Source organism: Bos javanicus, chromosome X, assembly GCF_032452875.1.
Source record: "Bos javanicus breed banteng chromosome X, ARS-OSU_banteng_1.0, whole genome shotgun sequence".
Lineage (NCBI taxonomy): Eukaryota > Metazoa > Chordata > Mammalia > Artiodactyla > Bovidae > Bos > Bos javanicus.
In genome coordinates this window covers 19,554,519-19,692,784 of record NC_083897.1, presented here as the reverse complement: position 1 = coordinate 19,692,784, position 138,266 = coordinate 19,554,519, and the positions used below count along the sequence as shown (strand labels likewise).

Sequence of the window (138,266 nt, the reverse complement as noted above, 5' to 3'; positions counted from 1 at the left end):
TTGTTCCATTGTCTATATTTCTGTTTTTGTGCCTGTACCATACTGTCTTGATGACTGTAGCTTTGTAGTATAGCCTGAAGTTAGGAAGCTTGATTCCTCCAGCTCCATTCTTCTTTCTCAAGACTGCTTTGGCTATTCAGGGTCTTTTGTGTTTCCATATGAATTGTGAATTTTTTTGTTCTAGTTCTGTGAAAAATGCCATTGGTAATTTGACAGGGATTACACTGAATCTGTAGATTGCATTTGGTAGTACAGTCATTTTCACAATATTGATTCTTTCTACCCAGGAACATGGAATATCTTTCCATCTGTTTATATCATCTTTGATTTCTTTCATTAGGCTCTTATAATTTTCTGTGTACAGTTCTTTAGTCTCCGTAGATAAGTTTATTCCTAGATATTTAATTCTTTTTGTTGCAATGGTGAATGGGATTGATTCCTTAATTGCTCTTTCTGATTTTTCATTGTTAGTATATATAGAAATGCAGGTGATTTCTGTGTATTGATTTTGTATCCTGCAACTTTGCTAAATTCACTGATTAGCTCTAGCAATTTTCTCATACTATCTTTAGGGTTTTCTATGTACAGTATCATGTCATCTGCAAGCAGTGAGAGCTTTACTTCTTCTTTTCCCATCTGGATTCCTTTTATTTATTTTTCTTCTCTGATTGCTGTAGCTCGGATTTCCAGAACTATGTTGAATATTAGTGGAAAAAGTGGACACCCTTGTCTTGTTCCTGATCTTAGGGGAATGCTTTCCATTTTTCACCACTGAGAATAATGTTTGCTGTAGTCTTATCATATATGGCCTTTCCTAAGTTGAGGTAGGTACCCTCTGTGCCCATTTGTTGAATAGTTTTAATCATGAATAGGTGCTGAATTTTGTCAAAAGCTTTTTCTGCATCTATTGAGATGATCATATGGTTTTGATCTTTCAATTTGTTAACGTGGTCTATCACATTGATTGATTTCCATATATTGAAGAATCCTTGCATCCCTGGAATAAACCCAACTTGATCATGGTGTATGAGCTTTTTGATGTGTTGCTGAATTCTGTTTGCTAAAATTTTGTTGAGGATTTTTGCAGCTATGTTCATGAGTGATATTGGCCTGTAATTTTCTTTTTTTGTGTAGTCTTTGTCTGATTTCGGTTTCAGTGTGATGGTGGCCTCATAGTACGAATTTGGAAGTGTTCCTTCCTCTGCAATTTTTGGAAAGAGTTTTAGAAGGATAGGCATTAGCTCTTCTTTAAATGTTTGATAGAATTCTCCTGTGAAGCCATCTGGTCCTTGGCTTTTGTGTTTTGGGAGGTTTTTGATCACAGCTTCAATTTCAGTGCTTGTAATTGGGTTGTTCATAATTTCTATTTCTTCCTGTTTCAGTCTTGGCAGATAGAACTTTTCTGAGAATCTGTTCCTTTCTTCCAGGTTATCTATTTTATTAACATATAGTTGTTTATAATAGTCTCTTATAATCCTTTGTATTTCTGCATTGTCTGCTGTAACCTCTCCTTTTACATTTCTAATTTTGTTGCTTTGATTTTTCTCTCTTCTTGATGAGTCTGGCTAGGTGATTGTCAATTTTTTTATCATCTCAAAGAATCAGCTTAAGGTTTTATTAATGTTTACTATTGTTTCTTTCATTTTTTTTTCATTTATTTCTGCTTGGATCTTTATGATTTCTTTCCTTCTACTTATTTTTTTTTTCTTCTTCATTTTCCAGTTGCTTTAGGTGTAAAGTTAGGTTGTCTATTCTATGTTGATGTTTTTCTTGTTTCTTGACATAAGATTTTATTATAAACTTCCCTATTAGAACTGCTTTTGCTACACCCCATAGGTTTTGAGTTGTGTTCTCATTGTCATTTGTTTCTAGAAGTTTTTTGATTTCCTTTTGATTTCTTTAGTAACGTGTTGGTTATTTAAAATGTGTTATTTAATCTCCATGTGCTTGTGTTTCTTACAGTTTTCTTTCTTGTAATTGATGTCTAGTCTCATAATGTTGTGGTCAGAGAAAATGCTTGATATGAATTCAATTTTCTTAAATTTACTGAGGTTTGGTTTGTGACCCAAGATGTGGTCTATCTCTACACACTTTTTACTATCAACTTGTCAATTTCCAGCAAAATGCAACATGGGGGAATTTTAGACAGGATTAGGGCTTCCCAGGTGGTGCTGGTGGTAAGGAACCTGTCTGCCAATGCAGGAGATGTCAAAGATGTGTTTGGTACCTGGGTTGGGAAGATCCCCTGGAGGAAGACGTGGAAATCCACTCCAGTATTCTTGCCTGGATAATTCCATGGACAGAGGAGCCTGGTGGGCTACAGTCCATGGGGTGCAAAGAGTTGGATATGACTGAAGCAATTTAGCACACTCGCACAGTAGAGATCATTTTTCAGGAGAATTGACAGTAATGACTCAATAACAAATCTTTCAGTCCATCCAAAAAGTATTTTTCTCCATTTACTGAGGTCTTTAATTTCTTTTAGTAATGTTTTATACTTTTTGTGTTGTTCATGCTCAGTCAGTCATGTCTGACTTTTTGTGATCCCATGGACTGTAGCCCGCCAGGCTGTTCTGTCCATGAGATTTTGCCAGCAAGAATACTAGTTGCTATTTCCTTTTGTGTTGTGCTCTAGCACTTACTTAGATTTAGATATTTGATGTTTTTGATCCTGTTTTCAGTTGTATTTAAAACTTCATATTCTAGTTATTTCTTGCTATTATACGGGAAAAGAAAAGTGGTAGTAATAACTAAAAAGTGGCTATTTTATAACTAATAAGTTGATTAAATTCACTTATTAACTATAATGATTTTATATTCTTTGGCATATTCTATGTAATGACATCTGTGAATAATGACAGTTTTACTTTTTTCTTTCCAAACTTCACAACTGTTATAATTTCCTGGCACTACTGAACTTTTAGAACCATCAGTTAATTGTTGAATAGATACTGGACACCACTTATTCTGAACTTTGGGAGAAAATGTTTGTTATTTCGTCATTAAGTAGGACATTTTGCTATAGATTTTTGGGGGAGTAGATACACTTATCAGATTAAGTAAGTTGCTTGCTTTTTATTCTAAATTGTGGATAGATTTTATCTTGAATAGGTATTGAAATTTAACCCATCTATAAAAGTAATCATAACGTTTTCCTTTGGTTTGCTGTTGTTAAGTATTATGTTGAGTTTTGAATCCTGCGTTCTTGCAATATACCTCATCAAGACAGAATGTATATCCTTTTACATATACAATCATATGTAAATGTAGTTCAGGAGAGATATTAGTGCAAAGGCCTATAGTTTCCCTTTCTTCAAATATCCTTGTGAGATGTTATCAGTTTATATTGACCTTCTAAAATGAAGACAAAGAAAAGGAATTATTTCCCCTAAACAAGAGTTGACACAGATTGGTTTCTACTCCCTCAAAGAAGTAATCCACTTTTTTGTTGATGAGAGTTGTCCATTCCCCAAGCATTCTGATTACTCATGGTTATACCACATTTGGCTTTTTGACACAACCTTGTGTATTAACTTCCTCTGTTTTTAGACTGGATTAAAATTAAGTGGTGTTTTCTGGAAAGAGTATTTGTTGAGGTATGGTAAATATTGGACCATGGATAAAACTAAAATTAGAGATTCACTTTCTTGATTGTATATACATACACAAACTGTTTGCAATTTTGTGATTTTTGGATTTTTGTTGCAAATGGAACCTGTGCATTGATGTTTTTCAGGAAACGATGAGTGATGAAACAGAGTTGGCTGTAGGGCCTGAAAAACAAATGGAACTTTGCAGAGAACACAAGAGTCCTTCTGCATCTAAGGAAAAGCTGAGTGTGGACCTGCTGTCAGTGAAACAGGAAGAGGAAGGAGAGTCCTATTCTGGAACCTCATCCCGAGTCCATGGAAGATGGTAAGGATGACTGTTCTCACCTCCTCTTCATGATCTTACCCAGTTAAGTGTGGATTCTGCCACCTCCACTTTACTGGAACTGTTCTCATCAATCTCTCCAGTTTTGGCTGAGACTGCCATTAATTTCTCAGCCATATTTGACACAGTTGTTAACTCCCTCCTTCACGGAAACTTTCTTGTACTCCCATATTCCAAGGTCTACTGGTTTTCTTCTCATATTTGTAACCCCCTTTCGTTCTTTTTTCCCCTACTTTCCCTTGTCATTTTCCCTGTAGATATTTACTGTAAAGATTCCTGAATCCCACCATTTTTCTCTATCGTCTCTGCTGCTGCTGCTGCTGCTAAGTCACGTCAGTTGTGTCTGACTCTGTGTGACCCCATAGACGGTACCCAACAGGCTCCTCTGTCCCTGGGATTCTCCAGGCAAGAACACTAGAGTGGGTTGCCATTTCCTTCTCCAGTGCATGAAAGTGAAAAATGAAAGTGAAGTCGCTCAGTCATGTCCAACTCTTAGCAACCCCATGGACAGCAGCCTACCATGCTCCTCCATCCATGGGATTCTCCAGGCAAGAGTACTGGAGTGGATTGCCATTGCCTTCTCTGCTATCATCTCTAGGCTACTCTAATGTGAACTTTCAACAAGATACTACAATAGTTTCTTATTTGATCTGATCCCCATTCTTGCTAGTCTGACCCTCACTGTCTAACCCTGCAGCCAGAGTGGTCATGTCAACACAGAAATCAGATCACACCACATCTATGCTGAAAACGCCTCATTACCTTTCCTCGGCACTCAGAGCACAATATGAGCTCCTGACTCTGGTCCACCAGCTCTGCACGACCTGAGCACACCATCCTCTCCTAACACGTGTCCTCTGCATGGGCACAGGCTGACTCTCTCTCCTCCTCCAGCCTCTGCCCAATGGACACATGCTCAGAAGGATCTGCCTGACCTCGTGATCCACTGGGGCTCCCCCTCCTGCTCTCTGTCCCCTGCCTGCTTGCTTCTCCCTGAACACTAATTTGAACTGTAATTATTTTGTTGGATCATAGTACACTTCCTACCTGGCCTTCCCATGAGCATGGACATTCCATAAGGGCAGGGATTGTTTCTTTGTGTGCCGTTGGAGGCCTCCCCCCAGCTCCCGGCACAGTGCCCAGAACAGAGGACAATGAGTCAATGGAGGAAAGGTGTTAGACCTGGAGTAAAAAGAAATTCACTTTTCTGAGACAGAAAAGATGGATGAGGAGGATCATGTACTGACAGGGATTTGGGGTGATTGACTGTGGATATCAGACATCTTGACATCGAGTGAGACTTGTAGCTTTTCAACTCATACAAGCATTAAGGAGATATTAAATCATGAGTGCCAGGGCTCTATGAATGTTTGCATAGTAGTTGAACTGTTCAGATACATTACTGTATGTATTGAGAGTGTCAAGAGAGAAAAAGTGTTCTATTGTATGCTCCTTGCTCAGTCCTATTTGTGGGATCTGATATTTCCACTTGGAACATCTTCCTGCTCTGTGAAAGAAATAATTCCATAGAAACTGAAGAGCACATAGATGTCCCTGTGGGGGTAATTGAGCACAAATATCTTTCAGTTCAAACTCTATATTAGGTTTCTAGGAGCTCTTGTCATTCACAATATCCATGAGGATGGGAGGGGAAGTGGTCATACTCCACATGATGGTTTCTTGTCAAAATCTATTCCAGTGGACCTCATAGATTTGGCAAGCGGTGGTATTCTATCCAACAAGTTGGCCTCTCTGTCTGATGACTTAACTGGCCTCAGCAAGGGTGGGCTGATTCACAGACCTTCCAGGAATGCCCTCTAAGAGGACTCATTACCAGCTGTCTTTTTGCAGATGAACAAAAAATCTTGATAATGGCTTCTTTGGGAATGATGCCAACTAAATTGTTATTAAGTCCAGAGGAAATCAATGCTGATATAAAATGTGAATTAAAGAAGTAAATTCAGCAACCTGAACAAAGTAAGTAGTATAACAATTTCTATTAGAAAAGAAGCACACACACACAAAAAAAACCATGCAGAGTCTCTCTCATTCTATGATTTAGGATAGATTCAACCTAAGTCTTGTTGCCCAAGTTGGGTTTTCACATAATTTAGGATAGCTTCTTTTTATTTTGACTATAATATTACACTGCACCTTTTTTGGGGGTTATTTTAATTTTTACTTGGTTATTGCTTGCAAGAATTCCATTGGTAGATATGTTCAGGCATCATGACTGACACATTTAAAACACATACCCTATGTAACATTTTATCAATTGAATATCTGAAGTAGCAGATACACCAAGATTGAGTTCTACCATCTTTTCATAATTTGAGAAATAACTGAAGATTTTTAAAATATATCTCTAGGATATGAAAAAATCTTCAGATTGCTTAAAACAGTGCAAGGACCACCAGCAGTGAGGAAGCAATTTCTTGAATTTGCTGTCAAGGAAGCAGCAAGGTGGGTCTAAAGAGGAATTCTCCAAATTTTTTAATAGCTAGGCTCAATGCAATGTTGGGATGAGGGGTGGGTACAGGCCCCACCTTGTGTTTCTCACTGGGTCCTTCATGAGAGTTAATGCTGTCTCCACAGTTATTCAGGTTAATATTACCTGAGTCTGTCTCATTCTTCCAAGCCCAAGGGGACTTCTATTCACACAAGAATTTGATTGGGCCTTGAACCTCAGTTTATACTCTGTATTTGCTCTATTGTCTTTTACCATCAGGGTCCACTTACTATTCCCAAGTGGATTCTAAGTTCCTCTTTCTATCCCCCACAGTGCTGCCCATGTCATCATTTCATTGGTTATCTCTGTTACTGTCATGTCTCTTCATTTTCAAATTTAAAAGCCAAGACTTAATTGATTGCCTTGAGAAGGTACTAGAAAGAATGGAATATGGTTACTCTTTCAACAAAGATTATTATGCCTAAAACATATAATCCAGTTATCTCAATGATCAATGGAAAAAGAAGATGAAATTGCTGTTTTCTAGAGTAGAATGAAATGCTGTTGTAATCTCCTAGTATCCTAGCATGTGTTTAAAAGACTTGCCTTCCAGAGGCTACGAAAAAGCGTGGAACTTTTTAATATTATAAATTTCTGTTAGTAAAAAGTGGGCTTTTGCCCTAAGAACTCATTTGAATGGATAATTCATGTGTGTGTGTTTGTGTGTGTGTGTGTGTGTGTTTCTTTCCCACCTGGCATGATGGATTATTAACACATCAGTTTACTTACATCCCTTGTTTTGCAGCAGGTCACATTATTGTAACCGGTGTTTAAAATGGCATCCTGTAATACTTATTTCTTGTTCCCTTTGCCCTGAGACTGCACCTTAGCTGGTCTTGGTGCTTGGCCTAAGAGGTGGGGTGACTCAATCCTCCATTCCTGAAAGATCTGGACTATTAGATATCCTGTCTGATTTGGATTGTTGTAATTTCCCATATACCTTCATCACAAAACATGGGAGTATTAGGAGAGACTCTAGATATTCTGCACATATTTCTCCTAGCCACTGAATGGTAGCAACCCAGTTTCTTTTAGCAGTCAGATTCCATCACTCCAGCCAGCACAGAAACCCCCTTCGTGCCTGTTGGTTAAGAGGAATGAGCAGTCCAAAGTGGCTAACTGGCAGTCTTTCTTGACTGCCATTTCAATGAGTCATTATTGGGTCCCATGTTGATAAAATTTCTCCATTTGGAAGGAAGACATCTAGTCTAGCAGAGCTGAATGTTGAGAGGGCAGGAAGAAAATTTTTGCTAGTGGATATGTAGCAGTTCCTCAATTATGTTGCCCCAGTTCCAAAAGGAACTGACACCAGGCTGGAAGTGTAACTTAGACTTCAAAGAGTCATCCCACTATTTATTGAGCTGGCCAATTCAGGATCATAGGGAACATCCTAAGACCAGAGAAATCCAAAAGAAGATACAAAGCCTAATTTTTGCCTTCAGGTCTTATTCCTTCTGTTGCTGCCTGATTCACACCCTGAGTTTAATAGCTTGTATCTAAGTCCTGAGAAACAAAGTTAAGTCTAATGAAGACATTTGAGGTTAGCAGATAAGGGTATGAGAAGGGGTAAAAACAAAAGATATTTGGTCAATATGTATGTAAACATATTGATATCAAAATAAGAAAGAAATACTCATAGTGATTCTAGTCCTTGTTTCTGAAAGCAGTCATACGGTCTTTTCTTTCATTACCCATTATATATTCTCTTTGTCCTCAACAAGCACCTTCCTGGAGAGGATCATTTTCCTGACAGGGTGATGCAAAGTTTCCTTCCTGTGGTTCACTGCCATTAGCCGTCCTGAATGAATTAGGATGTTGTAGTTTCCATTGATGTTAATCACTGGACATAGCAGTATTAAGAGGTGCTCTGTACAATCTACTGCACTCCAAATATATTCTTCCTTATTCCCATTATGAATGAGAGGCCTTGAAACAATCAAATCCCAGACATGACCTAGTTTACAGATCCAAAACCTTATAAATGAAGGAGAGGCCTCTTGAGGAAAGACCCTGTGACAGAGCAAATGTTTATCCAGTTTTATCTTTCTCTCATTGATACCCAGAGGGACCTGCACCCACTTTTTAGGGTGCCAGTGCAATGTGGAAAGAGAAATGATCAGATGCTTACTGATTACAGGTGCTGAGCTCTGCAGAGACAATACTGTCCTAGAGATGCAAATGTCATTCTGCCATTTCAAGAAACATTTGACTTATTGCTGGGCCTTAGTAGAGACTGAATGCTTAGACACAGGACACCAAGTTCTCATGCCACCTGAGCTGCCCAATCTGACATGGAAGTTGTCTGACCTACCAAGTCATAGCACTGGGGATGCACAGAAGCACCCCATTATCAATAGAATGTATGTATACATCAGACTAAGGAGAGGCTGAAGCTAAAAGTAAGTTCCATTAAGATGTGGCCAAAATACTTATGATTGTACTTCTGCTACACAACTTTCTCTGTCTATGCTTGGCTGAATTCTAATGTGGTCTCTATGACCTTTATTCCTTGATCATGTTATCTAACATGACAAAAGTGATTTTTTCAGATGTAATTAAGGCTACTCATCAGTTTACTGTCATATAGTGGGGTTATATGGATGGGCCTAACCTACTCTCATAAGCCTTTCAAAAGCAGAGGGTTTTTCTAGCTGGTAGCACAAGAGGACAAGGGAATATAAGACACAAGATGAACTAATGTGCAGTTGCTGACTTGAGGATGAAAAGGGTTATATAAAAAGGACCAAATAGTTGCCTCTATGAGTTAATGGTGACCCCCAACAGTCAACCAAAAAATCAAAAACTTCAGTCCCACATTGCAAGAATGGGATTCTGCCAACATTCTGAATAGATTTGATAGCAAATTCCACCTAAGAGCATCCAGATGAAAATTCAGCTAGGACAAAATCTTGCTTTGAGCACTTTAAGAGCTGAGGTGGAGAATCAAGAGAAGCACATCCAGACTTTTGAGTGCAAAATTACGAGATAAGACATAATATAGATGTGCTGTTTTAAGCCACTAAGTTTGAGATAATTTCTTAAAAAAATTTTTAAATATATTTATTTTAATTGGAGGCTAATTACTTTACAATATTGTAGTAGTTTTTGCCATACATTGACATGAATCAGCCACGGGTGTACATGTGTTCCCCATCCTGAACCCCCTCCTACCTCCCTCCCCATCCCATCCCTCTGGGTCATCCCAGTGCACCAGCCCTGAGCACCCTGTCTCATGCATTGAACCTGGACTGACGATCTGTTTCACATATGATAATATACATGTTTCAATGCTATTCTCTCAAATCATCCCACCCTCACCCTCTCCCACAGAGTCCAAAAGACTGTTCTATACATTTGTATCTTTTTGCTGTCTCACATATAGGGTTATCATTACCATTTTCTAAATTCCATATATATGCGTTAGTATACTGTTTTGGTGCTTTTATTTCTGACTTACTTTCGCTCTGTATAATAGGCTCCAGTTTCATCCACCTCATTAGAACTGATTCAAAGGTATTCTTTTTAATGGCTGAGTAATATTCCATTGTGTATATGCACCACAGCTTTCTTATCCATTTGTCTGTGGATGGACATCTAGGTTGCTTCCATGTCTTGGCTATTGTAAACAGTGCTGCGATGAACACTGGGGTACACGTGTCTCTTTCAATTCTGGTTTCCTCAGTGTGTATGCCCAGCAGTGGGATTGCTGGGTCATATGGCAGTTCTATTTCCAATTTTTTTAAGGAATCTCCACACTGTTCTCCATAGTGGCTGTACTAGTTTGCATTCCCACCAACAGTGTAAGAGGGTTCCCTGTTCTCCATATCCACTCCAGCATTTATTGTTTTTAGACTTTTTTTTTCCTTTTTTAAAAAATTTTATTTTATTTTTAAACTTTACACTATTGTATTGGTTTTGCCAAATATCTAAATGAATCTGCCACAGGTATACATGTGTTCCCCATCCTGGACCCTCCTCCCAGCCCCAAGCATCCAGTAGCGTGCATCGAACCTGGACTGGCGACTCATTCCATATATGATATTATATGTATTTCAATGCCATTGTTTTTAGACTTTTGGATAGCAGCCATTCTGACCAGCGTGAGATGGTGCCTCATAATGGTTTTGATTTGCATTTCTATGATAATGAGTGATGCTGAGCATCTTTTCATGTGGTTGTTAGCCATCTGTATGTCTTCTTTGGAGAAATGTCTGTTTAGTTCTTTGGCCCATTTATTGATTGGGTCATTTATTTTTCTGGAAGTGAGCTGCAAGAGTTGCTTATATATTTTTTGAGATTAATTCTTTGTCAGTTGCTTCATTTGCTATTTTCTCCCATTCTGAAGCCTGTCTTTTCACCTTGCCTATAGTTTCCTTTATTGTGCAAAAGCTTTTAAGTTTAATTAGTTCCCATTTGTTTATTTTTGCTTTTATTTCCATTACTCTGGGAGGTGGGTCATAGAGGATCCTGCTATGATTTACGTCAGAGAGTGTTTTGCTTATGTTTTCCTCTAGGAGTTTTATAGTTTCTCGTCTTATGCTTAGATCTTTAATCCATTTTGAGTTTATTTTTGTGTATGGTGTTAGAAAGTGTTCTAGTTTCATTCCTTTACAAGTGGCTGACCTGTTTTCCCAGCACCACTTGTTAAAGAGATTGTCTTTAATCCATTGTATATTCTTGCCTCCTTTGTCAAAGACAAGGTGTCCATAGGTGTGTAGATTTATCACTGGGCTTTCTATTTTGTTCAATTAATCTATATGTCTGTCTTTGTGCCAGTACCATACTGTCTTGATGACTGTGGCTTTGTAGTAGAGACTGAAGTCAGACAGGTTGATTCTTCTAGTTCCACTCTTCTTTCTCAAAATTGCTTTGGCTATTCGAGGTTTTTTGTATTTCTATACAAATTGTGAAATTATTTGTTCTAGTTCTCTGAAAAGTACCATTGGTAGCTTGAAAGAGATTGCATTGAATCTATAGATTGCTTTGGGTAATATACTCATTTTTGCTATATTGTTTCTTCCAATTCATGAACATGGTGTATTTCTCCATCTATTTGTGTCCTCTTTGATTTCTTTCATCAGTGTTTTATAGTTTTCTATATATATAGGTCTTTTGTTTCTTTAGGTAGATTTATTCTTAAGTACTTTATTTTTTTTGTTGCAATGGTGAATGGAATTATTTCCTTAATTTCTCTTTCTCTTTTCTCATTGTTAGTGCATAGGAATGCAAGGGATTTCTGTGTGTTAATTTCATATCCTGCAACTTTACTATATTCATTGATTAGCTCTAGTAATCTTCTGGTGGAGTTTTTAGGGTTTTCTATGTAGAAGATCATGTCATCTGCAAACAATGAGAGTTTTACTTCTTCTTTTCCAATCTTGATTCCTTTTATTTCTTTTTCTTCTCTGATTTCTGTGGCTAAAGCTTCCAAACTATGTTGAATAGTAGTGGTGAAAGTGGGCATCCTTCTCTTGTTCCTGACTTTAGGGGAAATGCTTTCAATGTTTCACCATTAAGGATAATGTTTGCTGTGGGTTTGTCATATATAGCTTTTATTATGTTGAAGTATTTTCCTTCTATGCCTGCTTTCTGGAGGATTTTTATCATAAATGGATGTTGAATTTTGTCAAAGGCTTTCTCTGCATCTATTGAGATAATCATATGGCTTTTATCTTTCAATTTATTGATGTGGTGTATTACATTGATTGATTTGCAGATATTAAAGAATCCTTACATCCCTGGGATAAAGTCCACTTGGTCATGATGTATGATCTTTTTAATATGTTGTTAGATTCTATTTGCTAGAATTTTGTTAAGGATTTTTGCATCTATGTTCATCAGTGATATTGGCCTGTAGTTTTCTTTTTTTGTGGCATCTTTGTCTGGTTTTGGTGTTAGGGTGATGGTGGCCTCATAGAATGAGTTTGGAAGTTTACCTTCCTCTGCAATTTTCTGGAAGAGTTTGAGTAGAATAGCTGTTAGCGCTTCTCTAAATTTTTGGTAGAATTCAGCTGTGAAGCCGTCTGGTCCTGAGCTTTTGTTTGTTGGCAGATTTCTGATTACAGTTTCAATTTCCGTGCTTGTGATGGGTCTGTTAAGATTTTCTATTTCTTCCTGGTTCAGTTTTGGAAAGTTATACTTTTCTAAGAATTTATCCATTTCTTCCAAGTTGTCCATTTTATTGGCATATAATTGTTGATAGTAGTCTCTTATGATCCTTTGTATTTCTGTGTTGTGTGTTGTGATTTCGCCATTTTCATTTCTAATTTTATTTGATTCTTCTCTGTTTGTTTCTTGATGAGTCTGGCTAATGGTTTGTCAATTTTATTTATCCTCTCAAAGAACCAGCCTTTGGCTTTGTTGATTTTTGCTATGGTCTCTTTTGTTTCTTTTGCATTTATTTCTGCCCTAATTTTTAAGATTTCTTTCCTTCTACTAACCCTGGAGTTCTTCATTTCTTCCTTTTCTAGTTGCTATAGGTGTAGAGTTAGGTTATTTATTTCACTTTTTTCTTGTTTCTTGAGGTAAGCTTGTATTGCTATGAACCTTCTCCTTAGCACTGATTTTACAGTGTCCCACTAAGATCATGGCATCTGGTCCCATCATTTCATGGCAAATAGATGGGGAAACAGTGGCTGACTTTATTTTTCTGGGCTCCAAAATCACTGCAGATGGTGACTGCAGCCATGAAATTAAAAGATGCTTACTCCTTGGAAGGAAAGTTATGACCAACCTAGGCACCATAGTAAAAAGCAGAGACATTACTTTGCCAACAAAAGTCTGTCTAGTCAAGGCTACGGTTTTTCCAGTGGTCATGTATGGATGTGAGAGTTGGACTATAAAGAAAGCTGAGTGCCAAAGAACTGATGCTTTTGAACTGTGGTGTTGGAGAAGACTCTTGAGAGTCCCTTGGACTGTGAGGAGATCCAACCAGTCCATCCTAAAGGTTATCAGTCCTGGGTGTTCATTGGAAGGACTGATGTTGAAGCTGAATCTCCAATACTTTGGCCACCTGATGTGAAGAGCTGACTCACTTGAAAAGACCCTGATGCTAGGAAAGATTGAGGGCAGGAAGAGAAGGGGACAGAGGATGAGATGGTTGGATGTCATCACCGACTCAATGGATGTGGGTTTGGGTGGACTCCGGGAGTTTGTGATGGACAGGGAGGCCTGGCATGCTGCGGTTAATGGGGTCACATGACTGAGCGACTGAACTGAACTGAACTGAACTGATAGGTTTTGCGTTGTTGTGTTTTCATTTTCATTCGTTTCTATGCATATTTTGATTTCTTTTTTTATTTCTTCTGTGATTTGTTGGTTATTCAGAAGTGTGTTGTTTAGCCTCCGTATGTTGGAATTTTTAATAGGTTTTTTCCTGTAATTGACATCTAATCTTACTGCATTGTGGTCAGAAAAGTTGCTTGGAATGATTTCAATTTTTTTGAATTTACCAAGGCTAGATTTATGGCTCAGGATGCGGTCTATCCTGGAGAAGGTTCTGTGTGCACTTGCAAAAAAGGTGAAATTCATTTTTGGGGGGTGAAATGTCCTATAGATATCAATTAGGTCTAACTGTTTCATTGTATCATTTAAAGTTTGTGTTTCCTTTTTAATTTTCTGTTTAGTTGATCTATCCATAGGTGTGAGTGGGGTATTAAAGTCTCCTACTATTATTGTGTTATTGTTAATTTCTCCTTTCATACTTGTTAGCATTTGCCTTACATATTGTGGTGCTCCTATGTTGGGTGAATATATATTTATAATTGTTATATCTTCTTTTTGGATTGATCCTTTGATCATTATGTAGTGTCCTTTGTCTCTTTTCACAGCCTTTATTTTAAAGTCTATTTTATCTGATATGAGTATTGCTACTCCGGCTTTCTTTCAGTCTCCATTTGCGTGAAATATCTTTTTCCAGCCCTTCACTTAAAGTCTGTATGTGTCCCTTGTTTTGAGGTGGGTATCCTGTAGACAGCATATATAGGGGTCTTGTTTTTGTATCCATTCAGCCAGTCTCTGTCTTTTGGTTGGGGCATTCAACCCATTTACTGTTAAGGTAATTACTAATAAGTATGATCCCAGTAAGTTGCCATTTACTTTGTTGTTTTGGGTTCAAATTTATACACTCTTTCTGTGTTTCCTGTCTAGAGAAGATCCTTTAGCATTTGTTGGAGAGCTGGTTTAGTGGTGCAGAATACTCTCAGCTTTTGCTTGTCTGTAAAGCTTTTGATTTCTCCTTCATATTTGAATGAGATCCTTCCTGGGTACAGTAATCTGGGTTGTAGGTTTTTCTCTTTCATCACTTTAAGTATGTCCTGTCATTCCCTTCTGGCCTAAAGAATTTCTATTGGAAGATCAGCTGTTATGCTTATGGGAATCCGCTTGTGAGTTATTTGTTGTTTTTCCCTTGCTGCTTTTAATATTTGTTCTTTGTGTTTGATCTCTGTTAATTTGATTAATATGTGTCTTGTGTTTCACCATGGGTTTATCCTGTTTGGGACTGTCTGGGTATCTTGGACTGGGTGGCTATTTCCTTCCCCATTTTAGGGAAGTTTTCAGCTATTATCTCCTCAAGTATTTTCTCATGGCCTTTGTTTTTTTTCTTCTTTTGGGACTCCTATGATTCGAATGTTGGAGCGTTTGACATTGTCCCACAGGTCTCTGAGGTTGTCTTCATTTCTTTTGCTTCTTTTTTCCTCTCTGCTTCATTTATTTCCACCATTCTTTCTTCCACCTCAGTTATCCTATCTTCTGCCTCAGTTATTCTACTGTTGGTTTCCTCCAGAGTGCTTTTGATCTCAGTTATTGCATTATTCGTTGACTCTTTTTTATTTCTTCTAGGTCCTTGTTAAACCTTTCTTACATCTTCTCAATTCTTGTCTCTAGACTATTTATCTGTAACTCCATTTTGTTTTCAAGATTTTGGATCATTTTTATTATCATTATTCTGAATTCTTTTTCAGGTAGACTCCCTATCTCCTCCTCTTTGGTTTGGTTTGGTGGGCTTTTATCATGTTCCTTTACCTGCTGAATATTTCTCTGCCTTTTCATCTTGTTTAGGTTGCTGTGTTTGGGGTGGCCTTTCTGTGTGCTGGAAGTTTGTGGTTCCTCTTTTTTGTGGAGGTTCCTCCTTGTGGGTGGGGTTGGACGAATGACTTGTCAAGGTTTCCTGGTTAGGGAAGCTTACATTGGTGTTCTGGTGGGTGGAGCTGGAGCTCTTATTTCTGGAGTGCAATGCAGTGTCCGGTAGTGAGTTTTGAGGTGTCTATGGGTTTGGTGTGACTTTGGGCGGCCTGTATATTAATGCTCAGGTCTATGTACCTGTGTTGCTGGAGAATTAGTGTAGTATGTCTTGCTCTGGAACTTGTTGGCTTTTGGGTGGAGCTTGGTTTCAGTGCAGGTATGGAGGGTTTTGGATGAGCTCATGTCGATTAATGTTCCCTAGAGTCAGGAGTTTTCTGGTGTTCTCAAGTTTTGGATTTAAGCCTCCTGCCTCTGGTTTTCAGTCTTATTCTTACAGTAGCCTCAATAATTCTCCATCCATACCACACCGATGATAAAACATCCAGTTTAATGGAGAAAAGATTCTCCACAGTGAGGGACACCCAGAGAGGTTCACAGAGTTACATGGAGAAGAGAAGAGGGAGGAGGGAGATAGAGGTGACCAGGAGGAGAAAAGGGGGAGTCAAAAGGAGAGAGACAGATCTAGCCAGTAATCAGTTCCCTAAGTGTTCTCCACAGCCTGGAACATACAAAGAAATTCACAGAGTTGGTTAGAGAAGAGAATGGGGAGGGAGGAGATAGAGGTGACCTGGGGAAGAAAAAGGAGAGTCAAAAGGGGCAGACAGTAATCAAGCTAGTAATCATACTCCTAAGTAAATATGGGTACTGAAGATTTGATTCTTAAAGATACAAAATTGATAACAAATACCAAAGAGCAAAGATTCAAAATCTAGAGTAGAGGTTAGACTCTCAAAAATACAATATGAAAACAAAACAAAACAAAATCACAAAAATTATAAAATATATACATGAAGTTTGCTTTAAAAATAGGGATTTTTTTTTTGCAAGGAAATAGTAGGTTATAAAAATGAAAATTAAAGGAGTAATAGAGGACTTAAAAAATTTTTTTAATTTAAAAATGATAATAGTAAAAATATATCTAGGAATTTCTCTGGAGCTGTGGTGGGCAGTGTGGGGTCAGTTCAGTTTCAGATAGTTCCTTGATCCAGCTTATACTTCTCAAGATCTTTAGGCCCTTCCAATGTAGTTGGTGCTAACTACAGGGTTTTAATCTGTTGTACCTGTCACTTCCAAAGTGGTTCCCTCTGTTCATTTTGGCTTCTTCTGTTTGCAGGTCTCTTCAGTGTCTAATTTCTGCCCTGACACAAGGGGGCGAAGGTGGTCACTTATTTAGGCTCACTTGTCAGTTGTGCTGTGGGCAGGGAGGAACACTGCAAACAAATATCAGTGGCGTGTGTGGGGAGTGCTCGCAATGTCTCAGCCACAGTGGGTTTGCCCCTGCTTACGGCATGTGTGCTTTTGCAGTCTACACTGCTCAGGCTCCAGGTTGTTCTGCAGGGGAACTGTCTAAAGCGAGCCCTGGGTTGCATGCACTTCCCAGGTCTAAGCCGCTCAGGTTCAGGTTCTCGGGTACTCCACAAAGGCACAGACTCAGTTGGGCCTGCATTTTGTGCCCTTCCCAGGTCCGAGCAGCTCAGGTGACCAGGTGCTTGGTGAGTACACTCTCTCCTGGGCAGGGGGTGGAGTGCATCTTATGGCCTTCCCCATCCCAGCTGCTCCATTTCCTGGGTATGCGGTAGGCATGCCATCTCAGGTGTGCTGTGTGTCTCTTCTGGGGAACTGATCTCTGGCTGTGACCCTCCCGGTGGGTGTCAACCATCCAGAATCCCAGGAAGTCTTGGTTAGCAACTGGGAGCCTGCTCACAGTTTGATAGAGGATGCCATCTCTGGGGCCGAGATTGCCCCTTTCCAGCTCTGGCTGCTGTTCGCCTGCCTCCCTGCCTCCGGCGGGGGTTGGGCCGGCCCACAGCTGGCTAGCTCTCCTCTGATATTCGCTCCGTCCTTTGTTCTGTGATTGGGCCCAGCAGTGCCTTGCTGCTGCTACTGCTAAGTCGCTTCAGTCGTGTCCGACTCTGTGCGACCCCATAGATGGCAGCCCACCAGGCTCCACCATCCCTGGGATTCTCCAGGCAAGAACACTGGAGTGGGTTGCCATTTCCTTCTCCAATGTATGAAAGTGAAAAGTGAAAGTGAAGTCGCTCAGTCATGTCCGACTCTAGCAACCCCATGGACTGCAGCCCACCAGGCTCCTCCATCCATGGGATTTTCTAGGCAAGAGTACTAGAGTGGGGTGCCATTGCCTTCTCCGAGCAGTGCCTTAGGTTAGGGCTTTTTGCAGGATAGTTCTCTTTTTTTTTTCTTTTATTTATTTATTTTCCTCCCGGTTATGTTGCCCTCTGAGATTCCAAAACTCCCTACAGACCCGTGAGTGAGAGGGTTTCTTGGTGTTTGGAAACTTCTCCTCTTTTAAACTCCCTTCCTGGGATGGGTCTCCATCCCTAACTCTTTTGTCTCTCTTTTTATATTTTATATTTTGTCCTTACCGCCTTTTGAAGATAATGGGCTGCCTTTCTGGGTGCCTGATGTCCTCTGCCAGCATTCAGAAGTTGTTTTGTGGAATTTTCTCAGCATTCAAATGTTCTTTCTATGAATTTGTAGGGTAGAAAGTGGTCTTCCTATCCTATTCCTTCTCCATCTTAGGACCACCCCCTTGAGATAATTTCTTATGCAGCAATAAAAACATATACTCTCTGATGCCACACCATATCCTTTTGTGGAGTTTTCTATAACTAATTGACTAAAGAAACAAGTCCTGGTTGTAGACAGTTGTACACAATTACATAAGCACCACATGTTGGTTTGCTTCTAGAAGAAAAAGATTCTGTAAATAATATACCGTTTGATTTCTTGGATTTATACTTGGACTGAAATGTAGCATATAGGAACAGGCACTTCTTGATCTGTGGAGGGAGGACTTCTGAAACCTTACTACCCCTAAAAAGTAATGAAGGCACGGGCAGATATTGTCAGAATAAAGGGTTTTTAGAACTTTGTAATTAACAAAGCACTTGTAAAAATCTGAATAGCATTTACTCAAGAAAAATGGCTAAGACAACACTAGCAACAGCAAAACAATAATAAACCAATCATAACAGCTAACTTTGTGGTGTTTTAAATGGTCCTCCAGCATCATAACAGCTAACTTCGTGGTGTTTTAAATGGTCCTCTTCCCAGCATCTCTTCTGCTCCTTGGGACCCTTGGAAATCAAAAGACTCACAATTATGGTTTCTCTAAAAAGTGACAATATATCAGCCACTGAAGGGGGAGGAAAAGGTTTGGAGCTTCCCCAAAACTCCTTTCTCAGAGGATTGTCACATTTAAGGTGCCTGGCAATTCCTTGAAAAAGCACAATTCTCAGGACTTGTCCATAATTCAATAGTCTGAGAGCTTGCTGTGTGAAGAGCCTGAGTCACTACCTGAAAGTTCAAGGCAGAAATCCTGTATTGTGGTGTTGAATAGAAAGGATGACAATGGGCAATTATGTCTTGTTTTGATTTTACATGGAGTCCTTCAAATGTTTCTCCCCTAGGAATAACTGCATTGTAGATTTCTGATAGACCCCCTTCTTAAATGCTTTTAATCGTTCCTCATGGATATTTTCTGCATTTTATCACATATATTTTCTGCATCAATTAGGATGATCATATAACCTTTCTCTTTTTCTGTTACTATAGTGTGCCAGTACTGACTTACTCCCTCAGTTTCAAAGTCACCCTTTTGGCCTGACCTGTGAAAGTGGTTCTGGTTCCTTTAATTTTTTTTCTTGTGGAAGCAGAGACAAAAGTCTGCCTGCAGAGGGCGCCAGAGGTAGGGCTGCGGGGCGGGGTTGGGGGGTGGTGGAGTGGAAGCTGGCTCCCGGTTCTAAGACACTTGTTCAGTTGCTCAGGGTGGAGGCCTCTTTAGGCGGCAGCATCTCCAGTGCCCAGTGATGTGGAGCTGTCGCCAGTAGCATCTGTGGCCAGGGGCTTCCCTTGAGTCCTCCCAGGCAGTAACACATCTGCTTCTGGTGAGACACTTCCTAGTGTACTTCCCTCCCAGACACCTGAGGAGAATGCATTTCCGGCAGCTGCCCAGGGTACATTCTAGAAAGTTACACCTGTGAAGCCTTGACACATTTACTGCCCTTTTGTGAGTTACTTCCAGGCTCCTCCATTAAGGTCAGGATTGATAGCAGGAATGTGGATTCTTTTTCCGGGGGCTTTGTCTCTGCCTCGGAGAGTGCCTATCCCTGGGTGTTCTACATCCAGGGTGGAGCCCTTCCTAGGGGACCTCCTCAGCTCTGGGGAGACACTGCCTTGGGGGCTGGCTTCAGCCCAGAGGGATGCCATTTCTTGGATGCTTTAGTTCAGCCTTGTCGGGGACAGGGCTGGCCCTGGAGCTCCTGCTCAGTTCTGGGACAGTTCCCTGTGTGATTCTCCTCAGCCGGGTGAAGGGATGCTTCTGCGGAAGCTGGGGGAGAGGGGATGAGTGCTTCTTGGCGGCTATCCTAGCCCTGAGCGAAGACGTTTCCTGGGTATGTTACCTCAGGGCTGTGGGTCCCTCTCCTTTGTGGGCTTTCCCTCAGTGGCGAGAGCCTTTTCTCAGGTGCTCAGATCAGCATGGGGAGCAGTTGCGCTTGGACTGTGTGTCTGCTTTGATGAGGCAGCTGTTCCTTGTGATCTGCTCATTGTCCATGGGGACTGTTAGTGGGAGTGCTTGTCTCCATCTTGGGAGGACCTAGGTGCTGTCACAACCGAGGGGGTGCTATTCCGAGGGTGCTCTGAGACTAGGGTGGAACTTGGTTGTTCTGGCTCACCCGTGGGGTGGGATACTTTTCCTATGATTTTTATGCCTCAGCCTTACGGAAGTTCTTTAAAGTTTCGAGTATGGCCTTGGGCATTTGTGTGGGAATCTGGGTTCAGCAATGTATGAAAATTCAAGTTCCATCGTATGCTTAAAAACACTTGTTATAAAGTTAGTCTATAATTTCAGCTACTCTGGTGTGTGTGCAGTGAACTCTCATTATGTCTAAACTTGCATTTTCTGCCGAATAATGGTTTTTAGGGGGGCTATTCACGTATGTCTTTGTGAAGTAGTTGGCTTAAAGCTCAACATTCAGAAAACGAAGATCATGGCATCCGGTCCCATCACTTCATGGGAAATAGATGGGAAAACAGTGGAAACAGTGTCAGACTTTATTTTTGGGGGCTCCAAAATCACTGCAGATGGTGACTGCAGCCATGAAATTAAAAGACACTTACTCCTTGGAAGGAAAGTTATGACCAACCTAGATAGCATATTCAAAAGCAGAGACATTACTTTGCCAACAAAGGTCTGTCTAGTCAAGGCTATGGTTTTTCCAGTGGTCATGTATGGATGTGAGAGTTGGACTGTGAAGAAGGCTGAGCGCCGAAGAATTGATGCTTTTGAACTGTGGTGTTGGAGAAGACTCTTGAGAGTCCCTTGGACTGCAAGGAGATCCAACCAGTCCATTCTGAAGGAGATCAGCCCTGGTATTTCTTTGGAGGGAATGATGCTGAAGCTAAAACTCCAGTACTTTGGCCACCTCATGCGAAGAGTTGACTCATTGGAAAAGACTCTGATGCTGGGAGGGATTGGGGGCAGGAGGAGAAGGGGACGACAGAGGATGAGATGGCTGGATGGCATCACTGACTCAATGGACTTGAGTCTGAGTGAACTCCAGGAGTTGGTGATGGACAGGGAGGCGTGGTGTGCTGCGATTCATGGGGTCACAAAGAGTCGGACACGACTGAGCAACTGAACTGAACTGAACCCATATTTTATTGATATCTTTTTATTTTAAAAATGATTTGTAGTTCTGCATATATTCTGGATTCTATCTTTTGAGATATAGACATGAGCATATATATTTAAATATATAATTTTTAGTATCTTCTATAACTATTTTTCTTTTTCACTCTTAAATGTGTCTTTTGATTAATGGAAAACTTAAGTCCATTTAATTTATTCTTGATGGTTAATGCTTTTATACCTTTAAAAACCTTTGCCTACCTTATACTATGAAAATCACATTCTGAGTTTTCTTCTAGATCTTGTGTTAATCTCAATTAAATGTTTTATAAAATGGAATGTGGTAAAAGTCAAGGTTTATTTTTTCCCTGTAGTTATCAAGTAGACTTATTAAATGGACTATCATTTACACATTGAGCTGTGGCTCGCAGTGTCATAAATCTAGCAATTGTATATTTCCAGATTTATTTCTATATTCTTATAGAAATATAAGAATATATATTCTATGTCCTCTTCCATTGGTGAAAAAAATTGGCCTATCCTTGCTCCAATACCACATATTTTAAAAATACTATATCTTTATAGTAAATCTCATATCTGATTCTGTGTGTCTTCCAACTTTGTTCATTTTCTTAAAGATTGTCATGACTATTCACAGCCCTTTAATATCCTTATACATTTTATTATCAGCTTGAAGATTTTTCCCACAACTAACATGATGGAATTTTAAATATGATTGTAATAATCATTTTGGGAAAAATGACAGTGACTTAATAACAAGTCTTCCAATCCATTCAAAAATTATTTCACTTCATTTACTGAGCTCTTTCTTTTCTCTCAGTGATGTTTTATATTTTTACTAGCACCTCTTTCATTAATTTCTTGGCATTTTATGTTCTTGATACTATTTCAAGTGGTATTTTAAATTCTCTTTCTAATTATTTTTTAGTATTATCATGAAATACTAGGTTTTTTATTTAGTATTTCCTTTATGTCAAGTCACTTGGCTTCATTCATTGATTAACTCTATTTTGCATCCTTTTGACTATTCTATGTGTAGAAAAATGTCATCTGGAATAATGACACTTTTACTTCTTCCTTTGCAAACCTCATAGCTATTGTGTTTTTTGGTGCTACTGCACTTTTTAGTACCTCCATATGTTCTTGAACATATAGTGGGCATCCTGGTCTTGTTTATAAACTCAGGTAGAAAGTGTTTGGTATATCACCATTAAGTATGATGTTTGCTATAGGATTTTTTTTTTCTTTAAACATATGGCTTTTTGCTGTAAGATTTTGATTAGGTTATGGAAACTGGCTTCTCTTCTGAGTTGCTGATAATTTTTAATCATGAGTAGATGTTGAACTTGGACTTATTGGACTCATCTTTAAAAATGAACATGTGGGGACTTCCCTGGTGGTCTAGTGGTTAAAACTACACACTTCCATTGCAGGGTCGCCAGTTCAATCCCTGATCAGGGAACTAAGATCCCACATGCTGCATAGTGCAGCCAATAAATAAATAAAAAGAAAATTAAAAAAAAAAAACTTCTCTAAAAATGATATGATTTTTCTTTTTTTTTTAAAAATGTGGTGAACACTGATTTTTAAAAATGATTTATTTATTTATTTTTGGCTGTGCTGAGTCTTCATTGCTGTGTGAGGGCTTTCTCTAGTTGTGGAGAGCAGGGGCTACTCTGTAGTGGTATGTGGGCTTCTCACTGTGGCGGCTTCTCTTGTTGTGAAGCATAGGTTCTAGGGTGTGCGGGCTTCAGTAGTTGGTGCTCCAGGGTTCTAGAGCACAGGCTCAACACTTGTGGCACATGGGCTTAGTTTTCCCTCAGTATGTGAGATCTTCTTGGAGCAGGGATCAAACCTGTGTCCCCTTATTTATTTTAATTGGAGGCTAATTACTTTACAATATTGTAGTGTTTTTTGCCATACATTCACATGAATTAGCCATGGGTGTACATGTGTTCCCCATCCTGAATCCCCCTCCCACCTCCCTCCCTATCCCATTCCTCAGGATAATCTCAGTGCACCGGCCCTGAGCACCCTGTCTCATGCATCAAACCTGGACTGGTGATCTATTTCACATATGGTAACATACATGTTTCAATGCTATTCTCTCAAATCATCCCACCCTCGCCTTCTCCCACAGAGTCCAAAAGTCTGTTCTTTACATCTGTGTCTCTTTTGCTGTCTCGCATATAGGGTCATCATTACCATCTTTCTAAATTCCATGTATATGCGTTAGTATACTGTATTGGTGTTTTTTCTTTCTGACTTACTTCACTCTGTATAATAGGCTCCAGTTTCATTCACCTCATTAGAACTGATTCAAATGCATTCTTTTTAATAGCTGAGTAATATTGCATTGTGTATATGTACCACAGCTTTCTTATCCATTCATCTGCTGATGGACATCTAGGTTGCTTCCATGTCCTGGCTATTGTAAACAGTGCTGTGATGAACACTGGGGTACACATGTCTCTTTAAATTCTGGTTTCCTCAGTGTGCATGCCCAGGAGTGGGATTGCTGGGTCATATGGCAGTTCTATTTCCAGTTTTTTAAGGAATCTCCACACTGTTCTCCATAGTGGCTGTACTAGTTTGCATTCCCATCAACAGTGTAAGAGGGTTCAGTAGGAGGATTCTTAACCACTGAATCACCAGGGAAGTCCAACACTGAGTGATTTTTGAATTTGACATGAACCTTGCCTTTCCTAAGGTGTGTACTACACCATGTTGGTGTATATCTTTTTCATCAGTTTTTTTTTGAGGGGGATATGTGTGCTAATCTTTGGTTTACAATTTTTGTGTCTATTTTCAAGGAAGAGATTTTGACTTATAGTTTTCCTTTCTTCTAATGTCTTTGTTAGAAGTTTGTACCAGCTTTATGTTGACCTCATTAAATGAGTTGAAAACTAGTCCCCTATTTTCTGTTTTCCAAAAGAGTTTGGAAATATTTAATGTTAGAACTGGTGTTGCTGCTGCTGCTGCTAAGTCGCTTCAGTCATGTCTGACTCTGTGCGACCCCATAGACGGCAGCCCACCAGGCTCCCCCATCTCTGGGATTCTCCAGGCAAGAACACTGGAGTGGGTTGCCATTTCCTTCTCCAATGCATGAAAGTGAAAAGTGAAAGTGAAGTCGCTCAGTGGTGTCCGACTCTTATCGACCCCATGGACTGCAGCCTACCAGGCTCCTCCATCCATGGAATTTTCCAGGCAAGAGTGCTGGAGTGGGTGCCATTGGTGTTAGGTCCTCCTAAATGTTTGGAGGACTCCTTAGGGATGCCTTCTGGATAATAAGGTTTTTCATTTTTTTAATTCATAGTTTTACCAGATGCAGGAGCACTCAGATTTTCTATTTCTTGTTTGGTAAATTTTGGCAAGTTTTATTTTTTCATAGGTATGTCTAGTTCATCTCAGTTTTTAAATCTGAAATGAAGTGATTCGTAGTATGCCCTCCATTAAGAAAACTTCTGATGGATCTATGGTATGTCTCCTTTTCGTTCTTAGTATTGTTTATTTATGGGTAGATGTAACCTAAATCAATTTTACCTGAGGTTTCTCCATGTTATTATTAGTATTTTTCAAATGTCATACTTCTGATTTTTTTTTTTTTTTACCATACTTGAACTGGGCTTTGGAAATCAGCACATTCTAATGCCCTCTTTTACCACAGTAATTAATTCAAGTATAAGAATGTGAACTAAAAAGTCCAGTCACAGTAAATCTTTGGATTTCTACTGGGAATGCTAGGACAAGGACATACCTGTTTTTTCCTGCTAGATATGATTGAAGTAGCATGTAATTCAGGAGCCTCTGACATCCCAAACGGGAAGAAAGTGGCATCAAAGAAAGCAGATGGGAATGATGGCAAGAGACTAGGCTCTTGAGGGTTAAGCCTCGTGTAAAGCTAATCTTCAGGTGTGTGTTGAACTGTTGTATCATTTTAGCCAAAATGGGTGGAGTGTTCTGCTCCTGCAATTGAAAGCATCTATGCAAACCACATAGATGAACCACAGTGTTCACTGTGGAAAAGAAAAAGAAAAAAAATAATTTGAAAATCACCAGTCATTCTAACAACTACTTTACTTATCTTTTTTGACTGTGCTGAGTTTTTGTTGCTATGAGGGCTTTTCTCTAGGTGCAGCAAGCCGGGGCTACTTTCTAGTTGCAATGCATGGACTTCTTATTGTGGTGGCTTCTTTTATTGCAGAGCACAGGCTCTAGGGCGAGTGGGCTTCAGTAGTTGGGAAAAGTGGGCTCAGTAGTTGTCACTCCCGGGCTATAGAGCACAGACTCAATAGTTGTGGCACACAAGTTGTTGCTCTGCTGCATGTGGGATCTTTCTGGATCAGGGATCAAGCTGGGTCTCTTGCATTGGCAGACAGATTCTTTACCACTGAGCCACCAGGGAAGCCTCAACAAAACCACTTTTAACATTAAATATTATGAAAGGCTGGAGTGTCATCATAAAAAGTCAGTGTTATTTTTATACTCTTATTTCAGCTTTAAGAAATTCTGCCTATCAAAGCTCCCCTCTGGCTCTGAAACTGCACAATGCAGAGACTGGAGAAAAGTTCTTAGAGAGGTGTTACTTTCTACATAAGCAGATCCAATGTGAGGTCCCTGGCAGGAGCATAAAGAAACCAAGGGAGTGATGAACTCCTCTGTTGGGCTTGGAGTCATTTTTGAGGATTGTTAAACCTCCTGTGCTGGTCAACATTCAACAGTTTAGTCCAGGCTCTGACCTTCGGCAGTTTGGGTTCAAAATGCAATTTCTGTAGTTTCCTAGGGAATGATAATTCTCAGAAGGATGGATTCACACTCTGAAACATCACGCAGGATGGATTGATATATAAGCATATCAATATTGGAGTGATAAATGTAGTAGTAAGCAGACTGAAATTTATTTTCACTATTCAATCCCATTTTACTAGTTCCCTTTTAAAACATTGTTGAACATACCACATGGGGCCTTATTGTACAGATTTCAGTTGCATTCATGTTCTTTTTGGCTACTCTAAATGCTAGTCACCTCCTTTACTCATCTCAACTCTTTCATAAGGCAGTACTCTTCCAAGTACAGAGATTTTGATTAACAGATTTTATTTAAGGCTGACTGCTTTTGACCTGAGGGAAAGCTCCTCTACTGCCAAGACATCCCACCAATTACAGGAATCTTTGCAAATGTTGGTTCCGCCTTAACCAAAAATCTTTGCTTTGTTAATTTGTCCCTGAGTTTTTGCCAAAATTTTAGCATCTTGGAAAATAAAAATAAGTTAGTAAATGTAAAGCAATTAGAAGAGAACCTGAAAGTGAAGTGGAAGTGTTAGTTGCTCAGTTGTGTCCAACTCCTTGTGACCCCATGGACTGTATGTAGCCTGCCAGGCTCTTCTGTCCATGGAATTCTCCAGGCAAGAATACTGGAGTGGGTTGCCATTCCCTTTTCCAGGGGATCTTCCCAACCCAGGGATCAAACCCTGGTCTCCTGCATTGCAGGCAGATTCTTTACCATCTGAGCCACCCTGGAAGCCCAGAAGAGAACCTAACCGGTATTAAATAAACCATGAAAATAATTTCCCCCTTTTGCAGTCCTCTTTAATGAGAAATGTAAATGGTTCAGAAAGATGTTTATCATGACTTTATTAAAATAACAGTGTTGCACATTCTCGGGTTTATCCTTGGGTGATAAGAACTTTAAGTTAGTATTTCATATCAGGACATCTCATCTTTTGGAGAAGGCAATGGCACCCCAGTCCAGTACTCCTGCCTGGAAAATCCCATGGATGGAGGAGCCTGGTGGGCTGCAGTCCATGGGGTAGCAAAGAGTTGAACACAACTGAGCGACTTCACTTTCACTTTTCACTTTCATGCATTGGAGAAGGAAATGGCAACCCACTCCAGCTCTCTTGCCTGGAAAATCCCAGGGACAGGGGAGCCTGATGGGCTGCCGTCTATGGTGTCGCACAGAGTCTGATACGACTGAAGCGACTTAGCAGCAGCATTGAGTAGTGCCTGTCATGTAGCTCTGAGATTGACATTTGAACCTCTGTGCAATTGGAAGCGGATGGATTGAATATTCCTACTACTCTTGCCTTCACCATCTACAAGTTGCAGTCTGTAAAGTTTCAGTCAATATTTGTTAGTGATGAGTTTAAATCAAATAGGGAAAAGAAATGGAATTATTTCTCCTAATAATGGTTGACAGAATGGTTTATATTTCCTCAAACAGGTAATCATGAGTTTATTCAATTCTGGCTAATGAGATTCACTCATTCCACAAGCATCCTGAATAATCATGTACTGTGTTTGCCTCTGAACTATACTCATGCTACCTTCCTCCTTTTTTCATTTTCACTGGACTAAAAATAGGTTGCCTTTCCTGAGAGTAGCCTGTTGGGGCATGGTAACCTTGACCCATAATAAAATTCATATTAATGATGCAAATGCATGTTGTGTATACACACATTTATATATATGTAGAATGCAATTTTTAATGGTACTTTTTTTATCATTAATGGAGTATGTTTATTGAGGTTTTCAGGAAATGATGACTGACGAACCAAAGCAGTTTGCTGTAGAGCCTAAAACACTAAAGAAACACCATGGAGAACCCAGGAGTCCTTCCTCATCTAAGAGGTCAAGTGTGGCATTGCCGTCAATGAAACAAACAAGAGATGGAGAATCCCATCTTGGGGCCTCATCTGTGTCCATGAAGATGGTGAGGATACTTATCCTCAACTCCTCTTTGTGATCTTACCCAGGAGAGTCTGCTTCTGCCTTCTCTACTCCATTGGAGCTAATCTCATTAGGGTCACCAGTTTTGGTTGACACTGCATTGATTTCTCAGCCACATTTTAAGAATAACTTTATTTATTTTTGGCTGTGCTGGGTCTTCATTGCTGTGCACAGGCTTTCTCTAGTTGTGGTAAGGGAGGGCTACTCTCCAGTTGTGTGTGGGCTTCTCATTGCTCTTGTGGAGCACAGGCTCTAGGTGTGGAGCACAGGCTTCAGTACTTGTGGCACGTGGGCTCTAGAGCACAGGCGCAATAGTTGTGGTGCATGGACTCAGTTGCTCTGTGCCATGCGAGATCCTCCTGGACCAGGGATCGAACCTGTGTCTCCTGCATTGGCAGGCAGATTGTTAACCACTGGACCACCCGGGAAACCTTCTCAGCCACATTTGATACGTATGTTCAACCACTCCTTTACAGAAAGATTCTTTGATTCTTACACTCCACAGTCTACTGGTTTTTTCCTCTTTATTGGATGCACTTTTTCATTCTTTTTTTCTGCTTTTTTCCCTCCAAATATTGTAATTATTCTCAAATCCCACCATTTTTCTCTATCCCTTAGTCCACACTGCTGAATTGCTCGTTGCTCACCAAGCTACTACAGTATAAGTTCTTCACCCATGTCCCTATTTTCCAACTTCCCTCTGCCAGCCCATTTTCTGATCTGCAGCCAAAGTGATCATGTCAACATGGAAATCAGGATGCATGCCACATCCATGCTGAAAACTCATCATCACCTTTACTAGGCACTCAGAGCACAGTCTGAACTGCTGATTCTGGTCCACCAGCTCTGCATGACCTGGCCCTGCCATCCTCTCCTAATGCATGTCCTATTGTCTCCTCCTTAGTCTCTCTGCCTTTGTCCTCTGCTCTGTGGTCCCTGGCCAGTCCCCTCCCTGAGGCCCTGTGTGTGCCCTTACCTCAGCCTGGAAGTCTTCCTATATTTGTGCACAGGCTGGCTCTCTCCTCCTCCAGCTCCTGCTCTCTGTCCCATCCCAGCTTACTTCTTCCCTAACACAAATTCAAACTATAATTATTTCACTTGCTCATTTTGAACTTACTGACTCCTGAGAATTTTTCAGTTCTGAGATTTCTCCATGGTCTATTCTCCTACTATGAAATAAATAATTTTAGAAACCGAGGAGCACGTGAATGTCCATGTAGGGTTGATGTAAGATACCTAATTGTAGTTCAATCTCTACATTAGGTTTCCATAAACCTCTGTCATTCACAATATCCATGAGGAGGGGAGGGAAAGTGGTCATACCCCACTTGATGGCTTCTTCTCAAAATCCACTCCACGAGAGCTTATGAATATGGTAGGAGATGGTATCCCACCCAACCAATTAGATGCTGTATCCAGTGACTTAACTAGTTTCAGCTGAGATGGGCTGATTCACAAACCTTCTAGTAATGCCCTCTAGGAGGACTCATTACCAGCTATGTCTCTACAGATGACCAAAAAGCCATCGCAATGTCTCCACTTGGAATGATGCCCCCCAAACCACCATTATGTCTAGAGGAAACCAGTGTTGATATACAACATCAATTAAGGAAGGAAATTCGACAGTTTGGATGAAGTATGTTGTATAACAGTTTCTATCATACCATTGGAAGACTCTCATTCTGTGATTTAGAATAGATTGAACATATCTCTTAAGGCTCATTAGTTCCCAGAAATGGGCTTTCACATAATTTAGAATGATTCCTTTATAGTTTGACTAAAATGTTATAACATATTTTTCTCTTTTTTTCCCTTTTTTCTCTTTCTTTTCCTTTTTTACTCGTAGTTATTGTTTACAAAAGTTTTATTATTAGGCATATTCAGGTATCTTGATTTAAACATTAAAAACACATATATTGTGTAACATTCTGGTTTATGAAGAATGGTTAATGAGTTTATTGGATACACCAAGACTGAATTCTAACTCAACTTTATATTTGAGAACTACTGAAAGTTTATTTTTTAAATATTTTCAGAATATGAAAAAATCTTCAAATTGCTTAAAGAAGTGCAAGGACCTCCAGATGTAAGGAAACAGTTTGTTGAATTTGCCATCAAAGAAGCAGCAAGGTGAGTGTAAAGAAGAACTCTGCATTGTTTTTAAGGACCCAATGCAGTGCTGGGGTGAGGGGTGGGTACAGCCCTGCCTGGTATTTCTCAGACCCAAGTCCTCTGTGAGAGTTAAAGTTGTCTCCATAGTTATTTAGGTTCATATTATCTGAGTCCATCTCATTCTTCCAAGCTCCCCTTCTCACCAGAGTTTGATTGTGCCTTGAACCTCAGTTGACACTCTATATTTTCTGGATTGTCTCTTACCATCAGGGTCCATTCATATTCTTTTGTAAAATTAAGCTCCTCTTTCTGTTCCCTACAGTGCTCCTACATGATAATTTCTTTGCATGTCTCTTGGTTAATGACTTGTCTCTTTATTTTCAGATTTAAAAGAGGGCACTTAATCAAGCACCTTAAGATAATACTAGAAAAAATAGATTCTGACCATTTTCTCAACAAAGACATTTGCATTCTAAACATATAATCCTGTTATCATCATGATCAATAAGAAATAATGACCAGATTGCCATCTTCTGGATGGAAGGGAATGTTGTCAAAGCCTCTCAGTATGTATTTGGTTAACAAAATTGTCTCCAGAAGCTAAGAAAAAGCATTGGAAATTTAATGTTATAAATTTCTGTTAGTAAAAGCTGGGCATTTGCCCTAAGCATTTTATTTGAATGAATAATTTGTTGTTTGTCTTTTCACCTGAGGTGGGGGTGTTATTAAATCACCCAGTAAATACTGTTACAGTTCTGGTTTCTTCAGCATGTCACCATGTGTAGCTGGTATTTATTACTGCACCCTTTCCCTATCCATTTCTTATTTTTCCTCCTGAGGCAGCACTGAGGCAAAACTCAGCTGGTTTTGGTGCTTGGCTTGAGGGAGGACTCCAACCTCAATTACAAAAGAGTCTGGACCATTAGATGTCCTCCCAGAGTTGAGTTGTTGTAATTTCTCATTAACTCATTATTAGTTCAGAGCTGGTACCGAATAATCTCTTAGAATTCTGATGACTTGAAGTTCCACCTTTGCACAGCCTCCTTGTCACTGGCCACAGGTCCATTTAGAGAAAGTTGGGACAGTGATATTTGGCAGTGTAGCATGGCCTTCCTCAAGGGCAAGCTGCAGTCATTATGATCAACAGAGAAGACCCATCACAGAGCTCTTTACAGATGCCTAGGCTCCCCTTGGAAATCAGTATACCACTGCCTTGGTGAAAGTTGTGTTCTTTGGATATCCTGAGGTGAATGAGCACATATTATGTGATAAGTTCACTCTAATGTTCCAGTATCCCTAAGCCTTTGGATGTCTCACTCTGCAGTATGTCAGGGAAGTTCCTGCATTTCTCTGAGTCCTCTAGGGCTTTTTCAATCAACTAACTACAATGGAGTAAATGTTCATGTACCTCCCAAGAAACTGTCAAAACCCTAACCTCTAATGTGATGGTATCTGGAGGTGGGACCTTTGGGAGGTGATTGGGTCACAAGGGAGGAGCCCTCATGAATAGAATTACTGACCTTATAAAAGAGACCCTGGAGGGCTCCCTTCCCCCTTCCAACACTTAAGAATGTAGTGAGAAGTGGGCCTTCTACGAACCTGGAAGTGGACTTCCACCAGACACCAAAGCTGCTGCCGCCTTGATCTTGGGCTTTGGGAGCTCCAGACCTGTGATGTTTGTTGTGCAAACCATCCAGCCTTTTGTATTTTACTAGAGCATTGTGAATAGACTAAGGCACCAGCTTCACAAACTCTGAGAGGCTTTCTTAACCCCTGACACCAAAACATTTAATCCAGAGTCTCAGGTTAATAAGCCCATATATGAAAAATTTGGTCTGATTAAACTGTATTTTCCTTCTACCTCCACCTCACTGTACAGAACTATTTACACACGAATTCCACAGAATTCTGTCTGTACACATTTTGAAATTTATGTAGTTCTTTTGGCAAATTCTGTACCTCTGCAAGGGTCACACTTTACATCATACTTGGTGGCCTGTGTGAGGCTTCTCACAGGATTTTGAAGGAAAGAGAGGTGGTGGATGCAACTTTTGAGGAAGATCAGCAATGCCCTGCAAGTCTGCTCCTTCAGGCCAGAGGATCACTGATTCTTCAAGCAAAGGAAAAGTCACCTCTGACAGAAGTTTTGCTTCTACTGGCAAATTGCCTCACAGAATTTAGGGGTTCCAAGTACCCAGTTTCATCAGAGTCTGTGCCTGTGTCCCATTCCACTTTTCGGGGTCCCATTCATTTCTTACTAGTGCCCTAAGATTAACAGAGGAGATCTCGAGAACTTGAGAATTCAGTTTGTGTTGTAGTTCAGCCAACCATAGCATTAGACTTTGGGTTTGGTTTTCCCACCTTTTGGCCCTGGGGCTACAAGAGATTATAGTAGTTAGTAGAAACTTTCGGGTCCTTTATGTAGATCTTCAAAGGAGACTTTAAGGACCTGAGCATATTATTTTCTTCCCTAAAATATCCAGCAGATTTAGAAGCAGCCAGTCATCTCCATTACACTCCTTATTTTGATTGAAATGGTCACAAATAGCATCTACTTGCTCACTTGTACCTTTGCCTTTCATAGGCACTTGATTATAGGTATCCAAATATGGTAATTTGAGAAACCCCTTTGCTACTTATTGCAATGTACTACCAGTCCCCTTTAAAACTCAGGATAAAAGTTACTAATGACTTTAATCTGATTAAAGAAGGAATTCCAGAAACACAGAACAATCTCAGAGAATTCACCCTTAATATGTGTTCTCTAGAACCTCTTTCAATACCAAAATCTATAAGTCAGGCTTCAGCTAGAAAAGGAGAACCAGTAGGAGGTGTGTGCGTGTGTCTGTGTGTGTGCGTGCACACGCACACATGTGTTGTATGGATTCATCACAGAGGACTGACTTATGCAATGGTAGGAGCTTGTTCAGCCATCTCCATAAAACTGTTGTCTCTTCATCTGATGCTGAAGCAGCTCAGACATTCATGAAGAAAGGTCACAGCCAGGCTGAACCCCACATATATGAGCTGGAACTCCCCATGACGATTTAATTAAGACACATATCTTTTCCTTTGCTCTGACCTTGGCAAAGAGGATACTTTGAAGAAACCTGAGCCTGGCAGAACTCAAGCACTTTCCTCCTTTCTCAGCTTAGGTGTCTCCTCAGAAAGGCCTCCCCTGACTACCAAATTCACAGTACCATTCACTTGTTTTCCTCCTCTTCACCTGACTTCAACTTTTTTCAGAGCATTTGACAGAAGCTCTGGTTGTCTGGTGTCTTTATCTCCCAACTGGAAAGTAAGATCCATGAGGGAGTGTTGGTTCACTGTGATTTCACACCTAGATAAGTGCCTGGTATTTTGAAAATATCTAATAAACATTAAATGAGCCATTTTGTAAATCCTCACAATAAGCCTAACAGGTCAATGCTGTCATGACCCTCAGATCACAGAAGAGGATGTGGAAACATTAAGAGGTTAGCTAAGTAGCCCAGAGCATGAGCACATCAGGGTTTCCCTGGATCTATGACTCATTGCGCAGCTCTGTCCTGAGCTCAAGCTTCTTCCTCTCTTCCGTGCTGCCCTCAGACTGCAGGCTTAGGCTTCCCTGGTCCACAGCATCCCATTGGTCCGTGTTTGTCATGTGACCCTGGATACATCACACGCTCTGCTCACCTTCCTTCCCTGACAGGGGTACCCAGGGGAGGGAGGATCTAGGTGTCATCTGCCTCAGCCCTTCAGCTCTGATGACTCTCAGTAACTGCTGTCCTGTCAGGCTTGGTGAAACTTCTCTCATTCAGTTAATCTCTGGCTCATAGAATCTGTTTTCTCTGTCCCCCAAATTAGATCACTAATCATCAGTGAATGACCCACCTGAACTCTCTGTCCCAGGCCTTGCTGCCTTTCCTAGGTACTGGGTCGTGACCATTTCCTATATGCAGCACCAAGGCCTGGGAGAACGGTGACTGAGAACATATTAATAAGACGTGCCGGGATGGGCTGTGGCTTCTCACCTTCATGCTCACCTCACCCCGGCAGTGTCTCTTGAGTCAGGGCCATGATTTACACTTAAGTCCTTCAGGGTTCATGTCATTGCCCAAGGTCAGGAGAACTGGTTGTCAGCTGAAGCCAGACTTATACCCCAGTGTCTTCACTACACACACACACACACACACACACACACACATTCTTTTTCAGATTCTTTTCCATTATAGGTTATTGCAAGATATTGAATAGAGTTCCCTGTGCTATACAGTAGGTCCTTGTTGCTTATTATTTTATATATAGTAGTGTGTATATGTTAATCCCAAACTCCTAATTTATACCCTCCTGCTCCCCTGCCACCACTATCACTTTGGTAACCATTAGTTTGTTTTTGATGTCTATTTGTTTTGTAAATAAGTTCATTTATATCTTATTTTTAGATTCCACATATAAGTGATAAAACATGATATTTGTCTTTGTCTGGCTTACTTCACTTAGTATGATATATGATAATCTCTAGGCCCATTCATGATGCTGCAAATGGCATTATTTCATTTTTATGGCTGAATAATATTCCATTATTGTAAATATATAGATAATGGAATATTGTATATATATACATATATACATACCACATCTTCTTTATCCATTTATCTGTAGATGGACAGATTAGGTTGCTTCCATGTCTTGTGTGTGAGCTAAGTCACTTCAGTCATGTCTGACTCTTTGTGATCCTATGGACTGTAACCTACCAAGCTCCTGTGTCCATGGAATTCTCCAGACAAGAATACTGGAGTGGGTTACCATGCCCTCCTCTAGGGCTTCCATGTCTCAGCTATTATAAATAAACATTGGGGTGCATGTGTCTTTTTGAAGTATGGTTTTCTTCAGATATATGCCCAGGAGTGAGATTACTAAATCATACGGTAGCCTGACTGTTCATTTTATAAGGAACTTCCATACTGTTTTCCATAGTAGCTGCACCAATTTACATTCCCACCAACAGTGTAGGAGGGTTCCCTTTTCTCTACACCCTCTTCAGAATTGTTTTTGTAGACTTTTTGATGATGGCCATTCTGACTGGTGTGGGGTGATAACCTCATCATAGTTTTGATTTGCATTTCTCCAATAGTTGGAGACATTGAACATCTTTTCATGTGTGTGTTGGCCACCTGTATGTCTTCTTTGGAGAAATGTCTATTAAGATCATCAGTCCAGTTTTTTATTGGATTGGGTATTTTAGGGGTGGTATTGAGCTGTATTAACTGTTATATATTTTGTAAATTAATCCCTATCAGTTGCATCGTGGAGAAGGCAATGGTACCCCACTCCATTACTCTTGCCTGGAAAATCCCATGGATGGAGGAGCCTGGTAGGCTGCAGTCCCTGGGGTCGCAAAGAGTCGGACACGACTGAGCGACTTCCCTTTCAGTTTTCACTTTCATGCATTGGAGAAGGAAATGACAACCCACTCCAGTGTTCTTGCCTGGAGAATCCCAGGGACGGGGGAGCCTGGTGGGCTGCCGTCTATGGGGTCGCACAGAGTTGGACACGACTGAATTGACCTAGCAGCAGTTGCATCATTTGCAAATATTCTCTTCCATTCCATAGGTTGTCTTTTTATTTTGTCTATGATTTCCTTTGCTCTACAAAAGCTTTTAAGTTTAATTACAATGTTTATCAGTACAGCAGAATTTATGTGTTAAATAAAATTGTCATAGCAGTAAAAAATATTAAAATGCGATTGTTAGAGTATTAATGGAAAAAGCCATATCACTCTTGACACAGTTATTTAAAAGGGATTGCTTCACTGCCTTTATAATTTTTAAAATATGTTTGTTAAACATCCTGTAGAAGAGAGTCATCTTCAGTATTACAGATTCCTGTACTGTTGTGTTAAGATTCACCTGTACTTTGGGATCTTCATGAAACATACTTTCTTTTGGAATATATTTCATTGCTAAGATAGTGTAAACATTGCTTTCACCTCAATGTAGAAATACTGTTATTTTGCTTGTTTTTCTTTCAGCACCAAAAAATAAACCTTATTTTGCATTAAAAAAAATCCCACCACAGAAGCACTCATGTTAGAGATTGATTAAATAACCAGAAGACTGGAATCTTGAAGGGCACATTGAGAATCCTGCCTACTACTCAAGCCAGAAGAGGACAGCTGCATCAGTCCAGTCCACTTCGGGACAGCCTGGAAGGACATGGTGAAGGGTAATCCTCCCAGGGAAGAACTTTGAGCAGTGCACCTGTCGTTCCTTCTGCCAGGAGAGATGGCCACAAGTATGAGTGCATAGCTATGCCTAGGTCACGTCCATTTCATTGGCCGAGAGGTCGAGGGCTTTGAGGATACATAGTTGAACATTTGGGACAAGGAGGTCCAGGGGAAAAGTACATGGATGCACCTGTCCAAATGGATACATGATATGAAGATACTTGTGTCTTGTGAGAATTCTCCATAAATAAGCTTACCAGAGCAGAATTTTAATAATCTGATGGATAGGTATTCATCATCTAGACCTCAATCAGCTTCCTTATCCAGCATTCAGGTCATAATCCAGTGGGCTCAAGAACCAAGTGGCCAAGGTGGCAGGGATGGAGATTATGCTTGAAGTAATTCTAGAAAGCAGTTTGTTTTTTCTGCCATAGTCGATTCATAGGTCTTGAAATCAAGGGGTGGAGATGGAAGTGCCTCCTCTCACTACTTATCCCTAAAATGCTTCCCATCCCTGTTACTTTGTTCTAGTGAACCAGAGATCTTAGTCCACTAAGGAACATAACAGTGATGACATTGATGTGGAATTCAAACTGTCAGCTAGCCATTTTGGTCCCCTCATCCCTTTCCATCAAGAGGTGAAGAAGGGGATCCCCTACAGGCTTGGGTAGTGGAACCTGACAGTCAAAGGGTTTGGGGGTTCCTACTATACAAGGAACTACTATATACAAGGGGCTAAAGAGGAGTATACCCAACATTGCTAAAGAGCTGACTACTCTCACATCTTCTGATTAAAGTTTATGGAAAACGATAACCCACTGAAGGCAGGACATCTAGCCCAGACCCTTCAACAATTAAGATTTAATCATCCTACAAGGCAAAGAACCATGACCAACTGTAGGGCTGCCTCTGGGCAAAAGGAATAAGAAATGAGTAGTGAAAGAGAGCAGTTATGACTACCAGCTACAACTATTGGACCTGCTCCCAGGACTGTACATTTAGCTTAATGTGTTAATAACATCCCCCTCCTCAGGTAGGAGAACAAAGACAGACAACAAGCTATACTTTCACAGGAAATTCTTAGGGCAATAGCCCAGCTTTTACTGACAGAGAACCGTAAAATTGAAAGGCTCCACTGCTTTTTCTCTTAGCCTCTAGAAGGGCAGTTTTCTTGACAACAATATTTTAAGAAGCTTCAGCAGCATCTCATCCCACCATGCAGCATAGAAAATGTGTACTTGCTTCTCATTGTTCTTTGCAAGAACACGGTTATCTATTTTTCTTGTGATTGACTATTTTTGCTCAAGCAGTCGGATTCAACTTTTTCTAGGACCTTTTCAAGTTGCTGAATTAAGACTACTCTTTTAAACCTGAAAATAAAGAGGCATTGAATTAACCAGAAGATATTTAAGCATCTATGATGTGTAAGGCACAGTAATAAATAGAAAATAGACCTTGAAATCTACATGGGAACAGAAAACATATCCTAATAGAAAGATACGGTCTAGGAAAATACCAAGAGAGGCAATCAAGGGCCCAGGCCCACTCCAGACTATAGTGAGCTTTGAAGGCTCTGTGGATGAGTTAGACTAAAATAATAGTCATCTAATACCTATGGAAATAGCATAAGGTGTAATTGAGGGCCAGAGTTTGGCATAAACAAGGCCTGTTCCTGCCCCTGTTCAGCATTGGGCAGAACTGCATTAAAAAAGCTGAGAAGTTCTTTTTTATACTCACCTTGCAGCTTCCTTGATGGTAAATTCAACAAATTTTTTCTTGACTGAAAGAGGTCCTTGTACTTCTTCAAACAGAGTGAAAATTCTTGCAAAATCTGAAGATATTAAAAAAAATAAGTATTTCTAAAGAGATGAGAATAGTGCATCTACCACTTCAGCAACCATTCTTCATGGGCTACAATGTTACACTCTATTTCACAGTGTTACACATGCCTTTCCAGTGATGAATTATAACACCTGTACATCTCTACTAAGGAAACTACTGTAAACATTAACCATGCAAAACAAAAAAAACTAACAGGGGTATTAGGAATTTTTAGGCAAACTATCGTAAATTATGTAAAAACCCAATTCAATCAAAAGATGAGTTCAAGATGTAGGTTCAGTTTACTCTAAATTGAGCAACTTCCTATGGTTTTATTAATAGATATTCTTTCACTACTTACTTCGTCCAAACTTCCGAACTTCTTTCATTAATTCATATTTTATATCATCATTAATTTTCTGTGCCATAGCAGGACTAATCTGCAATTTATTTGGCACAGTTCCCTTTGAAGACATTGCTGCGGCTTTGGAGCCACCTGCAGAGACACTGCAGTTCTTGGTTCCTCCTATGAGTGCATTATTCCTAGGTTTGAGAATCGGCCCATCTTTCTTGAGACTAGTGAAATCATCAGACAGGGAATCCACTTGGTTGAGTGGGATACCATCTCCTGCCGTATTCATAAGCTCTGATGAAGCAGATTTTGAAAAGAAGCCCCCAGATGGAGTTTGATTATTTTCCATCTTCTCCTCATGAACATCGTGAGTGACAGTAGCAGCTGCAAACCAAATTAAGAGATTGAGCTGTGAGTTAGATGCATCTTACCACCCCCACAGGGACATCCCTGTGCACTGAAGTTTTGAAGAAATTATTTCATAAAGCAAGAGGATGTTCCAAGTGGAAATAGATCCCCAAAATAGGACTGAGCAAGGAGCATACAACAGACCACTTCTTCTCTCTTGACACTCTCAATACATACAGTAATGTATCTGAACAGTTCAACTACTATGCAAACATTCATAGAGCCCTGGCACTCATGATTTAATGTCTCCTCAATGCTCTGTATGAGTTGAAAAGCTGAAAGTCTCACTCGATGTCAAGATGTCTGATATCCACAGTCTATCACCTCAAATCCCTGTCAGTACATGATCCTCCTCATCCATCTTTTCTGTCTCAGAAAAGTGAATTTCTTTTTACTCCAGGTCTAACACCTCTCCTCCATTGACTCATCGTCCTCTGTGCTGGGCACCATGCCAGGAGCTGGGGGCAGCCTCCAACAGCACACAAAGAAACAATCCCCACCCTAATGGAATGTCTGTGCTAATGGGAAGGCCAGGCAGGAAGTGTACTACGATCCAACAAAATAATTACAGTTCAAATTCGTGTTTGGGGAGAAGCAAGCAGGGAGGGGACAGAGAGCAGGAGGGGGAGCCCCAGTGGATCACGAGGTCAGGCAGATCCCTTCTGAGCAGGTGTCCTTTGGGCAGAGGCTGGAGGAGGAGGGAGAGCTGGCCTGTGCCCATACAGAGGACACGTGTTAGGAGAGGATGTTGGGCCCAGGTTGTGCTGAGTTGGTGGACCAGAGTCAGGAGCTCATATTGTGCTCTGAGTGCCAAGGAAAGGTAATGAGGCATTTTCAGCATGGATGTGGTGTGATCTGATTTCTGTGTTGATATGATCACTCTGGCTGCAAGTCAGAAAATGAGGTAGATGAAAAAGTTGGAAAGTAGAAAAATAAACTACTGGAGTATCTTGGTGACACGATGGCAGCATAGATCAGAGGAATGGAGAGTAATGGTGGGATGTGAGATTTATACTTAGTATCCAATTGCTGAACTTGCTAAGCAATATAAGTGAAAGAATAATAAAAGAATAAGAATCTCGAGTGAATCCGAATATTTTAGTCTGAACTACTGGATAGACCAAGTGTGTGCAGGTATTAAGCAACTGCTTGCAAGAATGGAGTGTGGCCAACCTTTCCTGATTCTAGTTCAGTGACCTCACATTGGTGGCCTGACCTAGGCCATGGTGGGACTACTTATGCTACGGATATCTGCAAACTTTAAATACTAGGACTTCTAAACCCTTCCATGTCCCCTGTACCTGTGGATAACAGGTTGTTATACATTTATGTACATTACATCTGATGAATGGTATTATTAGCTGAGATACAGATGGCTAAAAGTAGAGCATTTTTGAAATGGGAAAAGGTCAGAAGATCATACATGTAGAACCAGTTGAATTTTAGATATTTAGTATTAATAGATACTCAATGGAAATACCATGTAGGCAGTTGTATATGAGTCTGAAGTTCAGGAGCAAGTTGTGGTCTAGAGGAATAAAAGTAAGAATTTTTGTAGTGTGAATCATGTTTAAAGCTGTAAGACTGCATGGGATCATCTACAGAGATGGTGGATTGAAGGGAAAGGAGCCCAATATTCAGCTTTGGGTCTCTGCAGTACTTAGAGGTGGGAAAGAAGACAGAAAAGGAAGGAAAAAAATAAGTCACTAATAAAAGGGCAAGGAATCTAGGAGAATGTGGTGTCTGGGGACACTAAAAATTTTCCATGGAAGAGGGAGTGAACAACTGTATCACATGCTGCTGAGAAATTAATGCCAAAGTGTAGCAGACACTGGTGACTTTGACACTGTTTCATTGGAGTACCATAAGAAGTAGCCAGACTACACTTAGTTAGAGCATGAACAAAATGTGAGCACAGGAAGAATGTGAGCAGATCTGTCCACTTATTTAGCCCTTCATCTCCTTCTGTCTCAGGTAGCTGCTTTATTAACTCTTGCAGCAACTCCAAATGATTAGACCTAACTAGTCCCTTGCCCCTCTACTTGCAAGTATGCTCATATCTGTCCATCCTTCAAGGACATAACTATAAGCTTCTTTTGACATGACTAAACCCGAGAGATAGAATTCCCCTCTCCTTGATTGCTTAGCCGTGGTGACATACTTCTCCTTCTCTTAGATGATGAGTGGCCCTTGGGCTCTCCAGGATGTTTCCTTTGTTTTTCATGCCCTGCTGTGACTCGAACTGCTTTATCATGCTTCATTTTCTGAAAAACATCAGTGGACATATTCCATTAAAGACAAAATGCAGTCACAGGCTTCATGCATATACAGCCATGCATTTATATCATTAAAAGAGGTTTTAATCATGGGTCAAAGATTTACTGTCACTTAACACACACACTGGGATGACCCAGAGGGATGGTATGGAGAGGGAGGAGGAGGAAGGTTCAGGATGGGGAACACATGTATACCTGTGGCGGATTCATTTCGATATTTGGCAAAACCAATACAATATTGTAAAGTTTAAAAATAAAATTAAAAAAAAAAAGAAAAAGAAAACACAATCCAATTTCAATCCAGTCTAAGTGAAATAAGGAGAAGGTAAAATAGGAGGTGTTGGCCAAAGCCAAACATGGTACAACTCTGATTATTAAGAATGCTGGGAAATGAGTGGTTCTCATTAACCAAAGTGATAAATACATGGTTATCCCTAAATTTAGAGAAATACACACCATTTTGTTTTAGCTTTTCTTGGGGAGGAAAAAAGGAAAATTTTTTTTGTCATTTTGTGCTTTAAATCTATTAACACACTGATTAACACTTTATTAAATGGTACATGTTGATGGTGAAAGTTAGAGTACTGATAATGTAAATCCTCACATTTCTAACCTATGAAGATTCAAATATGTCACCTTTGGGGCTGGGCAGGTCTTCAGAGTATTTTTCAGTGTTGGTGGCAGATAAAACATGAAATTGAAGGGTATAATAGGTTCAGTTCAGTTCAGTCTCTCAGTCGTGTCCGACTCTTTGTGACCCCATGAATCACAGCACGCCAGGCCTCCCGTCCATCACCAACTCCCGGAGTTCACTTACACTCATGTGCATCGAGTCAGTGATGCCATCCAGCCATCTCATCCTCTGTCGTCCCCTTCTCCTCCTGCCCCCAATCCCTCCCAGCATCAGAGTCTTTTCCAATGAGTCAACTCTTCGCATGAGGTGGCCAAAGTATTGGAGTTTCAGCTTTAGCATCATTCCTTCCAAAGAAATCCCAGGGCTGATGTCCTTCAGAATGGACTGGTTGGATCTCCTTGCAGTCCAAGGGACTTTCAAGAGTCTTCTCCAACATCACAGTTCAAAAGCATCAATTCTTCAACGCTCAGCTTTCTTCACAGTCCAACTTTCACATCCATACATGACCACTGGAAAAACCATAGCCTTGACTAGGTGGACCTTTGTTGGCAAAGTAATGTCTCTGCTTTTCAATATGCTGTCTAGATTGGTCATAACTTTCCTTCCAAGGAGTAAGCGTCTTTTAATTTCATGGCTACAGTCACCATCTGCAGTGATTTTGGAGCCCAGAAAAATAAAGCCTGACACTGTTTCCACTGTTTCCCCATCTATTTCCCATGAAGTGATGGGACCAGATGCCATGATCTTCGTTTTCTGAATGTTGAGCTTTAAGCCAACTTTTTCACTCTCCACTTTCACTTTCATCAAGAGGCTTTTTAGTTCCTCTTCACTTTCTGCCATAAGAGTGGTGTCATCTGCATATCTGAGGTTATTGATATTTCTCCCGGCAATCTTGATTCCAGCTTGTGTTTCTTCCAGCCCAGCATTTCTCATGATGTAGTCTGCATATAAGTTAAATAAACAGGGTGACAATACACAGCCTTGACGTACTCCTTTTCCTAATTTGGAACCAGTCTGTTGTTCTATGTCCAGTTCTAACTGTTGCTTCCTGACCTGCATACAGATTTCTCAAGAGGCAGATCAGGTGGTCTGGTATTCCCATCTCTTTCATAATTTTCCACAGTTTATTGTGATCCACACAGTCAAAGGCTTTGGCATAGTCAATAAAGCAGAAATAGATGTTTTTCTGGAACTCTCTTGCTTTTTCGATGATCCAGTGGATATTGGCAATTTGATCTCTGGTTCCTCTGCCTTTTCTAAAACCAGCTTGAACATTAGGTTAGCTAAGAGTTATTTTCGTCAAAGGATAACCCAAGAATATGCCTTTGCATTATCTGAATACGTCTGTGACAAAAATACTTTCCCATATTTGCATTTCCCATAAAGAAATACCCCATAATGCGTGAAAACATTTTCATTGAACATTTGTCTCTACCAGGTACTGTTTTAAATGCTTTCCATGTATTAACTCAATCCGTCACCAAATCCTATAAGTTAGGTGTGATTGTTATCTCCATTGTTTAAGTTGAGGAAACTAAGGCACAGAAGATTAAAAAAACTCCAATTAAGGAGAATTTTGGGGGTGAAGTAGAATAGGTTTTACTCTAGTTTTGTTATAGAAGAGATTGCTGCATGTTCTGTGCCTCTATATCAGTGATCTCTTCTATGAGTGCAGATATAATTCTCTTTGTTTTCATGATTTAATGATCAACTCAGTATGTCTTTCTCTTACACACAAAACACTCTCACGTAAGACATTCATGAGGGTAATCCAATCATGGCAACATCACCTAGTACTTTATTTCTCTTTTCTCTCTCTCTTTTTGGCCATGCCTCATGCTTGTGGGATCTTAGTTCCCTAACCAGGGTCCAAACCTGACCCTGACAGGGTAACAGGCAGGAAGGCCAGGGGTCTCCAAACGGAGGAAATAGGCTGCAAGTGTCAGACATTTTCTCTCTCTTAAGAGGCAGGAGGAAACAAACTAGCGATATTTTTTCCTTCTCTAGAGGTTAAAACCCCTGACTCCAACGCGGGAGACCTGGGTTCGATCCCAGGGTCAGGAAGATCCCCTGGAGAAGGAAATGGTAACCCACTCCAGTATTCTTGCCTGGAGAATCCCATGGATGGAGAAGCCTGGTGGGCTACAGTCCACGGGGTCGCAAAGAGTTGGACACGACTGAGCGACTTCACTTTCACTTTTCATACAAATTTAAAAGAAGGTTTCTCTTAAAATACTGTGTTGCCATAATGACACCTGGTCTCACCTGAAGTTAACTATTCTCAAACCTTGAGTTAACCAATGCATTTTTCTTATGGAAATGTTTGTCTTAAGCTATGTTAATGTACTATGCATTTACCCCAGACTCTTGTCTTCAAGTTGGTTCCACCTAATGGCTCAGAACCTACTTGACAAACCATTATGTTATACTCAGATATTGTTCCCCTAATTTATGTAAATTAAACTATTTGTATGGTAATCTACCCTTCTACAAGATTCAAGTCAATCATTTTATGGCCCAGGATGAATCCTCTGGTGCCAAGATTATCCCAAAATACATTTTATGGATGAGGGGCCTGGTGCCATTCTGAGTTTTAAGACATTCCTTTCTTTCATTAACAGACTGCTAGTGGAGAAGGCAATGGCACCCCACTCCAGTACTCTTGCTTGGAAAATCCCATGGGCGGAGGAGCCTGGTAGGCTGCAGTCCATGGGGTTGCGAAAAGTCGGACACCACTGAGCGCCTTCACTTTCACTTTTCCCTTTCATGCATTGGAGATGGAAATGGCAACCCACTCCAGTGTTCTTGCCTGGAGAATCCCAGGGACGGGGGAGCCTGGTGGGCTGCCGTCTATGGGGTCGCACAGAGTTGGACATGACTGAAGCAATTTAGCAGCAGCAGCAGTGATTATATAACATCCAGCTGAAGACTAGCAGGGGGGTACTCTTTCTGCCCCCTTCTGATGCCTATGTCAGAAGCTTTCTCTATTTCCTTTGTACTTTAATAAAACTGTATTACACAAAAGCTCTGAGCGATCAAGCCTCGTCTCTGGCCCCAGATTGAATTCTTCTCCTCCGGAGGCCAAGAATCCCGGTGTCTTCCTGGGTTTACAACAACCTTTCAACCCCCCGGCAGTGGAAGTGCAGAGTCCTAACCACTGGACCACCAAGGAAGTCCCTAGTACTTCATTTTTCAAGAGGAACATTCAGTGATTGTCTAGATAGAGCACTAGTGGCTTGAATAATAGAAACAGGAAGTAGAGTATAATCTGGAATTAAGAGAGTTACTATAGGGGTGGGAAAGAATATAGCCTTTGGAGCCAGGAAGATATAGATTCAAATCCTGGCTCTATCTCTTAGCTGTGTAACTCAGGGCAAGGCATTTGACCACTGTCAACCTTGATTTCTTCTTATTAAAGGGAAGATAGTAATACTCATATACAGAACAATTGTGAGCATTAAATGTTATAATTTAAACACCAGATCCTAACACACTACTATATATAAAATAGGTAAGAAACAAGAACCTACTGTGAACACAGGGACCTATACTCAATATAGTGTAATAACCTATAATGGAAAAGAATCTGAAAAAGAACATATGTATAACTGAATCACTTTGCTGTACACTTGAAGTTAATACAACATTGTAAATTAAATATATGTCACTTAAAAAAAGAATAAAAAACCCCAAGTCTTAGTCCAATAAAAAACAACTATTATTTCTGTTCAACCAACACATTCTTGTACCAGGAGGCTCCCAGTTTGTTTACACAAGAATCACTATGTCATATTTTATCTTTTAAATAAAAAGAAGTAAAGCCTGAGATTTACATTTATCCTTGGAAGAAGAAAATACTTATACTAAGTATCAAAATTTGGACAGACCTTCTCATTTTTAAACATAGAGTTGAAAGTATAAACTGTTTTAGGTTGACCTGGATCAATCTCTTGAGGTGGGGAGGCCCGTGTCTTCAGATCTTCCTCATGGCTAACTCTTTGCATGAGAATACCTTGGTGAGAAAGTGGAAAAGCACTAGAAAAGTAATTGATGTTATACAGCTCAAGTGAATGATCCTCTAGGGAGGACATGGTCATAGACTATGTTAGCAACCTATACCACTGCACCAAACAGAGTTTAGAATCTCGTATCTAGGGTCTACATCATGTTCTAAGATCTAGAATCATCTCCCTTCATCTAAGTAATTTATCAGTCCACCGTTACCACTGCCTATTGGCTCCAACAACTAGGTCTAGAACAACTCCCCTATGTTGCAAACCAAGTTTGAGAATGGACTGACTTCCCTTATAGCACCATCCCAACTAAATGATCATTCTTCTTCCCTATTTGCAAGAGCCTAGGCTCCATGGCATTCTTTCCCCAGAGAATCTTGGATAGTGGGCACTGATAATTGCCCTCTTTGGGTAATTTGATTAAATGTACAGACTTTCTTCCCAGAAAAGTCACTTTATATATGAATCTTGGAATATAATTTCATGGCTGTGTCCAGCTGTGAAAGCTGCTCAACTTAATGAACAGATGATCCTGCTTAAAATCAACAAAATTGAAAAAAGAGGCTTTATAAACTGACACCAACTATCCCGGATACTATCAGTTTCAATATTTCCATGTAAACAAGGAATTCTCTGCTGAACCCATAGCTATAGGCACTGTGATATATAAGTGTACAGTACCTGGAATCTTATGCATCTAGATTCTTCCATTTTTCAATTGGTTAAACCTGGGGAAACTACTTAAAGGCTTACTAGAAGTTGCTATTTCCATAAAATATGTAGAAATTATCTACCTTATGGACTGTTTTAAAGGTTATTACAAGATGCAAAACATAAAGTGGGTAGTATGTGTGCTGATTAAAATGCACCTCTCCTTAAGCTAAAAAAAATAAACTTGGACCTAGTTAGATGTAAAGATTCAGGGAAAATGAATATTATAAATATTAAAGTACTACAAAATAACCTCAGTTCAGTTCAGTTGCTCAGTAGTGTCTGACTCTGCAACCCCATGGAACCTGAAGAGTTCATCTTTCAGTGTCCTATCTTTTTGCTTTTTCATACTGTTCATGGGGGTCTCAAGGCAAGAATAATAAAGTGGTTTGCCATTCTCTTCTCCAGTGGACGTTCTGTCAGAACCCTCCACCATGACCTGTCCATCTTGGGTGGCCCTACATAGCATGGCTCATAGTTTCACTAAGTTAGACAAGGCTGTGGTACATGTGATCAGATTGTTTAAATAACCTACTCATGCAATAAACACCTTCATGCAAGTCAGACTTGAAATTTCATTCATCAACAAATGTTCGAAATAAAATCTTATCTGTTTTTAGCAGATTGGCTCTCCTCCTAGTTAACTGGTCTAAATGACTGCTATGTGCAATATCATAAACATTTCTATATGTCTGATGTCTCAAATCCCACTTTAAATGAAGCAAATATTTTTAGTTACCCCTAAAGTTTTTTTTTTTAACTTTACATAATTGTATTAGTTTTGCCAAATATCAAAATGAATCTGCCACAGGTATACATGTGTTCCCCATCCTGAACCCTCCTCCCTCCTCCCTCCCCATACCATCCCTCTGGGTCGTCCCAGTGCACTAGCCCCAAGCATCCAGTATCGTGCATCGAACCTGGACTGGCATCGCGTTTCATACATGATATTTTACATGTTTCAATGCCATTCTCCCAAATCTTCCCACCCTCTCCCTCTCCCATAGAGTCCATAAGACTGTTCTATACATCAGTGTCTCTTTTGCTGTCTCGTACACAGGGTTATTGTTACCGTCTTTCTAAATTCCATATATATGTGTTATTATACTGTATTGGTGTTTTTCCTTCTGGCTTACTTCACTCTGTATAATAGGCTCCAGTTTCATCCACCTCATTAGAACTGATTCAAATGTTTTCTTTTTAATGGTTGAGTCATACTCCATTGTGTATATGTACCACAGCTTTCTTATCCATTCATCTGCTGATGGGCATCTAGGTTGCTTCCATGTCCTGGCTATTATAAACAGTGCTGCGATGAACATTGGGGTACACGTGTCTCTTTCCCTTCTGGTTTCCTCAGTGTGTATGCCCAGCAGTGGGATTGCTGGATCATAAGACAGTTCTATTTCCAGTTTTTTAAGAAATCTCCACACTGTTCTCCATAGTGGCTGTACTAGTTTGCATTCCCACCAACAGTGCAAGAGGGTTCCCTTTTCTCCACACCCTCTCCAGCATTTATTATTTGTAGACTTTTGGATCGCAGCCATTCTGACTGGTGTGAAATGGTACCTCATAGTGGTTTTGATTTGCATTTCTCTGATAATGAGTGATGTTGAGCATCTTTTCATGTGTTTGTTAGCCATCTGTATGTCTTCTTTGGAGAAATGTCTATTTAGTTCTTTGGCCCATTTTTTGATTGGGTCATTTATTTTTCTGGAGTTGAGCTGTAGGAGTTGCTTGTATATTTTTGAGATTAGTTGTTTGTCAGTTGCTTCATTTGCTATTATTTTCTCCCATTCTGAAGGCTGTCTCTTCACCTTGCTAATAGTTTCCTTTGATGTGCAGAAGCTTTTAAGTTTAATTAGGTCCCATTTGTTTATTTTTGCTTTTATTTCCAATATTCTGGGAGGTGGGTCATAGAGGATCCTGCTGTGATGTATGTCAGAGAGTGTTTTGCCTATGTTCTCCTCTAGGAGTTTTATAGTTTCTGGTCTTAGGTTTAGATCTTTAATCCATTTTGAGTTTATTTTTGTGTATGGTGTTAGAAAGTGATCTAGTTTCATTGTTTTACAAGTGGCTGACCAGATTTCCCAGCACCACTTGTTAAAGAGATTGTCTTTAATCCATTGTATATTCTTGCCTCCTTTGTCAAAGATAAGGTGTCCATACGTGCATGGATTTATCTCTGGGCTTTCTATTTTGTTCCATTGATCTGTATTTCTGTCTTTGTGCCAGTACCATACTGTCCTGATAACTGTGGCTTTGTAGTAGAGCCTGAAGTCAGGTAGGTTGATTCCTCCAGTTCCATTCTTCTTTCTCAAGATCGCTTTGGCTATTCGAGGTTTTTGTATTTCCATACAAATTGTGAAATTATTTGTTCTAGCTCTGTGAAGAATACTGTTGGTAGCTTGATAGGGATTGCATTGAATCTATAAATTGCTTTGGGTAGTATACTCATTTTCACTATATTGATTCTTCCAATCCATGAACATGGTATATTTCTCCATCTGTTAGTGTCCTCTTTGATTTCTTTCACCAGTGTTTTATAGTTTTCTATATATAGGTCTTTAGTTTCTTTAGGTAGATATATTCCTAAGTATTTTATTCTTTCCGTTGCAATGGTGAATGGAATTGTTTCCTTAATTTCTCTTTCTGTTTTCTCATTATTAGTGTATAGGAATGCAAGGGATTTCTGTGTGTTGATTTTATATCCTGCAACTTTACTATAGTCATTGATTAGTTCTAGTAATTTTCTAGTGGAGTCTTTAGGGTTTTCTATGTAGAGGATCATGTCATCTGCAAATAGTGAGAGTTTTACTTCTTCTTTTCCAATTTGGATTCCTTTTATTTCTTTTTCTGCTCTTATTGCTGTGGCCAAAACTTCCAAAACTATGTTGAATAGTAATGGTGAAAGTGGGCACCCTTGTCTTGTTCCTGACTTTAGAGGAAATGCTTTCAATTTTTCACCATTGAGGATAATGTTTGCTGTGGGTTTGTCATATATAGCTTTTATTATGTTGAGGTATGTTCCTTCTATTCCTGCTTTCTGGAGAGTTCTTATCATAAATGGATGTTGAATTTTGTCAAAGGCTTTCTCTGCATCTATTGAGATAATCATATGGTTTTTATTTTTCAATTTGTTAATGTGGTGTATTACATTGATTGATTTGCAAATATTGAAGAATCCTTGCATCCCTGGGATAAAGCCCACTTGGTCATGGTGTATGATCTTTTTAATGTGTTGTTGGATTCTGATTGCTAGAATTTTGTTAAGGATTTTTGCATCTATGTTCATCAGTGATATTGGCCTGTAGTTTTCTTTTTTTGTGGGATCTTTGTCAGGTTTTGGTGTTAGGGTGATGGTGGCCTCATAGAATGAGTTTGGAAGTTTACCTTCCTCTGCAATTTTCTGGAAGAGTTTGAGTAGGATAGGTGTTAGCTCTTCTCTAAATTTTTGGCAGAATTCAGCTGTGAAGCCGTCTGGACCGGGGCTTTTGTTTGCTGGAAGATTTTTGATTACAGTTTCAATTTCCGTACTTGTGATGGGTCTGTTAAGATTTTCTATTTCTTCCTGGTCAAGTTTTGGAAAGTTGTACTTTTCTAAGAATTTGTCCATTTCTTCCACGTTGTCCATTTTATTGGCATATAATTGTTGATAGTAGTCTCTTATGATCCTTTGTATTTCTGTGTTGTCTGTTGTGATCTCTCCATTTTCAGTTCTAATTTTATTGATTTGATTTTTCTCCCTTTGTTTCTTGATGAGTCTGGCTAATGGTTTGTCAATTTTTTTTTATCCTTTCAAAGAACCAGCTTTTGGTTTTGTTGATTTTTGCTATGGTCTCTTTTGTTTCTTTTGCATTTTTTTCTGTTCTAATTTTTAAGATCTCTTTCCTTCTACTAACCCTGGGGTTCTTCATTTCTTCCTTTTCTAGTTGCTTTAGGTGTAGAGTTAGGTTATTTATTTGACTTTTTTCTTGTTTCTTGAGGTGTGCCTGTATTGCTATGAACTTTCCCCTTAGGACTGCTTTTACCATGTCCCACAGGTTTTGGGTTGTTGTGTTTTCATTTTCATTCATTTCTATGCATATTTTGATTTCTTTTTTGATTTCTTCTGTGATTTGTTGGTTATTCAGCAGTGTGTTGTTCAGCCTCCATATGTTGGAATTTTTAATAGTTTTTCTCCTGTAATTGAGATCTAATCTTACTGCATTGTGGTCAGAAAAGATGCTTGGAATGATTTCTATTTTTTTGAATTTACCAAGGCTAGCTTTATGGCCCAGGATGTGATCTATCCTGGAGAAGGTTCCATGTGCGCTTGAGAAAAAGGTGAAATTCATTGTTTTGGGATGAAATGTCCTATAGATATCAATTAGGTCTAACTGGTCTATTGTATCGTTTAAAGTTTGTGTTTCCTTGTTAATTTTCTGTTTAGTTGATCTATCCATAGGTGTGAGTGGGGTATTAAAGTCTCCCACTATTATTGTGTTATTGTTAATGTCTCCTTTCATACTTGTTAGCATTTGTCTTACATACTGCGGTGCTCCCGTGTTGGGTGCATATATATTTATAATTGTTATATCTTCTTCTTGGATTGATCCTTTGATCATTATGTAGTGACCATCTTTGTCTCTTTTCACAGCCTTTGTTTTAAAGTCTATTTTATCTGATATAAGTATTGCTACTCCTGCTTTCTTTTGGTCCCTATTTGCATGGAAAATCTTCTTCCAGCCCTTCACTTTCAGTCTGTATGTGTCCCCTGTTTTGAGGTGGGTCTCTTGTAGACAACATATATAGGGGTCTTGTTTTTGTGTCCATTCAGCCAGTCTTTGTCTTTTGGTTGGGGCATTCAACCCATTTACGTTTAAGGTAATTACTGATAAGTATGATCCCGTTGCCATTTACTTTATTGTTTTGGGTTCGAATTTATACACTGTTTTTGTGTTTCCTGTCTAGAGAATATCCTTTAGTATTTGTTGGAGAGCTGGTTTGGTGGTGCAGAATTCTCTCAGCTTTTGCTTGTCTGAAAATCTTTTGATTTCTTCTTCATACTTGAATGAGATCCTTGCTGGGTACAATAATCTGGGCTGTAGGTTATTTTCTTTCATCATTTTAAGTATGTCTTGCCATTCCCTCCTGGCTTGAAGAGTTTCTATTGAAAGATCAGCTGTTATCCTTATGGGAATTCCCTTGGGTGTTATTTGTTGTTTTTCCCTTGTTGCTTTTAATATTTGTTCTTTGTGTTTGATCTTTGTTAATTTGATTAATATGTGTCTTGGGGTGTTTTGCCTTGGGTTTATCCTGTTTGGGACTCTCTGGGTTTCTTGGACTTGGGTGATTATTTCCTTCCCCATTTTAGGGAAGTTTTCAATGATTATCTCCTCAAGTATTTTCTCATGGTCTTTCTTTTTGTCTTCTTCTTCTGGGACCCCTATGATTCGAATGTTGTAGCGTTTAATATTGTCCTGGAGGTCTCTGAGATTGTCCTCATTTCTTTTAATTCGTTTTTCTTTTATCCTCTCTGATTCATTTATTTCTACCATTCTATCTTCTAATTCACTAATCCTATCTTCTGCCTCTGTTATTCTACTATTTGTTGCCTCCAGAGTGTTTTTAATTTCATTTATTGCATTATTCATTATATATTGACTCTTTTTTATTTCTTCTAGGTCCTTGTTAAACCTTTCTTGCATCTTCTCAGTCCTTGTCTCCAGGCTATTTATCTGTGATTCCATTTTGATTTCAAGATTTTGGATCAATTTCACTATCATTATTCGGAATTCTTTATCAGGTAGATTCCCTATCTTTTCCTCTTTGGTTTGGTTTGGTGGGCATTTATCCTGTTCCTTTATCTGCTGGGTATTCCTCTGTCTCTTCATCTTGTTTAAATTGCTGAGTTTAGGGTGTCCTTTCTGTATTCTGGCAGTTTGTGGAGTTCTCTTTATTGTGGCGTTTCGTCACTGTGTGTGGGTTTGTATAGGTGGTTTGTCAAGGTTTCTTGGTTAGGGAAGCTTGTGTCAGTGTTCTGGTGGGTGGAGCTGTATTTCTTCTCTCTGGAGTGCAATGAAATGTCCAGTAATGAGTTATGGGATGTCTATGGTTTTGGGGTGACTTTGGGCTGCCTGTATCTTGAAGCTCAGGGCTGTGTTCCTTTGTTGCTGGAGAATTTGCTTGGTATGTCTTGCCCTGGAACTTGTTGGCCCTTGTGTGGTGCTTGGTTTCAGTGTCGGTGTGGAGGTGTTTGATGAGCTCCTGTCAATTAATGTTCCTTGGAGTCTGGAGTTCCCTGGAGTCAGGGTTTGGACTTAAGCCTCCTGCTTCCAGTTATCAGTCTTATTTTTACAGTAGTTTCAAAACTTCTCCTTCTATACAGCACCATTGATAAAACATCTACGTTAAAGATGAAAAGTTTCTCTACTGTGAGGGTCACTCAGAGAGGTTCACAGTGTTACATGGAGAAGAGAAGAGGGAGGAGGGAGTTAGAGGTGACCCGAATGAGATGAGGTGGAATCAATAGTGGAGAGAGTGGGCTAGCCAGTAGTCACTTCCTTATGTGCACTCCACAACTGGACCACTCAGAGATGTTCACGGAGTTATACAGAGAAGAGAAGAAGGAGGAAGGAGACAGAGGTGGTCAGAAGGATAAAAGCGGGGAATGAAAAGGAGGGAGACAGATCCAGCCAGTAATCAGTTCCCTAAGTGTTCTCCACCGTCTGGAACACACAGAAATTCACAGAGTTGGGTAGAGTAGAGAGGGGTTAGGGAGGAGACACAGGCAACCTGGTGGAGAAAAAGGAGAGTCCAAAGGGAGAGAGAGCAGTCAAGCCAGTAATCTCACTCCCTAGTGAAAAATGGGTACTGAAGATTGGGTTCTTAAAGGTACAAAATTGGTAACAAATACATAAAAGCAAAAATTAAAAATCTAGAGTAGAGTTTGGAATTTCAAAAACACGATGTTAAAGAAAAGAAGAAGGAAAAGAAAGAGAGAAAAAACGAACAAAGAAAAACAAACAAGGTCGCGAAAATTATAAAGAAAATACAGGTACAAAATTGATAATACCAAAAAGCAAAAATTAAAAATCTAGAGTAGAGTTTGGAATTTCAAAAATACTATGTTAAAAAAAAAGGAAGAAGAAAAATAAAGAGAGAAAACAAACAAACAAAAACAAACAATGTCGCAAAAAATATAAAGAAAATACAGGTACAAAATTGATATCAAATACCAAAAAGCATAAATTAAAAATCTAGAGTAGAGTTTGGAATTTCAGATATACAATGTTATATAAAAGAAGAAGAGAAAGAAACAGAGAAAAAAAAAGTCACAGAAATTATAAAAAGAAAACTATAGGTACAAAATTGCTAACATATACCAAAAAGCTAAAATTAAAAATCTAGAGTAGAGTTTGGAATTTCAAAAATACAATGTTAAAGAAAAGAAGAAGAAAAAAAAAAAAAAAATATATATATATATATATATATATATATATATATATATATATGAAGTTTGCTGAAGAAGAAAAAAATAGGGTCTTTTTTTTTACAAAGTAATAGGTTATAAAAGTGAAAATTAAAGGAACAATAGAGGACTTTAAATTTTTTTTTAATTAAAAAAAAAAGAAAGAAAGAATGATCGTAAAAATAGTAAAAATATATCTAGGACTTTCTCTGGTTTTGTTGTGAGTATTGTGGGTTCAGTTCATTTTTGGCTAGTTCCTTGGTCTGACTTATTATTTCTCAAGATCTATAGGCCTCTTCCTATGTAGTCCGTAGTAACCACAAGGTTTTAATCTCCGAGGCGTTTCCCTCTGTTATAATTTCTTCTGTTTGCTGGTCTCTTCAGTGTCTGGTTTCCGCCCTGACACAAAGGGGATGGTGGAGGACACTTTTTTTTTTTTTTTTTTTAGGCTCACCTGTTCAGACGCGCTGTGGGGAGGGAGGGAGGAATGCTGCAAACAAATAACACTGGCGTGTGCTCGCAGTGCCTTAGCCACACTGGGTCTGCCCCTGCTCACGGCGCGTGTAGCCTCCCTGCCCACACTGCTCGGGCTCTAGGTTGTTCCACCGGGAACAATCCGAGGCCGGCCCTGGGCTGCATGTACCTCCCAGGTCCAAGCCGCTCAGGTTCAGGCACTCGGGTAGTCCTCAGAGGCGCAGACTCATTTGGGCCTGCGTTTTGTGCTCTTCCCAGGTCCGAGCAGCTCAGGTGATGAGGTGTTTGGCAAGCGCCAATGCTGCGACTTATCGCCTCCCTGCCACTCGGTTATCTGGGTGTAAAACCGGTGCACCTTCTCAGGCAGATGTTGACCGTCCAGACCCCCAAGAAGTTTTAGTTAGCAAAGAAGCTTGCTTACAGTTTTATAGATAATGTCTCTCTGGGGCTGCGATTGCCCCCTTCCGGCTCTGGCTGCCTGTCACCGGAGGGGTAAGGTCTGCAGCCGGCTATCTCTGTTCAGTCCTTTGTTCCGTGTGCAGGCCTGGCGGTATCTTAGGTTGGGGCTGGCTTTTCGCGTGGTAGATATCCCACAGTCTGGTTTGCTAGCCCAAATTATTTCGCTCAGATAGTGCTCAGGGTATTCAGGCCAGATTCTTACTCTCAGCGATGCAGCCCGCGCCGCGCGCTGCTTCTCCGCTGGGGGAGTTACTGTAGGGCTCGCAATCTGCTAGCTTCCAAAGCTCGGCACAGATTCAGCAGTGAGAAGGTTTCCTGGTGTTTGGAAACTTCTCTCTTTTTAAGACTCCCTTCCCAGGACAGAACTCCGTCCCTCCCTCTTTTGTCTCTTTTTTTCTTTTATATTTTTTCCTACCTCCTTTCGAAGAGTTGGGTTGCTTTTCTGGGTGCCTGATGTCCTCTGCCGGCATTCAGAAGTTGTTTTGTGGAATTTACTCGACGTTTAAATGCTCTTTTGATGAATTTGTGGGGGAGAAAGTGTTCTCCCTGTCCTACTCCTCCGCCATCTTGGCTCCTCCCTAGTTACCCCTAAAGTTTTAAATTTATATACTTAATAAAAGCAAGCAAAAGGAAGGGAATGATGGAGATTAGGGTGGAAAATCAATGAACTATAAAACAGAAAAACCATGAGGAAAATCAATGAAATCAAAAGTCGGTTCATTGAGAAGATAAAAAAAATAACAGACCTTCAGTTTGACCGGTCAAGGGGAAAATGCTCAAATTATCAAAATCAGAAAAGTGGGAACATCAATGTTGACCTTACAGAAATTAAAGGATTATATTATGAACAACTTTATGTCAAAAAATTAGACAATTTAGATGAAACTTGAAAATTCCTGGAAGACACATATTATTGAAATGACTCAAGGAAAAAAAATATAAGTAGAACTATACTAAGATAAAGGATTAAATTAGAAGTTAAAAATCTCCCCACAAATACAAGCCCAGATGAGGTGATCTTACTTGTAAATTCTATCAAATATTTAAGAAAGAAATAATACGAATCTTTAGCAATGTCTTCAAAAAAAGAAAGGAGGAAGGAATCCTACTTCATTTTATGAGGCCAGTATTAGTCCTCATACCAAAGCCAGAAAGAGACATAACAAGAAAAATAATATCATAACTATAGATGAAAAATCTTCAACACAATATTGACAAGCCAAATCCATCTGCATATAAAAAAGGTTGTACACTGAGATCAACCAGCATTTATGCCAGGAATGAAAGTTGGGTTAATATCTGAAAATTAATTAATGTAATACATTATATTAACAAAAAACATGACAAAAAAACTATATGATTGCCTCCGTAGGTACAGAAAAAGCATTTGACAAAATAAAAATCTCTTCATGATAAAAGTACCCAATAAATTTGGAATAGACGGGTACTTTCTCAATCTGATAACAAGCATCTACAAAAACCCCAGACCTAACATTGGTATGAAATATGTAAACTATAGTGTTGGATATGTAAACTCCTATTGGAAACAAGGCAAGGATGTCTGTTCTCAACAGTTCTTTTCAATACTGTACTAGAAGTTCTAGCAGGGAATATTAGACAAGAAATCATAATAAAATGCATCAAGTCTGGATAGGAGGAATTACCATCACAATTTGCATATAACATGATTTTGTACATAGAAAACTCTAAGGAATCCACTAAAAATATATCCAAACTAATAAATAAATTCAGTACAGTTGCAGGATATAAGAGCAATAAATTTAAAAAATCAATAACCAATAAGAAAATTTAGCTGAGCCAATCTCATTTACAATGCATTTAAAAGCATAAAATATTTGTGAATAAATTTATTTAAAAAGTAGAAAACATGTACTCTGAAAACTATACATTACTGGAAGAATTTAAAGAAGGCATAAATAAATAGAAAGATTTCCCATGTTTGCAGATTGGAAAACGTGTTAAGTTGGCAATACTCTCCTAATTGATCTACAGATGTAATATAATCCCTATCAAAATTCTACCTAGTTTTTTTTTTTTTTTGGCAGAATTTGGCAAAGTAACTCTGAAATCCACAAGGAAGTAAATAGCCAAAATACAAACAAAACACTGAAAAAGAACAAGGTAAGGGAACAAACATTTCCAGATTTCAAAACTTACTACAAAGCTACAATAATCAAGACTGTGTGGTGCTGGTATAAGGACTGACATATGGGTCAAAGGAGCAAACCTAAGAGTCTAGAACTAGAACCTTAATTTATGGTCAATCACATTTTGATAAGGGTGCTAAGCCTATTCAATGGGAAAAGAATAGTCTTTCCAACAAATGTTGCCTGGAGAACTGGATGTCTACATGCAAAAAAAATAAAGTTGAACACATTTCTCACACCAAATACAAACATCAAGCCAAAGTGGACCCAGTGTAAGCAAATAACAAATGCCAACTACAAATAGGCTTCGTGATCAGAAAAGAAAAAAAAAATCCACACAGCATTCATTCATGCCTTCAGTTCAGTTCAGTTCAGTTCAGTTCACTGGCTCAGTCGTTTCCAACTCTTTGCAACCCCATGGACTGCAGCATGCCTGGCCTCCCTGTCCATCACCAACTCCTGGAGTTTACTCAAACCTATGTCCATTGAGTCGGTGATGCCATCCAACCATCTCATCCTCTGTTGTTCCCTTCTCCTCCTACCCTCAATCTTTCCCAGCATCAGGGTCTTTTCAGATGAGTCGGTTCTTCACGTTAGGTGGCCAAAGTATTGGAGCTTAGCTTCAGCATCAGTCCTTCAAATGAATATTCATGGCTGGTTTCCTTTAGCATGGACTGGTTGGAACTCCTTGCTATCCAAGGGACTCTCAAGAGTCTTCTCCAACACCACAGTTCAAAAGTATCAATTTTTCAGCGCTCAGCTTTCTTTATAGTCCAACTTTCACATCCATACATGACTACTGGAAAAACCATAGCTTTGACTAGATAGACCTTTGTTGGCAAAGTAATGTCTCTGCTTTTTAATGTGCTCTGTCAGTTGGTCATAACTGTTCTTCCAAGGAGCAAGCGTCTTTTAATTTCATGGCTGCAGTCACCATCTGCAGTGATTTTGGAGCCCAAGAAAATAAAGTCTGTCACTGTTTCCCCATCTATTTGCCATGAAGTGATGGGACCAGATGCCATGATCTTAGTTTTCTGAATGTTGAGCTTTAAGCCAACTTTTTCACTCTCCTCTTTCACTTCCGTCAAGAGGTTCTTTAGTTCTTCTTTGAATTCTTCCATAAGGGTGGTGTCATCTGCATATCTGAGGTTATTGATATTTCTCCTGGCAATCTTGATTCCAGCTTGTGCTTCCTCCAGCCCAGCACTTCTCATGATGTACTCTGCATATAAGTTGAATAAGCAGGGTGACAAAATATAGTCTTGAAGTACTCCTTTCCTGATTTGGAACCAGTCTGTTGTTGAATGTCCAGTTCTAACTGTTGCTTCTTGACCTGTGTGGCTCAGCTGGTAAAGAATCTGCAATGCAGGAGACCTGGGTTCGATCCCTAGGTTGGGAAGATCCCCAGGAGATGGGAAAGTCTACCCACTGCAGTATTCTGGCCTGGACGACTGACCACCTTTCACTTTCATGCTTTCTTTCATTGTCAAAATTTAAATTAAAAAATTAGTAATAAAGAAGAACATAAGCATGAAGTACAAAGAAAAGGCACAAAGCAACCTGCTAAAGGCAAATCTAAATATTATGTGTAATGATAATAAATGTAAATATACCACATTGCCAGTTAAGGTGGTCAGAATGGATTTTTTAAAAATTCTGGTTTTATGCTAAGATAAAGATTTAAAACTTGAGGACATAGAATGATTGAATGTAAAGAAATAATATTTTATAAAAGGCAAAATTTAACCAAAAGAAAGCTGAGGTAGTTATACTAATATCAGACAAAAGAGACTTTTTAAAAAATGTATAAGTGGAGTATAAAAGCTCACTATAAAATAACCAAATTTTATTTCACCAGAAACATTTAACAACTGTACATCTGAATGCACCTAATAATAAAACAGCCTTAACATTTATAATGGAAGAAAATAAGTAGAACTATTGAAGGAAACTGGAAAATCCACCTTTATTGTGGGACATTTTAACACAATTCTCTAAATTGTTGTTAGTTCAAACATAAAAAATAATTAGTAAATGCATAAATATTTTCAACACAATTAACAAGCTTAATCAATCATTTACAGAAATCTGTATCCAACAGTTCGAATATAAGCTCTTCTCAAGCATGCACATAAAAATGATCTTTAGTCTCAACAATGTTAAAATACTTATTAATAATTTCATGAACCATACTCTCCAACCAGCTCAAAAAAAAGAAGTCAGTAGCAGCAACAACAAAATGTATTCAAGGATTTTAAAACACTCTTTCAAATAAATACTTGGAAATGAAGAAGAATATTACATATCAAAACATTTTGGATGCAGTGGAAGTGGACCTTCGCTGGAACTTCATAGCCTTGCGTTTGTATGTTAGAAGAGAAAAAAAAGCCTGAAAATTAATGATATGTGTCCAGTGTTAGAAGAGTATAATAAACCCAAAGAAAATAGAAAGAAGGAGGTAGTAAAAATAAAGAAGAAATCAATAAAAGACTGCAATAGAGAAAAATAACAAAACCAAAAGTTTGTCCTTTGAGAGCAACAAAAACATAGACAAACCGTTAGTGAAACTGTCAAGAGAAAGATAATCCACAAATAAATAACATTAGGGATGAAAAAGGAGACCTAACTATGGATCCAGCAAGGATTTTGAAAGGTGGGTGGAACACAGTGAACAACTTCATATTAAAATTGAAAACCTAAGTGAAATAGACAAATTTACAGAAAAACTTAACTGCATATCTATGTGGAAATAATCATTTTTAAAATAAATCCACTAGATAACCATACAGGAAATATGAATACTAACCTTTGCTTCATTGCATACACAATGGTATTTGAGATGGGCCAGAGATCTACAAGAAAACTTGGGACATCTTCTTCATAACTTTGGGGTAGGAATAGATTTTTAAACAGGATATCAAAAAACTCAAGATTAATCAATTGGATTTGATTAAATTAAGAATTTCTTTTCATCAACAAACACTAATAAGAGAGTGAAAAGGTAACCCAGAGACTCATAGAAGATACTCATAGTATATATATATCCAGCAAAGGAGCTGAATTCAGAACTCTCACAAGTTGATAAGAAAAAGACAACTCAAATATGAGCAAAATATCTTAAAAGTTACTTCATAAGAACATATTCAAATAGCTACTAAACTTATAAATGGGTGCTCCAAATCTAATCATCAAAGGAATGCAAATTAAAGCCATAATGTCCACCAAAATGTCTAAATTAAAGACAGACTACACTACACATTTGTGAGGATATGATACAAGAGGAGCTCTCATGCTTTGCTGGAACCATTTTGATACTTCAGCTCCCCAGTACTTTGGTTAGCACTTTATGGCAATCATCCATCATGACAGTTTTACAAATTGTGATGTCGCTTCATGCCATGGATTACTTTCATGCTATTTCCCATTAGCAAGAAGCAGAGCACTGTACTCAAGCTCAAAGGCACAATCAAAGAAGTCCCCAAGGGCCTGCCTTAGGGACTACTCACAGCACCAATTCTATTTCAGACTGTGCTGAATCAGGAGAGAGAAACCACACAGTGATTTGAACAGTGAACATTTAATATAAAGAATTATTGCCTGTAATGGGGGAATAAAGTAAAAAGAGATTGGTTAGTAAGAAGTCAAGAGCACTCTAAATATAGAAAGAGAAGATATAAGGAGCTGTCTCTATCTCCAAAGCTGAAATAGAGCACCTGCGATGGATTGATTGTACCCAATCCCCAAAAGTCATATACTGAAACCCTAATATCAATGTGATGGCATTTGGAGGTGGGGTTTGGGGAAAGTAATTAGGTCATGAGAGTGGAGCTCTCATGGGAATGGAATTAGTGCCATCATAAGAAGAGGTCAAAGAGCTAGCTAGCTCTTTACCATGTTCAGGATAGTCACATGGAAAAAAGTGGAGTCATATTTGGGAGAGAGCTCTCACCAGAATCTGTCCATATTGGCACCGCGATCTCGAACTTCCAGCCTTCAGAACTGTACAAAATGAATTTCTCTTGTTGATAAGCCACCTGATCTACAGTAATTCCTTATAGAACCCAAGGAAGTTCATCCCCTTACCCTTATGTCCAGCCATTGCTGAGCTAGAACACTCAAGGAAAAGCCATCCCCACTTCTTGGCTGAGTTAAAGCACTCAAGGCTGAAGGCCCCGAGGATTGAGTTGGATCCCACAAGTAAGTCTGTCCTCCTCAGAACTGAGACGGAGCACCCAAAGAAAAATCCCACAGGCTGAGATACAGCATCCAAGGCATAGTCCCTTCCCACCGTCCCTGCACCAGGGAGAGCTGTGATAGTGCTCCTAAAGAGTCTTTCCCACAGAGCTAAGATAGAGACCCAAAGAAGAGCCCTGTCTATGGATGAGTTCCATGAAGAAGACTTCAAACCCCTCATGGGAAAGAGGGAAACGGAAGTACAATTCTCCACCCTCCTTCCCCCTCCAAGTTGAGACAGAGCACCAAGTAAGGTCCTCCCAGGGAAGAGTTGGACACAGAGAAGAATCTCCCAAGGGGATATAGCACTCAAGGAAATGTCCTATCCCTCAGAGTTGAGAAAAATCACAACAATGCTGAAATAGAATACAAATGACAAGGCACAAGGAAAAGCCTGTATCTAATAAGGCTGAGACAGTCCCCAAGGAAAAGCTGTCTGCCAGAACTGAGAAATAAAACTACAGTGAGAGCTCCCACTTCAAAACTATTACAAAGCATGGTAATGATGAGCCATCATCCCGGCTGATATAGAACATCTGAGGTATATATCCCTCCATGGCTGAAATGGTACACTCAAGGAAAGTCTGCCCCTACCAAGGTGGAGGCAGAGCTCCCAAGGATATATCGCCCCCTCCCACTCCAACTGAAGAGCTGACACAGGGCAACAAAGGAAGAAGCAGCTTGCTCCAAGACTAAAAGAAAGCAGCCACTGCCTTGAGCCTTCCTACAGCTGAGAGAGCTCACGAAGAAGAGCCACCCCCCTCAGACTGAGGGAGAACATCTAGAGAAAACTCCCCTGCCACCTTGGAGCTGAGAGAGTGCACTCAAGGGAGAAGCCACAACCTGCAGTGCTGATAAACAGCAGCCAAAGAAACGTCCTCCTACCCCAAATGGAGGACAGAGCACCCAAGGAAGAGCACTCCCAACTAGAGAAAGCCACTCCCCTCCATTCCATGGGCAGAAATCCACACCGTGTTGGAGAAGCCCAGCTGTGGCTCACAGAATGGTGGAGAAGGTGTTGGTAGTGTCACACCAGTGGAATTTGCTTGAACTCCATGCTCTGGAACATGATATAAAGCCACTAAGAAATAGTACTCCTCCTGGGCTGAGATACAACACCCATGAGAATCCCACTGCACCTTCCACAAGCTGAGACTCATGCCTGGTTGGAAAAGTCAGGGTGTGGATCACTGAATGGCAGAGAATGCACTGTGGTACAACAGCAGCAGAATCTTCTAGAAATCTGCCCTCCTAACTATGTAGCAGAGTTCCCAAGGAAGAGTTCCCGATCCAGGCTGAGGTCCAGCGTCCAGCAACCACCCTCCAACTTCACTGTAATGAGCACTCAAGGAAGGGTCCCCCACAGGATTGAGATACAGCACTTAAAGAAAGAATAGTCACCCCCACCCCAGGACAGAGATAGAGTGTCCACAGAAGCTGCCCCACTTCAATGGCTCCCACGGAGCAACCAAGAAAAGCACCCCAACATAACCAGGTCCTCCACAGCGCTGATATAAAGCATCCAAGGAAAAGTATTCCTTCTCAAGGGCAAGATCAAGCCCCCAAGAACATGTCATCCCTCAGGACTGAGGGAGAGAGAGAGAACTTATAGAAAGTTCTCTTCTTGAGCTGAGATAGAGCACCTCAGAAAAAGCCACACTTCACAGAGATTATGAGACAGAGCCCGTGAGGAACCATCTACCCCTGAATTGGGGTAGTGCACTCATGTATGAGCCCTCTTCCAGGAAGAGTCACCACCCTTAGGCTGATATGGAGGACCAGTGCAAGTTCTCACTATGCCTCAAGGGCTAAAGTCTAGATCTTTTTGGAGAGGGCCAGCTGTGATTCAGTGTGTGGCAGAGAATTTTTGTGGTGCCACCTTCTGAAATTAGAGACAAAGCACCCAAAGCAACATCCCTTGGCCCAGGGCTGAGATAGGTCACCCAGGGAAAAGTCCCTCCTGAAATATGACTGAGATACGAGTCACTGGAGACAGTGCCTCACTACAGGGCTGAAATTAAATACTCAAGTAAACCACACAAGAGATACTTTGCCACCCAAGGAAAAGGATTCCTGTTCCTCTTGTTGAAATTCTCACCTGGCTGGAGGAACCTGGCAAAAATCCACAAAATGTCAATAAAACGTGTAGTTCAGTTCAGTTCAGTTCAGCTCAGTCATGTCCGACTCTTTGCAACCCCATGAGCAGCAGCACGCCAGGCCTCCCTGTCCATCATCAACTCTCAGAGTCCACCCAAACCAATGTCCATTGAGTCGGTGATGCCATCCAACCATCTCATCCTCTGTCGTCCCCTTCTCCTCCTACCCTCAATCTTTCCCAGCATCAGGGTCCTTTCCAATGAGTCAGCTCTTCCCATCAGGTGGCCAAAGTATTGGAGTTTCAGCTTCAACATCAGTCCTACCAATGAACACCCAGGACTGATCTACTTTAGGATGGACTGGTTGGATCACCTTGCAGTCCAAGGGACTCTCAAGAGTCTTCTCCAACACCACAGTTCAAAAGCATCAATTCTTCGGCACTCAGCTTTCTTTATAGTCCAACTCTCACATCCATACATGACTACTGGAAAAACCATAGCCTTGATGAGATGGACCTTTGTTGGCAAATTAATGTCTCTACTTTGTAATATGCTGTCTAGGTTGGTCACAATTTTCCTTCCAAGGAGTACATGTCTTTTAATTTCATGGCTGCAATCACCATCTGCAGTGATTTCGGAGCCCCCAAAAATAAAGTCAGCCACTGGTTCCACTGTTTCCCCATCTATTTGCCATGAAGAGATGGGACTGGATGCCATGATCTTCGTTTTCTGAATGTTGAGCTTTAAGCCAACTTTTTCACTCTCCTCTTTCACTTTCATCAAGAGGCTCTTTAGTCTCTCTTCACTTTCTGCCATAAGGGTGGTGTCATTTGCATATCTGAGGTTATTGATATTTCTCCCGGCAATCTTGATTCCAGCTTGTGCTTCCTCCAGCCCAGCACTTCTCATGATGTACTCTGCATATAAGTTGAATAAGCAGGGTGACAAAATACAGCCTTGACGTACTCCTTTTCCTATTTGGAACCAGTCTGTTGTTCTATGTCCAGTTCTAACTGTTGCTTCCTGATCTGCATACAGATTTCTCAGGAGGCAGATCAGGTGTTCTGGTATTCCCATCTCTTTCAGAATTTTCCACAGTTTATTGTGATCCACACAGTCAAAGGCTTTGGCATAGTCAATAAAGCAGAAATAGATGTTTTTCTGGAACTCTCTTGCTTTTTCGATGATCCAGCAAATGTTGGCAATTTGATCTCTGGTTCCTCTGCCTTCTCTAAAACCAGCTTGAACATCTGGAAGTTCACGGTTCATGTATTGCTGAAGCCTGGCTTGGAGAATTTTAAGCATTATTTTACTAGCGTGTGAGATGAGTGCAATTGTGCGGTAATTTGAGCATTCTTTGGCATTGCCTTTCTCTGGGATTGGAATTAAAACTGACCTTTTCCAGTCCTATGGCCACTGCTGAGTTTTCCAAATTTGCTGGCATATTGAGTGCAGCACTTTCACAGCATCATCTTCCAGGATTTGAAATAGCTCAACTGGAATTCCATCACGTCCACTAGCTTTGTTTGTAGTGATGCTTCCTGTTGGCCTGAACTGTTCAGGCAGTATTATTTGGGTTGGCCAAAAAGTTCCTTCGATTCTGTAAGCTATGATGAAAAAACCTGGATGAACTTTTTGGCAAACCCAATATATCAGAGTGTTTCTAGTAAGACACTTGCCCATGTACAACATTGCCAGTCACCTCAGAGAAAGATTTCCAGCAACTTTCAGAGGGCAGATTTCCAGATAGTTCCACTAGTGTGTCTCCACTACACAGCGACCGGTAACGCTGAAGAAGCTGTCAAGGCCCACTTGACTTCACATTCCAGGATGTCTGGCTCTAGATGAGTGATCACACCATCGTGATTATCTGGGTCGTGAAGATTTTTTTTGTACAGTTTTTCTGTGTATTCTTGCCACCTCTTCTTAATATCTTCTGCTTCTGTTAGGTCCCTACCATTTCTGTCCTTTATCGAGCCCATCTTTGCATAAAATGTTCCCTTGGTATCTCTAATTTTCTTGAAGAGATCTCTAGTCTTTCCCATTCTGTTGTTTTCCTCTATTTCTTTGCATTGATCACTGAGGAAGGCTTTCTTATCTCTCCTTGCTATTCTTTGGAATTCTGCATTCAAATGGGTGTATCTTTCCCTTTGCTTTTCACATCCCTTCTTTTCACAGCTATTTGTAAGGCCTCCCCAGACAGCCATTTTGCTTTTTTGCATTTCTTTTCCATGGGGATGGTCTTGATCCCTGTCTCCTGTACTCTGTCCATAGTTCATCAGGCACTCTGTCTATCAGATCTAGTCCCTTAAATCTATTTCTACTTCCACTGTATAATCATAAGGGATTTGATTTAAGTCATACCTGAATGGTCTAGTGGTTTTCTCCACTTTCTTCAATTTCAGTCTGAATTTGGCAATAAGGAGTTCATGATCTGAGCTACAGTCAGCTCCTGGTCTTGTTTTTGCTGACTGTATAGAGCTTCTCCATCTTTGGCTGCAAAGAATGTAATCAATCTGATTTCAGTGTCGACTATCTGGTGATGTTCATGTGTAGAGTCTTCTCTTGTGTTGTTGGAAGGCACTATGACCAGTGTGTTCTCTTGGCTGAACTCTATTAGCCTTTGCCCTGCTTCATTCTGTACTCCAAGGCCAAAGTTGCCTGTTACTCCAGGTATTTCTTGACTTCCTACTTTTGCATTCCAGTCCCCTATAATGAAAAGGACATCTCTTTTGGGTGTTAGTTCTAGAAGGTCTTGTAGGTCTTCATAGAACTGTTCAACTTCAGCTTCTTCAGCGTTACTGGTCGCTGTGTAGTGGAGACACACTAGTGGAACTATCTGGAAATCTGCCCTCTGAAAGTTGCTGGAAATCTTTCTCTGAGGTGACTGGCAATGTTGTACATGAGCAAGTGTCTTACTAGAAACACTCTGATATATTGGGTTTGCCAAAAAGTTCATCCAGGTTTTTCCATCATAGCTTACAGACAGAATCGAAGGAACTTTTTGGCCAACCCAAATAATACTGCCTGAGGGAAGTCTAAAGGAAGCTTCTGGCTATGGAGTGGTGTTGGCCACATTGCTCTGCACCAGTCGGGCCCTATAGAAGCCATGTGAGGGGCAGAGCCTGGCGCTGGAGAAGCCTGGTGCTCTGCACAAGATGGCTGTGCCCCCAACCCAGAACCAGAAGAGAATCTCTTGCTTTTTACTGTCTCTGGCGCTCTCCAGTGGTAAACTTTAGTAACAACTGCCACAGGGAAAAAATGGCAAGGGCCCAAAACATTTTCACAGAGCAGGACGAAAAGGGGAATTGGGAGCTTACAGGCAATTGAACCATCACACTTTATTGACAGTTTAAAAGAGGAAAGTCATAAGATTAGCCTAGTAAATGCAGACAGCACATGGGATGAGATGCAACAACTTATCATAAAGAAAAATTTGAAAGCATTTGCTAAGAAGGTTACACATCAGAAATCCATAGCATACTGTATTTCTATGTGAATAACTGGAAATATTCTTCTTAAGATAAAAAACAAGACAAGGATGCCCACCATCACCCCTTCTATTCACTGCAGGAGCTGCTATAAGGCACCTCTCAGTACTCTCATGCCCACTGATTAAAGTCAATGGAAACTGCTGCTGCTGCTGCTGCTGCTAAGTCGCTTCAGTCGTGTCCGACTCTGTGCGACCCATAGACGGCAGCCCACCAGGCTCCCCTGTCCCTGGGATTCTCCAGGCAAGAACACTGGAATGGGTTGCCATTTCCTTCTCCAATGCATGAAAGTGAAAAGTGAAAGTGAAGTTGCTCAGTCGTGTCCGACTCTTCACGATCCCATGGACTGCAGCCCACCAGGCTCCTCCGCCCATAGGATTTTCCAGGCAAGAGTACTGGAGTGGGGTGCCATTGCCTTCTCCGTGAATGGAAACTACACCACCCTAATTCATTTAGGAGCGTTAATGGCCATGAACCTCAAGAGTGAGAGGTTGGGTCACTTCATCATGGAAAGGACAATCACCAGGGAAAGGACTTGTGAGGGTAAGAAAATGTGGAACGGGATGTAGAAGTAACCACATAACCATATGCAGAAACAAGGACTGTAATGATTATGAGTATCATTTATTTTTGTATAAATCGACTCACATATACATTAACCAAATAATTTCTAACACAAGATGTGTTATTAGTTAATTTTATTTTTCAGTTTTTAAGGTACACAATATTAAACTGGGGTGTGAATCAGGTAAAGAATGAATAAGACTTAAAAGATATGACTTTGTGCCCTCTTTCAGAGATGTGTTAGTGTTCTCTTGGTTGTAGGTGGGAGAAATGTATCCGGTTAGGCAGAATCACGTCTTTGTTGTTTCTATTTAAAGATGAAGTATGGTTTAGAGAGATGTTCATAAGTAGTAAGATGACAAGAGGTGCCCGTTGTAAAGTGTCACTTTGGTTAGGTGACTCACATCACAGACACTTCTACTTCCTGCATGTTTTCGGTCAGAGGGTGCCACAGAGGGACTCTGGGAGGTTGGAGACTGTGGTGGAAGAGAAGCAGCCACCATTTTGCAGCTCCCACATCTTGTTGCTGATCTGCAGATTCACCTTTTGGCATGAAGCAGCAGCTGGGTCTGCAATTTCTTTGTCTTCCCCCAGATTCACTCTCGGTATCTCTATCTTTTGGACCAGGTGTTTATGTTTAACTCCGTGAAGTAGAGCCTTGGGTTCTGCAGATATTTTGTCACCAGGATCAGAGGCCACAATAACGGAGATGTATTTGTCTGTCCTTACGCGGTTCTAGGTCATGTTTGTGGTTTTAGTTTTCCTCCCTACCTCTGTTGAGGTGACAGCACCCTTTTAGTTTTATTTTTTGATCATGCCGTGGCTTGCAGGATTTTAGTTACTTGACCAAGGATCGAACCTAGGATCCTGGCAGTGGAAGCATGGAATCCTAACCACTAGGCAGCCAGGAAATTCCCTAAAGTTTACCATTTTAAAATGTACAACTCAATGGCATAAAGTACCTTCAAAATGCTGTGCAACCATTACAGAACTATCTTATCCTAAAACTGTTTTACTATTTTAAGACACAGATGAAAGAAATCAAAGATGACATAAACAAATGGAGAGATATTCCATGTTCCTGTGCTGAAAGAATCAATATTGTGAAAATGACTATACTACCAAAAGCAATCCACAGATTCAAGGCAATCCCTATCAAATTACTAATGGTATTTTTCACAGAACTAGAATAAAAAATTTCACAATTCATATGGAAACATAAAAGACCCTGAATAGCCAAAGCTATTTTGAGAAAGAAGAATGGAGTTGGAGGAATCAACCTTCCTGACTTCAGACTATACTACAAAGCTACAGTTATCAAGACAGTATGGTACTGGCACAAAAACAGAAATATAGACCAATGGAGCAAGATAGAAAGCCCAGAGATAAACCCATGCACCTATGGGCACCTTATCTTTGACAAAGGAGGCAAGACTATACAATGAAGAAAAGACAGTGTCTTCAATAAGTGGTACTGGGAAAACTGGACAGCTAAGTGTGAAAGAATTAAATTAGAACCCCTTCTAACACCATACACAAAGATAAACTCAAAATGGATGAACAGCCTAAATGTAGGACCATAAACTATATAACTCTTAGAGGAAAACATAGGCAGAACACTATATGACATGAATCACAGCAAGATCCTCTATGACCCACCTCCCAGAGTAATGGAAATAAAAACAAAAATAAAGTGGGACCTAATTAAACTTAAGAGCTTTTGCACAGCAAAGAAAACTATAAACAAGGTGAAAACAAATGAAACAGCTGACAAAGGATTAGTCTTCAAAATATACAAGCAGCTCATGTAACTCAATACCAGAAAAACAAACAACCCAATCAAAAAGTGGGCAGAAGACCTAAAAAGACATATCTCCAAAGAAGACATACAGATGACTAATAAACACATGAAAAGATGCTCAATATCACTCATTATTAAAGAAATGCAAATCAAAACTACAATGAGATATCACCTCACACCAGTCAGAATGGCTATCATCAAAAAGTCTACAAACAATAAATGCTGGAGAGGATGTGGAGAAAAGGGAATCCTCTTGCACTGTTGATGGGAATGTAAATTGATACAGCCACTATAGAGGACAGTGTGGAGATTCCTTAAAAAACTAGGAATAAAACTACCATAAGACCCAATGACTCCACTACTGGGCATATACCCTGAGAAAATCATAATTGAAAAAGACACATGTACACCAATGTTCACTCCAGCACTATTTGCAATAGCTAGGACATGTTAGCAAATTAGATGCCCATCGACAGATGAATGGATAAAGAAGCTGTGGTACATATATACAATGGAATATTACTCAGCCATATAAAGGAACACATTCGAGTCAGTTCTAATGAGGTGAATGAACCTCGAGCTTATTATATAGAGTGAAGCAAGTCAGAAAGAGATAAACAAATATCACATATTAACTTATATATATGAAATCTAAGATGTGTATGTGCTCAGTCATGTCCAATTCTTTGTGACTCCATGAACTGTAGCCTGCCAGGTTCCTCTGTCCATGGAATTTTCCAGGCAAGAATACTGGAGTGGGTTACCATTTCCTACGCCAGTGGATCTTCCCAACCCAGGGCTCGAACCTGTGTCTCTTGCATCTCCTGCACTGGCAGGCAGATTCTTTACCACTAGTGCCAGGTGGGAAGAAAAGCTATGACAAACTCAGACAGCATATTAAAAAGCAGAGGCATCACTTTATTGACATAGATCCATATTGTCAAAGCTATGGTTTTTCCAGTAGTCATGTACCGATGTGAGAGTTGGACCATAAAGAAGGCTAAGTGCTGAAGAATTGGTGCTTTCTAATTGTGGTGCTGAAGAAGACCTCTAGAGAGTCCCTAGGACTGCAAGGAGATCAAACCAGTCAATCCTGAAGGAAATCAACCCTGAATATTCTTGGAAGGTCTGATGCTGAAGTTGAAGCTCCAATACTTTGGCCACCTGATGTGAAGAGCTGACTCCTTGGAAAAGCCCCTGATGTTGGGAAAGATTGAGTGCAGGAAGAGAAGGGGACGACAGAGGATGAGATGGTTGGATGGCATCACCAACTCAGTGGACATGAGTTTGAGCAAACTCTGGGAGATAGTGAAGGACAAAGCAGCCTGGCATGCTGGAGGTCATGGGGTCGCAAAGAGTTGGACAAGACTTAGCAGCTGAACAAAAACCACCATCATGACTGAGGAACTAACACTTTACTTGCCATAAGCATCAGGAGCTTATTCACTTGCCTTTTTCATTTTTTTTTTTTTTAGGAGCATGTGCTCTAGGTACTCGGGCTTCAGTGGTTGTGGCTCCTGGGCTCTAGAGTGCTGGCTCAGTAGTTGTGGCACATGGATTTAGCTGCTCTGTGGCATGTGGACTTCTCCTGTACCGGGGACTGAATCCTTGTCCCCTGCATTAGCTGGTGGATTCCTAACCACTGGACCATCAGGGAAGCCCCTTACTTGCCTTTCAATGTTTTTGAGGAACAACCTTCACATAGCTGCTTCTCTACTATAACAGTTTATTTTTAAAGTTAAAAAAAAATTTTTTTTTCGCTGTACCACATGGCATGAGGGATCTTAGTTCCTGCATCAGGAATCAAACCTGTGTTCCTTGCAGTGGAAGTACAATCTTAACCACTGGACTGCCAAGGAAGTCCTTATAAGAGAGTTTAGAGTTAGACAAAAGAAAAGCAATCAATCCCATTGGTCAGTCCTTCAGGGAGGCCTCTGGGACAGGTTTAAACAAACACAATTCCTTGGGAATAAGGTCTATCCTCCTCCCTCTTGAGCCAGGAACCCTCAGTTGGAATGCAGGCTGACATCTTCAAGACCACTGTTATACTGGGGAGGAGAATGAGGCAAGAATAAGTTAAAATGCTACCAGATTCTCCTATCACATTTCAATGGGTCTTCTTCTGACTCAACATTCACTTGGTTGCTGTAAACCTCTATCTTCCAGAGTCCCAGTAAACTTGATTCCAATCATTTTCCCCAGTGTTTTCGGTGTTTCTGGAGTACCCCACTCCACCAGTTTCACCAGTATCAGTTCGGTGAGTGACATTTTGAAGTTTACATCATTCTGCTAACATCTTAATTACAGTGGGCATTTTTTTCTGAAAGGAGTTACAAATCAGAAGAAAGACAAAACTAGAAATTTCTCAAGCGTCAATGACCTTGTGAAAAATCAATAAAATGATTTATTTTATATATGAAAAGTCAAAATCTCTTTGTACACTTAAATTTCTGCAAATACAAACATAACAATACTGCTCCATAAAAACTTTTGTATAAACATTAAAGGAAATATCTACATTATTTTTTTTTAGTGCTTCTGAAGCACAGAATGCACAAGTCCACCTGAAGCCTTTCTGGCATCACATGCAAGAACAAACGTCAGGGGTGGGGGTGGCCTCAGGCGTACTTTGTAATGTCTCTAGACAAAATAGAAGACAGTTGGAGGTAGATCATTTGGTGACTCTCCCTGCCCCCTCCCATGGAGAAATAAGTTACCCAAATAGCAGCTTTCTCACTCTTTGATCCAAACTGTCCTGAATATTGCATGGTTTTAAAGGCACAACTAGGAATTGTTGAAAACTTCGTTCAGAACACACACAATTAGCAGGTGGACTCTGAACCCCTCTTCTTTCTAAATGACATAGTAAGAGCATCAGGTAGTGCTCTGCCTGCAGGTGGCCCCTAGTCACTCTGGACATGCCCAGGATGACCGAACTCAAGAGTGAACCCTTGTCACTTGTGTGTGTTCACTGAACTGAACCTGCTGGATTAATCATATCGCCTTCCTCAATTGGGAAAAGTAACAAAAAAAACAACTAGTTAGTACTTTCAAAGAAAACAGGGCAAAGCCAGCTTTTACTGCCAGAGAGTCAGAAAATGAAAGCTGTCATTGCTTTTTCTTAACCTCTGGAAGCCAGTTCCCTTGAGTAAAACATCCTGGGATGTTCAACAATATCCCGCTCTGTCCTACAACACAGAGAACTTGTTCTTTTTTCCTTCTTGGTCTCTGCGATAATATCATGATCTGCTGTTGATGTGATTAACATTGTTGAGAAGGTGATAGGATTCTATTTTTTCTAGTACCTTCTCAAGGTACTGAATTAAGACTCGTCTTTTGAACCTAAAAAAGAAAGAGGAATTTTATTAACCAAAAGGTCCTTAAAGCACTGTGTGGGGTACCAGGTGGAACTGACAATCTACATGGGAAATAGAAAATGTATCTTCATGTAAAGATGGGGCTTAGCTAATACCAAGAGTACCAACTGAGAGCCCAAGCCCGCCTCAGACTGTGAAGAGTCCAGAAAGCTCCCATAGACTTGGGTGAATGAGTTGGACTCGGATAATAGCAATCTAAATGCCTCTGGAGATAGCTGTAACTATGCATGAAGGCCAGGGCTTACAAAAGAAAGGCAGGCTCAATCCCTCTGCCTGTCTTACATTGGGTCCTTACGCTCACAGAAACACGCAAGTGACTTCCCTGGTTGTCTAGTGGAATTTGCTCTGCAGTGCAGGGGACACAGGTTTGATCCCTGGTCCAAGAACTAAGATTCCACATGCCTCAGGGCAACTACGCCCACACACCCAAACTACTGAGCCTGTGCTCTAGAGCACAGGAGCTGCAACTACTGAACCCAGATGCCGCAACTGCTGAAGCCTGCACACCCTAGAGCCCGTGCTCCACAACAAGAGAAGCTACTGAAATGACAAGCCTGTGTGCCGCAACTAGAGAAAGCCTGAGCACAGAAAGAAGACCCCGTGTAACCAAAAATAATTAAATAAACAAAAAACACAATGAAGAGTTCCTCTTCACACCCACCTTGCAGCTTCCTTGATGGTAAATTCAACAAATTGTTTCTTGACTGCAAGAGGTCCTTGTACTCCTTCAAGCAAAGTGAAAATTCTCTCATACTCTGAAGATATTAAAAATATTATTGTTGTTAAAAATGTGGATGAAAAATAAAATGCAATATTTATACATCCTCAACAATCATCAAGACATCTGCACTATCTGCTAGGGAAACCTGTAAACACTAATCAAATGTGGTCAGCTGAATGATGCCCCACCCCTCAAGTTGTCCATGTCCTAATTCTCAGAAACTGTCAACATATTACCTTATCTTGCAAAAGAGACTCTACTTTGTAGATGGGATTAAGTTATGGATCTGGAGCTGGGGAGATTATCCAGGTTTATACATGGAGGCCCAATAAAATCACAAATATCCTTAGGAAACGGAGGCAGTAGAGCTGGTTGGGGAGAAAAGATGTAAGGGTGGGGGCAGAGGTTAGAGAGGAGCTACATTGCTGGCTTAAGAAGGGGCTACATTGCTGGTTTAAGATGGAGGAAGAGGCCATGAGTCAAGGAACACAGGCAGCCTGTGGAAGCTGGAAGAGGTAAGGAAACAGACTCCCCCTGAGCATTCAGAAGGAATGCTAGCCTGCCAACACCTTCATGTTAGCCCAATGAAAAGAAGTTCAAATCTCACTTCCACAACTCTAAGAAAATTCAGTTTTGAGCTACAAAATTTGTGATAACTTGTTACAGCAGCAAAAGGAGATTATTACAATAAGTAAGGGGGGAAAACCAGAAAGGTGTGTTGAGTTGTTTAGGTAAAACAAGAGGAATCATTTTCAATTATGTGAAAGTCCAATATTTCCCAAAAATGCACCTTAAGAGTTATCCTGAATCTATTTTGAATCTTAAAATGAAAGGGATCTCCCCATTATATTACTGATAGATGTTCTTCTACTACTTACTTCGTCCAAATTTTCGAACTTCCTTCATTAACTGGTGCTTTATATCAGCATTGATTCCTTGTGCCATAGCAGGAGTTATCTGCAATGTACTTGGCACAGTCTCCAAAGCAGATGTTACTGAGACTTTCTGATCATCCACAGAGACGCTGCAGTTCTTGGTTTCTCCTGGAAGTGCATTACTCCCAGGTTTGTGCATCGGGCCATCTTCCCTGAGACTAGTGAAATCGTCAGATAGAGAATCCACTTGGTCAGGTGGGATACCATCTCCTGCCATATTCATAAGCTCTGGTGAAGCAGATTTTGACAAGAAGCCATCAGGTGAGATTTGACCATTTTCCACCTTCTCCTCATGAACATCGTGAGTGACAGTAACACCTGGAAACCAAAATGAGAAGTTGAGCTGTGGGGTAGGTGTGTTATAGTAACCCCAAAGGGATATCATGGGGCTCCTCAGTTTTGAGGAAATGGTTTCATAAAGCAAGAGGATGTACCAGAGGGAGCTCAAGACCCCTCAAGTTGAGCTCAGGAAGGTAATCTCCATGGCACCAAGAATATATATGGAAACAAGACAGAACAACTAATAAACAGTCTCAGATCCCTGGCACTGAGGGCTTAGCTGCAGCTTGTGCTTTCCAAGCTGAAAAGCAGCAAGTCTCACATGATGTCATGGTTTCTGTCATTTATATGAAATGAAATGAAATTTTATTTCATTATATGAAATGCCATGCTCTACTGAGCTTGACACCAGACTACGTGTGCCCCCACCCCCTCAAACTCCATCCTCTCTTCCTTAAAAGTTCTGAGGAAACAGAGGTGGTGACCACTAGATCTGAAAGCTCTATATGTACTTCATCACCCCAATTCTCTGCCAGTACATGATTCTCCTCATTCATCTTTTCTGTCTCAGAAAAGTGAATTTCTTTTTCCTCCAGGTCTGACACCTCTCCTCCATTGACTCATCGTCCTCTGTGCTGGGCACCATGCCAGGAGCTGGGGGCAGCCTCCAACAGCACACATAGAAACAATCCCCACCCTAATGGAATGTCCATGCTCATGGGAAGGCCAGGCAGGAAGTGTACTATGATCCAACAAAACAATTACAGTTCAAATTCATGTTCGGGGAGAAGCAAGCAGGGAGGGGACAGAGAGCAGGAGGGGGAGCCCCAGTGGATCACGAGGTCAGGCAGATCCCTTCTGAGCAGGTGTCCTTTGGGCAGAGGCTGGAGGAGGAGGGAGAGCCGGCCTGTGCCCATGCAGAGGACACATGTTAGGAGAGGATGGTGGGCCCAGGTCGTGCAGAGCCAGTGGACCAGAGTCAGGAGCTCATATTGTGCTCTGAGTGCCTAGGAAAGGTAATGAGGTGTTTTCAGCATGGATGTGGTGTGATCTGATTTCTATGTTGATATGATCACTCTGGCTGCAGGTCAGAAAATGAGTTAGATGAGAAGGTTGGAAAGTAGAAAAATAAACTATTGGAGTATCTTGGTGACACGATGGCAGCATAGATCAGAGGAATGGAGAAGAATGGTGGGGTGTGGGATTTATACTTGGCACCATCCAGTGGAGTGGAGGAGGCTGGGCCAGACTGCGCTGGGCTGGAGTAAGGAGAGGAGATGAGCACACAGACAGCACCAGCCTTTACTGACCCAGTGCAGACCCAGCCATACTGAGCCCATTTGCTCCTACTGACTTCTGCAGCAACTCCAAATTGATGCACCTTCTTCAGCCTTGACTTGACAAAGTCAACAGGCACATCTTCCAACATTTCTCCATCTTGTGTTAACTACTATGTAAGTAGGGATCTTCCTCCCCTCATATAGATGGAGATCCTTGAAACAAGGTCTCTCCTCTCACAGGGTGCTTTGTACCTACCACATGGATGATTAAAAATAATGGCTTACTTAATGAACAAAAACTGAATACAAAAGAAATGAATATAAAAGAAAATTGTTTAGTGTCTTAGTCCTCTAGGGGCCATAAGGAAATCACAACCACTACTCTATACCTGTATATACAAGGGTGGGTTTTATGAGGTTTGAATAAGATGGGAACCACGAGGCTGAGGGTGGTCCCTTTCCGCCCACATGGTTAGTTACAGTAGGTGGTGTTTGTGGTTTCCTCAACAGCAGGGACATACTCCGCCTTCTCTTAGATGACAAAGCACTGTTGACTTCTCCAGGACGTTTCACTTTCTTTTGCGGCCCTGCTACAAACTCATCTGCTTCATCGATCATCATTCCCTAGAAAACATCAATGAACATATTCCATTAAAGAGAACACTGCACACACTCTTCACATGCATATATGATCATGCATTATGTCAACAATATAGATCTTAATCATGGGCCAAAGATTTGCCATGCCTCACATAGACTTTTCAGAAAACACTACTCAATTTTAATCCAGTCTAAGTGGAACAAGGAGGAAACTTGTTTTACGGTCAAACATAACACAATCATGATTAACCTGAAAGCCTGGGGAATAAGAAACTCTCATCAACCAAAATGGAAATTAACCCACAGTTACCCTTCTGAAGAAGCTACAAACCATTTTGCATCAACCCTTGGTAAGGAAATCATTCCCTTTTGTGTGATTTAAATGCATCCTTAAGAAATATTGATAATCACTATACAGAATGCTGCATGTAAATGGTGACAGATAGGTAGATGGAAAATGTCATTCCCTCAGTAGCAACCTCACAGAGATTCATATATATTCACCTTGGTGCTGGACACAAATGAAGGAGGGGGCTTTTCACCCCTGGGAATAAAAGATGAGAGACAGCAGTACAGAAGGTTAACTAAAAGCTGTTTTCATCCAAGGATAACCTAGGAAGATGCACTCCCATTATTTGAATAAAACCACGATAAATGACTTTTCCAAAGTATTCCCCATAGCAAAACAGTACAGAAAGAGGAAAACATATTCACTGAGCATGTACCACATGTCAGGTAATGTTCTAACTGATGTACAGGTACTAACTCAATTCTCCACAGAGCTCTATTAGTTAGATGTCATAGTTATCGCCAGTGCTACCAGTGACAAAAACCAAGACACAGAAGATTAAGAACTCTAGTTAACTGAGGATTCAGGTAAAGTAGAACACTTTTGGTCCAGTTTTGTTCCAGAAGACATTATTGCATGCTCTGCACCTTTGTAACAATGGTTTCTTCCATGATTGCAGATATAATTCTTATTTGTCTTCACGCTTATATCATCAAGTCAGCATATCTCTCACATACACACACAGCGATACATACACACACACACATGCGTGTGCACACACATCTCATGTTTATATTTCTTGTAGGACAAGCCAATAGAGCAACATCACTTAGTACTTCATATTTCAAGAAGAACACTTAATAACTATCTAGATAGAGCACTAAAGGTCTGAATAATGTAAACAAAGGAAATAAATGGTGATTTCAATATTGAAGGAATTAGTGTGTGGAGCTGGGAGTAAATACAGACTCTGGAGCTGGAAAGATGGAGGTTCAAATCTTGGCTCTAACTGGCTATGTCACTCAGGGTGAATCATTTGACCACAGTGAGCTCTGATTTCTTCATATTATAGGGCAGACAGTTATACTCATCTGCAGAATGGTTGTGTGCATTCAATGTTATCATTTAAAACATCAGCTCCTACTACGTATGCAGTAAATGCCAGCTACCATTTTTTAACCAACATACTCTTCCATCAGGAGGCTCCCACTTTCCATTCACAAAGAGCCCTGGAGACATATTTTATCTTTTAAACAAACAGAAGGCCTCTGACTTATATACACCTTGCCAAAAAGGAAGGAGTTATTCCAAGAATATCATGATTTATGCAGACATAGAACTGGGTATCCCACCTTCTTATCTTGTTTAAATGGATTGCCAAAAGTATGTAGTCTTTTTGGTTGATCTGGATCAATCTCTCGAAGTGGAGAAGCCAATGTCTTTAGATATTCTTGATAGTTACCCATTTGTGCGACTGGAACACTATGAAGAGAATCTGCAAAATCACCAGAAGACAAACAGATGCTCTATACATGTTCTGTAGTTGAAGTGTGTGTGGTTCTTCTGAGAGGACATGATCATAGTCTGGTTTAGCATTGCGTATCTCAGCAACCGATAGGCTAAAATCTTGAATCTAGCATTCTAGGATCTAAAATCATCTCTCTTCATCCCATTCATCACTCAGTCTAACATCACCACGGCCTACAAGCTCAAATCCCTAGACCAAGAACAACTCCCTCGCTCTTCATCACAGGTTTGAGAATGGGCTGACATTCCCTATACCACATCCCAACTCAAAACCCAATATTTTGTGTTTTGAAGAGCCTAGGCTCTCTGGCTTTCTCTTATCATCTAAAGAATCTTGGTTCGTGGGCCATACCCTTTTGGAAAACTTGATTAGATCTACAGGCTTTCTAAGCACCCCCCCAAAAAAAGATCTTACCCCCCCCTCAAAAAAAAAATACTGACATAATTTCAGGAGGTTGGCCAGGCTAAGATTTGCTCATTTTAATGGACAAATGACACTGTTTAAAATGAACAAAATGGAATCAAGGGTAATTGTACATCACCATCAATTATCCTCGACAGTATCAGGTTCATTCTTTTCCTGTAAAGGAGGAATCTGGATTGAACTTATCAGAGCAGGCTAGGTGGTACAGTGTCAGGGTGTACAATTTCCGAATTCTGATAGACCTAGTTTCTGCTGCTTTCCAGCTCACTAGAACTGGGGAAGCTATTAAAACGCTCATTCTGAGTTCCAATGTCCATAAAAATGGGCATAAAAACAGTATCTGTCTCACAGGGTTGTTTTGAGACTTACAAGAGCTAAAGCATGTGTAGTGTAATATACATGCCAATTAATGCCCACTTCCCCTTAAACCCAAGAACAATAAACTTGTGCTAGTAGATGAAGGGATTTAGAGAAAATAGGTATTATAAATATTAAAGTACTACAAAATAATGTATGCTTTATGCAATAAACACCTTCATGTTAGTCAGACTTGACATTTTATCAACAAAAAGTACTTCTTTGTTCACTTACCTTCATCTTGTCCAACAATAAACTTGTGTGTTTTCAGCAGATTGGATCGCATTCTGGTTAACTGGTCTAAAAGATCTCTACGTGGAATATCATAAGCATTTCTATATGTCTGAGGTTTCAAATCCTATTTGAAATGAAACAATTTCAGTTACTCCTGAGGCTTTTAATATAGAAATGTAATTCCTAATCCTCTTAAAATCTTAGCAAAGAGAGGGATATTCATTATAACTGACTTCAGTACAATTTTGCAGTGGAAAATTTGCCTTTGCTGGCCATGTTCTGAACTCTACTACATCCATGTAGCTTTAAAGCCATTGTGTACATCCTTTTTCAAGTATACCATTTAAAACATCAGATCCTGAGATCTGTGCCTGTGGCAGCCTTGCAGGCCCACTATTCATAATCTAGATGCCCTCCCCTGGCAGCCATGGAGAGGAGCTGATGGGATGTCCGGCCAGGAAGCAATGGCTGATCCACAAGGGGTATAGTGATCTGAGCACCTCCAGCCACAGTGCCTTCAGGATCTGGGGCAGCACTGGGACAGAGGCTGTGCTCTTTCCAGACTGCCCCCAGCCAGTGACTGAGAATGACGGGGGATGTTCAGGCCTGGCCAGTTCTGCCAATGTGGACCTCCTCTATGGGATCTTGTGGTGCCAGAGTTCCCTGTTGGGCTGGCCAAGACTTTCTACAAGCTATACTGATGCCTGAAGCTCTTTATACCCATTCCTCCTTCCTTTCCCCATCCTCTCACAAATGTTAGTTCAGCACTGTGATCTGAAGTTTAGCAGACATTTGGTCCTCCCCAAGGATCCTTGATATTTGGTTATACTTGGTGCTGTCCAAAATGTTCATAAGACATGTAGTACATACCAAGAGGTCCTTGATACTTGGTTCTGTCCATTTGGCATGAACCAAATATGATTGGACCAGATTCCAAGGGCCTTTTCATGTGGACTACATGTCATCCGGGTGCCCCCTTCTGATGTTCCATTTGGGCTTCCCTGGTGGCTCAGACGGTAAAGTGTATGCCTGCAATGCAGGGGACCCAGGTTCGATTCCTGGGTCGGGAAGATCCCCTGGAGAAGGAAATGGCAATACACTCCAGCACTCTTGCCTGGAAAATCCCATGGATGGAGGAGCCTGATAGGATACAGTCCATGGGGTCTCAAAGAGTCAGACACGACTGAGCGACTTCACTTTCACTTTCACATGTCTTATGGATATTTTGGATAGGACCAAATGTTCTGCAAGGGATCTGAAAGCTCTCCTTGTTTGTTCCCATTCCTTCTCCCCTTTGTCTTTCACAGACCTTATTTCCCCCCACCACTCCCAACAAGCTATTTATGTCACAATTTACCTTGTTTAAGAGCCCTACTTGGAAGCCGGCAAATTCTTTGGTGTTCAATTCTGTCAGTCTCGGTGCGGTATCCCCAATGATTTCTTTCAATAGTTTTCTAAAGTTTTTATTGTGAGTCAAGGAAACACCACCTCCAGAATGATTTTTCACTTTGATTCCAATTTCCTGGGGAGGTTTCTTCCCCACGGATGCTAGTATTCGTTCTGACTCTAGTTTGGTCTAAAATGAAAGTATATAGTATGTTATAAAAAGAGCTATATTATCACTGTTGTTTTTACTACTTAAGAAAGATGATACTTTAAGAACCCCACTGAACAAATTTAAATTACAAATCACAGAAAAACAGATAATTAAACATTTTCCTGTGCTTCTCTGTACTACCACAAAGAACAGAGGGGGCTAGAAAGACCAATAATACATTTTTTTCCTCTTCTCTAGTGTCAAAATTATGACAGAATCATGGAAAGAATGAAAACAGTGGGTAAGAATTATATTCATAGATATTTAAAATCACATTTTGTTACTGTAAAATTTAGTCTAAGTCAACATACTCATTTCGAATCCAGTTATAAAAGGTAAAAGTCTGCATTTATAAAATTGCACTAGTGCTGAAATTCAGATTACATAGATTGGCACTATATCTGAAAAAACTTATAGTGTTTATTTCTAATATCAGACCACTCACAAAAATGTGATACTTAATTTAACAAATATTACCAAGTAAATAATTTATAATAGTACTCAAGTTTATAATTCACAACAAAAAATTCTCTTAATAGATACTATTATATCATTATTGATAAATATTGCTTGAGAGTGTATTATAGCAGTATATTGGGCATATTTTCTGATTTACATACATCTGAGATGGTTCAAAGAACACTGGTGACATAGAATTATTAAATTAGTAAGTAAATTAGTAATTAGAGCTAGTATAAATTAGTAATGATCTTTTTTTTTCTAAAAGGTAGAATTCCACCAATGTCTTATAAGCCCAAATTAATTCTGAATTTCTTGTGATTTGGTCGGAGATATTCATTAATTTTCTTTAATGATTAGAATGAGGTATATTTATTATCTGTTTAAAAATTTAGTCATGAAATAGGGGATAAGAGCAAATGAAGAGTCTGTTTCCACAAAGGGTCCTAAAAGCCCATTTGTAAAACTATACAAGCAATGTGTCCCAGAAGGTCCCAGAACTTGCATGAGTTTCAAGTCTGTTCACTATTCTTCCTTCTGGCCATACCTTGCTGACCCAGCCTTAAAGGCCTAAGGCAAACATCAAATAAAAAAATATAAATCAAGAGATCAATCAATAAATAACCAAAACAAAACATTAACACCACCAACAAAAATCTATTAGCAGAGAGGAACGGAGTTAAGGGGATGCTTGGTAGATCAGAAATCTGGGTTTGCTTTACTCTCTTTTGCATGTATAAGCACACTGGACTGGTAGGAGCTGGTAAACTCCAGACTATACTTAAGTTTTTGCCAGTTCCTAGCAAGGTGTGTCAGCATCCCAAACTGCAGAGTCATCTATGTTCTCTGGTGTCAGAAATCTGACACTTATTTACTTACTACTCTCTGTTTTCTAAAGGCCCAGCTTTGAAACATATCCAACTTGAAGTATTATTGTCACTGCAAATGCTACTACTAGTCCCTACCTGGGAATACATTTGTGCATAAGAACAAAGTTAAGCTGCTGCATTAATTTGTCATATAACATAACACATTTGTATGGCAGTAAAGCTCTAACTCAGTAGTTCTCAAGCATTTTCACCTTGCAAGAATGGGCTAAGTAGAGGTGAGAAGTATGATAAGTAGGGGTGAGTGGAGGATGAGGTACTAATAGAGAGGGGCAGGCAAGGGACAAGGTGAATAATGGTAAATGAGGTGGGGGTGTAAAGGAACAGAGGGAGGGCCTGCCACCCTCCAGTGTGAGGTACACTGGTCTCATCTCCCCCTCTCCAAGAAAAAGCATGCTGATATTTATTGCCTAAAAACGAAGTTCAGGCAAGTCATTTAATCACACCATGCCTCAGTGTGCTGACCTAAAACGGGGGATGCTCTAGCCCAATGTGATTTGAGGAGAAACTAGGTTGAGGATAGACAAAATGTGACCCATGAGATAAATCTATTAAGCCTCTGCCCCTCTTAGGCCACAAAGTATCAACCAGCTTGGGGTAAAACAAACTGGCAAGCAAAAGGAGAAATGGCACAGCATCCAATGATACTGACAGACCCTTAACTGCAGTTTAATGGTGAAGCCAGAAGCCATAGAGAATCACATTACTACTAATTCATAAAGTGTAGAAATATATACACATTTAATTTGAAAATTACAGTTACACTAAAGAATAAGGAAATGCACTTCTGAGGGCAAAGGATTTTTGTTTGTTTGTTTTTACCAATACTACCTGTTGGCTGAGTTTTTTAAGGTAAGAGATAACACTGTAACTAAGTCCACAATCTAAATTATCTGATATCAGATTTGGAGCTCCCATCATCCTTAGTGCTTTCTTTAATGGCTATAAGGAAACAAAATACACAACAGTAAGAATAGAATAAATCTTAAAATACTCAAAGTTCAGTTATAAGGGGCAAAGGGACATGATTCATTTCTTAGAAGTCAAGGTGCTGCACATAAAACCAAACATGGAACATTAAAAAGTGGCAATGAAAATAGCAGAGAGGTAAGGAGCAGAGAGCAAAAAAATCAGAAGAGAGTGGGATAAGAAGAGCAAGTAACAGCAAATTCAAACAGGCAAATTGCTTTCAGTCTTAATTTCCAAGTCATAAAATCATTTCACATTACATTTAATTGTGCACCCCGTTCCTGCCATGGTAAATAATAACACACCCCAATTTCTCCTCCCAGTGACACAAATGGTACCACTTGAGATTCTGCCTTTTCACCTCTAGAAACTTGGCTTACAGTTGACCACATCCACCTCTGAAACGATTTTGATAATCTCAATTTAGATTATATGACCAGTTCAAAATCATTATGAATATTTTTCTCAAATTGTAAAAATCCAAATGACACCAAGTCACTTTTTACTTTTTTGGGATTCCCCTCAATCAGTGCATCTGTTTCATGCTGTGTCTAGGACACGTTTAACAAGCAATAAGTAAATATAATGTCGTCAGGTTTTGTTTTGTTTTTTCCAGAGGAAAACCCCATACTTCGAATTTCTAGAGTTAAAAAGGGAGGCTAATATAATACATGAATCCAATTCATTTTTCTTAAATTCCAAAATTATAATATCATAAAGTTAATTTTTATAAGAGAAATATAGATGTGTTTTGTAACAATAACCATGGCAGTTAAAGGAAATAAAATAAGCAGTTCTCTTTTGTGCCGCCCTGACATCTCCAGGCTCTTAGGCATAATTTGAAAAGACAATGGCGACTCAAATTTATAAATTAAAGAAAATCTTATTTCAGGGGTGAAGTTTTTGATTCATTGACATTTTTTTGTGACAGGAATCATCATGGATAGAGTTAATACATATATATATACAGAAATACATACTAATAAGTAGTATGGAGGCAGAGTTTTTAAGTAGCTGTCAAAAGCCTGTCGCCACTTCAGATTTGGCTTAAGCTTGTGAACTTTAAACAAGTCATCTGCAAGAGAAAATCCAAGAAAATATTACATTATTCCAGTTCTAAATTCCAAGATCTAAATCAAGCAACACACATCTATTATACCATTCCCTAGAAATTTCTAGTTTCAAGTACATTAGATGACTATTTCATTCGAGTTTATTTGATTTGGGGGGTATTGTGTACCAAAATTATATATAGTAATTTTCTAGAAAATGATATAAATTCTCAGGTTACATATTTATCTTTCATCTGTGAAGCCACATAGCATAATATTAAAACACTGACTCTGATTTATGTGAAATATTTCTCTGACCTCTTGTTGTTTAGTTGCCAAGTCGTGTCTGATTCTTTTGCAACCCCATGGACTGTAGCCCTCCATGCTCCTCTGTTCAGGGGTTTCCCAGGCAAAAATACTGGAGTGGGGTGCCATGCCCTCCTGCAGGGGATCCTTCCAACCCAGGGATCAAACCTGCATCTCATGCACTGGCAGGCAGATTCTTTATCACTGAGCCACCAGGGAAGCCCTTCTGGCCTCTTATGTATTGGTAATTCTACTGTAGTCATTTTCACCTAAGGATGAATCTATGGTCACTGGTTGCTAGAATATCTCTTTATTTTTTTAAAATAGAGAATGTTAAAACAACAACAAAACAAACTCATAGACACAGAGAACAGATTGGTGGTTGCCTGAGGTGAGGGGTGGAGGGGTTGAAATGTTTGAAGGGGTTTAAATACAGACTTCCAGTTATAAGAGAATTAAGTCATGGGGATGTAATGTACAGCATGATTATAGTTAACTACACTGTATTGCATATTTGAAAGTTACTAAGAGAGTAAATCTTAATTTTTTCATCACAAGAAAAAAACTGGAACTATGTACAGTGACAGATATTAAGTAGATTTATTGTGATGATCATTTTGCAATATATACAAATATCGCATCATTATTGCACATATATACAACTATTGCATCAATATTGCACACCTGAAGCTAACAGAATGTCAATTACACCTCAATAAATATGGTTCTTAAATATCATGTGCATTATTAATAGAACTAAAGATATTCTTTAAATAAGCAGATATTCCCTATATTTTCACACTCAAATTTAATAATTTAAATAACTTAAATGCATTATGTACACTACATGAAAAATTCCCAAAATGTCTCATTATTTCCTTCCAAGGGTAAGAAATTTTTAATATAATAATTCAAAGTTGATATTCCCAGACATCAACAAACATGAACCTGCTACACTTATTATAAATATTATAAATTCATTCTCTATATTGTTTCTTCAGGTTTATTGGCTTTTATCCAAAAAACAAATGCTTTACTTCTAGGAACAAAACCATTTCTATGCTGTATGCATAATTTCTCTACAAATAGGGGTATTCTTTGAAATTATGAATTACTCTGGTTAAGAAAGGCAACTACATATTTTCTTCCTTTTACTGCTATAGTAAATTATTCACTCCTGCTGAAGCTAATTTAAATGAATTTACAAAGCCATAAAACGTAGGTCTTTTCTTCTTTTGGTACAGGGTGGGAAGAACAAAGGGAAAAAGATCTGAAGAGATTTCTGGCTCATTGCAGCATGCAGGTCCTTAAAGACCATTCACATCTTGACAGAAAGGAATGATAGACCGTGGAAGTATCCTGTTATACCATGTCTTTGTGTGAAGTCTGTGGGGAATTTGGCAGATTTTGGAAACTGACAAATTTAAATACCACCAGACTGAAGAGACATTTAGTATAAATAGATTAGATAATGAGAGTCAATAATAGTCTTAATATTTCTAACAATGCCAATTACAATGATTCTACCCAGGAGCTAATTTAGTCTAGTTATTTCTTGTTGGATTTATTTTTTAATGGGGGTGAGAGGAAGAAAATCTTCCACTGACTAGGTCAAGGGTAGAGAGCAGTTAGGGTGACACTGCTTTTGTGACCCCATAGACTGTAGCCTACCAGGCTCTTCCGTCCATGGAATTTTCCAGGCAACAGTACTGGAGTGGGTTGCCATTTCCTTCTCCAGAGGATCTTCTTCCCAACCCAGGGATCGAACCCGGTTCTCCCGCATTGCAGGCAGACGCTTTACCATCTGAGCCACCAGGGAAGCTTACACTGCTTTAGTCACTATCTTTGCTGCTCAGAAAATGATTTCCATGGTATTAGATTTCCATTCACTTGGAGTCTGCAGAGTGGTAAAGATACCATGAACAATTAGCTCATCCACATTCGAAAGATGAGGAGGTGAGAGTGTGGAAGAAGAGTAAAACGACACTGTCAGCACCTCAAAAACTACAGATATTTTCTCTTCCAGTTCCTTTCTCCCCATTTCCTGCTCCAAAAAGGTGGGGTTTGAGTCCAAGCTCAGACACATGCTATGTACTTAGCTCAGTGAGCTTCAGGAAATCACTTCACCATTTTGTGCCTCCATTTCATCCATAAAATGAGTTTAATGATCATCACCTTACGCCATAGGATTGTTCTGAGTAACTAGATTATGGATGTGAAAACAATATCCAAAATTTATAAATAGCATAAACTGAAAAGCACTGGATATATAGTGATAAATAAATATCAAATTATCCTTTTCCAATTATTCTCTTTTCCTCTTCCTAATAATAACTGGTCTTAAGATGGAGATGAACTTTATTCTTTACACAAGTTCCCAGTTCTTAATTTTTTCAAAATAAGTGACTGAATGTGGCATATTTAAGAAGAGGACAAAAAGACAAGTTGCTACAAATGCTTTAGTTAATGACCCTCAATAGAAAAAAAAATTCCTAATTTCTCAATTGAGAGAGAATCTTTCCATCTGTAATAATCCGGTTACCACCCTACTGACATGATTCTTATGGTAGCTCATTGATCCAATTAAGCCTCACCCAGGTAAATTTTGGTGCTTAAATAATTAAATTTTTCTTAAATACTTTTGATGAAAATCTTTAATTAATAAACAGGAAACAGGGGTCACTTTTATGGACAGTTATTGTACTCTGCAGAACCACAGGGATGTTCCAGACATCAAAGTGTACATGACTTAAATTCACGACTTTTTACTAAATGCCCTGGTGATGGAATCCCAGTTGAGCTATCTCAAATCCTAAAAGAAAGTGCTGTACTCAATACGTCAGCAAATTTGGAAAACTCAGCAGTGGCCACAGGACTGGAAAAGGTCAGTTTTCATTTTAATCCCAAGGAAAGGAAATGCCAAAAAATGCTTAAACTACTGCACAATTGCACTCATCTCACATGCTAGTAAAGTAACGCTCAAAATTCTCCAAGCCAGGCTTCAGCAATACGTGAACTGTAAACTTCCAGATGTTCAAGCTGGTTTTAGAAAAGGCAGAGGAACCAGAGATCAAATCGCCAACATCTGCTGGATCATGGAAAAAGCAAGAGAGTTCCGGAAAAACATCTATTTCTGCTTTATTGACTATGCCAAAGCCTTTGACTGTGTGGATCACAATAAACTGTGGAAAATTCTGAAAGAGATGGGAATACCAGACCACCTGACCTGCCTCTTGAGAAATGTGTATGCAGGTCAGGAAGCAACAGTCAGAACTGGACATGGAACAACAGGCTGGTTCCAAATAGGAAAAGGAGTACGTCAAAGCTGTATATTGTCACCCTGCTTATTTAACTTATATGCAGAGTACATCATGAGATACGCTGGGCTGGAAGAAACACAAGCTGGAATCAAGATTGCTGGGAGAAAGATCAATAACCTCAGATATGCAGATGACACCACCCTTATGGCAGAAAGTGAAGAGGAACTCAAAAGCCTCTTGATGAAAGTGAAAGAGGAGAGTGAAAAAGTTGGCTTAAAGCTCAACATTCAGAAAACTAAGATCATGGCATCCGGTCCCATCACTTCATGGGAAATAGGTGGGGAAACAGTGGAAACAGTGGCTGACTTTATTTTTTGGGGCTCCAAAATCACTGCAGATGGTGACTGCAGCCATGAAATTAAAAGACGCTTACTCCTTGGAAGAAAAGTTATGACCAACCTAGACAGCATAATCAGAGAAGGCGATGGCACCCCACTCCAGTACTCTTGCCCGGAAAATCCCATGGATGGAGGAGCCTGGTAGGCTGCAGTCCATGGGGTCGCAAAGAGTCGGACACGACTGCACGACTTCACTTTCACTTTTCACCTTCATGCACTGGAGAAGGAAATGGCAACCCACTCCAGTATTCTTGCCTGGAGAATCCCAGGGACGGGGGAGCCTGGTAGGCTGCCGTCTATGGGGTCGCACAGAGTCAGACACGACTGAAGTGACTTAGCAGCAGCAGCAGCAGACAGCATATTAAAAAGTAGAGACATTAATTTGCCAACAAAGGTCCGTCTCATCAAGGCTATGGTTTTTCCAGTAGTCATTTATGGATGTGGGAGTTGAACTATAAAGAAAGCTGAGCACCGAAGAATTGATGCTTTTGAAGTGTGGTGTTGGAGAAGACTCTTGAGAGTCCCTTGGACTGCGAGGAGATCCAACCAGTCCATTCTGAAGATCAGTCCTGGGTGTTCTTTGGAAGGACTGATGCTAAAGCTGAAACTCCAGTACTTTGGCCACCTCATGCGAAGAGCTGCCTCATTGGAAAAGACCCTGATGCTGGGAAAGATTGAGGGCAGGAGGAGAAGAGGATGAGATGGTTGGATGGCATCACCAACTCAATGGATACGAATTTGAGTAAACTCTCGGAGTTGGTGATGGACAGGGAGGCCTGGTGTGCTGCAGTTCATGGGGTTGCAAAGAGTCGGACATGACCGCACGACTGAACTGAACTGAACTGCCTACTAAAACTACAAAACTGTTCTATATCTTTATATTATATCTTTATATTATATCCTTATATATAATTAAAATATATAATTATATTATATGGAATATCAGGGACTTCAAGAGCTACTAAGATAACATAGATATTAATAATGAGAACAGTATTATTAATCAGACAATAATGACTGAAAGCATTATTGAACACTTACTTTTTGCCAGGTGAGTTCAATGCAATTTAACTGTATTAAGGGCTTCCCTGGTGGCTCAGACAGTAAAGAATCTGCCTGCAATGTGGGACACATGAATTCAATCCCTGGGTCAGGAAGGTCCCCTGGAGAAGGGAATGGCTACCCACTCCAGTGTTCTTGCCTGGAGAATTCCATGGACAGAGGAGCCTTGGCGGGCTATAGTCCATGGGATCGCAGAGAGTCAGACATGACTGAGCGACTAACACAATTCATTTAACACCAATGAAATCCCTTTCAGGTAGGTGCTATTATTATCCCCACTTTATAGATGAAATAGTTAAGGCACATAGAGGTTAAGTATCTTAACCAGGGTCATGAAGCTAACAAACAAACAGCAGAGCCAGGATTCATTATCAGGGCAGCTATACCCTACAGTTCAGACTCCAAATCTCTATGGAAACCACGCAACCCAGAAAGTGAAGTAATGGCAGAAGTATGGCTGGAAACTATTGCAGAACCTCAACATGAAACCCAACTTAGGGATTCAAGGGCACAAGGACCTCAGCCTCAAAGGGTGTATGCTCCTTGGAAGACACAGGTTATAAAAAAGCCTGTGTCTTCAAATGGATATTTGAAGCCAAAGAGAAGAATACGAACTGAGTCAAGAATGAGGTGAACCTCAAATGGATGTGTGGGATCAGGGAAGGGGAAGAAATCAAAGATGCCTCTGGGGTTTCTGGTTTGGAATGTTTGCAAAGGGATAATGATGGTCTAGGCAGGGTTGGGGAGAAGGCAATAGCACCCCACTCCAGTCCTCTTGCCTGGCAAATCCCATGGACGGAGGAGCCTGGTGGGCTGCAGTCCATGAGGTCGCTAAGAATCGGACACGACTGAGCGACTTCACTTTCACTTTTCACTTTCATGCATTGGAGAAGGAAATGGCAACCCACTCCAGTGTTCTTGCCTGGAGAATCCCAAGGACAGGGGAGCCTGGTGGGCTGCCGTCTATGGGGTCACAGAGTCGGACACGACTGAAGTGACTTAGCAGCAGCAACAGCAGCAGCAGGCAGGGTTGGATAGAGCCCTCCCCCAAATGATCAGGTAGACAATTTGCATTTTTTTTTCCCATTTCATAGGTTTCCTTTTGCTCTCTACTGTATCCTTTGATCCACAAAAGTCTTTAAGTTTGATGTAGTCCCATGTGTTTATTTTCGCTTCTGTTGTCTGCACTTTTGGTGTTGTCTCTTTTTTATCATTTCTTACAATTGCATGTGAATCCACAATTATCTCAAAATAAAAAGTGTACTTAAAAAACAGAAAAATAATATTCTTAACAGTTTAAGTGAAGATTAGCTAGTTTGATCCTTCATTTTATAGATGTGAAAACCAGAGATCATAAAGGTATATTTAATAAGACAGGGTAAATAAACCCACAAAATACCTTTTATTGGTAGTATTATTAATATCAAAGACATAATCTATATTTTATATAAGTGACAATCACCTCTTAGAGGATATTTTTAGAGTAGACAAAGAAATAAAGTAAATAGGCTAGCCAAAACAATCATTTATGATGACCCACTCTTAATCTTCTTCATTTGCAACATTTAAAAGAACTGCTTTGGACGGAGGGGAGAGCGGCGAGGGGCAGAGGGAGGGCAGGTGGAGGGGTCGGGAGAACAAAAAAAAAAAAGAACTGCTTTATCAGGACATTTGATACATAGACTATTTATAGCACTAAAAAATCTTACGCTTTTAATGACTGTATTAAAACTTGGTAAAGGTTTGATCCTTTTTGCAAAAATTAAGAAACCTCAGCAACTAAAAATGTTCGTAACTTTACAAGGAGGAGGATACCGTGCGGTACTATATTACTCTAAACAGACGTGGCTCCTTAAATGAGAGGAAAAAAAATCTCCATACACATTTTCAGTGATGTCTGAGTAACAGCTTCTGGAGTTGTTCCTTTTAGAATTTTGCCATGAAAACCACAGCTTCTACAACTGCAGTTACTGCAGAAGTCACTATTGTATCTATTACTTTAACTTGCTACCTTGCTTAAAACAGATGCCTCAAGAGCGTTTCCTATTCTTTTGTAGAGGAACTAACTGCAATCCAGTAATGCCATGGAAGCCCTATTTTCTGAAAAAGCCATCAGATTCTTGAAGTGTCAACCACAATCAATTTTGGGGGTGCCCAAACTAGTTTACCAAAAGCCAAGTGCACTTAAAACCAGAGAAAAGTGGGAATTCCCTGGCCGTCCAGTGGTTAGGACTCTGTACTTCCGATGCAGGGGCCACAGGTTTGATCTTGCATGCCTTGTGGCATAGCCAAAAATAAAATAAATGTAAATAAATGAAACAAAAAGAAAACAAGGAAGTGTGTACACACACATATTAAAAAAAAAGAAAAGGGGTGACAACACTAGAGCTTGCAAACCAAAGAGCAGCATAAGAATCACACCCCCACCCCCAGGAGAAGGGAATGGCAACCCACTCCAGTACTCTTGCCTGGAGAATCCCATGGACAGAAGAACCTGGTGGGCTATACAGTCCATGGGGTCACAAAGAGTCGGACAGGACTAAGTGACTAATACTTCCACTTTCCCAGGTGAAGAGTCTTTTCTGTCTGATGCAAAAACAACAAAAGGAAAATGAACACAACAGAAAGCAGGATGCCAATTCTATCTTTCTTAATCAGTTTTTAGACTTTTATATATCCTGACACCCATTACTCTTTGGATACATTTAAAATGCTTAGTTCATCATCAACTTTTCTTTTTTGCTGTATTTTAAAGATGACTAAGGGCTTCCCTGGTGGCTCAGTGGTAAAGAATCTGCCTGCAATGCAGGAGGCCCGGCTTTAATCCCTGGGCAGGGAAGATCCCCTGGAGAAGGGAATGGCAACCCACTCCAGTATTCTTGCCTGGGAAATTCCATGGACAGAGGACGTGGGTTATAGTCCCTAGGGTCACAAAGAGTCAGACCCAACTTAGCAACTAAACTACCACCACACTGAAAAGATGACTGAATGGCACATACTTGACTTACCTAAAAGAGGGAGTAAAACTGGGTAGTTGTACGGCATCACAAAGAGGTTTACACAAGTTAAAGTCGTACTGGCTTTTAAATAACCAAATGGATATCCAAGTTCATTGTATTTTCCACTGCTAGTAACAAATACCTGAGAAGATCATGAAGTAATGTACAGTTATGACAATAAGGATTTTATGTCAAACCAAACTCACAGCAACATGCTATACCAGCATCTCTGGCACAATTGTAATTTTAAAATGGGAATACTGCTTTCTCTATATTTATGTCAAAAAATAGAATGTTCAGATTGCAATTCTTTTATAAATTGTGTTAGTAAATGAAATAACCATTTGGAGACCACAGGCTGCAACAACAATACCCAAATATTTACTTAGTTAGCACAATGGAAAATTAGGCTGAAATACCACTAAGTGATACCAGCCATTAAAACAAATTGACTTCTCAAAAGAACAAGTGGTGACCAGAGTGGAGACTTTAGGAAAATGGAACATGGCCCCATGCCTAAAGCATGCAATTACAAAAACAAAGCCCATTTAAAGGATTATGCTAACACTCCTTATGTGAACTACTATTAAGTCTTGCTCTACTTCCCTTTGATGCCCCATTTCCCTACCCATTTATTCATTTTTCATCCAATAAATATTTATGAGGAGTCTATTACAAGCCAGGCACTGGTGCTAATTATTTTGAGACAATTATATTGAGCAAGGAGATGCTTTGGTTCAATCTGGAAGGCATTTTCTCTTGTAAATAATCCTGGTGGAACAAACATTCGATAAAAATGAGAACATTAATCTTTATTACATATGACTAGCATCTTATTCCTTATTCCTGATTTGATATGATATTTTCAGGTCCCATTCGCCTGATATGCTATTCTGGAGTCCTCTAGCTATCATGATTTCTCTGTGTTCCATGTTCACTCTTTGGCCAAATCAGGACATTAGTATATAATTTTATGGACCTAGACCTTTACCTTTTCTAACATCCTTCAGCAGGATATTTAAGACAGAAGTCACATCCTGATGGTGAACAGAACCCACTTACTTTGCTAATTCTTGTTCAACCAGCAACATCACCTACCAGTTCACTGAATTCTTTCTATACTTAGCTGTAGCTTAAAATAAATCTTCCTATGTAATGGATGCCTCCACAAAACAATGGATTGTGTTAAAACATGACTCATCTACTAGATTTCATCTCTTAATTTGAACCTTAATAGAAACAGACAATTGTAATAAAACATGTTGGACCCAGGCTTCCCTGGTAGCTCAGCCGGTAAAGAATCTGCCTGCAATACAGGAGAACTGGGTTCCATCTCTGGGTTGGGAAGATCCCCTGGAGAAGGGAAAGGCTACCCACTCCAGTATTCTGGCCTGGAGAATTCCATGGACTGTACAGTCCATGGGGTCACAAAGAGTCGGACACGACTGAGCGACTTTCACCACATGTTGGATTTCCTCCTGTTTCCTAAGTGTGTATAATAGAATGAGGGGAAATCATCACAAAGGATAAAAAAGTTACAGCCAGCAAGGATCATACCTATAACTCTTCTGAAAGGAGAAGCACTGTTTTTTTTGTTCCTTGCTCACTCTCTTTCTGTCTTTATTCCCTCCCTTCCCACCCTCATACCTTCCTTCCTTCCCGTAAGCCCATTGAGTTTTTCCAAATTCTTTATCACCTGCAGATTCACAGAATTTGGAGGTTCAAAGGGATCATTAGAGATCATCTAGTCTAGAGAAAGTGTCTGGTCCAAAAACCACATAGTTGGTGGGAAAGCTGGGGTTAGAATCCAGTTTCCATTATGACTTTCCAAAATTTCCTGGCTCCTGGTTCATCTTATTCTTTTTCATTCCCACTAATTCATCACATTAAACTACTCTAAACCAAAGTAACATAAGATGCAAGAGAAAGACATATGGCAAATTTAAGCGGTGCTGCAAGGATTGAGGACAGGATTTCTTAAGTTCCTTTGGAGAAGATTTACAAGGAAGATGCTATATAGAATAAAGGGTTTATTTGGGGGGAAAACTGTAATTTGTAATTTTATATGCTTGTATTCCAAAATGTTTTTCAATTCATAAATTCAAGCTTTTACCTTGATTTTAACTTAGCATGCTCTCATCCCTATATCTACATTTCTAGCACATTTTGGTGTATTTTATATAAATATAAACATACATTCAAAATTGCATGAATTATAAGTATACAGTTCAATGAATGCTCAAAAAATGAACGTATATGTGTCATCAGCACCTGGATCAAGAAATAGAACCTGACCAGAAAACCCTTCGTGTCTTTTTCTGGTCACCATTCTGTACCCCCAAGAGAAATCACTCTCCTGACTTTGAACAAAATAAAAGGCAATCTTACATCTTTTTGAACTATATAAAGTTGAATCATATGATATGTGATCTTTTATGTCTGGCTTCTTTCGCTCAGTATTATATTTATGAGATCACTCTGTTTCTTGCACTTTTACATCCTTGCTTTACACCTGTTCCTTTTTTGTCTACCCAATTTTAGCATCTTTGTAGAATTTAAGTAGTTTAAAGACAACTAGTAGCAATGATTTCACATTGTAGGTTGAAACAGATGGTGGTCTGAAAGTGTCCCTAGCGTAAGTAAAATGTAACAATTACTGATTGCTGTAGTTTAGAAATAGAACAAACATTCTTACAGTGTAGGACATCCTTATTATATTCAAATAAAATAGCTGTGATTACCATATATGGATTTTCACAAATTAAAATCCAAAGGTGAGTCTATTAACAAATAAGCAAGCCCTCCTGGCTGAAGTGTGCCTCTTGGAAGGGTCAGTGTTGTACATCTGCCTATGCATCTCCTTCATCCAAGGAAAATCCATACCACACACACCAGTGTGGTTTGTACTACAAGAAGAGCTTGATTACATTACACTAATACATAAAGTAATTTCAGGTTTATGTTTTTGTTTTGTTTTGTTTGTCAAAAATGTCTTGTACTGGGAATTCCCTGGCAGTCCAGTGGTTAGGGCTCTACATTTTTACTGCAGAGGGCGTGAGTTTGATCCCTGGTTGGGGAACTAAGATCCTGCAAGTCATGTGGTTTGACCAAAAAAACAAAACAAAACAAGAAAACCTTTGTCCAATCTGTCAAGTTCACAATAAGGACTGAGAACATTGCTTCAGCTGCAGAAGCCATAGCCATAGCCTTTAACCTGGGGTCCCTGGATAGGCTTCAGGGGAGTCCTCCAAATATGTAGGTTTCATCAGGTTCCTTAAATGGCAATGTGTATGGTAGGCTAACTTCAGCCTGAAGTTATTTGCTTAGCCATGTTGCTTACTTGATAGCATTTGTGAGAAACATTATTAATAGACTCAGCCCAACTATTCCCAGATTAACCTTTGAAAGTTCTTTAAACAATTCCCAGATCTCTGAGTGGTTCCAGACATTTGGCTAACAACAAAGGGGAAGTACCTGCCAGCAAGTATGGGGCGACTTTCGTTCCAGGATGTACTGAGTTAAGGGTGAAGGTTCAAGTTCATATTTGTCAAAGGGAAGTTTGTCTATTACCATTGGCTCACAATCTATACAGGAGAACCTCACAATAGGATGAGATGTTCGTGGAGGCTAAAAAACAAGAGGGGAAAATACAATCTGTTATCAAGACAGTTGATATATCTGACAACTCTGAAGCTCTTTTTAAGTCCTTGTTGGTCATTCATTTTTAAAAACAATTTTAATTGAAGGATAATTGCTTTACAGAATTTTGTGGTTTTCTGTCATACATCAACAAGAATCAGCTATAGTTACATGCAACTCTTTTATGTTTTGTTAAACCATCGCTGAGATATATAGATGGGCTGTTTTGTGAAAGATGGCTCTTGAGCTCTAAGTGTCATCAATGGCAGAGGGGACTCAGATTCTTTCGCTCTACCATCTACTTGGCATTGGGAAGAAGAAAGGTAAATTATAACACTCGTAACTACAGTTTTAGGGAAGTAAAAAATAAAACTGCCTTGAATATTAAGAACCCGGAAATTCAGATCCACTTTGTGACATTCAAGGACTATCTTCCCTTCACTACTTTGTATGTAAGGTTTCAGATAAGTCAGAAACTGCTAGGAAAGAGGAAATCCATGAAGCTTTCAAATGAGGTAATGACAGAGCTGGAGCCACTAACAAGCAAGATGAACAATTATAAAGGAATGGAAAAGGCAAGACAGAGACTGAAAATGAGCCCGTCACAACTCCAGGGCCTAGCTGAAATTTTCTTTGCAGCTGAATTTTTATAGCATTTCTCACACCCAAACACTTACTGAACAGCTAGAGATGGGGATGCTCTTGGCTGGGCTGAAAGGCCCGTGTACCTGGGGTACCAGAGCAGACTGATGGAGCAGTCATTTTATTAACGGGTTTAGCTTGTGGGGATGGAGAGCACCAGTGAGAGAAATGGTGGCAGCAAGGGCAAACGGAGAGAGAAAGAGACAGGACAAGTCACAAGGTCAAGAGTGAGACGTGGCTCTGTGTACTCTTGCTCAGAGATCTGTAAGGCTGATGTGAATATGATAAAACATCTCCTTTTCTTTATAAAAGGGAAAAACATGCTAATTTGCCTTTATGATTTACAAACCTACAAGATGTTTTGGGGACTGAGAAAAATAGCCTTCCAATGTGCTTTTAAAGCTGGAGAAATGGACTGCCCCTGGTGGTCGAGTGGTTGGGTCTCTGCACTTCCAATGTGGAGGCCATGGGTTTGGTCCCTGGTTGGGGAACTAGGATCCCACACGCCCTGTCATGTGGCCAAAATTTAAAAAAAAAAAAAAAAAAAAACCTGGAGGAACAGTAACACAAGCTATGTGAGTTACCTGGAATTTCTTCAATTCTGTTTTTTTCCCTGATTTTAATTTTAATCAAACTTGTGAAATATTTCTTACTTATTAGATTGAAATCTATAAAAAGACATAAGTGAAACCCCGTCACCAGCAATAATGATGCAGATTTGTAACTAAAACATTCACTCTGGGGTTTGAAGGAGCTGAGAGTAACTGGGCTCTGAGGTTTAACAAGCATGCCACCTCAGTGTCCTGAGGGACACACGAGGAGATGGAGCCTCACCCACTGCAGGGACTGAGGATGGCTCTTCAGTCGTATATTCTGGCCTTCCATGGGCACCTCTGAAAAAAATGCAGGAACCTCAAAATAGCAATCAGGAGAAAAATCCAGTTCATGTCAGAAATGTCTAAAATTTAGATAGACTATAGATTGGCTGAATCTGGAAGGCAGTGGAAAAGCAGTGACCATTTTGTGCCTCTTTCTCCGCCCCACCCCTAGCAAGGATTGTTGTTGCCGTTTAGTCACTAAGTCATGTACAACTCTGTGACTCCATGAACTGTCACATGGAAGTCGGCCAGGCTTCCCTGTCCATGGTATTTTCCAGACAAGAATTCTGCAGTGGGTTGCCATTTCCTTCTCCGGGGGATCTTCTGAACCCAGAGACTGAACCCACGTTTCCTGCATTGGCAGGTGGATTCTTTGCCACTGAGACACCTGGATGCCCCAAGGATTGCTCTGGCCTTTTTATATTGGCTGGGAGGAGGGAGGAGGATGAAAAGGAGAATAGGTTTCACATGGAGCAACCACAATATCAAACCCTGTTCCACCAAATATGGTGAACAAAAAGATAAATCTTTGCTTAAAGATAATTTTTAAAATATTGCTTAATTACTCATCATTCAAAGACTCTTAAGAGTCCCTTGGACTGCAAGGAGATCCAACCAATCCATCCTAAAGGAGATCAGTCCTGAATATTCATTGGAAGGACTGATGCTGAAGCTGAAACTCCAATAACTTTGGCCACCTGATGAGAAGAACTGACTCACTGGAAAAGACCCTGATGCTGGGAAAGATTGAAGCGGGGAGAGAAAGGGACGACAGAGGATGAGATGGTTGGATGGCATCACAGACTCAATGGACATGAGTTTGAGTAAACTCTGGGAGTTGGTGATGGACAGGGAGGCCTGGCGTGCTGCAGTCCATGGGATTGCGAAGAGTCAGATACGACTGAGCAACTGAACTGAACTGAACCGAAAAGTACACTGCCAAGGAACTCAAGTCCACTGATTATAAAAATACTGAAAAGTAGGCCCACAAAGTCCCACTACATGTCCAATGGCTCCCTCAGAGAATGGATGAATCTCTGCTTTGAATACATTTCTAGAACCTATACACAGTGTAAACTAAGTTCTAATTTCCCAAGGATGTACATGAAAATCAGTGCCTGCCCTTTTCATGCATTGTGTTTACCACAGAAATTCAGTCGGCGGCTCTGAAATAAAAACCAAGCCACAGATTGCAACAGCATCAAAAACAACAATATTTTAAAATCTAAAGAGGGTAGATTAAGTGGCAAAGGCAACTGAGAGAAAGAATGCCCTAACAGAAAGGAAGTCCTCTCTTGCTTTTAGTACAAGCTAGACTTTCCAGTAAGTGATAGAAGGCACAGCTTAAAAGTTTCCAAGCTATTTTAAACAGTTCTCTGTAATCAGCTAATTGAAAATCCAGAATGATGTTTACCTTTTTGTTTTATGACACTTACTAGTGAAGGTAAATTCTGATCTGGCCAAAAAGATTCTGGAATTGGCCAATGCCCAACAGGAACACCAGTCTTAGAGTTAGGCCGCACATAAATGAGCTTATGACAACTATGCCATGGCTGAGCAGCAAATGAATTGCTTGGCCTGGATGAATCCATAAGTCCATCTGAAAATTAAACAAAAGACAGAATAAGGCATGAATTTCTTTGTACAGCCACTGATCTCCTTGTACAGATTCTTCAGTTGAAAGCAAAGTACAAAACAAGACCAAAACAGTGATTCATGAAAGATGGAAGAAAAAAAGTGACTCCACTAGACTTTCTAAATGTTTTCTCTGGCTACTCTTTTCTGTTTTTGTTTTTTTGTTTTGTTTTTATCATTACTTTTTTTATTGGAGTGCAGTTGCTTTACAATCGCAACTCTTTTCATCATCTAATCCAACTCCTCTAATCTGATATCCCATACCCTTCTTCCTTAACTATAACCGAAATAGGTAGTTATATGGAAAACTGTCATAAAGTTAGTTTTAAATTTTCTGAGGTTTGACACAAATTAAACACACTAAACCACAACAATTATTTTTTCAAATTAGGCGTATGAAAATTGTTCATTCCCTGGTATAGTTTCACTTTTTTGGAATCTGACAGAATAAGTCATAAAATCCATTTAGATTTTTTTTCTATTTTCAACTAGATTAAAAAAGTATTCTTTACTAAACAGTTAGACCCAATGACCACAAAGGCAAATTCACTGAAAGGTAGAAGGAACGATGACAATACAATCTATGTATATAGTTGGGGAGGGAATACAAAGTGAATGCATCAAGTTTATATGGACTACTTCATTATAATTTCCTTCTTCACCCATATTAAAATCCCATGGAAACTGGGCATCATATAATGCTGAATAATATACCCTGAGTGTATTTTAATTATTTGAGCTAGTGTATTTCATTTGCCCCCTGAAAAAAGGGCAAGGCAGAGTTACATAACCTTTAATGTTATGATTCATTAGTCTAAATTATAATTGTAAAAAATACGTGATAATGATTTGAGTCTCATGTTTTTCTTAAATTACATACCATTTGATTTACTTATTTAAGCATTACTTTAAACAAGTAATTACTTTAGAGCAGGGGATTTACTGAGGTCCATGAAACTATAGAGAATACATATAATGGCTTCAGGGAACCAAAAGATCCCCTCTGAAGTTGAGTTAGTTCACAGTTCTGGGGATGTGGTTTTTTTGAGGAGAAAATTCTTAGCTTTCATCAGAATCTCAAAGGTTAAGAACTCTGGACAAAGGGAAAATGGAGCTAGAAAGAATGTTTGAGCTATTTATATGGCACGATCTAACTGGTTTTCAGTAGGAAAGTTCCCAGCTCACGGGAAGGTAATGAACACAAAATTATGGACTTGAGTGGTCTATCATTACCAATGCAACATGTCCTTCCTTTACAATTAATTATTTTGAAATAGGCTGTGAGGCCTCAGTCTTCTATAGCAGGTGTTTCTTAAGGTATTTAACATTTATTATTTTATTTCTTAATGGACTTTAAAGTCATCTTTTATGTTTCCCAAAAATCCTGTTAAAAATTTTTAGATCAAAGTACATGAAATATATATGTGTATATATATGTATTTATATTTATTTGAGAAGCGATAACTTCACACTATCCATTCTTCCCAGTCAAGCACATGGTACCTCTCCATTTAATATAGACTTTTTTGTTTCTCTTGGTAGAGTTCTATAAATTTATTCATAGAAGTTCTAGGCCACCTCTACATATGTTTTTTAAAACTTATATTTTAATTGGAGGATAATTGCTTTACAATGCTGTATTTGTTTCTACTGTACAACAATGTGAAGCAGCCATAAGTATGCATATATTCCCTCCCTCTTGAACCTCTCTTCCACCCCCCGCCCCACCCCACCCCTCTAGGTCATCACGGAGCACTGAGCTGAGCTCCCTCTGCTATGCAGCAGCTTCCCCTTAGCTATGTATTTCATACATGGTAGTGTATGTATGTCAATGCTACTCTCTCGCTTCACCCCACCCTCCCCTTCCCACCCTGTGTCCCCAAGTCCATTATCTGTGTGTTTTTTAATTGGAGTCCAAGAACCCCTGAAATGAAATACAAAATTATGTGTGCATGTGTTGTCCATGTACTTTTTTCTGGAGAGAGGGGTCTCTATTTTTCCACTAGCTTCTTAAAGGGTTTTAGAGACTAAAAAGCAAAAAATTCAGGAATCATAGGATCCACTGCCTCAGCAAGAAATGTGTCTTTCTGCCCCTTTGCACTTACCCTTTTGCTTCTCCAGGCAGCTACCACTAATTGTGGCCACAACAATTAAAATGTATGAATCAGATCAGACAAGCACTGCGGTGATGATGGAGTCTAGGTACACACGGGTATGTGTGCTGTGCATGAACCGACAGGAATGAAGACAAGCTATGGCCTAGAACAGAGCTCTCAGTGAAGTCACTCAGTCATGTCCAACTCTTTGTGACCCCATGGACTGTAGCCTACCAGGCTCCTCAGTCCATGGAATTTTCCAGGCAAGAGTGCTGGAGTGGGTTGCCATTTCCTTCTCCAGGGGATCTTCCCAACTCAGGGATCAAACCCAGGTCTCCCGCTTTACCGTCTGAGCCACCAGGGAAGCCCAGAGCTCTGAGGGAGCCATGCAATGGGGTATGATTCCCTTTTCCAATACAAAAGCAGCTCTGCTTTCATATTTTGAGATGTTGACGTTTCTATAAAATCTCATTTGAAGACAAAAGGTTCTGCAGTTAATAAATGGCCAAGAGGGACTTCCCTTGCAGTTCAGTGGTTAAGACTCTGCCCTTCCAGTGCAGGGGCCCAGGTTCCATCCCTGGTCAAGGAACTAAGATCCCACAAGCCACGTGGAGCCCTCCGTGACTTCCCCCCACCCCCCAGAAAAAGAACAGTGGCCAGGAAAATACTGGTGTAGGATCTTACAGAATACTAGCAGGTCCTGGCTAAACATTCACAACCTCTTGCTGATGTGTGGTAACAAATATAGATTTTACCAAGATAGTTTGAGACATTGGCGCTCACAAGACCAAAACCAGATGGCTGGCTAAGTGGCACTCTGTCGTGAATATCCAGCTATTTTATGACTAGAGAAGTGAAGAATTCAGTGTTATCCTAACACTAGGACCAGAAATATGAAATGGGCAGGGAAAGGGAAGAATGTTCTGAGGAAGAATTGACATTGAATTAAAGCTAGAAAGGTAGCCACAGGCAACGGATGAATGGCAGTTGTTTGGATGGATGTCTGTGACCACTTGAATGTGGGTGGCTAGTGAAAACAGTATTCTCTTGCGATTAGTTCAATGTTTTCTCAGTCTCAGATTGCTCTCCTATGTAAACACTTCAAGGTTAAAAGAAAAAAAGGTGATCTACTGTACCTTCTCCAATAGGAAGTGGATCTGGTCCTGTTTTTTCAAAGTTAATAACTACACCACTCTGAACTTTTTGAACTAAAGATTCTAAACATTGATTCAACATTCTTTGTGTTCTAACACAGTAGGAGCGACCTAAACCAGAAGGAAAAACAAATAGTACAAGGTTGATCAAATAAAATACTACTTAACAATACAAGCATTTGAAATCCTAAAATACAACTCAAAATAATCAAAACTATGAGCCACCAGGGAAGCTCACACGGGGGGCAAACCTCACACTAATGATGAGCTTAAGCAGCAGAGTTAAAAGATACAGAAGGGAAAAAAGTAAAGCTAGGATATGGCATTTACGGAAAGTGGTACTCTGCTGCCCTGAATTCTTCGCTTTAGAAATAGCAAATATCCGCCAATACCTCCTGTGACTTCACACATCTGTGTGATGGCAGATTCATCAGTTGGTACACTCCCTATCTGCTCCGGTTCAGTAGAAGCCAATCCAGGCAAACGCAACACCAGGGCAAACAACCTTTGATCCCAACGAAAAGGTTCTTTAGTTAGTTCACTTCCAGGCAGAGGAGAATTCAAAGGCAGATGAAGCTGATAAGGCAAAATTGTAAAAGTTTCATCATAACAACTCATATAGAAATGAAGACAATTCAAGAGTTAAAGGGTTCACTTTTCTTTGATGTTGTCAATAAAATGAGGCAATCTTTCAAGGATTCCCAAGATGGAACGTTTGATTACATTTATTCTTAACTGGGAATGTATGCCTCCCACATGCAGAAATAGCTGCATGTTCTCTGCCATTTAAACGAAATTAAAAAAAATGAAATCTCACCTCTTCTTGAACGCCAGAAGTACTTGTTAACTTGTTTCCATCTGTGATGGTAATTAAAATAGATGGTTCTAAAAAAAATGGATTTCGTCCCTAAAATACATTTAAAAAGTATTAGAGCCATGTAAAGTAATAAAATTATATTTCAATTTTGACATTTATCTTGCCTATGATCTCTCAAGTGTGTGATAAAATTTGCCTGGATAAATAAGAAGGAAAAGATTAGGGACTGAAGTGGGTGGGGATCAAAATAACAATCTCTACAGAGGTAACATTCAGAATAAACTGAGGAATTCTTATAATTCGGGAACCTCTCAAACTATAACATCCAAATCCCCCCACCCTCTGCTTTCTAGGTAACCATGAAAGATATTAAAGACATTACAATGGCAGCATCAGCCACACCCATGATTCCATTCAGAATCTTGGCACAGAAAGGGGGATATAAGTGACTTATATCTGTAACCTGGACGGTGACTCTGGTTATTGTGAGCAGTTTTTACAGTAGAAAAGTGCAATGATCACTGCAGCAAACACTATTCTGCCTTCCTCTTATGATAGAGCTTTTTCATAACTTGGGAGGGATGAGGGACTTAAGGACTCTGAAAGTTTCTCTTCAATTGTCTTGTTCAATTTTTTTCGGCAATTTATTCATCCCATTATAACTGATGATCTGATGGGTAGGCAATTTTAACCATTTTATGGTCAAAGCACATAAAAGACTCTACCTAAAGGATTTTTGTTAAAGGATATATTTAAACTACACATGGACCTCCTTTTGGATGTTATGAAAAGGAGCAGAAAACTTGGCTGCCATGCTCAATTTTAAATTCTTACCCCAAGTCACCAAAATAAATTAGCTATACTCACTCAAAGAATTTTTTACCTGTCCATAATTGTCTATTCCAGATATTAATCTATTGAGATTTAACAAATCAAATGAGGATCTTAGAGCCTGACCAAGAGTAGTCAGTCCAGAAGCCTGAAGATTTTTTAGTTCACTCATGAATGTTGCGTGATTTTCCTTCCAACCAGCCTGAAAACCAAACATTTACAAAAAATTCCCAATTACACAATGAACAATATATAAAATGCAAACAACCACTAAATAACAAGTATCAAACCTCTAACAAATCAATAATTCCTTGTGTGCATGTGTGTGCTTAGTTGCTCAGTTGTCTGACTCTTTGCAACCCCATGGACTGTAGGCTCCCAGGCTCCTCAGTCCATAGAATTCTCCAGGCAAAAATACTGGAGTGGGTTGCCATTTCCTTCTCCAGGGGATCTTCCCAACCCAGGGACCAAACCCACATCTCCTGCACTGCAGGCAGATTCTTTACCCACGGAGCCATTGGGGAAGCCCAATAGTTCATTAAGTATATTATGTATTCTATATATTGACTGATCAAGTGGAACTAAAGAAAGCAACCAGTTTGAGAAAGATCTGCCACCCTCGATGATCAAGACCAAAGATGCAAACAGTGAATTCAGTCCATTGTGGCTGGTGGGCTTTGGCTCAAGAAGTCTGCTAGTTTTCTATTCAGGCTCAATCAAACCTGCCAAAACACCACAGTATTTACTTTAGTTTGACACTGAGGATGAACAAGGAATAAGGGGGAGAGGAAGGAGTTATTTTTTTAAATGCATCATCCTTGATACAGACAATCAACTATTATGAGCATCTGACCTACCTGAGCTTTTCTAACCAAGATAATTTTTCCCAAACAATACTTTCACTTTAAACGAAAGTATAAGGAGAATTATAGGAATAAAGTCACAAGTATCTGGAGACAACCTGTCTGGCATCTTTAAGCATTCAGAAAGCCCCAAGTCTAGAGTAAGGGAGAAAGAAAAGAAACAAAAACATTTGGCAAAGAAGCAGCATAGCCTAGGCACCCTTAGCTGGTATGAACAGTAGCAAAGAACCAAAAACTCAAGGTCAACAGCCAATATGCTGTGGTTGAATGGTTTGTAGAATAGAAGGAAAGGACCACATTGACTGGTCAGCAATGCGGCTATAAAAACAAAGCAGCATGAAATGCCAAGAAGAGAAGCAAAAAGAAGATGGCAGCTAACAGGTCACAAAGGAATAGACCAGCAAGGTAGAGGGCAGGCAGCACAGCCTGGCAACCTGGTGGGACAAACGGCAACTGCCCTAAGGGCAGTCATGTAATATGCTGAAAGCTGAATCATGCCCACCAGATCAGTACAGCTGGAGGTGGAAAGCCAGAGCAAATAATGCAAAGCTAAATGAAATGACTGAAGTTTCATATTTAGCTAAAGACCATTATCCATATAACTAGAGCAAACATTATCTTTTAGTTTTATAGCCTTCTAAAGCAATCTGGGTCAGAATGACTGAGAGGCAGAAGAGATTGCCTGTACCCTACTATGAAGAATCTGCATAACCTTGAGCAAATTTGTTGGCTTTTAGGACCTACATTTCATTATCTGAAAATGAAGAGATTTAGATAAACAGGGATACTGTGTGAGGCTGTATATGTTACGACCCTGTAGAGCCATTCAAACGAGAATGGTGCTCCCTAGGTTTGAACAGCACCCAACCTTCATAACCATTCAAGGTGAAGGGGATCCTGATTTAAGATCTTTTCCAGTCCAACACTCTGGATTCTGTGAAGTTAAGAATGTGCATTGTATGTGTGTGTTTGCTAACATATACTATTAAGTCAAAGCATCTAAAGGTCAAATCCATGTATTCCTTTGGCCCAAGGAATATCTTATCAGTTTACTTAAAAGCAAGGATTATTATTTCAACTGTCCTCATCAAATACTTAGAAATATCAGATGATTATAAATCACACTGAATTAAAAATTAATTCTTTGAAGTAGAAGAGAAGGTCTACAGCTGGGGGTCTGGGAGAGAGATAGTATCAATTCTTTCCTTTATTTATCCAACCAATTTTTATGGACCAACTATGCTATGCTGGGCAGAATGCTACATGCTGGAGATGTTGAGAGGAATTAGCCCTTGATGAGTTCAAGCCGCAAAGGAATAAGAAATGCAGTTATGGGGACGGAAAGAACAAATAACCAGGGAGTTAGGGAAGCCTGTCGCAGAAGATTGGGCATTTGAAGAAGTCTAATGGCAGGAGACTTGGAAAGGAAATGGCAACCCACTCCAGTAGTCTTGCCTGGAGAATCCCATGGACAAAGGAGCCTGGTGGGCTACAGTCCATGGAGTCCCAAAGAGTTGGACACCAATGAGCGACTAACACACACACACACACACACACACAATGGCAGGAGAAGATGATCACGGGATCCCTACGCTGATGTGAGGAGTGGAGGAGGCAGTCCAAAGGAAGAGAATAGAGAGTTTATAAAAGGCTAGGGCTTCCTGAGGAGCCACAAGTAATTTGATTATCATCGCTCTGGGTACACGGTGGGAGGCAAAGCTGATAAGCTGGGCTCTGACTGTAATGTGCTTTGTACACTGTGCTCAGTACTTTGGATTTTATCTGTCAGCCCTAGGAATGACTTGAAGTTTTTAATTAGGGGAGTGGCATGATCATATCTGTATTTTAGCAAGATCATTCTCTTGGGAGTTGGAGAATAAATTGTGGGGTGGAGGGGAAGCTGAAGCTTGAGGTAGGGAAACTGGTTTGGGGAATGTTGCAATAACTTACAAGAAATGTGATGAAAGCCTGAGCGAGGGCAGTGGAGATGGAGAGGAGGCTGCAGATTAAAGAAGTATTTCAGAGGTGGGTGGAGTCAGAAGGATTTAGTAGCTAATTAGGGGGATGCGTGAGGGATAAAAAGGGTCATACATTAGGCTGAGTTTTCTGGCTTGGGCAAACCTGTGAATGGTGGTGTCTTTCACCCAGAAGGCACTTTATAGACTTTTTTTTCCCAGAATGACTTCATTTAGCAATCTAACTTCTACACTGCAATCTTAGTTCTTTCTGCAGTGAGTGTTGAACTCCTAAGACCCACCGGATAATTCAAGGCACAACTAAAGAAAAAAATAGTGAACTATTTAATCTGGTAAAGGGCTGGGATAAGGTTTGAGTACCATCTAAGCAAGCACCCTATAACTCATCAGTGTTTCAAATATTGTGTACAAATTGTCACTAATCCACCTGTCAGAATAATTGCTCCTTAAAACTTCCTTTATCATATGTGTTGAAAACGTTTTACAAATTGCTTCTACACCTGAATCACCAGCATTCAATTTTTAGGCCAATTCCAATCCTTTGCAATGAATTAGATAATACATGAGATTTAAATGCTAGGCCTATCTCAGTACTAAAAGTGTATGGGCTACATTTACTACCCAAAACAATAAATTTCCTGGTAGCAGTTTAGTTTCTTCTAGAGAAGAATTAATGCCCCTAAATCCAGTCCTCAAGATGCTGAAGGGGAAAAAAGGCCTAAAGAGGAATTTAAATATCTGTAGAGTCTTATTAATGTGAAAAATTCTTCCCAAAAGATAATTATTTAGAGCCAGTGGGAGAGAGTAGATGTTTATATTCTTCAGTCACTGCTTGTAGTTGATTTTTTCATAAATGAATTCAGGACAGCTCGTTGTTCTTAATAAAGTCTTTTATTTCAAATTACTCCAAAGATATCCTACTTTTATGTCAGTAAAATCTTTCTCTTTTAAAACTCCTTATTTTATATTGGAGTAGCTGAAACTCCAGTACTTTGGCCACCTCATGTGAAGAGTTGACTCATTGGAAAAGACTCTGATGCCGGGAGGGATTGGGGGCAAGAGGAGAAGGGGACGACAGAGGATGAGATGGCTGGATGGCATCACTGACTCGATGGATGTGAGTCTGAGTGAACTCCGGGAGTTGATGATAGACAGGGAGGCCTGGCGTGCTGCGATTCATGGGGTCACAAAGAGTCGGACACGACTGAGCGACTGATCTGATCTGATAGCTGATTACCAATGTTGTGATAGTTTCAGGTGGACAGCAAAGAGACTCAGCCATACATATACATGTATCTATACATGTATCCAATCTCCCACAGTAAAGCCTTTACTTCTGACAGTAATTTTCATAGATTTTTATGGAGCGTTACAGCTTACAAAGCGCTTTCACACTTCACATTTGCCTAAGACAATCCTATAAAATAAGCATGGTATTACCATCCCTATTTTGTTTTCATAAGCCAGGAGGAAGTAAGATGTGGGTATGTCTTGTTTGGAGAATGGGGACAGTCAGAGAGGAAGTCTGGAGTTGCACTATTCAGCCACATGGGGCCACTGAGAACTTGAAACATGGCCAGTCTGACTCGAGATTACTTTTTAATGTGGCTACTAGAAAATCTGAACTGTTGTGGATGGCTGGCATTATATACCTATTAGGTAGAGATGATCTAGAGGGAGCTGAAGGTCAGGCAGGAGAACTTGGCCTTGCATTGGCAGAAAATAGACTCATTACAGATTTCAGGGCAGGGGGAGACAGGATCAAACAGCATCTCAGGAAGGTCAGTCTGGCAGTGAATTATAGGATAGACTGGAGAAGAAGAAGCTGTAGCTAGGAAAAAGAAGCTAGGAGGTTTGAATAGGCATCCAGGTCTGAGGGAATCAGGGTCTGAATTAGGATAGAAATTAAGAGGAAGGGGTTAATTGAGAAACATTTGAACCACCAAAATAGGACTTGGTGACAGACAGACAATAGGCCTAAAGGAGACAGAGTAAAAGATGATTACAAAACTTCTAACCTGAGAGCACTGAAGAATAGATGTTCAGGACAAAGGAGTAAGCTGGGGTGGGGGGAATTCTAAACTAAGACTTTGCTGTCTTCACAGATCAAGTTTTTAAAGTCTCCCAGAAGTAAAATGAGGATAATGATATGATAACAAATAATAATCACAGGCAATATTTATCAGTGCCTATGTGTCAGGAACTCGCTTATGCTAAACAGAATATTTTATATGTATCCTTCTCATTTGAGCCTCATAACCACCCTACAAAGTGGGTACTATTATTATTTCCCATTTAATAGATGAGCACACTGAGGCTCAGAGAGGATAAGCATCTTGTCTCAGTCAAAACAACTAGTAAATGACACAGCCAGGATTTGAACCCAGGTAGCCTAACTGTGGGCTTCCTTGGTGGCTCAGATGGTAAAGAATCCACTTGCAATGTGGGAGACCTGGGTTCGATCCCTGGGTTGGGGAGATCCCTGGAGAAGGGAATGGCAACCACTCCAGTATTCTTGCCTGGAGAATTCCATGGACTAAGGAGCCTGGCGGGCTACAGTCCATGGGGTCACAAAGAGTTGGACACAACTGAGTGACTAAGCACAGCACACAGCACAGCCTAACTGGAGAACCCACCAATGTAAACCATTATACTAGAGATTCTTCTACATATTCCACATATTCAACGCATAGACATGTCTTGTTATACTAGCTTAAAGGTTCCTAAGTTTAATAGAATTTCCAAATTTCATTTAATTTAAGCCTACTTTCCCTGATGTCAGAACGCAGAACAGTTGGGTGTGGGGAGCAGTGAATTGGCATTTGGAAGACCCTGGTCCAATCCTGGCCATAATTAACTAGCAAAACAAGTGGTCCAGAGTAAACCGTTTACCCCTTGCTGAGGCTGTTTCCTCATTTAAGCAATGAAAATATTGAAAACCAATTCTAAGGTCCTTTTCAGCCTTTATATTCTATTATTCCATACCTTGTATTTGTCCTTTATATAAATTTGACTTACAGGGACTTCCCTGATGGTCCAGTGGTTAAGACTCTGTGCTCCCAATGCAGGGGGCATGGGTTCAATCCCTGGTCAGGAAGTTAAGATCCCATACACTGCAGAGCACAGCCGAAAATAAATAAATAAAATAGCCCCCAGTCACTCTCTACTGGTTACCTTGTTAAAAAAAAAATCTGGCTTACAGAAAGAAAAATGCCTCATATGTTAATAAAAATGCTAATTCAGGCCTGGTTTACATGTGTATAGCCAACTAAAGACATCTTTGAATATCAGCAGAATTAGCATGGGCCTTTTAGTCTATCAGTGCCTTGGGTTCTCCCCACAGCTCTACAGACTAGCCCACTAGTTGTTTATTCCCCACTAATATCAGCACAGAAAGGAAAGAGTTTGTATTTCTTTCCTCAGAAAGGTAAAGCCTAAAAGAAATATTTTCTATTACCCTCCGCACCCCTATTTCCATCTTCTTATCTGGTCTGTCCTCTGACGATAACCATAAGGTGCTTAAAGGGCAAGTTCTGCCCCTACAACAGACCTTAGTGGAGGTCTGTCAACACACACGAACTATGTGAAAGCTTTTCATGAACACACATCTAGGCTCCACCCTCCAGTATAGCTTTTATCAGGAATAAGGCTGTTATTTAGAACACTGGCTGGTTCCTGTGTCTGCCTTATTTCTCCATTGGTTTCAATGGAGGAAGGAAAGGTAGGGATGTTATTTAATGGCTCCTCCAAACCTCAGTATCCTAACACTTGTCCTTTCTGACCTCCATCCCATTTCAGCAGGACCATTTCTCTGATTCACTGATGCTTGTTTTATTTTTATTTTTTAAAATAAAGACCCCTTTTCCTCCAAGGAAATCTTGCCAGGAAGCATAAACAAGAAAAAGAGAGAAAAAACAGATGAACTGTCCTTGAAGGGGACGTGGGAGTGGTGTTAGAGCTTGTTCTGTAAACCCTTGTTCTATCTCTAAAGGTCACCTGTAATCCTTTTCCAAATTATAAATGATCATGTTAGATTTAGTATATAGTGAAGATTTCATGAATGTGTTAGTGGTTTCTCCAGCCAAGGTAACTGAAAAACACTTTTTTAGGGCAGCTGTATCTAACTTTCCACAGGAGAAACGCCCCCTAAAAGACCTTACAAATGGAATATTTATAAATTTAAAAAGTTAAATAGCTAAAATTCTCTAGGGTGACAGCTTCTGAAAGGGAATGAATGGCAGTGAATCTTTTCAAACAGCAAAAATAATCCTTCTATATTACAGATTGTCACAAGCCAGGCTCTCTCTCACTGAAGGAGCATCACATGCTCTGTCCCTCTGACTGGGTGCTGAGCCACTGTGCAAACCCATTTTGGGCACATGTACCCAAAAGCCTATTTGGACCCTGCCCTGAAGAGCAGTTCAATTCAGTCCAAGGCTTCCTAGCTGATTAGCAAGTGCATCACAATGAAGAAAAAGCCTCACTGGATTCCAGAGAGAAAATACACGTTTCCCTCTCTTTGACAAGACTTTTAAACTTTAATGAAAGGAAATGAAATCAGCCTGGTTATATGTGCCCTTCATAAACCCATACAGAGGACTATCCTGAACTTTGAGCTCTTCTTCTAGGTGGTACAAACAAGATGATGAACAGATTTGAGTATTTTCCCAGATGCTGCAAGTTAAGGCCAAAGAGTCTAAATTTAGCAGGGCCATCATTTCTCTCCTTTAAAGATAAACTATTTTCCTTTTTCCATCTGCTCTCCACAGTTTGGGAGAAACTTGTTCTGCAACATCCCAGACAATCTGAATAAATCAACTTCAACAGCATCTTTTCAACCAACTTAACCTTCTTCTCCAATTTACCATTCTATCATCTTTGTCATCACAAACTGTTCTTGTGTTGGTAAACTGATCAGTGGGACAGGATGACATGAAAAATAAGAAGCCCTGCTTTTCTAATCAACTCTGTCTCCTGAGAAGACAAATGACTTTTCCCTTGGTCTTTGCCCTTAGCCTTATATGGAATATTTGTGCAAGTTAAAAGTCTTCAACTTTGAGAATTATCTTCTAGCAACTAAAATGGACTCCAATTCTGATACATATAAGACGAGGTTTACTTACCCTCTTAGGTAAACAGAACATGTAAGCTGAAATCACTTTAATATGCTCAAATGTCGTTTAAAATCGTGTTTACAGCTAGCACACCTATAAAGAAGGTTGTTAAACTTGTGAAATATACATTAGGAAGACACTGTATCATTTTAGGATTATCTTCCTTCTTGTATCAACTTTGAAAAACTCTATTTTGCATTCTATTTTCAGACCCTATCTGATACAATTTTTCCCCTTAATACTCTAGTAATTTGGTCTGATTTCACTGTTTTGTGTGAGTGTGGTTTTCTCACTTGACTCAAGGTACTGATACACTTCTAGGTTCAAAGGAGGCATTCTATTATTCTGTGTTTTATGTGTACCAATATAGCTTTCTGTTGTAAAATTACTTGTTTTAAGAACATCCAGTTTTCTTGGATCCCTTTTTGTCAAAGTTACTTCCCTAGGGGCACTCCTTAGTGTCTTGAACTTGGTAAAATGCCTGAAGTCCATTTTATTTGATTACATCAGTTCTCTCCCAGAGAACTCTGAATACTATCATTCTGTGCTTCGGTCCATGAATTTTCATCCACAAGCTTCAGGAAATACTACCAGCCAAGACCATGTAAAAGAAATCTGGCTTACTTGAGTCTTCTACTTTTTAAAGAAGTTCTTAGAAACTGATTTCCTAGTATATTGCAGAAATTTATTTGACAGACTGTGGCCTGCTGGATTTTTTTTTTTCAGCAGATGGTTAAAGACTCTCATAACCACAAATTTTTAAGTAAACCGGGCAAAGACATGATTCCATCCTTACAAAGTTTACCATTTTTGTGTCACTGGTCTCTTTAAGATACCTAGTTTGAGGGGTTTTTTTTGGTGGATTAACAATCATAGGGATTATCCTAAAATATTTGCAAAATTCATTTATGACTTTTCAATTCTTACCCTGGAGAATTAAAATAAAATTATAAAGTAGCACACCTCTCAGAGAAAGCATAAGATCAAAAGAAATTTGATCTCCACCAGAGGATGCTAACGTATAGAAAGCAAATTTTTTCCTCTGTCCAAGAAGCAATTGAACTGCTACTGAAAGAAAAATACCATATAGTTGCAAAGAATTTACCAAATGTGGTCAGATATAAATGTTAAGTTTCCTCTTTCACTCCCTATCCATTTCAACTGTACCTATTGACCAATAGCCATTATTAAAAAAAGAAAAAACCCAACCAAACCAAAAAAAAAATGCTATAGTGCAAGGCTCATGTTCAACTGTTTAGATTTGGGGTTCTGATAGGAGACATTTTTATGAACACACACACAAGATAAAAATCAACAAAAGTGGCCTCGGAAAAAAAAATACACAGGGACAGGAATGAGATTAAGCCACCCAAACATTACAGCAAGTGTTTAACAAAGGAGAGAGCACAATGGCCATTCCTTACTTTCTAAAGATCTTATGGCATCTCTTTCCTCCAGACTAATTCTTTGTTTAAAATTCTTTCAAAAAATTTTATAAGCTGTTTTTCACATTATAAAAGTAACACACAAGGGGAGGGAGGAGGGAGGAGGGTTCGGGATGGGGAACACATGTATACCTGTGGTGGATTCATTTTGATATTTGGCAAAACTAATACAATTATGTAAAGTTTAAAAATGAAATAAAATTAGAAAAAAAAAAAGTAACACACACTCACTGTTAAAAATCCCAACAGAAGTACAAAGTTAGTCTATCTCTTCACCAAACTGTCAATTCCACTCTTTAGAGGTAACCATGGCTAGGAATCTGTCTTGAACTTTAAATTGTTTGGCAGCAAACAGAAATGACTCCAATAAAATGAAGTGACATTTACCAATAAGTTGGAGTGACTGATCTAACCAGTAGATATGTGATACAGCACATTAACCACTTACAGAAACTGTTTTCTAAAATTTGAAGCAAGTTTGAAATCACCCCAACTTCCCAGCCTGAATTATTCCACTTCTTGCCTTTCAGTTATACAATTCTATCCTGGACTTTTTTCAGAAGGAATAGTGGAAATAATCTAGTCTAATCCCTTCATTTTACAGATAAGAAAACTGACACCTTAAAAGGTTAAGTGACTTGTCTGGGGTCATGTATCTAATCAGTAGCAGACTGTGCCTAAAGAATCCTGGTCTCTACCTCCCAGTCCAAAGAGACATGACTTGCCAGACTTACTTGACTGTGGATGGTGAGATCTAACAGACAGGCTATCCTGTGACCACTTTTTCAAATCTAATTTTTATGAAAGTACCTAGAAAGACTTGAAATAAACTGCTAACATACAGCTTCACTAATGAAATGGGATTTACAAAGTCTAAACACATGTCAGCTTTTAAGAAAAATGGAGCACTGGGGCTCCAAACATGATGCATGTTCTTCTACAAGACATACAACAGGAAGGACCCCCAACTTTCCAATGTCGCGGCTGTATTAAAAGGCTAGATATTCTCCCTAGAATTCCATTATTCAATATCTAGTTGTGTGGGGCTTCTGATTAAACAGCAGGGCTTCCTGGCAACTGGAGGCCAATTTAAATCTAAACATCTTGGTCTGGTTCAGGCTACTCAACCACTAAAGGTCAGAATTCAGCTCTCTCCCCCTTCCTACTGCAAATTCTCATCATTACAACAGCATTTAAAGCATCTTCTGTCACATCCTCCTTCTCCTCAAGTCACAACCTTAACTGGCATGCTTTCAGTGCATTTTCTCTCCTCCCCTGGGCCTCTGGCTCCTCTGGCTCTCTATCTCTTCCCCCTCTGGTTAACTGATGGTCTAAGAGTTGGCATCAAGAATAAGGACACAAACTCAGGTGGTAGAAAGAGAGGTCTGGCTGAAGGGCAGGGCTCCTGTGGGGAAATGAGGGGAAATATGTTTATACAGATACATGGAGCAGGCCCTAGAGAGCTCAGAATGGCAGACTGAGCAATTTTGGCTTGATTCCATAGGCACTGGGGAGTCTCTGAAGGGTTGTGAGCAGGGGAGTGATAGGATGAAATCAGCTTTTTTAGAAAGTTAGCACTTGGTGTGGGTAGAGTAGGAATTTGGGAGGCACTTGGGAGACTCCACTACTGGGAAAGATTGAAGGCAGGAGGAGAAGGGGACAACAGAGGATGAGATGGTTGGATGGCATCACTGACTCGATGGACACGAGTCCGAGCAAGCTCTGGGAGTTGGTGATGGACAGGGAAGCCTGGCGTGCTACAGTCCATGGGGTCACAAAGAGTCGGACATGACTGAACGTCTGAACTGAACTCACTGGGAGATTCCAGAAGAAGGTTGTTACAGGCCAAAGCATAGAAGTCAGGACCTGGACTGAAGTGATGGCACCAGAAATTGAGTTGAAGGAACATATATAAGGGGGCTTTCCAGGTGGTGCTAGTGGTAAAGAACCTACCCGCCAATGCAGGAGACATAAGAGATGCAGATTCAATCTCTGGGTCAGGAAGATCCCTTGGAGAAGGAAATGGCAACCCGCTCCAGTATTCTTGCCTAGAGAATCCCATGGCTAGAAGAGCTGGGTGGGCCACAGTCCATGGGATTGCAAAGAGTTGGACACTACTGAAGCAACTTAGCACTCATGGTACTGGATTTGGATGTTATTGAAAAGAAGTATCAAAACATGGAAGTCAGGACCTGGACTGAAGTGATGGCACCAGAAGTTGAGTTGAAGGAACATATATAAGGGATATTTCAAAGGCATGGGCCTTAGAAGATGGAAGGATAGGATCAAAGGTGAATAATCCCCAGCTTGCAATCCTGGGTGACTAAAAGATGGGGAACATAGAAGACAGGATAGTTTTAGAGCCATAAGGAGATCTGTTTGACATGCTGTGAGCTGATGGAAAGATAGGCAGAGACTTCCCTAGTGGTCCAGTGGTGAAGACTCTGCACTGCCAATGCAGGAGGTACACGTTCAGTCCCTGGTCGGGGAACTAAGATCCCACATGGCTGCAGCATGGCTAAAAGATAAACAAATTAAAATTAAAAGATAGTCAAGTGGAGATGTCCCATCATGAGCTTGAGATGCCCGGGTGAGAAGCTGAAGATGGAGAGTAAAAGGAATATTTGAAACCATGAATGATGTAGAATGCATTCACCAAGGGAAAGAATTTTGCAGATAGGGACACACTTATCAGAAAGAGGGGTGGAAAAACAGAATGGAGGAGGTGATAAGTTTCTGGAAGAAAGGAGCTTTAACAGTTTCAAATATAGGCAAGGACAAAAAGAATAAACATTAGTAAATTAGCCCAAGTAGCTATATAGTGGGCTTCCCAGGCAGCTCAGTGGTAAAGAATCACCCTACCAATGCAGGGGACACAGGAGACATGGGTTTGATCCCTGGGTCAGCAAGATCCCCTGAAGAAGGAAATGGCAACCTATTCCAGTATTCTTGCCTGGGAAATCCCATGGACAGAGAAGCCTAGTGGCCCACAGTCCACTGGGCCACAAAGAATCAGACACAACTGGGGAACTGAGCACACACACAATAAGTCTGAAGACCTTAATAAACTATATTTTACTTCCCTCAATAGTACTACTCCTTAATTGCACAAATAAATGTTTTGAGTCTTCTGTTCAATAACATCCAAGTCCAGAGTACTCTTAGTACTAAGTTTACTGAACTGTGTCTTACAGAACAGGATGTACCTAACAAAAGAGCAAGTGCAATTTATCAGACATATGGTTGAAGATACAAAACTCTACTTTTTCTATGAACATCTGGCACATCAGCACAAATGTCTTGGTATAACTTTTCTCCTGTTAAGACCCCAGTGGCTTAGTTGGGTAGCACCTCCAATCTTCTGAAATTCACCTCTTACCAACCTAACTAAGCAGCGGGGGGATAAAGCTATCTGGCTATGGCAGAGGAGTGGCTTGAAGAGAATGGGAGATCTGGCTGAAATGAGGAGTGAACCAGGAGATGAGGCACTGACTGATAGATAAAACTCTGTGAAGGCAGTAGGGTGCATTCAGGCTTTTTACAAAACCACTTCTGCCTCTCCGGCAGGTTGTGGATTAAAGGCAACTAAATGGCTACTGTGTAGTACATCGGCTGTCTTTTGTTCTCCTACAAGAAAAACATTTATCAGGAGACTGACAGAGTGAAGATGACATATCAGTTTCTGGAGACCACTAAATAGCCAAAGACCACCCTGTTGTTTTTTCAAGCCTATCATTCTTCCTACAGGACCTACTCAGCCTAGGCCCCAGTCCTCAACCTCTACTCCCAACTATCTCAAGCTCCATCAACTGAGAGTCCCAACAACTCCATATCTTTCCCTCAGTGGGGGCATAATCAAAGACCAAAGTGTTTCACAGAAAAATGTACCATGATATTCGCCTACATAGAGTCAGAGAAATAGTCAAAATGGTAACACTAGCAGTAATAATTTTCATTCATCGAGTACTTGCTCTAATATAAGGCTGGCCAAAAAGTTTGTTCGGATTTCCACAAGATGTTACAGAAAAACCTGAACTATTTTTTTTGGCCAACCTCATACATTGTTATCAAAAACAGCTATAAACAATAGCATGATAATTCTGTCTAAAATACATGATTCTAGGACATATCCCACAATTAGAAAATATCACTGAGAAGTTATTAAAAGGAATATTCTACCATAATTGATAAAAAGTGAAGTGGCCCACTACTTAAGACTCTGGAATACACAGAGACCTAAGTTACTATTCAACCACGTTACTTAACCTCTCTGGGCCCCAGTTTCCTTATCTGCTAAGTGGGGATAATAGTAGTACCTATGATTTAGGTTAGTTGGGAAGATAAATGAAATAAGCACTGTACATTTATTGGCACATTGCCCTGTACATCAGCATTACTCAATAAATGTCAACAGCTATTATTAGAAAGATATTATATTATTGTTCATTATTACAAGGAAGTAGATATAAGTCAAGTCATATCTATGAAAGTCAGATAGCATCTTTGACTATAAGGTTTCAGGAGGATTTATAACTAGGGCTATAAAATGGCTCCACATCATATACATGTTGTGTGTTAGTCGCTCAGTCGTGTTTGACTCTTTGCAACTCCATGGACTGTAGCCCACCAGGCTCCTCTGTTCATGGAATTCTCCAGGCAAGAATACTGGAGTGGGTTGCCATGCCTTTCTCCAATATACATGTTATTCATCAGCATATCTGTACTCTCACTCAGGCTCAGAATTAGATATTGGTATTTATTCCTTAAATGGGGCCCATTACAGTAACAAAAAATAACATTGTCACTCCTGTAACCCCCTTTAGGAATACTGAGCTTAGAGAAAGTAATAATTATGGGAACCCTCCATTGGCTTCACTTGACAACCCCCCTCCTTTTAATGCTACTGATGACTTCCCATGATACAAGACAAGAGCTTTGCTAGGGAACCTCAAGAAAGCCTTCAACAAGAGCATTGATACAAACCCTTCTTTGTTTCTTAGGTTTTACACTATGCCAAGCTAAAGAATTTATCTTTTATCCTCTTTTTCTTGATGAATACTGTTCTTGGGAATTCTTGGGCCAAGTAGCTATGTAAATCTAGTAAGGGATATGTTACATATTTCTAATAACACTACAATCATGGAACATTTCGTGCCACTGGTGAGCACATATTACAAACAGAATTCTAAATTACTATAGTCATATTAGGAGTTCACATATATATTCTTTTGTACTTAGCCCAGGAAAAAAACTTCCAACCCAACCAGTTGGATCACCAACTACATCCAAAAGTCGAAGCAACCAAACTGGCTTTCAATACAAACAAGAATGGGATGCTTTCATACTTTTGCCCCAGGGCCAAGGGTTATCAACCCATCAACGCTGAACTGTATGATAACCTTTCATGCACAAATGACTCCATTATGGAAGTGCTCATTTAAAACAGAACTTTGAGAGAGAGGATCTTCGTTCAGAAACAATTTCTAGGACATGAATGTCATAAATATATGAAGAAAAAATAAAGACCAACAGTGCTGTCTAATAAAAATATAGGGTAAGCCACATATGTAGCCACATTTAAAAAATACAAGCAAGTGAGATAAATATTTAATTTAACAAAGTAGATCAAAAATATTGTTTAAATTTGTAGTCAATATAAAAATTCTTAATGATATATTTTATACACTTTTGGTGCTAAATCTTCAAAATCTCACATTTAGTTTACACTTACAGAACATCTTGATTCCAACTAGCCACCTATTCAAGTGCTGAATAACCACATGTGGCTAGCGGATGCTGTCCTGAATGGTGCAAATACAACCAATCTCACGTGAATGACTGGTATATCTGAAGAGACATACCGGCCCTCACTGCCACCTCAGCTCTTGACCCTCATTGCTGGAGCTCTAACAGTGTCCCCACCCCTCTCTGGGACCACTAGTCCACCTGGAGCTATGAGGAGGAAGAGGGGAAAGGATGTGTTTTTAACAAAGCACCTTGGAATCCCAACTCCATTTCCCAGTAGAAACAATAGCAAACACAATAGTTTAATGGATAAGTGGCATTAAGGGTTAATAGGCTTTCCTGGGGAGGAAGGTCTGGGAACCTAATCACCATTTAGAACACTGTATCCAGGAGATAGTGTGTTCCAAGCTTCCAATAGGCACACAAAGGGACTGCCTGGATCTCTCATCTACACTCTTGGTAAAAGGGTGCTGAAAGACATGTTTACAGAGACTTGCTTATTTAAGTACTTAAATTAAACCAATTGGTTCCCTTCTTCATCCTTGTCCTCTCTTCCCCACATATAGAGCGTCCTTCAATCCTGCCCTTCTCTAGAAAGCACATTTGTTCCTGAAATGTAGAAGACCTGTCATTTTGGAACACTCTGTGAAAGTGAGAACCCTGTATTCGGAGCAGTTGTCTTCCTGAAGCAAAGGCAAAATGTAAAGGACATATGTGCCCTTTCCATATGGTGCCCTGTCCTTCCGCAGTCCCTCCTACCCCCATCCCAACCTCAAAGTCAAAAGCTTTCAAGTGACTAGCGTTCATGCAAAATGGGCAACTTCAACTACATATTTTAAATCTCTCCCACCTTTCATCCTCCCCTCTCCCCAGCCCATCTCAACACAGGCTTCTGCCTTATCATCAAACAAGCACACAATCCTTATCTTGCTGCTGCTGCTGCTAAGTTGCTTCAGTCGTGTCCGACTCTGTGCGACCCCATAGACGGCAGCCCACCAGGATCCCCTGTCCCTGGGATTCTCCAGGCAAGAGTACTGGAGTGGGTTGCCATTTCCTTCTCCGAATCCTTACCCTATTTGTCTTCAAATCCACCTCATAGCTCTTTCTTTCAGGAGAAATGTACAAACTCTAGCTTGTAGGTTTCAAAGCCCTTTTGCATCCAATCTCAGCTAGTTGCAATCTTGACTGGATAAACTGAATTAACACTGTGTCTTGTCAATCTTCCCTCCCTTCCTTCCATTGGAATGAATGGACTCCAATCTGTTGGTTAAGAATCCACTGTTGTTGACATCCCCCATACCTTACTCCACATTTTCCAGTCACCTTCTTCCAGTGACTATTCTCAAGACCCTGAGGATTAAGACTATATCTTTTACTATTCCAATCTTCCCTTGGGCCAAGTTTTTCTTGGAGTCACCTTAGGCTCCAAGTACAGTATAGTATAGTCCACAGAGGGTGTTCATTGAACATATGGTTTATAAAAGCCTAGATTGCTGTAGTAGCAGTCCAGTGTCAGACTTCTCTTCCAGAAACACTATTTTGGTCATATCACCAAAATAGTGGTAAAAGTTAGACCAATGGCTACCTTCAGGGGAGGAAGTGATTGTAAGAAGCAAGCGGCATCTTCTGGACAGATGGTTACAGACGGTTAAGGGATCATAGTGGAAGTTGTTACACTGTTTGCAGTAGGAGTGGGCAGAGGGGCAGGATGACTTTTGAGAGTGTAGAATGAATAATTGAGGCACATCAGGCTAACCAAGCAGAGGGAACCACATAAGCAATGATACAGAAGCAAGAGGCATATTGAGTCTGAAGAAGATGGTCAAGTTCTTATTGTGGTTGAAGCCTGAGGTCCAAGAAAAAAGCGTGAGGAGACACTGTGGGCAAAGACAAACTAAGGAGCAGGGATTTTATTCTGAAATATAATGGGGAGTCAGTGAAGAATTTTTAGTGTGGGAATGAGTTTTTATTTTACTTTAAGAATGAGCAAGCTAGTGGCAATGAGGTCACAAGAATCAGAGGTGAGCAAGACCAGAAGTAGGGAGACCAAGTGAGTGGCTGCTGCCACAATGGTCCAGGTGAAGATTGTTGAAAGTTGAAACAAGAGAGGAGCAAATAAGAACGAATGGCTAGGGACTTCCCTGGTAGTCCAGTGGTTAAGAATCCACCTACTAATGCAGGAACACAAGTTTGATCTTATTCTCAGTAGTTGTGGTGTGGACTTAGCTGCTCTGAGCCTGTTTGCCTAGAGCCTGTGAGCTGCAACAAGAGAAGCCACTGCAATGAGAAACCGATGCACCATGACTAGAGAGTAGCCCCTGCTCACCACAACCAGAGGAAGCCTGCACACAGCAACGAAGATCCAGCACAGTCAAAAATAAATAAATAAAATTAAAATGAATGAAATAGAAACTTGAAAAAAAGAATAAATGGACACAAGAGAGGCTTAGAATACAGAACAGACAGGACTCCCTAATTTTCTCAGCATTCCATAGTCATCCTCCAGCTTGAACCTAATCTGAAAATAGCAGTGCTAATTCCCTTGACCACAGAGCTAGTCTTCTACCAAAACTTCCCCACTTTTCTCTCTCTTCTTTAAAACAAGGAATATTTTATTCACTGCAAAACTAAACAACAAACAAAAGTGCACATAAATACGGTGGTATACACATGACTGGTGGAGGGTTCTCTGTATAAGCTTTCACTCAAGTTCTAATGGCGGAAAGCAAAGAAGAACTAAAGAACCTCTTGATGAAAGTGAAGAGGAACTCAAAAGCCTCTTGATGAAAGTGAAAGAGGAGAGTGAAAAAGTTGGCTTAAAGCTCAATATTCAGAAAACGAAGATCATGGCACCTGGTCCCATCACTTCATGGCAAATAGATGGGGAAACAGTGGAAACAGTGGCTGACTTTATTTTTGGGGGCTCCAAAATCACTGCAGATGGTGATTGCAGCCATGAAATTAAAAGATGCTTGTTCCTTGGAAGAAAAGTTATGACTAACCTAGACAGCATGTTAAAAAGCAGAGACATTACTTTGCCAACAAAGGTCCATCTAGTCAAGGCTATGGTTTTTCCAGTAGTCATATATGGATGTGAGTTGGACTATAAAAAAACCTGAGCACCAAAGAATTGATGCTTTTGAACTGTGGTGTTGGAGAAGACTCTTGAGAGTCCCCTGGACCACAAGGAGATCCACCCAGTCCACCCTAAAGGAAATAAGTCCTGAATATTCACTGGAAGGACTGATGCTGAAGCTCCAATACTTTGGCCACCTGATGCAAAGAACTGACTGATTGGAAAAGACCCTGATGCTGGGAAAGATTGAAGGCGGGAGGAGGAGGGGATGACAGAGGATGAGATGGCATCCTCATCCATCCTGATGCCATCATGGATGGCATCACCAACTCAATGGACATGAGTTTGAGTAAACTCTGAGAATTGGTGATGGACAGGGAGGCCTGGTGTACTGCAGTCCATGGGGTCGCAAAGAGTCGGACACGACTGAGCAACTAAACTGACTGACTAAAAGTTCTAATTCCTCCATCCTTTACTCTTATATAAAGAAAAAATGCTATCAGTCAGAGTACTTCATTCCTAAAATTCCTTCGAGTAAAATATATTTAATTTATAGGCTGGATAAAAATCTGGAGGCATTCACCTTCTAGGTATGTATGTGTAATTGATATATAACACTGTATTCATTTAAGGTTTTCAACATAATTTGATATTTGTATACAGTGCAAAATGATCACAATAAATCTGGTTAATACTCATTGCCACACAAAGTCACAACATTTTTTCTTTTTTCTTATGAACTTCTAAGATTTACTTTCTTAGCAACTTTCAAATATACAATATTATTAACTATCATCACCATACTGTACATTACATCTCATGACTTTTTCATACCTGGAGGTTTGTACATTTTGACATCCTTCACCAACTTTCCCCACCTTCCACCTCTCACAACCACCAATCTGTTCTCTGTATCTATGAGCTTGTTCTTTTTTTGTTTTGTTTTCAATTCCACATTTAAGTGAGATCATATGGTATTTGTCTCTCCCTGTCTGACTTATTTCACTTGGCATAATGTCCTCAAGGTTCATTCATGTTGTCACAAATAGCAAGATTTCCTTCTGTTTTATGGCTGAATAATATTTCATTGTATGTATATACTACATTTTCTTTATTCACACATCAATGAACACTTAGGTTATTTCCATTTCTTGGTTATTGTAAATAAACTGCAATGAACATGGGGGTGCATATTCTTTTCAAGTTAATGTTTTCATTTTCTTCAGATAAATACCCAGAAGTAGAGTTGCTGGATCATAGGCTACTTCTAGCTTTAATCTTTTGAGGAACCTCCATACAGCTTTCCACAGTGGCTGCACAAATTTACATTCCCACCGACAGCAGAGGAGGGTTCCCTTTTCTCCAAATCCTTTCCAACACTTGTTATTTGTTGTCTTTTTGATAATAGCTACTCTAACAGGCCTGAGGTGGTATCCTATTGTGGTTTTATTTTCATTTCCCTGATGATTAGTGATGGTGAGCATCTTTTCATGAGCCTGCTGTCCATCTGTGTATCTTCTTTGAAAAACTGTCTATTCAGATCTTCTGCCCATTTTTAAAATCAGATTGTTTAGTTTTTTTTCTGCTATTGAGTTATGTGAGTTCTTGTAAGATTTTAGATAGTAACATCTTATCAGATACATAATTTGTAAAGATTTTCTCCCATTCAGCAGGTTGTCTTTTCATTTTGTTGATGATTTTTTCCCTCTTTTTCAATTTCAAAATAATGCTTCAAATGGCTAGTGAGGAAGGTGAAAAGGAAACATGGTCAGGGAAGAAACAACTAATCATAAAAGTAGACGCACCACCTTTGTAGCATTTTGAGTTTTCGATGCAATTGCCTCTGATTGTTCTCACAGGCTACTTTACTGCTGTTTCACCCAAAAGCACTTTCTTAGCTTCCAACCACAGTGAAAGGCTCCCCTAGAAGTCACTCCTTTTCCAAATTAGGCCCACAAAATATACTCATGGGCATATGACAAAGTTAAGCCTTAGTTTAAAATACCAGTAAATATTTGCAACAAAGATCATAATTAAAAAGCATAGGTTCACTTCCTAAATCTGTAAGCCAAAATGCTGCCTTTTGCTGATACATGTTGACAGAGGCACACAGATACCAGTAAGCAAGACTGGCTATAGGATGTGAAAAGCAACACTCAAGGGAAATTTTTACTTTTACAAATGCTCTCTGTTTCGAATTACAGACTTGGGATATTTCTTGGAAACATCTCTCCCTATTTATATTAAAAAAAAATATGTCTGTCTGCGATGTATACATGTGTTCCAGCTATTTCTAGAAAACTGACTCAGTTTTATGTTTAAAAAAATAGTATTGCCTTCAATAAAAAGAAATCACTTTAAGAAAGTAGCTTCAAACATCAAACTATGTTGAATACTTATTATCTACTCCAGTCTCATGGCTCACTTTCTTCTTGACGCCCTCAATTTGCTCAGACTTAGTAGTAGTGACAAGCTTACCTCTGCTATTCACTGAATAAAAGGAAATTATGACTCATAGCAAAACAAAACATACAAGACAGCAGAACCTCAGCCAAATCTATTAAGAACTATTATACCAAAAAAAGAGAAAAGAAACCCACCCCACTTCTTAAAACCATGTATTAGTCTTATAAGGATACACTGGAAATTTTAAAATATTAAACAGCTTCAACCTAGCTATGTACACTAGAGATACCATTGTATAAATGTAGTGTTAACACTTGTGACACTATGTATAAAATGTGTCTACAAAGCAACACTTGAAACAGATGTAGCACAAAATACTTGCATTTCGTATGCCTTTTATACGGTTCCCCAAATCAAACTTACTTCCACCCATGTCAAGCTGACTGCAAGTAACAGGTATGACTAATTTTAAAAGAGCTATGCAGTAAGAAGCTACGAAGTCCTGGGTGAAATACTATATTCATATGCTTAACAGTACACTTTAGTGAAGAATTCCAGTCACAGTAACTTTTCACAACAAGATTTATTGTCAGAGCTTGTAAGTGGATATACTGGGAATAGTTCCACGCCTGTTAGGGAATAAACCTTCCAACCAAATGCACAACTCATGCCTGTTACACCACCAATACAATTGAATCTTCTACTAGGAAAAAAAATCAGTTTTGCAGTGTTTACAGTTGGACATAACCAAGACCTGAGAAATAAGTAAGCAGTTTCTTTGACAAGAGATAAAGCCCTCCAACTGTAGAGAAACCCAAAAATACACTTCACGTTATTCTGCAGAAAAATAAGTTACAAATAAAACTTCATCTAACATTACTTTGCTGAAAGGACCTCAGACTCCTAGGGAAGAGTGAAGTTTTAAGTAGGAACTAAGACGCCTGCTGACAGTCAAATAAAGACCTATTTGATAATTGGTGTGACAGAAAACAGACATTTATGGCTCCCAGCTATCAGCAAGTGAAAGATTAGATTAAATTTTAAGAAAAATTCACCAGATGTTCTAAAATTTCAGACCTTCCAAAATGGCTAGGTCCTAGAAGCAGAAGAACAAATAGTTACCACATGCTGAGGGGAGGGATGGGGTGGGCTGAAAGAGTGACTGAAAGGGACTCAGAGAAAGAAAGTGCTACCAAGATATGGTATATCATTAGCAATTCAGTTATAGACAGCAAAATGACAAAAACATCACTAAAATCAGTAATTGTTCCCCAGCACATGTAGGTATCATATAAGATTAAAAAGAAAAAACCTGAATGACTTTGGAAAAGCGTAAGGAAGAGGATAGCTCATGATTAGCAATTGGAAGTGTTAATCACAGTGTCTTCACATAGCTGTCCACATAAAAAAAAGATCAAAGCCAGCTTAGAAGAATGTTTTTTACTTCAGGATAAAATGTAGTGTACAAGATTGCAAGATAAAAAGCTGACAGATGAAATTTCCACTAAAAACAAAATTCAACTTTTCCCCTCTGCCCACAGAACTACCTGGAGCATCTAAAATACCATGGGTAAGTTACACGGCCACGAAAAATTTTAAGTATGAAGACTATGTGGCTACTGGGAATAATTCATAGAACAAAACAGATGGGAAAGGTAGAATTCAAAAGTAATATAGTACACTGATTACAATGCTAGGTTAAAAAAAAAAAGCTGTGATGATGGTTAAGAGGGGGGCCAGACTTTCTTTTTCCTTTCCAAAGATTCTGTAAATATTGCCATAAAAGCTTTATAGATCAAAAATAATTTTTCATCTATGAGTCTTGGTGTTCAGCAAAATGTTTTTAATTTTATTTAACTTTACAATATTGTTCAGCAAAATGTTAACTAAATTACTCCTTTAAAGAAAAAAACGTCTACTGCTTTGTAATTTATCCTGTTTACTATTTCAAAATAAGGAGGATTTCAAATGGCCACAGTACAACAGTGGGTTCTTATCTGTATTAGTACTCCAAGGGTGTAGACTTTCATACTTAGGATGGACAAACATCTGCTTTTCTATGTGGAAAAAAAATGGTCACACCCTTGTAGGAAACTGACATGTTAAAAAACTTATGGCCTTCTTAAAGATGTCTACTTGCTCCATTTTTCTAAATAGATAAATCAAAAACAGAAAATAAAGCATTAAAACCAGAATGGTTTTCAGGGGAACCTAATAATCAAACTGTTAACCGAAGATACGAGTTACAAAAGTAAAGTCTCTCTTCGGTTTTACTTCTGAAGGAACGCTCTCTTTAGCCAACTATTCAGTTTGGTAGGTTCCATTCTTTTAAACACCTCACTCGGCTAAAACGGATTATAACACATTCAGTGCCTCCTCGGCTCTGTTAAGAGAATTTGAGAAAAAGAGGGCATCTAGCAATAGACGTCAAGGATTATGGTAATATATGTTTAAAATTTCAATATGCAAGCAGGACTCTTAAGCAGGTTGCATTAATAGTCTGAATTCTATTTTATCGGGCCACTGCAGGCAAAGCAGTTCTTTATCTCCGCACCATTAGGATGAGGTCTGGAAGGTGAAATGCTCCCTACTTCTCTCCTGCAGGTCAGAACCCCGTGGATCAAGTCATCGAATTTGGCTATTGTAACTGCGCACAGCTAGTCCTCCCCTTCCTTCCTTTCTCTTCCCTGGACAAATCCCTACGTGACTAACACAAACCTAATTTATGATGTCAGTAGGTAGGCCAGGTCCCCCAAAAGCTCTGTCCCCGCGGGTTCCGACTAGGCATCTCCCCGCCCCACCCCGTCGCGGCTTGGGTGGAATCTACAATGAAACACTAACAGTAGCTAAGGTAACAGACCCGGGGTTAACCGGACCGACACAGGAGAAGCAGTGAACAGGACTGTTTCTGCGGGCCGGGGGGTTGGGAGGCTGGCTCCGCGGACTGATTTTCCATTGGGTGGGGGTGGGTTAGAGACCACAGACGCACAAAAGCAGCAGTCTAATCTTTGAAGGCCGGCGGCCGGCTCTGCCACGCTCTCAGCAGGAAGGGGAGGGGAGCGGGAGGAAGAGAGGGAGGAGAAGCAGCGCAGGGCGGGAGGAGTGGGGAGGAGGGGCGGGGGGCGGAGCCCGGGCGCCAGGAAAACCCGCGCGCGAGTCCGCAGCACCTCGGGGCGGAGAAGCCGGCGCCGTTCGGCCCCTCGGCCTCCGCCGCGCGCGGTGCGACCCGAAGGGGCGGGCCCGTCCGCAGCCTCCCTTCGCGTCTCGGGCCCACCTTCTCCTCTCCTCCCTCCCCTCCCTCCTTTCCATCTCAGCAGCGCCCTCGGTCTCCCTCTCCGGTTCATACAAAAGCAAAATGTCCGCCATCTTCCGAGGCAGCTGTGCTCGTCGCCGCCACCAGCCCGGCTCTCCTGCGGTTTCTCCTCGGGGCCGCCCCTCCCCCGGCCGCCTTCCCGACCCCAGGCGCCGCGGCTCCTCGGAAGCTGCGGAGTCACCACTCCCCCCGCCCTCGCCCCCACCCCACCCCGCCCTGCCCGCCCCGCCTGGCGACGCAGGACCGCCTCGGGCGGGGGCAGGGGGTCTCGACTGCCCAGGCCGACTGGCTCCTGCTTCCCGCCCGGCCCACCCCCTGGATGGCCCTTTACCTTGATGCAATACGGGGGTTCGTCGTAGGTGACCAGCATGTACCTGTCTCCGCGGCTGGCCGGATCCCGGGCACGCAGCTACAGGACGAGGGATGACGGAGGGGGCCGCGAAGGGAAGGGGGTGGAGGGGGCGATACCAGCGTTACAGAAGCACCTAAATCCACCACCAACCCCATCCTTCGGGAACTCTCCCCATCTCTCCCCTCCCCTCCCTTTACCTTCAAGAATAACTCCACAGCGCCTTTGGCAATATCCAAATAGGAGGTGCCCAGGTCAGTGCGCTGGTTCATAGAGGCGGACGTGTCTATGAGGAACAGCAGGATGGGCATCTTCCCCCACACCCCTGGCTCCGCTCCCCACTCTCTTGGCCCTCTTGCCCTCACTGCCGCGTACTGCCACCTGAACCCTCAACTCTCGCAGAGCCAGGGTGCAGGGAGCAAGAGGAAGACGGGACGGGACGGATGGAACTGCTCCTGGCCTCCTCTTTTTGCAGCCCCACCTCTTCTCCCAACAAGGGAACTTGAAAATGTGAGCGTGTGTAGCCCTCGGGGCCCTCCCCCTTCCTCTCTTCTGGCACCACTACTGCCGCTGCTGCTGCCGCAGAGACTACTACCCGAGCATCCGTCCACGCTCACTGAAGCGCTCGCCCCAGACTGAGAGCTGTCTCTGTTCACCGACACACAACTTCTGTCCGCTCACCTACCATGGGCACCATGTGACCAGAACCCACGCCATTGGCTGCCAATTATGTGGTATTTGCATATTCATTAGATGACAGGGCAAGGGGAGGGACTTGGGCGGACCTTGGGAGTTGAAGTTTGAACCCAGGCAGGGGGTAAGGGGAAATGTTAAGGACCCTCCTTTAGAGGACTTGGAAGCTGTTAGGATACTTAGGGTGGCTTGAATGGATTTTTCGCTTGCTCTTTAAAGATGATAATTCGAAAAGAAGAGTGAATTTGAGCAACAGTTGTGCAGAAGTACAGAAACAGATGCTTGGACAGGCTGCACAGAAAACTGCTTACTGCAATCGATCAATCCTGCCAGTGGCTAAGACCGAAACATTTCAGAAGCAGCAAACTTCTTTCCTGGCAAGACTTACTTGCATTCCTTCAGATCCCTCCCCACTCTTGGTCAGTATTTGTAAGTCTGTTGCTGGCCTTGCATTCCACGTATCTCTACTTAGAAAGGAAACTAAAGCACAGTTAACCTAAACTGGCGTTTTGTGTGCACAAGCTTCTTCAGTTTCGTTGAGCACTTCAAAGTATTGGCCTGCCTGTGATGATTCTACCTACTGTTGTGTCTCTGCAGCCTTTACACACGGAAGGTTTGCCAACCTGGTTTCTGATTCAACTCAAATTTATTGAGCACCTATGAAGTGTCAGCCATCCACGTTAGTCTCGTTTAGTCTTTGAAATCATTGTGGTAGGTGGCATTATGTTCAATTTTCAGTAAAGGAAAGTGCAGCTCAGGTAAATGAGGAAGCACTGAGGGATGTGCTCAGGTGTGGCTCTAGGGAGAGACTCAATGAGTGGCCAGTCACGCTTGGCTGACTGCTTCATGTAACTCAGATTTTAAACATGAAGGTGTGTATTCCCAGCACTATGCTGCGCACAACATGGAGTCCTGAACTAAAGTGTGTTTATGACTTCATTTGCTATGTTCCCTTGTAATAGATATTTAAAAATACATATTCAATAACATTTTCATAAAAATAAGATTTCAGAAGAGGCCACATAAGCAATATATGAATCAGGGACAAAAGTAATACAAATAAAAGGTGAAGTAGGAGCAGTGGTCCAGTAGTCCAGAAGTTCAAGAGCTTTCCTAGATGAGGCACTGAGTGGGAAGGAATTGAACTCCTGCACTTTTGAACATAGTTTCTTCTTTTTTATTCATGTCTCTACTCTTTTATTCCACTTGTACTCTCTAAATCAGTTGACTTTAATACTTCACCATAGTCCCTCATTCTAGACCTCTTTCTACCCTCATGTCCGAGGTTACCGGACATCTCTCAGGAAGGCATTCCTACAAAGCACTGCTCTCTTGGCCTTCATTCCCTTCACAACGAATGTTAGCATTCTTTGCCCATGTTTCCATTTCATGTGGCTGACTGTGGTGTGGTCCACTCCCATACAGCAGACTCTCTGTTTTGGTGAGAGTTGGTTTAATTTCTGACTTGCCAAAGATTTGTTACGTTTTGCCTTTAAGCAAGCCCTAATCACCACATCTTGACAAAAAGACCTTCCTTAACCTAATTACTATCCCCTCCCAAACTCTACCTTTCATTGCTCAGAGAAGAGTAAAGTCTCACTGTCTGGTTTTCCACCATCTACTCCTTCCTCAAGGCCATGCCACCTGATTTCTCTCCCCAGCAATCTCTGGAAACTGCTCTGAGGATCCAGGGGCAAGTTCCTGGCCAAATCTAATTGTCTGTTTTATATTTTCTTTGTTGACTGTAGAGCCATTTGTCCCTTGCCTTTCTGAGCTCCCCCTGCACCTGCCACCTTGCCTTTCATCACTTGCCACTTCTCCCAGCATCTTCCTTACTGCTTGGACTATTTGCTTTCAACTTCTCTGAATCCTAAATTTAATTTCTGTCTCAGTCTGTGGCTACCGCTTTTCCTCCCACTGGTCCCACTAAGGACTTTGTTATTTCCACAATCTTTATTCATTTATCCATTCTTTCTTTTTTTATTTTAAAAAATTTTTAAAATTTTATTTATTTTAATTAGAGGCTAATTACTTTACAATATTGTATTGGTTTCTTTATCCAAATATTCCTTGGGTGGATCTTCTATATGAGATGCAACAAGAATACATTGGTGAACAAGGGACACAGCATATTATAGCAGTGAAGAACTTGGATTTCGGGGTTCAAATCCCAACTCTGCCATTTACTAGCTATGTGACCTTGGGAAAATTAGTTAACTCTGTCTCAGCTTCATCATCTGCATAATGACAATAACAATAGTACCTCATAGAATTGTTATGAGAATTAAATGAATTAATGTTTACAAAATGTTTACAGAAGTGCTTAGTACAGAGTCAGTTCTATGTAAGTGTTAAATAAAAGAATAGATATAGTCCATGGGCACATAGGTAACATTCTAGTGGGGAAAAAAAGTGTAGATAAAATGCTATATTAAGTGCTATGAGAGAGGAATGCATAGTGCTCTGGGAGCACTGGAAAGAATGTATATTCTAGAAGAATTGGAGAGGTGAGGGGGATATACAGAGAACGTTTTCTGAAGGACATGACCTGCAGGAAATGTGAGAAGTAGCCTGGTGATAGAGAGCTAGCTGGTGGAAATGAGAACGGGGCCAGGGAAGAGGGAGAATGTTCTAGGTAGGCAATGGTGAGGTGGTCAGATGGTGAGACATTGAAAGAAACCCAGTGGAAAAAAGAAAGTTCTATATTGCTGGAATGTAGGGTAGCTGGGGGCGGGGGAACAGAATGGGGAGGGAGATGGCTAGAGATGGATGAGCTTGCAGAGGTGGGAAGAGTCAGGTCATGCAAGGCCTACCAGGCCCTGTTGAGGAGTTGGAATTTTAGCCTTGGAGCAATGAGGAACCATAGGATGATTCTGTCGATCGTGTTCAGCATGGTGAATGGGAGAGATGAGAGTAAAAACAGAATACAGAAGACAAGTGAAGAGTCTGTCTCTTTCATTTCAATCGGCCAAACCGTCATGGTTACAAGAGGCTGGAGAGAATATTGAAAGTAAATGGTCAGTCTGCGTGGAAGGGCACAAGCTGACTGAGGAAAGCAGAAAAATAAGTCTCTCAGTAGGCACAAGCTGCCCCACTCTGGCAGATCTGGGGGAGGGGAATACACTAGAGTGATGAGTCCTTCATTTCTTAATCACAGTGTGCAAGGGTAAGCTGTCCTGTAAGGTAAGGCCTAGTCTTCTTCTTCCCATTTTGGCAAGGGGGGAAACAGATTCCTCAGCTGGTCAGCCGCCCAATGTAGCAGCTCAAGCTCCCCTCCCCTCAACTCTGCAGGAATAACACCAGAATGAGAGGGATGTGTGGGATGCCCGAGAGCCCAGACACACATTCAGAGCAGCCCAGTGTGGAAGTAGCTCGCCAGCAGGGTGCAGAGTGGCCAGAAGAGAGAGGAGGGCTGGAGGGAGTCCGTTAGCTTCAGGCAGCACCACAGGCCTGGAGACTGCTCTCTCATTCCCCAAAAGACTGGCCTTGGATAAGCCACCCTGTGGGATTGTGAGAGACCTGACTTCGCCATTATCTGCCTCCTGACACCTGTTGATTTTACCTGTGTTCAGGGAACCCTCTTTCTGAAGCCTGATTGGAGGAGAGCTGGTGAGGGGTGATGGCCATGGTGGGGTGCCCAGAGAATTGAGGGAAGTGCCCTATGGAGGTAACCTGGGGCACCAGAGATACAGGCGTATGCCAGTCGAGGGCAGTGAATTTTCCAGCACAAGGCCTAGCACAAGACTTTTTAGCTGCTCCCTTCTGCCCTGGCCCAGGCACAGCAAATCATATGGACATTTATAGACCTGGTGACACTGAGAAGCGGCATAGGCTAAAAATAAAAATAGCTGGTGATGAAACTTGGCCCAGGGCAGCCCCCAGACAAGCTCCCCAGGGCTTTTGCCACTTGGGTAACCTCTCGTCACCACTCAGGGCATAGGAGCCTCTGGGTGGAGATTTTTTGTTTTTGTTTTCTTTGTATTTTTCAATTTATTCAATGGCACCAGGTCTTAGTCGTGGCACTCAGGATCTTCCATCTTCATTGTGGCATGATGGATCTTTAGTTGTGGCGTGTGGGATCTAGTTCCCTGACCAGGAATGGAACCCTGGCCCTCTGCATTGGGAGTTCGGAATTTTAGCCACTGGACCACCAGGGAAGTCCCTGGGTGGAGATCTTGGAACCTCCCTCTTTTTCTTTCAGATCTTTTGTGGTGTTCCCCTCCTTCTATCTCACCACCCTGAGACCACCACCCCATGTTACCTGTGGTACGAAACTTGTCAGGAACTCACAAGGCAAGTCTGTGGAGCTCCGCGGGGGGCACATCACACATGGGGTTGGGGAGAGTGCCAGAACAGCGGTAGAGAAGGCAGTGCCCACCACTACCAGCCTCAGCCTCTCTGGCCTCCAACCACCTAGAGCCCTCTGCCCCCTCTTTCCCCACATGCACCAGGGCGTCAGGTACTGAGGAGTTTCACCTTGCAGGTATTAGTCAAATTCATCTCATTCCTTTTCCCTTGGTTTATGCCCTTTGCATCTTAGCTCTAGTTTCTTTTTTAACTTCTGGGGAGGCTAAATGCTGTAGAAAATTCTTCAACAGTTCTTGCACCAAGCTATTTCCACTCATAAAAAGGAGAAACATTTCTATTCCTGCTAAGGCACAGATTTCATAATTCTTCCCTCTCCTTCTTAAGGCTGTGGCATTACGGCATTTAAACCATGTTAGAACATATCTTTTACAATGTAACAATGCTAGAACTGTACTTGTACTTAGGTGTATCAAGAAACTCTACAGCTACTTTCCTTGTTGTAAATCACTTAATTTGTCCTAAATATTGCCAGGTTTTTCATCCCCCTTCCACATGGGGATGGAAGATATCTTTTGAGTAGAGCTGGTGGGCCTTGTACCACCACCCAGGAAGTTACTTACCTGGTGTTTGGTTATCAGAATATCTACTTCAGCCTCCTCTGCTTGGCACTCTGTTAAGTGCCTGGGGCAAAAAGATGAACAGGACATGGTTCCTGTTCATCTGAGCGTCTCCTCCACTGGGGAAGACTGGTTATATAAAGCAGATACTTTCAATACAATATGGTAGATACTAAGCTAGAGAGACAGTTGCAACCGGGTTTTGTGTGTGTGTGCGTGTGTGTGTATTTTTCAGAGTTAATTGTTTAAACATTTGCTACAATACTTAATAAGTGAAATTGTTTAGATTTTTAAAATCTTATATATTATAGCATAGGTCCAACCAGAAATAGTCAAATTAACATCCTAAGCACAATAATCGATAGGCAGTCCTGCCCCTATAATTCTTGTTTAGCTTTAATTAACACTTTTGAATTATTCCCTTTTCTCTAACTGGGAAGTATTTGTTTGAGGACATGTGTGGGGGAAAACATTGAAAGAATTTGTAACTGGATTTTATTTGAGCCAAGAAGGGTAGGCTGCAGTCAGCTAGTTATCAGGGAAAGCCTCCTGGAGGAGGTGATATCAGCGAAGAAAAGGAGAGGCAGTTTTATCTCAGGATAAAGGAGCTCTGAGGCCTTGAAACAGGTGAATGTGTGTTGTGGTCCCTGCTGGTGCCCGGCCCAGGTCCCCTTTTGTGAACATGGGCTGCTGCAGGCTCACAGCTGCTTCCCCTGCTCCGGAAAAGTCCCCTCAGGAGGGAGAGCCACCTGGGCTCAGAGGTAAGGCACCATGCCACGTGGGCAGCCTGCCCAACTCCCCTCCCCCAAACTGCAGCCAATGACACAGCCCCCTGGCCTCAGAATGGGATCACCCTGTGGTGTCATTCGTGCTTCACAGCCTTAGTGATCTGGCCAAAGCTGGACTCCAAATGAGACCACATTCTTGCTTAGCTCCATTCCCTGTCCTACCCTGCTTCTCCCTCGCCCTTCCTCTTGAGATAGCTCTTTCAGGGAACCTGACCTAGGAGAGTATGTTTGATGAACTTCTTGAAATTTGGCATACTCGATATTTTGACATACTTCATATTTAGGATGTGAGTGAAGACATAATTGGAAGATTAAATCTAAGAATTAGGCAAGAACCAGATCATAGAGAATCTTGTGTGCCATATTAAAGACTTTGAGTCTTTTTAATTTTTATATTAAGTCTTTTGATATTGTCTTTATGTTAAAGACAAAAATACTTTGAATCATGCTCCCCACCTTTAATGATGTAGCTTCCTCACCTATAATCACTTATTCACTTACGCTGGGGTGTGGGGGACTACTGGGGTTCTTAGTTACATACAAATCACTCTGAAAGTGATAATTCATTACTTAGAGCCATTAATATTAATAGTCTCATTCACTTTAAAATACAGTGGAGTATGAGAGATTGTATTTTCCAAAGATAGTCATACCTATTATTTATCTCACCTGCATGCTCTTACAATGTTACTAATATTCTTCCCACTGTGAGAGGAGGTCTGTGCTTCCTGCTGTTGAATCTGGGGATAGGGGTTTGTGACTGCACTGGTCAATGCCATGAAATGGAAGCAATGCTGGGAGATATACAAGGCAAGGTCATAAAAGACAATGGCTTTCACCTGGATGGATCCTCTTACTCTCTATTAGGGTGATTATCCTTGGAACTCAACTGCCATGTTGTGAGGAAGGCCACATGAAGAGGCCACATGTTGGTGTTCTGGCAAACACTGCCAGCTTGGCCCCCCAGCCGACACCAGCATCAATTGTCAGACATGTGAGCAAAAGAGCCATCAGATGATTCCAGCTCCTAGCAGATGTCATGGGGCAAAAAACAAGTTTTCCCTACTCTGTCTAGTCTGAAATCCCAACCCGCAGAAACCGTAGAGATAATACATGATTATTGTTATTTTATGCCACTAAATTTTGGAGCAGTAGATAACTAATATATCTGTCTAGACTCTGAAGTTATGATTTTCCCTTCAAAATCAGCTCCTCCAGTTTCCCTCCCCAGGTTAATGATATCTCCAAGTTTTTTCAGTGACAGAGCTATTTTTAACTCACAGTTATCTGTCTACTTACATATAATTAGTTGTCAGGTCCTATAGATTTTCCTTTCTACACTGTCTCTGCCATCCATCCTTTTCCTCAGTACTTGTCTCTCTCCACATTAAACCAAAGCCCAGCTCTAATCATTCTCATACCCCTGCTCTAAAACTGTCAACTTTCACAGAAATACACTTTTTAGGTGAATTCTAGAAATCCATCTAGAATATATGTAATCTAGATACATACATATTCTGTCTACATATGTTTACAGAAATAATACTTTGCTTGTTCATTGTAACAAATTCTGATTTGTTACCATACAGACATGTGCAGAAACAGTGAATGTAGTTACTGTTAACATTTGCTATGTTACATTCCAGACATTTTTCTAGGTAAATGTGTTTGTGTGTATTCTAGGGATGTATGGGAGTGTGTGTGTGAGAGAGAGAAAGACAGAGAGAGAGAAAGAGACAGAGATAGAACTCCATGTTATGTAAACATACATGATAGATACTGGAGAAGGAAATGGCAACCCATTCCAGTGTTCTTGCCTGCAGAATCCCAGGGACAGTGGGGCCTGATGGGCTGCGTCTGTGGGGTTGCACAGAGTCGGACAGGACTGAAGCAACTTAGCAGCAGCAGCAGCATGATAGATACATTTAAGAAACATTGTTTATCAAAAATAGGATCACAACACACATCTTGTTCTCCAATTTTGTTTTTTACCTGATACGGCTTTCTGGTTATCTCCTCATGACAGCCCAATGCAGATCTACTTCATTTTAAAAGTTGCACAGTATTGCAACATAATTTTTTAACCATTTCCCTATTGAAAAACATTTGGTTGTTTCTACATTTTGCTTCAAATAGTGCTGCAATGAGTATTGCTGTGCAAATATCTTTATGGACTTGTGCCAATTCTGTAGATTAGAGTCTAGAAAATGCAACCACTGGATCACAGGGTATGGACAATTTATGAATTGATGAGGAACACTAAACTGTCCTTCTAATGTGGTTGTTGTACCTATTGTCACCCTCGTAACAGTGTGTCAGTGCCCATTTTCTCACAGTCTAGCCAAAACAGACGCTATTAATTATTTGTATTTGTTTCAAGCTAATAGGCAAACACACTTCTGCATTGTTTTTATTTGTATCTATTTAATTCATGGAGTTGAATAGTTTTTCAAGTTTATAGGCCACTTATATTTCCCTTCCCATGAACTGACTCATCCTTTATCCATTTTTCTACTGAATTTTCAATATTTCTTAATTCTTTCTATGTGCTTTTTATTCAGGATGACTCTTCATTCTGTTGCGTGTTGTCACTATTTGATCCAACCTGCCAATATGAGTTTTAACGTTGTTCATGGTGTCTGCTAAGTGTTATAACTTTTCTGCTGTCAAATTTGATTGACATATTCTTTATGACTTCTGGGTTTATTGTTGTGATTTAAGAAACTCTCTCTAATCCATGACTATGAAGAAAGTTCTATATTCTCTCCTAATACATTCATGATTTTATTTTTCAAGTGTTTAAATCTTTATTCCAAAGGCCAAAAAAGAAATCACATTAGCAACAAAACAGATTACAACTTAAGTCTCTAAAAAAGGTACTGATTAAGTAAACTATAATGTGTACATTCATACTAGATAGCCATCAAGATAGATAAGGTAGACAGCTTTAAAAAAAATTGTTTATCAAACTAAGTGAAAAGGACAGAAGGCGTAGTATGATTCTATCTTCTTATATATGCATAAAGTGTCTGAAAGTATATATACTACAGCTTTAATAGAAGTTCCTTCTAGGAAGTAAACACATCTGTGTAGAACTTTATAGTTAAAAAATTTGTTCTAATATTTATAGAAAAGAGGTATTTTTCATTCAGAAAAACACTGCATGAATGATGTGTTAACAGTGTGCTGCTGCTGCTGCTGCTGCTGCTGCTAAGTCGCTTTAGTCGTGTCCGACTCTGTGCGACCCCATAGACGGTAGCCCACCAGGCTCCCCCATCCCTGGGATTCTCCAGGCAAGAACACTGGAGTGGGTTGCCATTTCCTTCTCCAATGCCTGAAAGTGAAAAGTGAAAGTGAAGTCGCTCAGTCATGTCTGACCCTCAGTGACCCCATGGACTGAAGCCTTCCAGGCTCCTCCATCCATGGGATTTTCTAGGCAAGAGTACTGGAGTGGGGTGCCATTGCCTTCTCTGAACAATGTGCTACACATGGATAAAAGAAAAAAGG

The 138,266-nt window shown here is 40.4% G+C and overlaps 2 protein-coding genes across 8 annotated transcripts; both read right to left on the bottom strand.

Annotated features, from left to right (window-relative positions):
• Window positions 1–37,473: 37,473 nt before the first annotated feature.
• LOC133242339 (integrator complex subunit 6-like) lies at window positions 37,474–46,134 on the bottom strand. The gene is made up of 5 exons (XM_061408448.1): window positions 45,787–46,134; window positions 41,151–41,253; window positions 38,591–38,965; window positions 38,146–38,239; window positions 37,474–37,778 (listed from the first exon to the last, which is right to left on the bottom strand). Exons 1-5 carry the CDS (start codon window positions 45,994–45,996, stop codon window positions 37,682–37,684), a joined length of 879 nt encoding a protein of 292 aa, XP_061264432.1. The 5' UTR covers window positions 45,997–46,134; the 3' UTR covers window positions 37,474–37,681.
• A 25,609-nt stretch (window positions 46,135–71,743) lies between these two features.
• INTS6L (integrator complex subunit 6 like) lies at window positions 71,744–129,146 on the bottom strand. 7 transcript variants are annotated; one of them, XM_061408440.1, is made up of 18 exons: window positions 128,554–129,073; window positions 128,336–128,413; window positions 104,119–104,268; window positions 103,236–103,325; window positions 102,811–102,994; window positions 102,401–102,529; window positions 98,970–99,133; window positions 95,849–96,001; window positions 92,384–92,516; window positions 84,278–84,372; window positions 83,160–83,270; window positions 80,743–80,961; window positions 79,386–79,509; window positions 78,196–78,338; window positions 76,344–76,578; window positions 74,339–74,713; window positions 73,401–73,494; window positions 71,744–72,704 (listed from the first exon to the last, which is right to left on the bottom strand). In XM_061408440.1, the coding sequence occupies exons 1-18, from the start codon at window positions 128,662–128,664 to the stop codon at window positions 72,602–72,604; spliced, it is 2,691 nt and encodes an 896-aa protein (XP_061264424.1). In that variant the 5' UTR covers window positions 128,665–129,073; the 3' UTR covers window positions 71,744–72,601. The 7 variants fall into 7 exon arrangements, with proteins under 7 accessions (XP_061264424.1, XP_061264426.1, XP_061264425.1 ...); XM_061408442.1 differs by having other exon boundaries at window positions 76,476–76,578; window positions 128,554–129,071; XM_061408441.1 differs by lacking the exon at window positions 83,160–83,270 and having other exon boundaries at window positions 128,554–129,072.
• Window positions 129,147–138,266: the final 9,120 nt, after the last annotated feature.

What these genes read in the sequence shown, in the direction of transcription:
- INTS6L (XM_061408440.1), bottom strand. Translation starts at nt 128,664, where the DNA reads ATGCCCATCCTGCTGTTCCTCATAGACACGTCCGCCTCTATGAACCAG. An exon ending in GAATAGACAATTATGGACAG is followed by an intron (nt 103,326 to 104,118) that starts GTAAAAAATTCT and finishes AATGTATTTTAG; the next exon opens with GGACGAAATCCATTTTTTTT. An exon ending in GATGTGTGAAGTCACAGGAG is followed by an intron (nt 102,530 to 102,810) that starts GTATTGGCGGAT and finishes CTTCTGGTTTAG; the next exon opens with GTCGCTCCTACTGTGTTAGA.
- LOC133242339 (XM_061408448.1), bottom strand. Translation starts at nt 45,996, where the DNA reads ATGACCATGTCCTCCCTAGAGGATCATTCACTTGAGCTGTATAACATC. An exon ending in ATCATCTAAGAGAAGGAGAA is followed by an intron (nt 38,966 to 41,150) that starts GTATGTCACCAC and finishes TTTGGTTTGCAG; the next exon opens with CTGCTACTGTCACTCACGAT. An exon ending in ACCATCAAGGAAGCTGCAAG is followed by an intron (nt 37,779 to 38,145) that starts GTGAGTATAAAA and finishes CTTTATTTTCAG; the next exon opens with GTTTAAAAGAGTAGTCTTAA.